The sequence below is a fragment of the Mus musculus genome, chromosome 19, assembly GCF_000001635.26.
Source record: "Mus musculus strain C57BL/6J chromosome 19, GRCm38.p6 C57BL/6J".
Lineage (NCBI taxonomy): Eukaryota > Metazoa > Chordata > Mammalia > Rodentia > Muridae > Mus > Mus musculus.
In genome coordinates, this window is record NC_000085.6 from 21,351,814 (window position 1) to 21,495,992 (window position 144,179).

The following is a 144,179-nucleotide window of genomic DNA, read 5'->3' on the forward strand; positions in this document are numbered from 1 at the left end:
TCCTGTTCACCATGAGTTAGCAGTGGAGGCCTCCATTGCTGTTACCAGTGTGATGTGACACAAGCACAAGAGACCAAGTGACCTTGGACTGAATTTTGAAATTCCGAGTCAGTATGAATGGTTCTTCCTTTAAGGTGCTCTCGCAAGCATTTGGTCACAGCTGCGCAAAAGAACCTAAACATTGGAGGTGTGTGAATGTTTCACAGTTGAAAAATTAGGCATATATTGAAAAAAAAAGTCAGAAGTCTGGGATGAACAAGAAAACTGGCAAATTAGAAGATGCAGCAAGATGGTTTATATTAGTAATTTAAAATGACCTCAAGTGCATATATTGGAAGATACATTTAAAGCAAAACTGCTTTTGCAAAGCTCCATGATGCCTTTGACTTCAGGGCATATTTGAAAGCAGTAAGATTTTAATGTCATGGAGCCCTGGCTGAGCCAGGCCACATCAGCTACCTGAAGGCTGACAGAAATCCTGACACACAGGCCAAAATTCTGTTCTAAACAGCTTAAAGAATAAGTCCCTGGGGAAAATAAAAATGTCCTACTGTTTCTCAATGTGTTTTGCATAATTATAACCTGAAAGTGTCTAGAAACAACCAGCTGCATATTACTAAAACAACCGAAGGCGTGGTTGCAATTAATTTTACATTAACCCAATGACTAAGCAAGTCCAGAGGTTTCAAAAGGAGCCAAGGGAAAGAAAGCCAGGCATCATGGTTGAAAATAAGGCAAGACTGATCGGTTCTTGACCTTAAATGCTCTACCAAGATTTTAAAGACAATAACAAGCAACTTGATTAGGTGACTTACAGAATGCTGGTAATTGGGTTTCATGAATGTGTTTTTTAGGACAGGCAACCCAAGTGAATGAGGTAGCACCTTTATGACAGTTCATGTAGGATCCCAGCACATCAGGTCCAACCTTTCAAGGTTATCTGACAAACATTCTTTGTGTTCTTCATTATCAGGACATTGAGTATGTACCAGAATACAGTAGGAAGGAAGAGCCCGGCCCTGGGACTAGTAACTTAGAGCTTCTGAGTTGGGTCCCAAGACACTATAGATCTGGGAATCCATGGGCATTTCTTTTGACTGTGGCATCTGGGATTCAGGGATCTCCATATCTTCTTCAAGTATTCCAAAGCGATTTATAGGGTTTCTTTAGCCTTTGTCTCCATATCTGGAGTTTGGAGAAGAGGTAGAGTCCCTAGCCTTAGGGTAACTGAAGATCTGCTGTCTGTGTGGTGTGGACAGAGTTCAGGGTGGCAGGTGCAGGCATCTCGATCACTCACATAAAGTACTTCAAGCCTCGTTCAGGACAAAATGTTCGTGGATGAACATCTCCCTGCTGCCACTGCATTCCAACATGAAACAGAGAATATGGTTATTCCAAACTCAACCCTGGGGTGCTAAGTGATTAGAAAGCATGGGTGTCAGGGTACAGCATTTATCAGTTTGCTTTATGTACAAATGATAAATGCTGAGACAATACTTAGACATATTCGGGGGATTACAACTACTTTTTTTGTGTGTGTGAGGTTCTAGGATGGATCCCCAGTAATCCCCACCTTTTTTTTTTCTTTTTAATTAGGTATTTTCCTCATTTACATTTCCAATGCTATCCCAAAAGTCCCCCATACCCCCCCCCACTCCCTTACCCACCCACTCCCACTTTTTGGCCCTGGCATTCCCCTGTACTGAGGCATATAAAGTTTGCAAGTCCAATGGGCCTCTCTTTCCAGTGATGGCTGACTAGGCCATCTTTTGATACATATGCAGCTAGAGTCAAGAGCTCCGGGGTACTGGTTAGTTCATATTGTTGTTCCACCTATAGGGTTGCAGATCCCTTTAGCTCCTTGGGTACTTTCTCTAGCTCCTCCATTGGGGGCCCTGTGATCCATCCAATAGCTGACTGTGAGCATCCACTTCTGTGTTTGCTAGGCCCCGGCTTAGTCTCACAAGAGAGAGCTCTATCTGGGTCCTTCCAGCAAAATCTTGCTAGTGTGTGCAATGGTGTCAGCGTTTGGAAGCTGATTATGGGATGGATCCCCGGATATGGCAGTCTCTAGATGGTCCATCCTTTCGTCACAGCTCCAAACATTGTCTCTATAACTCCTTCCATGGGTGTTTTGTTCCCAATTCTAAGAAGGGGCAAAGTGTCCACACTTTGGTCTTCGTTCTTCTTGAGTTTCATGCGTTTAGCAAATTGTATCTTATATCTTGGGTATCCTAAGTTTCTGGGCTAATATCCACTTATCAGTGAGTACATATTGTGTGAGTTCCTTTGTGACTGGGGGAATTACAACTACTTAATATAAAGTATGCGGGATCCTTTTATCTTCCTTTCCTGGGACTATCATTGTTTGTAGTGAATCTAGATACAGAGTTTGGCTGAAAGCAACAAGGACAGAGAAGCAGAAATGCTCTGTCTTGGTTAGGGTTTTACTGCTGTGAACAGATACCATGACCAAGGCAAGTCTTATAAAAAACAACATTTACTTGGGGCTGGCTTACAGGTTCAGAGGTTCAGTCCATTATCAAGGTGGGAGCATGGCAGTATCCAGGCAGGCATGGCTCAGGAGGAGCTGAGAGTTCTATGTCTTCATTCAAAGGCTGCTAGTGGAAGACTGACTTCCAGGCAACTAGGGTGAGGATCTTATGCCCACACCCACAGTAACACACCCATTCCAACCAGGTCATACCTATTCCAACAAGGTCACACCTCCAGATGGTGCCACTCCCTGGTCCAAAGATATACAAACCATTACATGCTCTATTCCCTTTCTCATATATTTTTGATTGTGGGCCTAACCTTTAACAGCTGAGCCAACCCTCAAGTCCAGTTCACCTTCTCTTAATCCAGGAGCATGGGTGGTACTCTCTGTGCCCTGTGTGTTTATTCGCATGGTTTCTGTTCTTTCTCCTTTTTGTTTACCTCCTTTGTCACAGCGTCATTTCTTCCCTGCGTGGACTGGAAGACCTGCCATTGTCCACCGTGGGATTGCCCCAGCACTCATCAGCAGGTGCCAGAAGAGAAATCACATTCACCGAGGCTCACAAACACATGAACCCTGTCCCAAAGGCACCTCTCTTCTCTCACCGGGATGGTCTTGTGTCCAGTGTCTCACATTATAAAGCAGCTCTGTGTTTTCCTTCTCCTTACTCCTAAAGCTGGCATTTCAAGCCTCCTGGATTAGTTTACTTGAATGACACTGGTATTGTGATAGGTTATCAGTGCTTTTCTTTACTTTCAAATCTTTATCTGCTACCTTGTTCTGTATTAGCAACTCTTACTTTAAATAGACACTAAGCCAGAATCAATGTTAAAAGTTCTTATATCTAAACGTAGCTTACATTTAGAATATCTAAATGAAACTCCCATTGTGTCTCTTTTAAATATTTATCATAGTTATGCATGAGTGTTTATGTGTGCATGTGCATGTGAACGTGTGTGTGTTTGTGTGTGTTTGTGTGTGTGTGTGTGTGTGTGTGTGTGTGTGTGTGTGTGTACAGATGTCCATGGAAGTTGGAAGAGTGAATGTTTGAATCCCTTTGAGCTAATGTTACAGATATTTGTGAGCTACCAGATAGAGCAGCTAAGTACTCAACAGCCATCTATTCTCAGCATCTTAACCAGTTATGAATCTCTGTACTAACCACTGACTGAGGGTAAGAATGCCACTAATCTGTTGTTAAAACAATAATGTCTAGAGTGTTGTATGACAGCATTTCTATTTAATAAAATTACATTTGTACCCCCCCCAAGGGGTGAGGGGGCACTGAACTCTTGGATTGTGAGCTTTTGACCAGATTTACAGTACTGGGCAAGAATTCTCCTCCTGTGGAAAAACGGGCCTCAGATCTAAGCAGAAAGTGGGTGGTTGTCCCCATAACTTTATGCCACCATGTACCTGTGGGCATATTTTGCTTGGTAAGTTGGTATTGTAATACCCAGGGTCCAATGCTGGGTAATACTATTGGCTTTTCTCCCCTGTGAAACCTGCATAGCACTTTCCAGCACTATGGCATCTCTCCAGAAGGGAAGAAGTTTCCTAATTGACTTCAGTTTGATTTTTATGTCCTGAAACCAAAGTGTTTTGTGTCTTCATCAGTAGGGTCTTACCTTTGAGTTACGGTGGCTATATTAGTCAGGAGTCTCTAGGGAAACAGAATTTATGGAATGCACTATATATCTTCTTTGTCCTTTTATCGATATTGTCCTTACATAGGTGCTAAATGAAGGGGTGGCCCAGATTAAAGGTGTGTCTTCCTGACTCAAGATCCGGATTAAAGGCATGTGTCTTCCAACCTTAAAGGTCTGGATTAGAAGTGGATCTACATACTTCAGATTAAGAAAAAAAATCCCTCACAGGTCTGAGCTCCATTTTTAAATGTCTTAGTTAATTTCCAATGTAGTCAAGGTGACAACCAAGAATAGCCATTCAAGACAATGGAAAAAAACACACCTTTAATCCCAGCACTCTGGAGGCATAGACAAGAGGATTTTTGGCACTTTGAGGTCACCGTAGTCTACATAACAAGCACCAGGTCAGAAGGAGCTGCATAGTGAGACCCTGATAAAGACAAACAAGAAGCAATGTCAAGAACTTGTGTCGTGGGACCTAGGGAACCTCCCTGAGAAGTAACTTGTCAAGAAGGTATCCCAAGCCTGGCACTGAGGGTTTTGTTTAATAACCATGTCTTCTGGGAGCAGCATTGTCCACCTAGGCAGAGGCTCTTCATTGAAACTTTATATTTTTAATTAGCTTTCAAATAGGGGATTTCCATTAACACTTTATAATACATCCTTACTTTGGCTAATCCACTCTGACCTGTCCCCTCTTCTATCCTTCCACCCCCATCCCCAATAAAGTTTGTAGCTTTGAATAGGCAACTTCATTTCTCTGAATCTTACTTTCTTCAGTTTAAAAATAAAAATAATATCCACAAGGAAGATTGCGGAATATATTAAATGAGATCGCATATAAGAAAAATAATTTGTGAACCAAAAGCACTGTGTGAATTTCCTAGAATACTTTTCAAGGTCTTTTGTTCTCAAATCTTAACCAGATGGAGACAGAAGAATTTTCAGGTTAAAAAAGAAAAAAACCTCTGGGAAGCTCTTGAGGATACAGCTAACAAAAAAAAAAAAAAAAAAAAAAAAATAGGTGGACAAAATTTGGGACTCTTCCCTAAAGCATTGCTATAGCGTATTAAGTGAGAGATCAAAATTCACAATAGCCATTGCTGTATACACAAAGGAAGATTCCAGCAGAGAGGATAATTTTTTTCTCTTTTGCTCACAGGAGGCACCAGGCAGATGTTCACTGTAGATCTGCTGCATATAATGAGTTAATGTGTTTAGAGAGACGACTGCTACGGCTTGCTAGCTAGTTTTCGCAGAAAATTTACTCATAACTTCACTAAAGCTTTCTATTCTAATGAAAGGAAAGTTTTTTTGTTTTTTTTGTTGTTTGTTTGTTTGTTTTTTTTTTTTTTTTGTTAGTTTAAAGTCTGGGCCTCAATAATGAATAGCATTTATTTACTTAGCTTTGGTTTTTAGGATACAGTCTCACTATAAAACCCAAACTGGCCTCAAATCTGTGATTCTCCTGGCTGTTTCTTATTACTTGGCTTGCCATGTTCAGTTGATAAGTGGTTTTTATGTCTTAGATTTTTTTTAAGAGTGTGTGTATGTCTGTATCTGTGTGTCTGTATGTTTCTGTGTGTATGTGTCTCTCCCTTTCTGTGTATAGGTATATAGAAGCTAAAGAATAACTTTTGGGAATCAGATTTCTCCTTCCACATTAGTTTCTTACAACCCAATTCCAACAGACTTGTACAGCAAATGCTTTCACATTCTAGCCCAGTAAGTGACTTTAGGATAGAAGATGTAAGGGAAACTGGCCTGCCTCAAGAAACAGGCGATGCTGAAGCTCACACTGTGGCTTCTGCGCATGCGGCCTCTGTATCAGTTCCTTTTCTTCGTGGCCGAGAACCTAACAGAAGCAACTTAAGGAAGGGATTTATTTTAGCTTATGGTTTCAGATACATCATGAGTGTCTCATAGTGCCTGGGAAACAAAGAAAAAGTCCAGGCTAGATAGAGTCCCTAACGACATAGCCACAATTATCTACTTCCTTAAAGTAGGCCCCGCCTCCTGCCTTTCATCACTTCCTAGTAATGACATCATGTTCTAATTTCATCAAGGACCAGAGTCCACATAATCTAATTGTCCCTGAAAATGCACCACAGATTCTCCCAGATGTGTGTTTCACTAAACCTCAAAAGAAATCGCTTTGTTGAGTTGCTTCTGTTAGGCTCTTGGTCACACTGAAGAAGAACTGGTACAGGGACGACATGCTCAGAAGCCACAGTGTGAACTGCAGCATCTCATGTCTTTGGAGGCAGGGCAGTTTCACATTTAGACATTAAGTTATCCAATCAGCTTGACAGGTCAAAAGTAGCCATCATAAAACCTTACCTACAGACAGGAAGACAGTTTCAGGACCAACTATTTGTTATTTTCAAAGTAACTTACGTGTATCCAGATTTATAATTATTTCAATGTTTATTTATTTTATTTGCTGGGCATCAATGTTGCGCCAGCATGTATGTCTATGTACAGTGCATGTGCATGTAAGTGTATGTGCATGTGTGTGTGTATCCTTGGTGCCAATGGAGGCCAGAAGTGGGCAACAAGTCCACAGACAGTTGGTAGTCATAATGTGGGTATGGGGACCAAACCCAGGTCCTGTGCAAGAACTGGAAGTACTCTCAATTACCATGATCCCTTTCCAACGCCAACTTAATTCTTTTAAAAGGTCAATTTATATGCACCATCTTCTTTGACTAGAGGACAGGTGGGCAAGTGACACTGTGTGCTTGAGGAAACTAAGTCCTGTCCTGGTGAAAGAAAGTGATTGAAGACCAATAATAAGAGAAAAGAGAAAAATCAAAGGTGGGTCTCCTGAGTCCCTTGTCTGATCAATGCACTCCACCAAGATGAGTATCTGCGGCTGTCATCAAGCCATTGATTACCTGTTGCTTACCCACTGAAGATCTTTAAACGTGAAGCCAAAAGCAGGAACAAACAACAAAAACCCCAATGATTCGAATTAAGCCAAAGAAACCTTAAGTTAGTAGAATGCTTCAGAAAAGAAAGATGCTGGTTTTTGCTTAGGTTTTCTGAGTGACCACCTCATCTTCACCAGATTGTTCCCACTTAAACAAACCCCCTGTAAATGGCTCAGGACACTTTACTGCCCTCCGGAGACTGCTCATTCTCTCTCTGTTAAGAGGGGTTCCTTGAATGATTTATAATTCATGAATAAACTTTATTTTCTGCCCTCCCTATTTGCTACATTCCAAGCACATTATGGTAAATATAGTAAAAACTAAACTCTGTAACAGAAAATGTTAAATCTTATGAAGAAGAATAATTTAAGATTGTATCCTCTGCTGGAGCAGTGGCATCATGACAACAGTGGGGACAACATTCAAAAGGAATGTGTAGTTTTTAATTAAGGTCCCCTGGAAATCCACTTGTAAGACTTTAATACCTTCAGTTCCTGGAATTATAGGTCTTACTACCTATTTAAACTTACCTCAGTCACATACTTACTCTCACAAATTATTTATGAGGGGACTATAAAAGCAAGTAAAAAGTTTGCCTCTTAAATTTTTGAAATAAAAGCTTATAAAAAGAAAGTATACATTATATATTATATATATATATATATATGCACATACATACATTATATATGAACTCTCCCACCAGACTATATCTATAATTGAAGAACTCCTCTTCATCTCTCAGTTCCAATACATCTTTAATCTTAGTCATACTCTCTTCGTGAGGATTTCTCACTTTTCTGTGCTTCAGAAAGTAGACTGTGACCATGCTGTGTTGAACTCATTCATCTATCTTTTGCCCTTAAATAATCTGAGACATTGAGTTGTGACACAACTTGTAAGATATTCTCTGAAAATAAGAACTTCATATGAAGTTATAGAGACTTGTGGTTTACTGTGGCTGAGTGTGTCGTCAAGAACACTCACTGGACATGTTCCTGCACGTGTGTGTGTGTGTGTGTGTGTGTGTGTGTGTGTGTGTGTGTGTGTAAGATAACAGAACCTGTCACATGTGCAACTTCTCTCATGTGGGAATGAGAAAGGTAAGAACCATAGCCCTGTGCTTTGACTTCACTCCGTGGATCTTTCCACTTCAGTTTAACCTCAACCTTTCCACAGGATAGAAAGAATGTAACCCTGTAGTAATATGGACAGTCACATTTTTCAGTGAGTCTAGTGTCCTGAAATTCCCTAAAATGTTGTGCAAGATTTTATCTACATAGTGTAGAGCCTTTCTCTATGAAGAAGTCCTTTGCTTCTAAAAACATTCATTTATATGTATATGTATTTATTCAATAAACATATTCTAATAATTCATGTATAATCCTCAACAAAAATTAAAAATGATTATAAGTGATGATTGATTCTATGAATGCTGGTTAGTTTAATGTCTGAAAATCAGTCATATAACACACTAAATTGATAAAAATGAGAAAAAAGAACATGGTCACCTTAATACATACAGAAAGGCAGCTGGGTGTGGTAATATACACCCGTATTCTCAACACTTAGGAAGTGGAGGCAAGAGGATCAGGAGTTCAAGGATAGCCTCAACTACATAGTAAGTTTGAGGCCAGCCTGGGCTAAGTGATTATCTCTCAAAATAAACAAGCAAAACAAAATAACATTTTTTAAAGAAGAAAAGGAAAAAGCATCGAGAAGATTTCATGATAATAATACTCAGCCAACTAGAAATAGAGGGGACCTTTTAAAGTCTGATACAAAACATCTACAGACAACTCACAAAGCAGTCATACTCAGTGGGAAGACTGGACGCTTCCTCCTTGGATCATAACACAAGTACATTTACCACTTCTACTTGACTTTATATTTGAACATTATCTGGTCAGGGAATTATATAAAAAGTAGAAACAAAGGCATATGTAGATTGGAAAGTCAAAAGTAAAATTATTTCTTGTTAAAAATGACATGATTCTGTATATAAAAAGTTGTAAGAAAGATATCATCTCAAACTGCTCACTTCAGATATATCCCAAAATGCTAAAAACTAACCAACAGTGTTACGGTTGGCATATGCTTGGCCCAGGGAGTGGTACTATTTGGAGGTGTAGCCTTATTGGAGTCGGTGTACCACTGTGAGTGTGGAGTTTAAGACCTTCATCCTAGCTTCCTGGAGGTCAGTATTCTGCTAACAGCCTTCAGATGAAGGTGTAGAACTCTCAGCTCCTCCTATACTATGCCTGCCTGGATGCTGCCGCATTCCCACCTTGATGATAATGGACTGAATTTCTGAACCTGTAAGCCAGCCCCTATTAAATATTATATTTTATAAGACTTACCTTGGTCATGGTGTCTGTTCACAGCAGTAAAACCCTAACTAAGACAAACAAGTTCAGCATGTTCTATAATACAAAATCAGTATGTAAAATACATCACATATAGCAGTGTTTCTATACATTAATAAGGGAAAATATAAAAATAAAATTTAAAGAATCATTCTATTTGTCAAAGCACCAAATGATTAAAATACACAGAAATAAACTTAGCAGAGAGAGTGCAAGAGGTTTTGGAAGAAGAGTTAAATAAATATGAGTGTATCTCATGTTATATACCAGAAGGCCTAGTATTAAATAGAGATGGTTTCCAATTGATTGGCCTGCCATGAGTGGATGGGGGCTGAGAGTATATAAGAGTGAGAGGCCTGGGGTTCGGGGGAGAAAAAGATGAAGCAAAAGAGATGAAGACTGAAGCTTGCTGAATAAACTGCTGTTAGAAGAACTGGTGGTCGTGTTGTTCTTGCTGGTCGAGAGCAGACGCGACAATGTACAACTCAGTAGATTAAGGAAAATCTCATGACTCTCAACAGAAGTGCTGTACAACTCAGTAGATAAGGGAAACTCATGATTCTCAACAGAATCGATGTACAACTCAGTAGATAAAGGAAACTCATGATTCTCAACAGAATCGGTGTACAACTCAGTAGATAAAGGAAACTCATGATTCTCAACAGAATCGATGTACAGCTCAGTAGAAACTCATGAGCAAACGGCAGACACACATGCAAAAGATGACATTGAACCTTATGCCCTATACAAAAATTTACTAAAAATGGATTATATACTAAAATGAAAGTGCTAAGAATTTGAATCTTTCTCCAAAAAGAAAACACAGAAGTAAATACTAGTGACCTTAACTATAACAGCAAAAGTACAAATGATTAAAGAAAAAACAAAGATTGTATTTCAGTGGAATTAAGACTTTGGGGCTGAAGGGTTGCTTTACAAGCCTGAAGACAATCATCAGATGCCCAGCGCACATGTGAAAAGAATTGAGCCCTTGTACTTCCAGCCTTGGGAGGCAGAGACAAGAGGACTCCCAAGGCTTGCTGGTGATCCCGTGCAGCTGATGAGTGATCTTGTGATTCATTGCTCAATTCTGTCTCAAAGCAAAAGGTGGGCTGCAACTGAAGAGGGTGTTTGATCCCAATCCCTGACTTCTTCACACATAAGCACACATTTGAACATGTCCACAGAGATGCATAGAGATAAAACCTTTCGTGCTTCAGAGAATACAATCAGACATAGGAAGGCAATGTACTGAGCGAGAGGTATTTGCAAATTACATGTCCACTAAAGGCCTGTATCTAACACGTATTAAACCACTTAAAATTCAACCATGAAAGCAGTCATCGATTATTTGTTACTGTTCAGAGGCATGGCCCACTCTGCAGCCCAGGATGACCTCAAACTCATAACTCTATTCCTTGAGAACTGGAATTATGGCTTCTAGTGAACTGAGAAAACATTAATTTTCTAATTAGACAAAGGATTTGAATAGAAATTTGTCCAAAACAGAAGATATGCAAATAGTCAGTGAACATATGAAAGATGATCTCTACTATTTTGTTATATACTGCTGAGGGAATAAAAGTCAAGCACAAAATGATGCCAAGTCACAGCTGTAGGACGATTGTAATTAGGGGAAACTGAGGAAGTATCCATGAGAGTATTGAGAAATTAGGATTCTCATGAAGTGTTCGTTGAGAGCATATGATTGTGTGAGTACCTTGGAAAACGGTCTTGAAGTTTGGTGTTGAAGGATTTGCTCATGGCTCCTTCTGAAAACAGCTTAAACTCACACCTGGCCTGAGAGCTGTGCTTACAGATCATGAGCTATTGGAGCTGGGGTGCGTGTTTTGTTACCCCGAGTTTCAGACAACACCTGACAGTGTTTTGTGGCTGGATGCTGAAACAGTGATATGAAGTTGATAGAGCAGAATCCAGTCTTTGCAATGCAGCACAATAGGCCCTTCTTACACCAGGTCTCCCAGAGCATGTGTGGGCTTTGACTCCTCTATTTCCATGGTTGCAAATATGAAGCATTTTCTATATTTGCAAACAACGTGCTTTTCTTATTTTGAGAAACATCCATTCAGACCATTGGCCCATTTTTTATTGGATTACTTGTTTGTTTGTTTGTTTGTTTTTGAGTTCTTTGTATATTCTAGGTATTAGTCCTTGCTTAGATTTGGTAAGTCTGTGATATATTCTTTTTTTTTTTAAGATTTATTTATTTATTTATTTATTTATTTATTTATTTATTTATTATATGTAAGTACACTGTAGCTGTCTTCAGATGCACCAGAAGAGGTCATCAGATCTCATTACAGGTGGTTGTGAGCCACCATGTGGTTGCTGGAATTTGAACTTCGGACCTTCGGAAGAGCAGTCGGGTGCTCTTACCCACTGAGCCATCTCACCAGCCCCCTGTGATATATTCTTGTGTTGAACTATCATACATCATTCCTATTTATGCATAAGTTAGCATATGTTAATTTTAAAACATTCAGAAACCTTTCACTCTATTCTTTAGCACCCCATCCTCTTGATATGACCCCACTCAGGTGCTTCAACTTGACGCAGCACCAGAATGCCTGTTGGTGTTGGAGTTAAAGGCCTTGGGCTCTTACTGGAGGCTGATAGGAATAAGGGCATGGAGAACAGAAGGGAAGCTGAGGAGAAACGAGAGGGTGAAATGCTGAGGTGGGTGAGAGGATGGAAGACTTATTACCTCATCTGCGTCACAGCTTTCTGCAGCATCTTTTCTCAGAGCGGGAAGCAGGACTCAAAGGCAGCAGGGGTGGGGTCACAAAGTCTAGAAAGTCAAAACTCTAAGAAATGTTTCATACTCTCATCTTCAGTATATCAGGTTTCCAGAGACCACATGGCAAGTCAGACTTTTAATAGACCTGGTGCAGAGGTCTAAAGATAAAGTCCACTTTATTTTTAAGCCACACACCAAAGCAGGTTAAAGAAAGGTTGCTGCCTTTCTTTTCTTTTGAAAATATAGATGTTTGTTTGTTTGTTTGTTTGTTTGTTTGTAGAGACAAGGTTTCTCTGTGTAGGCATGTCCTGGAACTAGCTCTATAAACCAGGCTGTCTTTGAACTCACAAAGATCTGCCTGTCTTTTCCTCTAAAGAAGTGCTGGAATTAAACATGTGTAACACCACCACCCAGCTAGGTACTTTTTAACAAAAGAACTTGCTTTAGGGGTCTGATAGATAGCTTATCAGTTATGAGCAACTGCTGCTTTTAGAGATGACCTAGGTTAAGTTACCTGTGCCCGCACACAACTTACAACTCACAACTGCCTGTAACAACAGTCCCAGGAAATCTGATGCCTTCTTCTGGCCTCCATAGATACTGAATGCATGTACATACATGCAGGGAAAACATTCACATACATTAAAAAAAATGTTCTTCAACATCCAAAGGATTTATTGCTAGTTTCAAATAAATGAATTAATAATTGAATATTTTGTTTTCATCTCTAATAGGGTAACTATTTAGAGATCATCTCCATAAACTACAACCCTTGGCCCTCAATAACTTTTAAGAGTGATAAGAGATCCAATATTTAAAAGTTTGAAGGCTCATTGCACTTAAACTTTGCTGTGTGCTGGAACCAACGTAGAAAACTTTAATACTGTTCCAGTATTCCATGCCCATAGACTTTACAGAATTGTCCTGCTTTACAACTGGGACTATGGAGATTAGGTTTTAAAGCTTTCAAGTAAGTCTAATGAGCAAGCCAAGCCTGAGGACCACTGCTCTTATTGGCTTACCCAAGGCTTCTATTTGCTATCTAAATAAACATGGCCATGTTCAACTATACCAGTCAATCTTTTGTTGATGTGAACAAATGCCATGACCAAAAGCTACTTACCGATGGAAGAGAGAGATTCCACAAGGAGGTATGGCAGCAGGTGGCCCGAGGGAATGACTGAGAGATCATGGCTCAACCCCACACAGGAAGTAGGGAAAGCCAGCAGGAAGTGGATTGAGGCTGTAAACTCTCAAAGATTGAGCTCAGTGACATACTTCCTCCAGCAAGTCTGTATCTCCCAACGGTTCTATATCCTCCCCCAAATAGTACTTCCAACTAAGGACCAAGTGTTTAAAGACATAAGCCTATAGGGAACTCTCTCCATTTGAGCCACTACACCAAGAATAGAGAATGCAAATATAGTCGTTTAATAGCAAGCATGCAGAGAAGAGTAATGAACAAACAGTAGAGTCAACAACGTATTCCCCAATGTACAACTGGATGAGAGGAGTATTTTACAGCTCTAACAATTATACAAAGAAAGTTTCTTTTGCCCATATTGTTGGGCTTATTCAAATACCACTGTGTCCATTAAAATACCATGGAGAGGAGGATTTGAGCAGTTCTCGGGACATAAAGTAATAAGAACCTATTTATACAGTTAGTGCCAAAGAACAGGGATTGATCCAAAGAAATCAGCAGGGTACTGATGTGGCTCCAAAGGAACCAGGTTAGGTCAAAGAAGGGAGTGTGTCAGTTTCTTTTGTCACTGATGCTACAAACCATCTGACAAAGAACTGAATGGAAAAAAAAAACAACTTTTAGGCTCACAGTTCAGAAGAGCTGAGCAGCATACAACACTCCAGGGCTTAGGGGTCAGCCAGCTCAGCTGCCGCGTTATGAAAACTCAAGTATCCCAGTGAAGACGCTCACACTTCCACCACAATAGTGAGAAAGGAAGCTCTTGTCTCAGACAACGAGTTGTTGCCTACAAAGTCATGCTTGAGAATTGGACAGACAGACAGATAGATGGATTGATACATACATACGTAGATACATACATAGATAAATAGATACATAGATACATAAATACATACAAAGCTACATAGAAATATGCATTCATATATATGTATATACATGTATATGTGTGTATATATATGTGCATATGTATATATGTGCATATGTGTACATGGGCATATATGTATATGTGTGTGTGTGCATATTGCTCTTGCAGAGGAACTAAGTTCAGTTTCCAGCACCCTATTTCAGCAGCCACAATCACCTGTAACTCCTGTTCCAGAGGATTTAATGCCCTCTTAATAGGCACTAGACATGGGTGCACACATGTACATATATTTAAAATTTAAATAAAAAAAACACACAGAGAAAAAACTTTATGATGTTCATTAAGTTTACAATTTTCTGTGTGGTTGTATTCAAAGCAATTTTAAAGCTATTTTAGTGGCCACTGGGCAGCAGAATGTCATAGCTCCTCCTAGATAATTACAGCCTCAGCCCCACCTCCAAACCCTCTGGAAGACTTTGAGCTAAAATGCCCAGCCAGTGGACCAAGCCCTTGGTCCACTGGAGCTTCTTGGTCTTCTAGGTCCTAGTAGGACAGAGACCACAATTCTTATCGAAACTACAGGGACCCTTCTTACAGGATTTCTTCTTCTTTTCTCTGATATCTCAATTCCCTGACTTTTGTTTCCTAGTATCACCTCCCTGTAAACTTTCTACAGCCACGGTCTTTTCTCAGGCTGCCACTCCAGGGAGAATCCTAACAAACAAACATCGTGATAAACTTGATTTGTTTTTGCACATTCACATGGCATTTATTAAAAACAACTAAGCTGAGTTTGCTGGGCATGGTGGAGCATGCTTATAATCCTAGCACTTGGGAGGCAGGGGCAGAAGTAGAGGCAGAGGCAGAGGCAGAGGCAGAGGCAGAGGAGGCAGAAGTTTGAAGCCAGCCTAGTCTACACAGTAAGTTCCAGGACAGCCAGAACTCCAGAGTGAGACCCTGTCTCAAACAAAAACAAAAATAAAACTAAAAAACAAATAGCAAACAAAAGCTAAATAACACACATAAAAAGCAACAAAAACAACAACAACAACAACAACAATAATAAAGCAATTAACGAAAGTAAATTAGGTAGCATTTTTACCTGAATAAATTTAGTCCAGCCCTATAGGGTTTTATGGTTGCTATTGTGATTACTATTGATTTTATGTTTTTGGAATTCCAACAGAATAGAGTTATGAATTCTTCAAGGCTTCACAGAAACCCTGGACATTACTAAGATGGATTTATGTTTGCTCTCATGGGTGTTGGTCAGCACTTTTCACACATGAGCCTTTCCCATGCTCACGGCTGGCATTACGAACCTGTTTGAGGTAACAGTTGCTCCGGCCTTCAGGGGAAGCTTTTCTGACAGCTTGTCTCTTGGCCAGCATGGCTACCCTAGTCTGTTTGCAGGAGAGCCAGGGAGAATCAATATTTGTTTTGTTTTGTCCTTTTCTGTTTTGTTTGTCTTAAAAACAACAACACAGGTTCTGTAGACATACTCTATGCCTTTGTTCCTTTCTGGGGCCACAGTCACCTCTTCCTTTAGCTGGCTCATGCATATTCTCTCACTGTCTACGGAACCCTGGGTTTTGATGTTTGGAAAGCCTGCAGAACATGAAGGTTTTGGTAGGAGCCTTTAACAAAGCATATTACAATTTTGTGTTGACTGTGAGCCAGGCTGTGATGAATGAAGGTGTATATGTATTGCCTAACAGACATTTTCCAAAGGTTCACCAGTGATATGAAATCAGATGGCTGGTGTGTAAAATGTATTTTTCCCGAAGAATCGGCTATTTCTAGGGTAATGAACACTAAAATCCCATGTTCCCAAATATCTCCAGGCGTCAAAAATTAGGACAGTTTGTCAGACTACATCAGTAGTTCTCAACTTGTACGTCATGACCCTTTTGATAAACCTCTGTCTCCAAAAATATTTTCATTATGATTCATAACAGTAGCAAATCAAAGATATGAGGAAGCAAGAAAATAATTTTATGGTTGGGGGTCACCCCAACATGAGGAACTGTTTTAAAAGATTGCAGCATTAGGAAGGTTGAGAACCACTGACCAGGATATTTCTGTTTTTAAGCTAGCTCATAGAAGCCTAAGAATCCTTGATAAAGCTAAAAATTTACCCTGATGTTGGATCATTCCTGCAACATGGATAAGACGAGATTAGATACTGTAATAAGTTTGAGAATTTCCAAGCTGGCCAAGGAAAAGGCAAGACAGTAACGTTTCACAGAGAACTTGCTAAGTCGAGGACAACTGAAGACAGAAATGTTTCATACCAGCATGTCTTCCAAGGACAGTGGAGAGACAGGACCATCATGAGAAATGGGAAGAGATGGGGGGAGGGAATTCCTCAAGAGAGGAGAATTGAAAAGGTGGCTCACATGATTGGTCAATGTCACTCAAGAGGAGTCTCTGCCTCAGGAAGTACTAAAGAGATGTTCTATGTTGCTCTCTCTCTCTCTCTCTCTCTCTCTCTCTCTCTCTCTCTCTCTCTCTTTCTCATTGTGTGTGTGTGTGTGTGTGTGTGTTCGTGTGAAGGCGTGTATTTACTGTGCCTCACACCTGCCAAGCGAACACTTGGTCACAGAGCTACACTCTCAGGCTCTCCGTTGGGTTTTTAAAATATCTTCTATATGACTAGCAGATGTCAGGTGCAGTTCTGTAGGATATGCAGTGCAGACAGGCTATGAGTGGCCACACATGTCCTTCTGAGGCATAATTAAGGCAGCAGGTGGAAAGCATTTGTGTCTGTTGCTGGCAGGCTTCTCCCCAGCAATTTCAGCCTGTGTGAAGAAGTCAGTGACACAGAGGCTAATAGGTAGGGCCCATCTGTGGCCTGTTTACATTACTCAGGCATTCAAACTGCTGGCCATGGGTACCAGTCCATAGATTACTCCTTTGTACCCTTGAAAATGAGACGCTCTTCCACAGATGGCCTTCTGCCTCACCCCTTCCCCTCCTTGCTCTTCTGTCTCCAAACACCAGTGTGTCAGTCCCTCACTTGACATGAGGAGATGGCAGGAAGGGGTTGGGGAACAGAGTGATGCATTGTGAATATTTAGATGAACTGTTGGGACAAACTAGGGGTAGAAAAATAAACTGAGATAGGACATATTTTTAGGAACAAAATTGTTGTTCTGGTACTCAGGAGGAGCTATAGGAGGAAGCAGAAGCCAGAACCTCCCTATGGGAAAGATGGATAGTATAGAGTTTTTATTTTAACTCAGGCCCCATAGCCAGTCCATCTGTCTTGTTTCTTGGAATTCTCCAGTCTACACGGTGTCAGTGGGATGTGTTATCCAACTTTTACTGAGGAAACTCAGGGTAAAATCCGTCCTCTTCCTTTCGATTGCAGAGAGCAAACCGTGTGTTACTTCATTTAGCACCATCATAATAACGCCTCTGAGGCCGGGCATCTTTCTAAAGAAAAGTCATTTATTTAGCTTTCAGATCTATAGGTTTACACCCACATATACCAGTGGTCTTACTGAGAGACTCCCAAGGTGACCCTCAGTCCCCTTGTATGTTATGTTATATGTTCATATTTCATGTGTGCATCCAAGCCTGGAAGCAACATAACCCATTTCCAATTCTAATCGTCTCTCAAGTCTCTCACCTCAAAACAACCACAGCAAGATTAATTCCCACCCTCCCAATGCGTCACAATGGATGGGAGCTAAATTTCCAAACTTGGGGACGTACACAAACCATACTTGAACTACAATACGGCCTATGACCCACACTGGCCAATCAGATGAGACTCGAGGACAAGATTCATGGAAGTATGGCCCAGCCATTTGGTGGGCCTATGACTCAACACTGGCTGTATTTGCCAGAGCTGTCACCAGCAGGTCCAACACTGACTGTTCTCAGCCTTGCTTTGACTGTGGGTTGCAGTCAGTCAGACCACACTGGACCACACCAGTGTCTGTCCAGTTTTTAAGCATCTTGATTCTTCAAAGAAGCTATCCTTAAATTAGCTTTAATTGTTTGCCAAGTGTCTTAGTCAGGGTTTCTATTCCTGCACAAAACATCATGACCAAGAAGCAGTTGGGGAGGAAAGGGTTTATTCGGCTTACACTTCCATACTGCTGTTCATCATCAAAGGACATCAGGACTAGAACTCAAGCAGGTCAGGAAGCAGGAGCTGATGCAGAGGCCATGGAGGGATGTTCCTTACTGGCTTGCTTCCTCTGCCTTGCTCAGCTTGCTTTCTTATAGAACCCAAGACTACCAGGTCCAGGAGTGGCACCACCCACAAATGGACCCTCCTGACTTGATCGCTAATTGAGAAAATGCCCTATAGCTGGATCTTATGGAGACATCTCCTCAACTGAAGCTCCTTTCTCTCTGATAACTCCAGCTTGTGTCAAGGTGACACATAAAACCAGCCAGGACACCATGAATACTCCTGATTAGGTTAAATCCCTCCCCACTTTTTGTACAAAAAAATCGTAAATTTCTACATGTTTTCAACAAACTTGGACCTGTCTTTAAAAATCTTAAAACACAGGAAGATCCAGTTTTTGTTCCCTAAAGACAAATTCTTTCCAAGGACTGTCAATATTTAAAATGTAATCGGAATTCCCATTAAGATAATAGTGTATTTGTCAAACTTTTCTCTCATTGGGCAGAAAAACACCAAACCCATGAATTAGAAATGTGGAACCATTTTTATTGACCTACTGATACAGTAATGTAAAGAAAGCAAAGCAATTGACATTGTTTTCAATTATTGTCACAGCAAGATGCCTCTGAAATTCGGATAATTGGATTGAGCGACACTGGCGATGAGTCTTCGAATGTGGGTAGATGTGGTCATGCACACTAAAATTTGCAGAAACAAATCAATTTCACACGCTTTGCTCAGTCTCTGAGACCAGCACTGCTGCTAGCCCAGTTAAAGGCTATGTTCAGATGCGCTCTCATTTACATTTTTGCCTCTAGAATACTTTCCAGTTCTGTCTTGTTGTCAGCATTATTTGGTACTGTGCATATGTCAGTCACTGATTAGGTGGGTGGACATTCATTGCATTACTAGATGAAAGATTTGAGTCGGAAGATGACGATAAATCACACTTGACCTAGAAAAGTAAACATCAAGCTTTCAAATGCAGTCTGCTTAGCCTGGGCAAAAGATGTTTCTCTTCACCCCGATATTGCTTTCCCCAAGAACACCATCGCCGTGGCGTTATGGGACACGACTTTGCATTCTCTCCACTGCTGATTGTGCATGGGTGACTGTATAAAGAGATGCTTTATTAGTACTAACAGGATATTAATTATTCATCTCTTGTTGCTAAGCAATAGTTTATCTGTGATCATAAAGGTAAATCTGTGGGACTGGAGAGACAGTTCAACGGCTAAAAGCACTTTTGAAGCCACACCAGGTAACTCACAACTGCCTCTAACTCCAATTCCAAGGGATCTAGCGCCCTCTTCTGGCCTCTATGGGTACCTGCACTCATGTGCACATACTTAAGATAGAGATGTAACTAAAATTAATTCTTAAACAAACAAAAACCTCAAAACAAACAAACAAAAAAGTGTGTCAGTGTTAAAATGCAAAGAAGTCCTGTAATTTTGGATCAGTTTGAGCTCAGGTCATAGCCACTCAGTGCCTTCAAAGAGCAAGGAAAAAATAGAAAGTAAAACCTAAAACCTGCCAGATGATACTAAGGGAGATACTAAGGTCCTGCGGAGGGAGGAGGTTTGGGCTCACTGCACAGAGAAGTTGGCTTGGTTGCCTTGGGTCAGATCTGGTTCCCTAGTCACTAGACAAGCAGAATATAGTTTTCCAAACTACGTATCCATTAAGAATAGTAGCAGACACAGAGAGAAGTGGTATGAGGATTAGATAGAGTTCATAGCATCAAGTCGTGAGTAAGACAAGACTGATGGCTGCCCACCCAGAAGAAATACGGTACTACTGAAGATGCCGTTGGAACCAGGAGAAAGAGTAGCTTCCCCTGAACACAGCCTGGGCTGGGGCACACTAGGCTGCTGGGTAGAACAAAGATTGCCAGGCCCCTAGAACTGTTGGTCTAATCAAAGGGTGTGGGAGACAAAAATCGAGGCAAGAGTGTGGCTTCGCAGCATCTGAGACCCTTGGCCACATGACTGTCACTTTAATGAAGAGGCAGAGAAAGCACGCAGCACACAACTGTGGAGAAAGCTTTACCACGTGCACCTAGTGATAGACAAGGCAGTGGTTCTCAACCTTCCCATGGTTTCAAATCGGACATCCTGTATAGCAGATGCTTACGTTGTGATTCGTAACAGTTCAGTAGCAAAATTACAGTTATGAAGTAGTAGTTATGAACCAATTTTATGGTTGGGGGTCAGCTCAGCCTGTGGAACTGTACTAAAGGGTCGAAGCACTAGGAAGGTTGAGAACCACTGCTCTAGAGGGAATTCCGGAGCCTTGTGAGAGCACCCCAATGTGCCTTCCACCTCGGAGCCCTCTGTCTGGAGTCCTCTACTGATGAAACTTGGTATTACTAGCTGTCAGAGGAAGGTTCTGTCAAGGGCTCCACCATATGGTCACAGACCCCATGAAACAGGGGCGCTTTTGAAGCAGAGAGACAGGAAGTCAATAATCCCACCATGCTGTTCGTAAGGATCTCTCATTTCGATTATCTATTAGATGGGAGAGAACTGTCTCAAAATGGAGTATCTTGTAAACAGCGACTTTCCCATGAGCCTGTAGGCTGATGGAGTTCAGCTGTGTGTAATGTGATGTCACTCCGAGGACTGAGTGTAGATGCTCTTCTGGGCTAGTTCAGTGCATGGTGTCTTGCAGATGACTAGAGGGCTGTGTAGTGAAATGCTCTCGCCCTCCCCACTCCCCGCCGCCACCTCTCTCCCCGCCCCTCCTTCTCTACCCTGTCTCACTTCCTTCAACACTTTTGCTTACTCTCCATGCAATACTAGTACTTATTCATCTCTATGGACCTTCTCATCTGGGCCGTCTACGCAGCCTCTTCAATAATAAGCCTTTCCGTATAGACTTCTTAAATCATGGTTTATACCGTCCAGAAGCACAAAAGCAGACGCTTCCAGGTGTTCTCAAAGGCCTACACCCAGAATCAGCACATTACTCTCGCTGAACTCTAACGGCTGAAGTGAGCCCCAGGTGTAGCCCAGATTTAGTGTGTTAAAGGACTGCAGAGCAGGCATGCACAGGGGAGCCAGGTTAGGTTGGATGCCGTCTTTGAATGTCGAGCTTAGCCATCTGTTTCCTATAAAATGGAATCAATGTTGCCAGACTCACAATCATCACCATTTTCAAATAATAACCACCTAGTAGCAACATTTTTATAAAGATTAAAAAAGACTTGAGGAACGCCTCCCCACCCCACCCACTCTGGGCTCTTGGGAGTTTTTGAAAACATTGTTTCATGTGCGTCTATTCATATCTTGGCCACTAGGTGGCATACTGGTCAAACATTATCTTCACCTCCACTGAAGGCTGCTGAAAATTGCCACGTTTACAACTTGAAGCAAACATCAGTTCCCTTCACTTTCAAATAGTATTTTTTTCCTTAGCCTCTGGTTCACATAGAATACTTCCTTCAAGCTAGCAAATTCTCTTCTAACAATTTATGTTTCTCTATAGTGAAATGAGTTAGATAAAATGAGTTTCCCATCAGTGGAGGTGTGCAAGTAGAAGCTAGACAACCATTTGGCAAATTGCTAACAGAAATATTTTAACTCTATTTCCATGGCTATTTTCTGTAAATAGGGGAACTACCTTTTTTCAGACTGCGCATCCCCATTGTCTCCATCTGCTTTTGTGCTGATGTCACGGAGCTGAGTAGCTGGCCGGGGACCCTCTGAGGTTCTCCCACATTCTCTACAGAACCCAAAGTATGAACTCTCTTTACAGAGAAAGTTTGCAGGACTCCGAGCTAACCTGCAAACCTAGAACCAACTCTTGCTAATTGCCCTATTAATGCCCCTTATTTGCTTTGGCCTAGCATCCAACCCAGTTGTTTAACTTCTGTTGTCTGAGACCTTGATCTTCCTTTCCCGCGTTAACTTTTGGGACGATTCAACACGCTTCGGATTTATAGACGCAGCGTCCACGTGCTGGCCACTGCTGTTGCCCCAGTGCCGGTTTTATTTTTTAATTTAAATATATACATATATTTCAAGAAGCAATACATAAGACAATACAAAGTTTAGATACTTACAAATGTAAAAGAGAAGGCTGTGAAACATCCATTGAATTCTCAGTTCCTGCAGAGTAACCTGCTTCAGTAGATTACAAGCAGCTCCACAGGGCCGGTTGTCTGTGCCTGTGCCTGTGCTTGCAGGCCATTTCAATACAGTGTAAAAGCAATTACAAGAATATTTTTGTGTTTGCATATAGAATAAAGTCTCCAGAGCTAAACTGTAGAGTCAGAGGACATGAGTACCTTTCATTTTTTGAAAACTGTTACATTCTCCTTCTCAGTTTATTCCCCTCCATGTCTTAGTAGTGACAAACAAGGGCAGTTATTTCATGCAAATGTGATGTGGGGTGTGTGTGGTGGGGGTGCTGGGGACTGAGCCCTTAGCTTCATACATACTACACAGTGTTTGATTACTGTGGTATATTGTATTGGGATTGAGACCGGAGACAAAGAGCAGAGGTGCATATTTAACATGCCAAAGGGGACCTGTCCTCCAGGTTCTCCCAGCATCCCTCAGTCCCTACCTTGCAACCTTCACCCTCTACCCTGAACTTTCTAGGCCCAAGGGTTAGGCTTCCCCTCCCCCAAGAGTCTCTTTCATAAATAATCCAGACATTTTAGCGATCTCTCTCTCTCTTTCTCTCTTTCTCCCCTCCCCTTTCCCCCTCTCCCTCTCCCTTCTCTCCCCTCTTTCTTCTCCCTTCTCTTCCCTCTCCCCCCTCTCCTTTCTCTCCTCTCCCTTCTGTCCTCTCTCTTTTCTGTCCCCTCTCCCCTTTCATCTCTTCCATCTCTCCCCTCTTGCTTTGTCCCCTCTCCCCTCTCCCTTATGTCCCTTCTCCCCTCTTCCCTCTCCCCCTTTCTCTTCTCTCCCTTCTCTCCCCTCTCCCTTCTGTCCCCTTTCCCCCCTCCCCTTTGTCCTCTCACCCCTCTCCCTCTCTCCCCTCTGCCCTCTCACCCTTTTCCCCTCTCACCCCTCTCCCTTGTCTCCCTCTCCCTTCTGCCCTTACCCCTTCCTCCCTCCCCCGCCCTTCCTCTCCTCCTTCTCTCTCCCCTCTATCTCCCCTCTCCTCTTTCTCTCTCCTCTCTCTTTCTCCTCCTCGTCCCCTCTGTCTCTATCCTCATGGAGACTTCCTTGGTCTTGTCCTTGGGACCAGTGAGCAGAGAGTGGGTTTCCCAATAAACCTGCCTTTCTGTATACTCTAATCTGGCTTGAATTGGGTCATGTCACCAACAGAGAAATAATTCATTATATTGAAAGGCCACATATAAGATTGATATTTTATGGGTTTGAAGAACTATAACCACAGTGGCGCCTGTTATTAGCAAAGATGAACAGCATTTCTTACAAAGAGTTCACCGCGTTTCTTCTGCGAATGCACGGCTCCTATCCTTTGACTGATTTTTAAAGGATAATTTAACATTTTCTGATATTTATGGATTTGATGAATTGAGGAAAATTACTCCATGATAGAAGCTGTACAATTTTTCCCCCAAATAACCAGAAGTTGTTCATATTTTTTGTGTTTCTGTTTGTTGAGACAGGATCACATTCTGTAGTTTAGGCTAACCTGGAACTTTATGTAGACCAGGATGGCCTCAAACTTTTGGTGACTCTCCTCTGCCTCAGTGTTCTGAGTGATAGAATGTATTTACGAGCCATTATGCCCAGCCACTTACAATTTTTTTAAAAATTACTTGAATTTTAACTTAATGTTAATATAATATTTTATGGACATTTCCAAATTGGCATAAAACTCTTACATGATTATTCTTTTGACGTGGTTTTCCTCATTTGGAAAAGGAGGGTTCACAACTTGGTGTATATTTTGCTTAACCAATTACACTACACTTAGACCAAATGGTAAAATCTGTGTGGGGGGGGGGCGGGGGTGTGTGTATGTGTTGTTGTTGTTTCTAGAATTGAACCTAGAACCTTGTACACAGTAGGCAACTATTTTACTATTTTGTTACAGCCTGTTATAACATATTTTTGTTTTATTTGTCAAGAATAAAACAGGGTCTTAATAAGACTGGTTGGGATCTTATGGCCTTCCTGTTCCTGCTTCCAAAAGAGCTGGGACTACATGAGTACGCTCTCATGCCCAGCATCAGAAAACATTTTGGCTAATATTTTTCTCCTTAAATATGCTGGCATGTTGCTATGATAACAATTAGAATGTCCTATGCCGAAGTCTCTGAGAGACTTTAGGGGAGTGGGCATGTTTGAAGCAAGCATATGGACCAGCTGACTGGGAAGACATTTTTTTTGTGGTAATTAGGTCTCCCTGCCCTCCCAGGGCACTGCTCTCAACTCCCAGTTGTCAACATCCCATGGACTACAGTCAACTATAACGAAGCCTGTGACTCTGCAGTATTCTACTTCCAACCCTAAAGGAGCCTGGCCTCCAAACCATGCCAGCAGCAGGTTGGGAACTGGGTTCTGTAACAGAGTCATCTACCTTTTCTTTAATCGTTATACAAGTAGAATGTCCTCTGATAGCTGTAGTGCATTTGGCACCTGGAAACTCTGCTAGCTACAGCAGAAGACCAGCCAGATATGAGTGCTGTCCCACTTTTGTCCCAGATTGGCACAGTAGGGGAGGACAAAGCCATGTTATGGAGTGGGATGGATCTTCTGTGAGCATGCCAAGGCCTGGTCATGAGGCACATTGCTGTGGAGGAAGCTAGAGAAGGACCCAGCCAATTAATTATGTCTTATGTTCAAACTCCATCTCATGTCCAGCTTGTCCTCAGTTTGAACTCAGTAACTGGAAAAACCACAGCTTGTTCCAGGAACCAAGACACCCCCAAGTTACAGCCACTCCACCCTTGATAAGGGGAAATGCCTAGTGTCATGCCCAGGACAAATGACTCATGTTATATTAAAGTTTATGGTGCTAGCTAAAATTTTATGCAAGCTATGCTTTCGGAAATGTCAACCAATCATGTAACTACCAAGTTGAAAAGCCCCTTACCCAGCTTAAACTGTATAAAAAGCAAGACTGATACCAGCTTAGCATCTTCCATACCCATGCACTGGAAAGGTTGGAGAGGCCTCAGCTCAACCTTGAATAAAGACTCTTTGCTTTTGCACACAAGTTAGACTCCTGGAGATCTTTGGCAGTCTGGGGGGGCTCTAAAGTCTGGGCATAACACTTAGTAGTCACACCCTTGGGTGAGCCTCACCTTCTGAGCTGTCCAAGTGTCTTCAGAAACAGAGATGCTTCATCTTATAGAGGTCCTGGAATGTCCCTGCATTTGACGCTCCTCTGCTTGTTGGCATTTAGTTAGTCTGGGTAGTACATAGCATTGAAGGGCCTCCAGAGGTACACAGAACCTTGGGTTCTAATGCTATACTAACAGTGTCTAAGTGTCTTAGACAATACTTCATGGATTGTAACTGACTGGGTCCTTCACTAGCCTCTCCACAGCAATGTGCCTCACAGTCAGGCCTTGGCATGCTCACAGAAGATCCATTCCATGGCCCAGCTTTGTCTTTCCCTACAGTGTCAAATGGGGCCTGTCTTCGTCAGGGTTTCTACTCCTGCACAAACATCATGACCAAGTTAGGGAGGAAAGCGTTTATTCAGCTTACACTTCCATACTGCTGTTCATCGCTTAAGGAAGTCAGGACTGGAACTCAAGCAGGTCAGGAAGCAGGAACTGATGCAGAGGCCATGGAGGGATGTTTCTTACTGGCTTGCTTCTCCTGGCTTGCTCAGCTTGCTTTCTTATAGAACCCAGGACTACCAGCCCAGGGATGGCACCACCCACAATGGGCCCTCCCACCCTTGATCACTAATTGAAAAAAAAAATGCCTTTACAGCTGAATCTCATGGAAGCATTTCTTCAAGGGAGGCTCCTTTCTCTGTGATAACTCCAGCTTATGTCAAGGTGACACACAAAACCAGTCAGTACAGGGTCAAATGTCCTCTTATCATTCATGTCTTGCTGACTGGGAAAATTTCTCCAGTCTTACAAGTAGTCTTTGGTTCATGGAGTCATCTTCAAAACAGTGACTGCTTTTACAAATGGACCTGGTCATTCCTCAGCTGAATTTGTCCTTACTAGTTACTTACTCTGTAAGTGGCATCTAGTGACCTTTGTATCTCTTCACTCCCCCAGGCTTCTATCATGAGTGACTAGTTCCTAGCACATTTACCACATGGAAGGGAGCAGGAGACCCCATCAGTCAAAGCTACAATGAGATCCTGAAGAACTAGGTAATTGCCACCTAAGCAAATGTATAAATTGGTTCTTTTTTTTATTTTAATATGTGTAGTGGTGTTTTGTCTGCATGTATATGCGTGCATCGCCTGAGTTCAGAGGCCAGAAGAGGGTGTTGGATCCCCTAGAACCGGAGTTACAGATGGTTGTGAGCTGTGCTAGGAATTGAACCTCGGCCCTCTGGAAAAGCAGCCAGGACTCCTAGCCACTGAGCCTTCTCTCCAGCCCCATAAATTTGTATCCTAAAAATATTTTTAAGTATGACATTTTATCAAGACACGAAGAGCAGAAGAGTTCACACATGCTTCGAGTGAGCTATGGTTTCTTTAGACTTCAATCATGTCATGTAAAATGGCCTGTAGTTTCATAAATGACACAACATGGAAAAACCTATGGTTGTTTATACTTTTTACTCAATGAGAACAACAGTTTTGTAGGGGGTGTGAATATTTATTTGCTTTTCTATGGATTTTTACCCTGTAGGCCAGTGGCTTTCAACCTTCCTAATGCTGTAACTCTTTAATACAATTCCTCACGCTGTGGTGAGCCCCCAACCGTAAACTTCATTGCTACGCCGTAACTGTAATTTCGCTACTGTAATTATGCCATGTCTTGAACCATAATGCAATATAATAATATTTGTGCATTTCAATGGTCTTAGGTGTGAAAGGGTTATTCAACCCCTTTGAAGAGGTCAAGACTCACAGGTTGAGAACCACTGCTATAGGAAAAGAAAATCCATCTACCAATGACTGTAGAATTATTCTGGAGGACATAGAATGTCTATCACTATAAAGCACCCACCTAAACCCAGAGATGATTTTATTCAACACTCTGACTCACTGCCATGGGATTTTGTTGGGTGCCTATCTTGGCACTGCATTCTGCTCACCATGCTGGTGGGGGTTATGTGGTTATATAAATCAGTTCAAAATACTCAAGTTGCCAGGTGCGACTCACCTCGCACAGTGCATGAGCCCGGAGAAGTGCTTGCACTGACTTTTCTGAACCTCGTCATTTATACTCTAGAATGGCAAAGGGCCCTCATCCCTTTAAACAGACTGCGTGCTTCAGTCAAGGTTTCAGTCAGAGCTTCCCAAGCACAAAGCCTGCACTTCTTCCCTGGCTCGAGTGTGGCCAGAAGCAACTTCCGCTGAATGCAAAACAAAACATAACAAAACAACAAAATAGCCAAATGCAGAAACAGAAAACACCAAGGCTCTATCAAATCTCTTAGGAACTCTAAGAGAGGAAACACCACAGAAATTGATAAAGACTCAAACTTTTCCTTAGGTTGCTCATTAAAGGCTATGACTGGATTTGACAGAGTTTAATTTGGAGTCTGTCCAAGATGATCAGGCCAGGGATCATTTTGCAGCGAGCAGCAGGTGCTCCTGTTCATGAAGGTGAACAGAGACTTCAGCTGTGACCAGCAGCCATTCCAGGGCCCGGCTTCCTCCTGTGTCTGGCTTCAGAGCGCACCACTTTAGTTCTCTTCCTATAGACAAGCCGTGCTGTCTCTGTCTCAGGACAGCCTGACAGCCTCTAGGGAAAAGATGTTCTGTGTATTCTGCACATTTCCATCTTTGAAAATCTGCTTTTGTTCTGAGGGTAAATCATTTCTTTTTCTGAGTGACAATGGCTGTATTTCCCAGCAAAGCTGTCATCATAAGGTGCTTTCAACTGCCTGTCCTTATTCCCACTTTAACCAGATCTAACTATTATGGAAGCACAAAGCTATCAAACAGTGTACTGAATTCATATACATTTACAATGACAGTGCACAGTAGGGACATGGCTAGAGAAAGACTCGATGCCTGACTTGGTGGGGAAAAATGCATTACTCCTTAAAAGGTCATTTTATTAATTTAAAGAACAGAGAATCCTTCCCCTTTATCTATTTTTCCATTAAAATGTTTATACAATAGATTTTGATCATATTCTTTCCCCTCTCCCAACATCCCTGATCTTCCCCCACTTCCATTCCCACCCGACTTCTTGTTCTTTCTCTCAAAAAGAAAAAGGAAATGATAAAAAAAAAAAGAAAGCCAAACTAAACCAAAAAGACAAACAACCAAGTGGAGTTCATTCGCTGTTGGCTAACTACTCCTGTACTCCTGGCCTTGAGACCTGCCCTGGAGTATGTTTGATATTACTGAAAGGATAAAGGGTGACATAAACCCATTTGTCTCCATTTCATGACTGGGACTGATTTTTTTTTTGAGATTATAAATTTTTTATTAGATATTTTCTTCCTTTGCATTTCAAATGCTATCCCGAAAGTCCCCTATACCCTCCCCCCACCCTGCTCCCCTACCCACCCACTCCCACTTCTTGTCCCTGGCGTTCCCTTGTACTGGGGCATATAAAGTTTGCAAGATCAAGGGGCCTCTCTTCCCACTGATGGCCGACTAGGCCATCTTCTGCTACATATGCAGCTAGAGACACGAGCTCAGGAGGGTACTGGTTAGTTCATATTGTTGTTCCACCTATAGGGCTGCAGACCCCTTCAGCTCCTTGGGTACTTTCTCTAGCTCCTCCATTGGCGGCCCTGTGTTCCATCCTATAGATAACTGTGATTTTTTTTTTTAAGGCCATAAGGCACCAGCTCCAGGAACAGGAACAGACCATAAAAATCTAGAAACAAGTTACTGCCTGGGGATAATCACAAAAATGGGGAAATATCTTAACTCGGAATGGGCCATCTAGGCTGGACAGTCCTAGCTCATCCTATGGTTAAACATTCTTGACATAGGAATGCAGACCACTGACCACCTGTGACCCCCCGAGTACTCAACAATGGTATTTTAGATGACCTAATCCTTCTAGAGGGTTTCCCCAGTTCCCTATAAGAAGGCCTGCACGCCTTTGTCTGGGATCCCCATTTCACAAAATGGTTGAACCTCTACCCCCCAATGCTGGTTGTTTCTGCAGAGTAAACACTCTTTGTCTCTGCATACTATCTCAGTCTGGGATCTTCCTTCTGTGACTTTTGGACCCTTATAGTAACCAGTGACACTCCATTGAAGAAAACTGATTTTCCCTTTGCCAGAAGATATTAATTGTAAATAGTTTGACTGGGGTGGGACCTGGTGTCTACTTTTCCTTTTCTGTGCTAAGATTTTTGTCTGGTTTAAACAAGTGTAGGTCTTGTGCAAGCTGTTGACATCTCTGTAAGTTCATGTGTACCAGTCCTGTTTTGTCTGATGGATTCTATTTCCTTGACGTCATCCAGTACCATGGGCTTTTATTATCTTTCCACTCCCTCTGTTTGGGTGACCCACAAATATTGTATTTTCTGGCTATGAAAAGTGTGCCCTTGTATTTTCAATTGTTACTTGGGACCAGCCTCTTGGGATTTGTAAAGTCACTTCCTTGCTTGCCTTTAAAAGAAAGGCAAGTTGCCCTGGAGAGATGACCTTCCCCTGCCAACTGATTGGGTAGTATTGTGGCTTTTTCCATAATAAAGAGCTAGCAGCTGGGGTTGGGCAGGAAGTTCCAGCCTGAAATCCAGGCAGGCAGAGAGATGGAGAGAGACATATAAGCCGTTGAGAGAGGAAAAAGGGAAACAGAAAGAAGCTAGGAAGCAGACAACGAGAAGCACGCAGAGAGATGGAGGGGTGGAAAAGAAGGGTTAAGTTAGACACTAGCTGAGAGGCTGCCCCAGAAAACAACAACAACAGCAACAACTTTAACTATGTAGATGTCTCCCTGTCTTAATTAAACCTCAAGAGGGATCCCGAATAGAGAATCCCAGCATAGATCCCCGAGCACGGAGGGGAGGGAGAGGTCACATTATGGCATCCCACTTAGGACTGAGTGATCCAAAGTTTTTCTCTTTCTGTAGATCGTCTATGTGTGGGCTCCTGTTTTAATTACCAGCATGAATAAGCTTCTCTGATGAGGGTTGATAGATGCTCTGATCTATGACTATAGCCAGAGATCATTATTAGAATATTATTGTTATGTTCCTATAGCTGAATAGCGGTGATAAGTTTTCCTCTAGGGCTAATGACCTAACTAATCTCAGGTTCTTCCACACTTTCCTGTGTCTGATGTGGTTCCCATCTCATGGAGTGGACCTTAAATCCAATCAAAGATTGGTTGGTTCCTCCCATTCTTTGTGCCACAGTTCCATCACTACATCATGCAAGCAACTTTCTGTCCTAGGCCCAGGGTTTGTAACCACTTGGAGACTAAACTGATAACTAGTCTTCTCCTCCAGTACCTCCCAGCACCATGAATACTAACTAGTCCATAGGTGTGAAGCTTTTACTTAGGAACCGACTTGATTTCTCCACGTTTGAGGACATAAGCAAATTGTCTTTCAGTAATAGGACCATCAGGGTATGGAGAGTAGCCAATAGCTTTGGCAACAGCCTGTGATACTTGGGATGGGAGTGTCCACAGGAGCCCTTTGACCAAGGATTTAACAAGATGGAACCCATCCCTGGTACTGAGTGTTTTACCTGATGGTATAACATGTCAACTTGTCCAGTAGGGACATTCTCTTTCTTCCATTATATGGTGAATCCTTCATATGTATGTGTGTATATGCATGTATGCATGTATGTATATATGTATGTATGTTTGTATGTATGTATATATGGTAACATACATATAAAGAGAATTTAAATATATATACATTATATATAAATGTATAATATAGGAAGCATATGTGTATATATTTTAGGATTAAATTTATATATTTAGAATATGTAAAATATATATGTATGAATACATATATTATATAATATATGTGTATGAAAACATTTATGGTAGTAAATTTTCATATGTCTTTTCAAAAGAACTTTGATGTTAGTTGTTCACATATTTCCTCCTTTACCCTCCCATCCCCATGTACCAACTCCATTCTTTGAAAGATTTAAACAAAAACCTGCTTTTGTTGGCAATGAAAACTTACTGCTCTGTTCCACTGAGTAACACCTTCAAACATCCCTGAAGTACCTTGTCTCTCTCCTGGATTTCATGTCTAAGTCTTACTTTATTGAATCATTAATTCAGGAATGTAAAAACAATGTGTCTGTTAATGGCTATAACAGAACACAGTGCCATCAAATTGGACATTGTTATTATTGTTTATTTATTATTGATGATTCATGTTCATGAAATTTCCCTTCTGGATATTTTTACCTCAATTACTCTCTAAAAGGCAAAAAGCCAAAGTTGGGTGTGGTTGTTTATACATGCAATCTCAGTACCTGAGAGTGGAGATAAGAGGATCAGGTTATTCTCAGGTACCCAGTGAGTTTAAGGTCAGCCTAGGCCATGCAAAACTGTCTCAACTCTCCACATGCCCCCCAAAAGAAGAACAAAGTGTGTAAGGCATCCCTTCCTACATGTTAGGTCTCCATCACTGTGGCAAAAACACTGTGGCAAAGCAGTCTGGAGAGAAAGGGTTTCTTTCATCTCACAGCTTGAAGAGCATCCTGGGGAAGTCAGAGCAGGAACTTACGTACATGCAGGAACTGAAGCAGAGGACATGAAGAAACGCTGTTTACTGGCTTGGTTCCTCGTGGCTTGCTCAACTTGCTTTCTCGTATAACTTATAACCACCTGCCCAGGGGTGGTACCATCCAGAGGAAGGTGGACTCCCATATTCACCATCAATCAAAACAAAACAAAACAAAACAAAACAAAACAAAACAAAACAAAACACGCTGCACAATTTGCCCATAGGCCCGTCTGGGAGGGGCATTTTCCCACAGAGCTTCCTTCTTCCAAAATGACTATTTGTGTCAAGTTGACATAAAACTAGCCAGCATAAAACCCAGTCCAGTGTGGGCTGTGGTTTCTAGTCCGTGCATGCTAGGAGACAATATGACTAGAGGATTTGCAGAAAGTATGCCCCCCCCCCCCCAGTTCAGGAAAGCTGCCTGGGGTAGCCAGAGCCTTAAAGCATTTGACACATGTTTCAGCGGAAGGTCCTCAGGCTTCCTACCCAAGGGACTAGATCTCTGGGCCACCACATCTCAGAAGCCCAGACAGTTTCTCAGTATTCAGATGTTGCCGTCCCAATACACCCTGCATCTGTTCTGAGAAAGGGGTTGGGGAGAGCCATATGGACTTGTTCTGAGAGCTGCTCAGGCCCTGGGGATAAGGGCAAATTTATACTTATAGACTGAATCTACAACTGGCTTTAAGCTTCATGCTGTAAGTTAGAAACATGAACACTTAATACCATTAAGAAATCACACGTGGAATGTTTTAGGCATAAAAGACCCTTAATATTTTGATTAATTTTGAGTGGTTAATTTTGATTAATATTTAAAAACAAACTAATAAATATTTAAGTGGTTTAATTAGTCTCCAGTGTGAGTTCCAGCTTTCTGGCTCTATCTACTGAACTATGAGCACCCAGGTGGCTGGATGCTGTCTGTACAGCATGTCACTTACTCCTCACGACCTGAGGATGGACACTGGTTATCCCTTCTAGTTATCCCTAAACATAAAAGGGAGCTCTTTCTTTCTTTCTTTCTTTCTTTCTTTCTTTCTCTCTTTCTTTCTCTCTTTCTTTCTTTCTCTCTTTCTTTCTCTCTCTCTCTCTCTCTCTCTCTCTCTCTCTCTCTCTCTCTCTCTCTCTCTCTCTCTCTCTCTTTCTTTTTTTTTTTTTTTTTGTTTTTCAAGACAGGGTTTCTCTATGTAGCCCTGGCTGTCCTGGAACTCACTTTGTAGACCAGGCTGGCCTTGAACTCAGAAATCCGCCTGCCTCTGCCTCCCGAGTACTGGGATTAAAGGTGTGAGCCACCACGCCCGGCTGAGCTTTTTCTTAAAATAAAAGCAAAGGACAGAACATTGGAGACATGGAAACCTAGGGTAATCGTCTACCTCTGACTCCTCCCCTGCTGGGCGAGGCCAAGCTTAGATTTGGACCCTAGCACAGTGCTCATGGTGACACAGAGGCTTTGGAGCTGACACCTCATCAGGTGCTCTAAAAACCACTAAGTTTCTAGAAACCACGTAGTAAAGCACAAACATAGAATAAAATTTAGAGTACAAAATGGAATATAATAGTAGCAAAAATAGCCCAGGGCATCACAGATAAAGTACTATTTTATAAAACTGTGTTTTAAATGTTCGTGCCCATTTATAGCAGGAACTTATTCTTGTCTTGTACAAGTAACAGTTTTATGTGACATTTCTTACATGCACACAATGTTACATCCTCACTCCTTCAGATTGCCCTGCCTTCCTTTCTCTCCCCTTCTCTTGACCCCTTCTTTATTCCAGGAGACTCCCTGATTCCTCTGTGCCATTTTGTCATTTATCTTAATTCCACAGATGAGGGAAGGATGAAACTGTTGTCTGTCTGAGTCTGGTTCATTTTCCTTGCCCTGATGATTTTGAGTTCTATTCATTTTCCTTCAAGTAACATGATTTTCATCTCTTCTGTTTTTCTGTAGTTTCTCCTGGTGTTTTTAGATAAGATCTCACTATGTGTCCCTGGCTGATCTAGAACTTACTATGACCCACCTCCCTGTGCCTCCCCAAGTGTTAGAATTAAAGGGACACACAGCCACACTAGCATGACTTTCTTCTTTTTATAACTAAATTATACATATACACATAGGAACTACATATCTTTACCTTGGCTATTGTGAAGAGTGCCATAATAAATCAAGTATGTGGGTGGCTCTATTATATGTCGACTTGGAGTGTTTCAAGTATACATCCTGCAGTGGGTTAGCTGGGCTACATGGTAGTTACATTTTTATTTTTTAAAATACCTCCACACTGATTTCCATAAATGGCTGTATTAGTTTAACATCCATCCAACCACCTATTACTGTTCCTTTTCCTTCTCTAGCTTTGTTCTTGTTTCCCTGGTGACAGCCATTCTGACCAGGGGAATATGCGCCACCAATGCAGTTTCAATTTGCATTTCCCTAGTGGCTGAAGATGTTGCCAGGTTTGAATCTTGTATTGTATTTACTGACCCTTTGTATTTTTTTTCCTTTGAAAAAACGTGTGCTCAGTTCTTTGGCCACTTGCTTGGATTGCTCCTTTCCTTTGTCATTCATTTCCTTGGATGTCTGTCTATCTTGGACACAACCCCTCTATCACATGACTAGCTGGGTAAGACATTCTCCCATCTGCAAGCTGTTTTTGATGTGCATAAGACTTTAAATTCTGGAAATCCCACTTGACAGTCCTTGCTACTGTTTCCTGAGCTACAAAAGTCCCATTCAGAAAGCCTATGCCTATGTGTTGACATATTTCCTGACTTTGTTTCTCTAGTAGTCTCAGACTTTGGGGTCTTATATTAAAGTCTTTGAGCTGATTTTCATAGAGGGTAAAATGTAGGGATCTAGTTTTGTTCTTTCTAACATGGATATCCAGTTTTCTAGGCAGTACCTCTTAAAGAATCTACATTCTTTTCTTTCTTCATTTTGAAGATTGATTGATTGATTGATTGATTTTGTGTGTGTGTGTGTGTGTGTGTGTGTGTGTGCATATATGTAGATGTCTTCAGAAGTCAGAACGTGTCAAATCCCCCAGAGGTGAGGTTACAGGAGTGAGTACTGAATTTCAGTCCTCTTTGCAAAAGCAGGAAGTGCTCTTAACCACTGAGCCATTTATAAAGCCCAGTGGGTATTTTGTTTCTTTTCTTTTCTTTTTTTTTATTAGATATTTTCTTTATTTTCATTTCAAATGTTATCCCCGTTTCCTGTTTCCCTCCCTCCCAGAAACACCCCATCACATCCTCCTTCTCCCCTGCTTCTGTGAGGTGCTCCTCCACCCATCCACCCACTCCCATGGGGCCAAGGACCTCTCCTCCCACTGATGCATGACAAGGCCATCTTCTGCTACATAAGCAGCTAGAGCCATGTGTACTCCTTTGTTGATGGCTTAGTCCCTGGGAGTTCTGGGGGTCTGGTTGGTTGATGTTGTTGTTCTTCCTATGGGGTTGCAAACCCCTTCAACTCCTTCAGTCTTTTTCTCTAACTCCTCTATTGGGGATCCCAACAAATGGGACCTCATAAAATTGCAAAGCTCCTGTAAGGCAAAGGACAGTGTCAATAGGACAAAAAGGCAACCAACAGATTGGGAAAATATCTTTACCAATCCTACATCCGATAGGGGGGTTAATATTCAATACGTACAAAGAACTCAAGAAGTTGGACTCAAAAGAACCAAATAACCCTATTAAAAATGGGGTACAGAGCTAAACAAAGAATTTTCAACTGAGGAATATCAAATGGCTGAGAAGCACCTAAAGAAATGTTCAACATCCTTAGTCATCAGGAAAATGCAAATCAAAACAACCCTGAGATTCCACCTCACAACAGTCAGAATGACTAAAATAAAAATCTCAGGTAACAGCAGATGCTGGCGAGGATGTGGAGAAAGAGGAACACTCCTCCATTGTTGAGTCCTGTCTTTTATTTCATTGGTCTACATATCTTTGGTGATTTGATTAAGAGTAGCCCCTATAGGCTTATATATTTGGATGCTTAATTATCAGGGAGTTGCACTACTTGAGGAGGATTAGGAGGTGTGTCCTTGCTGGAGGAAGTGTGTCACTGGGAGCAGGCTTTGAGGTCACAAAAGCTCAAGCCAGCCCCAGTGGCTCCCTCTTTCTGCTGGCTGCAGATTCTGATCTAGAATGCTCAGCTACTTCTTCAGCAGCTTGTCTGCCTGCATGCCACCATGCTGCCCACCCTGACATAATGAACCAAACCTCTGAAACTGTAAGCCAGCCCCAAATAACTGTTTTCATTCCCGAGAGTTGCCATGGTCACAGTATCTCTTCGCAGCAATAGAACACTAAGACAGTATCTTTTGTGCCAATACCTTGCTGTTCTTTTAAGTGTAGCATAGTTTTAAAGCAGGTATTGTGACATCTGTCATGTTGCTTTCTTTACTCAAGTATTTTATGTTTCTGTAAGGATTTAAGTTCAGTAAAGTATGTTATTGAAATTTTGATGGGAAGCGTATTGTTAATGTGTGAACATAGGAAGTCTTTGCATCTTTAGGGCCTTATTTACTTTCTTCTGTGTCTTCAGGTTTTCATCATAAAGGTATTTAATCTCCTTGGTTAAGTTAGGTTTGTTGCTAGTGAGTTTTGTTGTTGTTTTGTCTGGTGTGTGTGTATTTTGTCTTGGCTATTGTGAACGGGATTGTTTTCCTGATTTCTTGTTCAGTGTTAACTAATTTTATTAAGTTAATGAGTTGATATATTAATTTTGTATCCTACTACTTTTCTGGAAGCACTTATCAGATCTAAGAGTCTTCTGGTAGAGTAGTCAAGGTATTTTAAGTATAAGATCATAACATTTACAAATGAGAAAATTAACTTCTCTTTTCCCCATTTGTATATCTTTTATTTCTCTTGCCTTATTACTGTAGCTAAGATAGCCAGTTCTATATTTGATAAGAAGGATAAAATGAGACATCCTACCTTGCTCCTGATTTCAGAGACAATCCATTTCCATTTCCCCTTCAGTAAAGTATTGGCTACAGACCCAACGACTGTGGTCTTTAGTGTTGGTGTATGATTTTTTCTATTCCTAATTTCTTCAGAGTTATTAACATCAAGCAGTATTGAAACTCATCTAGCCGGGCGGTGGTGGCGCACGCCTTTAATCCCAGCACTCGGGAGGCAGAGGCAGGCGGATTTCTGAGTTCGAGGCCATCCTGGTCTACACAGTGAGTTCCAGGACAGCCAGGGCTACACAGAGAAACCCTGTCTCGAAAAACAAACAAACAAACAAACAAACAAACAAACAAACAGAAACTCATCTAAGGCTTTTCTGTATCTATTGAGATGATCACATGACTTTTGGTCTCGATTGCATCTCTGATCTAACATGTTTATCAATTAATGGCTGCTAAACCATTCTTACTTCCCTAGAATGGGACCAACTTAGTCATGATGCTAATGTGCTGAATTAAATTTGCTGTAGTTTATTATTTTTGTATCTCTGTACATCATGTGAATACTTCTTTTTTTTTTTGTTATCTGGCCTTTGTATCAGTGCACCTTCCTTCATAAAATGAGTTTTTTATTCTTCCGTTTCTCTTTTATAAAATAGTATGAAGAGCGCTATTGGTCTTTTTTTTATTCATTCTTTTTTAATTAGATATTTTCTTCATTTACATTTCAAATGCTTTCCCCAAAGCCTCCCTCCGCCCTACCCCCCCCCAGCCCCCTGCCCCCCCCCCCCGACCCTTTAAGTGGGTGGTAAAATTCATCTGTGAATGTGTCTGGTCCTGGGCTTTTCTCTGATGAGAGACTTCTTGTTCAATCTCATTTTACCAACTGTTTAGAGAATATATTCTTTACTCAAATGGTAAGCATATGTGTAGAAATTTGCCTATTTCTTCTAGATTTTTCCAGTTTGTGAGAATGTGAGTTTTCAAGATCTGTAATGATCTCCAGTGATCCTCTGGTTTTCAAGGTATCTGCTGTAATGTCTCAATTTCAACTCTAGTTTTATTAATTTAGGTCTTTTTCTTTTAGTTGGCTTAGCTAAGAGTTTGTTCTCTTCCTTCCTTCCTTTCTCTCTTTCTCTCTTTCTTTCTTTCCTTTCTTTCATCATTAAAAAACCCAACTCTAATTCTTCCTCTTTGTTGACTTTTTGTTTTGATTTTTTTGTTTTTGTTTTTTTTGTTTTTGTTTTTTGTTTTGGTTACTAACTCATTAACTTCAACTCTGATCTTTATTATTTTTTCTTTCTTTGGTTTTAGATGTCTTATGTTCTTGATTTTCTAAGGTTTCAAGATGTTTCATTAGGTTCTTTGAGAGCTTTCTGGTTTTTAAAATGCAGGTTCTTGTAACTACCAACTTCCCCTTAGATCTACCTCTCCTACATCCCAGTGCGCTGATTCTTGGCATGACCTGTATTTCTTACTCTGGGTTGTAGCTTTAAAACATGAAAAAAAAAATAGCATTGGAGAGATGGCTCAAGAGCTAAGAACACTTGCTGCTCTTGCAGGTGACCTGAGTTCAGATCCTAACACCCACATCAGGAAGCTCAGAACCACCCATATTTTTAGTTCTAGGAGATATGGCATTTCCTCTTACCTTCACCAGCATCTGTATTCATATGGTATACATAACAGGCACTTGAGCATACACGTAAATTAAAAACAAATGTGCCTTAAATAATAAGAAAAGTCAGTGATGCCAAAACCAATAGCATCGTGATCAGATTCCAAAAGGATGAGAATGGTAGCTATGTTAGGAGGTATAAACAGCTTAATAGAGGAATGGCTTATTTTGCTCACAGTACCACAGGTATCTGTCCATCATGGCAAGGAGGGCATGATAGAATGATTTACTTCATGGCAGACAGGAAGCTGAATGGAACAGTATTAGAAAGAGGCCAAGACAAGAAATGACCCCGAATAACACGTCTCTAGTGACCTACATTTTCCCATGAGGGCCTCACCTGCTCTTGTTCCACCCCTTCCAAATACTATAGTCTACATTTGTATTTGTCAGTGTATTAAATTGTTCTTTAGGCCACGGTCTTCATGATCTAATGATCTAGTCATTACGTGCACTTCCTTATCGACACAACTAGAACACGTTTTTACCACTCCCCTAATCAACCCGAACCAGCTGACAGTCTAGAAGAGCCACTGCAGCAGCATCATTTAAAAAGGAGTGTGCAGTGAGTATCATATGACGGAAGATGCTTGCTGACCCACAGCGAAATAGTATAGTCCATTTTCAATCTATTATAAAAAAGGAAAACTGTATTATCATCCTTCTTCCATTGAACTGATAGGAATTGCAACCAAAGCAAAAAGCAAGCACAACACACACCAATGGAAACACAAAATCTCATTTAATTTTTTTTTCCTGATGCACAAAGGAGCTCACCCAGTACATTAACAATAAGCAAAATCATACAGATACCGAGGGGAAGGATGTCCCCTTGACTACATACACATATATGTCTCTATCCTTAAGAACAGCAATCAGAAGGTTAGCAATAATGTAAGGGACACCTTCTGATGGGCTTTTTGGGTAAGAAATAGACAGATAAGTCACTGCCAAATAACAGAAATTCATAATGATTGGTTGCTCAAGTAACCCAGTAAATGGCTGCTCAGAATTTACATTTAATTTCCTCATTGACTTTCTTGACATTGCATTTCACTAAACATGGACTAGGCCCACAACACTGCATCTCAGTGCTGGAGATGGGCAGGAAGGTGGGGTAGACTTTAAAACATGCGTGGTAACGAATATCAAGAGTTTTCTCTCAGTGACCTCTCCCCTGTCTGCTTCTTCCCACGACATTATAAAGTGTATTGTGCAAAATCATACATGCAGCAGCTAGGAGATTAGAAATGGCAAACATCTCTTTTTGGTCTTTTAATTTTTTTTAATGTATCATAGAGTCCCTGTAATTTAAGATTTATTTTGAGTCATTGCCCAGGATACATGTCTCCTTCTACCTGTTAACAGCTAAGATGACTCTTTTCAAATATTTGAATAGTCCAGCAACAGCAACCTTAAAAGATGTCCACTAGGCTGCAGAAGCACGGAGTTCTGGGTATCTTCCACATATGCACACTGATGGAACGGGTACAATGTGCATCCCAGTGTGCCTGGAAGGCTTCTCATGTGTCTGCTTCCAAAGGGAAAGAGCTTAAAAATAGAAATTATCTGGTAGAGAGTGAAGATTTAGAACATATTGCCAGATCTGGCACTCATGTTGCCTCTGTTTGCTTTGGGGGATATTTGAGGGCATACCTCAAAATCAGCAAAGCAATGAAGAGGTTTTTTTTTTTTTTTTATCATTTCCTTTCATTTGTCTTGAAATGTTTTTCACTAAAGAAGCAAAGAAATGCAGTGTTCACAGGATTCATTTAGAAAGGCCCCCTCCTGGCATACCCTCTGGGACTGTGAAGTCTTTGACAGTGTAAGTAAAGAACCAGGTAAGATAACACAACAGAGGAATCCAGCCCCTTTGGCCCTGTAGATAAGGATGACTTCTTAGGTTCTAACCTCTTATTTTTAATGCCCCTGATCCCTCCCTGCCTTTTTGTTTTTTTAAATCAAATTCAACTTGGTTAGTCTACTTTTGTGTTTTGGCTGCAAGAATATGTTATAAATATAACACACATGATAACTTTTAATGCCTTCTAACCTTTTACAATGAAGTCCATCAAAAACTCTAAAGAAATTATTCAAATGGTATGGAATAGGCAGGACAACCTTCCTTCCTTCCTTCCTTCCTTCCTTCCTTCCTTCCTTCCTTCCTTCCTTCTCCCCCTTCCTCTCTCCCTCCCTCCCATCCCCTCTCTCTCTGTTTCTCTTTTCCTTTCTTCTACAGAGAGCAAACCATTCAAACATAAAGTGACAACTGGGATAGGCTTGGAACAGTGCCTATCCATAATTAGGAAAGTCAACCTACGTTATTAGGTGAGCGCAGCATTTCCAAGTGCAGGATATCTGGCCCTATGTGTGGGACACTCAAACAAGCATAGGTAACATTCATGAACACTTCACTTGGGGAACTAAAACACATATAAGTGCAGGGAGATCAAAGTACTCAAAGTACATGTAAACACTTCAACACCTTATTTTTATTAGAAGTAATTCAACTGGCAGCACATTATCAGGACTAATCTGAATCTCAACAGGATGGTGTTACATTACCACTGCTATTCCTGCTTCCAGAATTACATTTGCCTATATTACTGCATGTGAGTCTTAAGTTTAAATAAAAGCTGATGTTCAACATCAAAATGCACACCCTTCAAGAGGACAAGTGTGGGGTCTGTAAACCCTTTGGCAAGAGTCAAAACAGACAGCCTAAACAGTTGCCAGCCTCAGAGAGAAATGGGAGAGGGGAATCTGGCAGCTCATTTTGATATTTCTGATGTGCTAGCAATGCTGGACATGCAGACTAAAGCCAGGGGTTGGATTTACTCACCGATATCCCACAAAACAAATTCTCTCTCTCTCTCTCTCTCTCTCTCTCTCTCTCTCTCTCTCTCTCTCTCTCTCTCTCTCTCTTTCTCTCTCAAAATAAAACAAAGTACGACCTAAATGTGTACCATCTTGAGATATAATGTATACACACCAGATCTAAAAGTGCTTCTACCAGGAAAATAGATCTGGACAAGTTACTGCTGAGTTAGCATAGAGAACAGAAGAACTGTGTGTTCTTAGATGTGAGAACTAACTACTGCCTAATGGGTTTCTCTGTTATAAGATACAATGGAAACTCACCTAAACCCTAGGAGTGAAATATATGTTAATAAAACCTGTTCCTGGCCCTTGCTTGTTTATAGGAGGTGGAATTAATTAAGAAAAATGTAGTATTTAAGTAGAATACACATCACTGTTTCCTAAAGCTCTGCCACGTGGTTATGACCTGGTTTTAGTTCTAATATGAGAAGGGACACCATATACGTTAGAAAAGCTAAAAGGCCCTCTTTTGTTTAATATTCCTTGATGTCTAGTACAGGTAAGTCCTAGAAATATAAACATTAGATGGAATTTTTATATCCTTTTCACTATTCTAAGATTTTAATGCCAGAAAAATCTTCAAGAATTACAATGACAATTTGGTAAATTAAAACAAACGAACAAACAAACAAACACACACAGAGCTCTTTCAGTATACTGGCCTTGCAGAGCCTTATCCATAATGCTTTAGGGACTTGCACTTGGCTTTTAAGTTCTAGCACATTGATAGGAGGGTGAACTGTACAGCAATGATTATGCGTTGGGTAGATTCAGCATTGCAAAGAACCCTGTCCCCTCAGTGTCACCAACTCCGGGGAATATAGTACTTCCCCGATTTATGAAAACTCCAGTCTACAGAGCAGCAACACACAGGGCTTGTTTCTCATCTAATAAAACAGAAGCAACTGGAACACCTCACAGCCAGGAATCAAGATGACTTTGAAGTACACACACACACAAAAAAACACAACTATTTATGCCTTGCGGCTATGTGAATACTATCCCTAAGAGACTTTAAATCTTTAATACTCAACTTCTGCCGAACACTTTGAAGCATAGAACTATATTTGAAAAGCGTGTGGCATTCAGGTTCTGACATTCATCCCAAGAAGGGAAAGCATAACAATAACACATCCTGAAATGCAAATTTCACAAAGTGCAAATGTCCATAGACAATGTCGATCTAGAAGCATGTTTTAAATCCAGTAGGTTCTCCTTTTACGAGACTGTTCTCTATATTAAATTTCCAAGCACAACCAATGACTTTTCCAATGTCTTTTCAATGTCTAGCTTGTGCCCTCTCATAAAAATCTGCTCATTGGTCCATACTGGAGTTTCCTAATTTTCTTAGTCATTAGCACAGAGTGTCTAGCCACATAGGGAGATCTCCTCGTCCTGTATTTCCCTATATGGAAACGTTTTACTTCACTATTGGAAGCGCATTGCCAGCTGTTAACAATGTCTTCTGTGCGAGCACAATGCAAATCTAAACAGCCCAATGGGAGGCACTGTCATGAAATTACAATGCTCCCAGACTGGAGTGGAGAAGCAGCGCACTCCCTTCAAACAATTTACCAAGTGGGCACTGGAAGGAGACACAGGAACAGAAGTCATCCAAAGAACACGGTACTTTTTTGTAAATATACTTTCTGATTGGTCCCTGGGCACAAGGAAGATGGCGGAATCATGTCTTCCCAGGAGAATGTCGCAGATGTCCAAGGTCCTTACACTGAGCTGGAGAATGGAACGACCTGCTTTCCACCCACATAAACCTCCTCAATATTTCGGTCGTCTCCTGAAATTAAAACCAAAGAATCATTTGTACTGTGCTTTTTTTTTTTGGGGGGGGGGGTCAATGATTGCCTTAGTTTCCTTTAGATTTTAAGAAAGAAAAATAAAAACCTTTAAAAGAAGAAACACAAGCCCCCAAAGGTAGAAACTTTATTCCTCCCAGATCATTTACAGTCTCCTGGAGATGACTTGGTCAAGACATCCTAGCCAGTTGAGAATTGGGGTCTCCATTCTGTATCGGAGGCGAAAATCATAGGTAGCTCAATAATCTCCCATCGCTGACCTTTCTGCTGAAGGGGCTGGCTGGCATTTCCAGGCCTGGGTGAGAGGACATACTATATACTATCTATACCCCCAGCATCACCCTCAGCACGTTGAAATGAGCAACCTGGAGATGTGGCCTGGCAAAGCTTACCATCGCCCAGTGCTGAGCTCACTCAATAGTAGGCAGCGTAGGCTCTCCTGATTCAATTATGTCTCAGGGAATGACGCTCTGATTGTGACTCCAGTTCTGTCCCAGGATAAGGACGTTGTGGAACACAAGAGGAGCACAAGAAGACTTGACATCAAGCTCTCTCTCTGCCTCTACATCCCAGCTCAAGACTTATACATTCTTGGAATTATTAGGCATTGTGCCATAGCACGCAAGCTCAGTGCTGAGAACTGATTTTTTTTAATGAGTTAACACAAATTAACATGCATAGAGTTTAATGTGTGCCACCAAGAGTCTTGAACAAAGAAAATATTGTATTTAGCCCAGAAACATAAATATACCTACCTAGATAAAGAAACTTCTGGATAACAGCCTAAAAATAGAAAATAGAGGTGGTAAGAAATATGTCTTTGAACATTTAGAAGTAAAATTTATGGATAAATGCTGTTGGCAAAGTCCAGAAATTGAAATTTATTTCTCCATGACAAAATTTACATTTTAATAAAGAATGGTGTTATCAAAAACAAATGAATAAATGAAAACCTAAGCCCAGGGCAAGCAAACAACAATCAGCCTACCAGATATTAAGAAGTGCCTGCCCATTACTGGAGTTTGTTTGTTTGTTTGTTTATTGGTTTTTGAAACAGAGGCTCTCGACATAGTTCTAAAACCTGCTAAGTAGAGTAGGCTGGCCTCAACCTTAGATCTGTCTGTCTTTGCCTCCATAGTGCTGGGATTAAAGGAGTGTGCTACCATACCCTGCTTATTCCCGGAATATTCTTGACAGTCAACCTTAAAATTGTCAGAGGCAAAGTATTGCACAAAGCAAAGAAATCATTGCAAAAAGTGATGCAAGTGTGTCAAAAGGTGTATTACGGAAGAAAAACGATGAAATACAAAGCGTACTTCTCGGAAGTTTACTCTAATATAAGAATGAGAACCAGCAAAATAACCACGCTTGAAGACACTCTCCTACAAACAAAAGCAGGAAGGACATTTGGCATTTTCCTTCTCTCTGGAAGCAGGTCCTAACACCTACGGGGAGTTTCTGGCCTTTCCCTCAGTCAAATCCTAGGATGCTCCTGTGGGCGCTTGTAAAAGCAAGCGGATGAGATGTGTTCTCCCTACCCCAGGATCATCCCTGTCTTTGTCTTACACTTGAGGTCTTGCTAAGGCTCCCAATTTAAAATCTTTATATCAGACCATTTCTCCACAGCTCTCCATTCTCCGTCACACCCAGCAGAGGAACACTCAGGTTTATCGGGATCTTACTTCATTTATGATTTCTTGTACTATAGAAAACTTATATCTGCATGCTTTTCTCTGGCTAATAGGGATTGCCAGTTTCAACCTGAACCAACAGAGGGACAGACAGTTTGTCTTCCCTGAAACAACAAGGGAGACAAACTTCAAATAACCTGGTCACATAGTGAGACCTTGTCTAAAAACATAAACAATCAAAAAATCCTAAGCCAAAAAAAGATTTAAAAACAGGGCTGGAGAGATGGCTCAGCAGTTAAAGAGCACTGACTGCTCTTCCAGAGGACCTGAGCAACCATATGGTGGTTCACAACCATCTGTAACGGGATCTGATACCCTCTTCTGTCACGTCTGAAGACAGCTACAATATACTCAAATACATAAAATAAATAAATCTTTTTTAAAAAAAATTTAAAAACAACAAGACAAACAACAACAAAATCCAAGGATTAATTTCTCACAAAAAATAAATGAATACATCTTACTAAGAATGATTGGTTTAAAATAATCCCCTCCCACTCCCCCCCCCCAAAGGGCATTTTGTTTAACTTTTACTTACCTCAGAAATATCACCAACAAAATCCCCATAAAACAGATCAATGGGAGAGTCTGATGCTCTGGGGTTGATCAAGAGGGCATCAAATTCCTTGCCAACTTCAAAGTTTCCAATCTCGCTATCAAGCCCCAGGGCTACAAACAGACAGAAGTGACCATCAGTCAAAACTACCACAGACTCCTTCCTGTGTCCTTGTTTACATGGACAGACTCTGTCAACATATAACTAGACCCTCCAAAATTAGCACCTTACTCATGAAGCACCTTACTCGTGAAGCAGAAAAGTGCTCCCATCCCAACAGGACAGAAGATCTTTGCACAGACAATGAAGAAGAGGAAAGCAAATAGCTCTGTTCATGGCAGTGTCATAGTTCTGATGAGGTCTCCTCTTCAGCCCTGTCAGTGCGCTCCACTGAACCTTCAAAGCAGCAAGCTTGACACACCACCTACCTACTTCATTCCCCTCTTCTCCCCAACATTTCTAGACTTACCTTTTTGTTCCATGAAATAGTTGGTCATATTTATTTTCACTACACTAAACTGAACCTCACATTTAAAAAAAAAAACTGCAAAATTTTCAATACAAGTACACCCATCAAGAACCTGTAACTCAAGAGTCTCAGTTAACTTGAAAGGCACTCTGATTGCCCAAGAAGAATGGTTTCCTAAGCTAGGACAAAGGCCAATAAATGTCTTCTGGCTTCTCCCAGCTTCCAGCTATAATTCATGTCCATGGTTTCTGGATGCCAAGAAAGAACATGCCTCATTTTTAAAATTTATTAAAGAACTGCAGGTGTCTAGTTTTCTTGCCAATGATGCTGTTTGATTGGCAGCTCCTTAAAGCCTGCATTCTGAGCAAGAGGTGCATTGAGATCACATTCATGGTATACTATCTATTCCAAGATTTATGTCTGCTGCATCCTGTCACTTCCAGTGTATTTTATGATGGGGAAGTATTGGGTAGATTTTTCTTTGCTTTTCTGGTATGGTGCAGTATCTGACATGGAATATTTCTGTGCACAGGCATCCCAATAACATGGCAATTGTCAGAACAGCAAATTAGAAATCATACTTGTTCTTAAATCCTCTTTTTCACTGCCTGTAAAGAAAGGACTTTTTAACCTAAAGACATCTTAGTCAGAGAAGGCTGTGGAAATAATAACTGTTAAAAGCAGCAAGGTGACTTCTGGGAGAGTCTGGTGTGAACAAAACATGGACACTTGGTTACTTTTACTGGTTACATGCTACTTTTTGCCATTGACAAAGAAGCAGCACCACACTTTGAGGGGTTTTATTATTTGCTTGTTTGGGTTTTTGTTTTGGTTGGTTGGTTTTTGAGATATGGTTTCTCTGTGTAGTCCTGGCTGTCCTAAAACGCAATCTGTAGACCAAGCTGGTCTTGAACTCAGAGATCTGCTTGCCTCTGCCTCCCAGAGTGCTATGACTAAAGGTGTAAGCCGCCCACCACCACATAGTTTACACTATGAGCTTACAGTGACTATATTCAATAAGAAATTGAGTGTGCTTAGTAGGCCAGAGGAGCTGACACAATTGTGAGGCCCAGAGGGTCTGAGGATATCTAAACTAAATGGGCTATTCATCAGAAAACAGAGAGCTCAGAGATGAGCTATGTGAGAAACAGATGACAGGTTTTAGTGAACATGGAAATAGATGTAAATCTAGATCTTTCCATAGACAGAACCAGGCTGGTCAGCAACTCAGATGGCTTCAGGAAATGCAATCCAGTAGCACTTGCAACTTGAGGAATGCTGTCTGTATGGGGTTGGCTAACAGAGAACGTGTGTAAAGGTTGTGGCAGAGCTGGGAAGTGTTGCACTTTAAACAGGAATGACTTAACCCACTTCACTCAGGCTCCACTACAGACATAACCAAGGAGAAGGAAGTCCCGAACAGTAACCGGTCACCAAACAACACTGATTTAAAGCTACCCTCTGGGTGAATGCTTTGGCAAGTTCCCACAGTGGCTTGATTAGAGACAGCAACCTAGCAGAGTGAAACACAGAGCCTAGGCTGAAGAACACTGCTCCAGTTTAGTTCCACCTATTTTCATCAGTGGGTGGGCAGCAGATCACCTAGCTAAAGTATATAACGTATATAATGGTGCTGCGGGGCCAGGACCACACTTAAGATATTTAGAAATGAAATAGAGAGCCAGGAAAATACAAAGGATGTAACTTTGATTTCTCTCCCTTGAAACATTCTTTTGGTGTTCATGATAGTCTAGAATATGCAAAGATGGTGTTCCATTTTTGATTTAGGGACTGTATCATAAATGTACATAGATCTGTAAATGTATATCTAATGGCTCTAGAGCTAGCTGCCAGTGGTTTGAAGCTACTTTCATTATATCACATTTCTAGAACAAACCAAAGTGATTATTTCAACTGTAGTGGCACACGAGAGATAAGGAAAGATGATGAATCACAGCTGTCAATCACCTACACTGTTATTTCATTCTCCATTTAAAGACGCTTGAGTAATCAGTACATGGATTAGGCAGGAATTTCTATGGGAAAACAGCATAATGAGGTTCAACTCTGCACTCTGGATTAGTGCTTTCTGAATGCAAACCATGGCACCCCACACCTTGGTTACTGTGTGGGTGAAATTATCGACAGTGGCAGTGAGGACGGAATGGCAGCACACACCCAGGGCATTCACGAGACTGGCCCATGGAAAGAATACAATTATCTTGTCAATCACTTTTATTGATAGCATTATCATCATAGAAAAGACATTACTTGACTCAATGGAAGAATAAATTATCTTAACTCATATGCATATGACTAATGTAAATATTCACTAAAAGAGTCAATATGACAATAGTGCATTAAACAGTTACCCACCAAAGACTGAATTCATTGAAAGAGTGGTTGCTGTACTACATAGCTATGAGTTGGGTATGTTATATGACATACATCAGTTGTGAATATAGGATTTGCCTTAGTTCGCTATGGTGCACCTCCACGCTATAGCCAAAGACACAGATGGGCATGATCGTACATGATATGAGAGAAGATGAAGGTAGTCATTACCTTGGCTTCCTCCAAGAGTGGCTAGTCTGAAGACTTCTTTGAGGGTGAGGTTTTTCTCATTTACCTTATTAATTAAGAGGACATTGGAAACCATGACTGCTCTTCTGATGGCATCAAGCATGGAATAGGAGTAGCCACCAGCCACATCTATGGTAGGGAAGACAAAGCCCAAATGGTAACTTTATAAAGGTGGATGGGACAACAGGTATACAGTTTCACCGTCACATCCCCACCACTCTGGTTTTAATGACAAGCATTTTATCTTTCCATTTCTAAAACATTCTCAACTGTAAACATATTAACTGTGAACCAACATTTAAATGAATTCAAAATTTGTCATTTGCATAAAAGCAGAAAAGGACACCATTTAGTGGAAGGAAAGGGATAGACAAGAAGGGCGCATGGGACAGGGGAACAAATGAGAACAAAGTAAGGGCAGTACACATATCAAAAGATACACATATCAGAATGATTATTACTTTGCATATCAAAACTTATTACTTTGCATGATGCTTTCTAAAAACCACCTGTCATTAAAGTCAAATGTATTCCAAAATTAACTTCTAGGGCTGTTCAAACCATCACAAGACTTGTGGCTTAACACAACAGAAATTCCTTCTCTCACAGTTACTTTTGGAGGCCGGAAGTTTAAAATCCAAGTGTTGGCAGGGATGGCTGGGGGGTACTGTTTGGTGGCAGAGTGTGTGTTGAGACTGTAAAAGGGCAGGGCTTTAGACCCCAGCACCACCACCAGCAAGGATCTTAGCCCTTCTGAAGGTCCAGGAAGTACCCTTTGTCCCTTCCAGCTTCTCATGGCTCATGGAAGTCTTGGCTTATGGCAATAACTCTAGTCTCTGTCCACGTTCCCATAATCTTCTTCCCTTGGGTCTTCATTTTCTAACCCTTATAAGCATTAATCATTGAACTTAGGAGCTACCCCAGTACAGAATGAGTTCATCTTGCCAGCCTTACCTTAATTCTATCTACAAAAACCCTTAGTCCTAATATTGTCATAGATATAGGTTTAGTAGACATCTTTTGAAGGTTACAACTCGACCTACTACAATAGCCACATGGCTAATAAAGAGAAATCTATTTCTTGAACACTCATGGAAATTGTTCAAATAAGGGGAAATAGCTGTGAAACAGTTTCAACGTGATTTTATATAAACTTACAGTTGGATACATTAAGAAAGCGTCTTAGTGTTATTCCAATCCAGGTGAAAATGTTAGAAAATTAAAAAGCCATTTTTTAAACAATAATTCTCCAGGAAGCTTTAGAATGGACATATGGTTTGGAAACTTAGTACAAAAATAGTTAATCAAAGCTGATACAGAACGCTTTCCATTTTGGTTAGCATCACTGAATGAAAAATGAGAGTTTTGGTAACTTTGATTAAGTCCCTAAGGATAGTTAATTGAAACACTGCCTTTGGCAGGGACAAATGCATGTCATTAAATGAGTTGAATACAATCTCAAGTAAAATAGCATGTTTTATTAGGGAATACATTATATAGCTAATCAAAGAACCATCATAGTTTAAATGTTCCTGTCAGTTCCGGTAGATGTGTATGGTTATTAGTGCCTATAAATACTGCAAAGATCAAACATAATTGGCTATTTAGTACCAATTCTGGGTTACAGATCATTTTTATGTTCAACTGTCTTGTATGCTTTAAGTAAACTTACATGAAGATTTTTTGTTTTGTTTTTTTGTAAAGTACTTTTTCTTTATCCAGATCAGTCTTGCTAGGGGTTCATCTGGTACCCTGAAAAGTTTTATTACAGCTACTTAACTTATTAGTGTCTATTAATGCAAAATAATCAAGGCTGTGGTGACAGCTCAGCTCAGCCATGAAAGTACTTGCCAATGTAAGCATGAAAGCCTGAGTTTGATCCCCAAGTCCTATGTAAAAGGCGAGGTGTGTGGGCACACTGCGAAGGCAGAGACACACAGATCCCTAGAGCTTCCTGGACACTCATATAGCTTAATTGGTAAGTCCCAGGTCCTATTCAAAGATCCTATAACAGTACCTAAGGAATGATACCTCTGGTGTCTATACAGACCTGTGAACACTTGCTTGAGCATTAACTCACATGCACACACACACAGACACTCATAGACAAGTATAAACACTTGGGCACACATAAATAAATAACAAGAACCCAGTAAGCCTTTTTTGTATATAACTATTTCAAGTTAATTTTTAAAAAAAGAAGTGAATTAATTATAAATTAAAAAAGCAACTCTGAATATCCAATTGTCACAAACCAGTCTTATACTAAAAATTATTGCAATAACAACACAATGTTGACTTGAACAACCCTCAACACAAACACATAAGGTTTCTGCTATCGAGTCCATTTTCGAGTCAAAAACATCAAGGTCCATGGACAAGGTAATGTGCTATTCAACCAAGCTATCAAGCCACACCAGCTGGTGTAATGTGGCAATTCGTATAACCTCTAACAACAGGGGCTCTCAAATATGAGGTTTTGGTCAAGTTTATCTTGGAAACTTTTTGTTAGACAGATGTTTCAGGTTTCTTTGTGAAGCTGCTGTCTCAGACTCAGTGAGGAATAAGTTCCTGAATCTGTTTTTTACAATTACTTTTCAAGTTGATGGTTAAAAATTGTACACAGGCGGCTAGAGAGATAACTCAGCGGTTGATAGCACTGACTGCAATTCCAGAGCACCTGGGTTCAAATCCCAGCACTACAGGATGGCTCACATCTGTAATTCTAGCTCCAGGGAAGCCAATATCATCTTCTAGCCTACATGGGCACCAGGCTCACACATGGTGTACAGACATACATGCAGGTAAAATACCCACACACTTTTTTAAAGTATGCATTTATGGTATGCAATATGACATTGGGTTTTTGTTTTGTATTGTTTTTCAGTGATATGGTTTGAATTTGGGGCCTCAGGTATATTAGGCCAAAATTCTGCCATCTTAGCCCTTCCAACACCATTTTGCTATCTGGATGCATCATGGTGTGGTTCCGTCAGGCTATTTAATGTATACATTGGTTGTTCCCCCCAATGAGAACACTGAAAATGTCCTCTTAGCATGTTTTAAATGCATAGCATATAAAAGATACAACAAGAACTTTCAGACTTTATTCTGTTGTCTAACTAAAATTTTGAAGTCTTTAACCAGTCAATCACACTGTATTAAAAGAACACAAGATAACCCTAACATGGTCCATTTGGTAAGGCACTTTCTTTAAAGGCCATTTGTGAAGTCATTTACTCAAATAGTTCCTCTTGCAGATAGCTGGGCTGCCTACCCACAACATACATTAGATTGCTTGAGGATAAAGATGAATTATATTTAATTATTTATTTACTTACTCATTTAGTTTTAATTCTTTGTATTCTACTCCTTGCATGAAGGTCTAATTTACTTGGCATGGTCAGTGCTCCAGATAACACAGCCCTGCCTTTGAAAACTGGTTGTGCTATACTCTTAGCTATAGACTAATGGGTGAGCCAGCGCCTTTTCTGGATCTTCAGTGACTCGTCAGTAAAACTGAAGAAACACTTTTCATTTGGGAATTAAATGAAATGATAGCTGTACAGGAAAAAAAAAAGATCAGCTGCTTTTACTAAAGTATTGAATAAGACTATAAGAGTGTAATAATCTGGGAATAATGTACATTAAGTGTTCAACTATTTTGTCACATGTTTCCTTTTTCTGGCTAAAATAAAGGTGCTAAATGGAAAGGTTGAAAAAATGTTTACCGTATGGTCTGGAAATATGCGAAAACTAACTACACTCCATTATATGGAGATAGAAGCTCAAATGAATGTAGGGTAAGAAAACACAGTGATGTGAACATAGAAGATCTAAGTAATATTAAAAATATTTTACAAAATATTATAGAAAAGGGTATGGCATACCACACCTTTAATCCCACAAGAGGCAGAGGCAGGCAGATCTGAGTTTGAGGCCAATATGGTCTACATGGTGAGTTCCAGAACAGCCAGGTCTATGTAGAAAGAGATCCTGTCTCAATAGCGTTCGTGCGCGCATGCGTGCGCGCGCGCGTGTGTGGGTGTGTGTGTGTGTGTGTGTGTGTGGTGTGTGTGTGTGTGTGTGTGTGTGTGTGTGTGTTTAATAGAAAGCAGTATTTTTTACCAGAATCTTCTATTAAAAATAAACTCCAAAGGAAATATGAGATTAAAAAACAGTGGCATGTAATTTTCTGGAAAATTTTAGAGACATGCCTTGTTAGCTTGTTAATTAAATGGTTCTATATTCTTTGGGTTGACAATGTAATATTAGTAACAGGAACATCTAAACAAAAGGCAGTATTATACAACACTAGCCACACAGATCATGGTATTTTGCCAGGGTAAGGGATTGTTAATTCTAGGTATCAACTTGACTAGTTTAAGAAATGCCTAGAGGATAGGTGAACCATTGTTTTGGGATTTGCCTATAAGGGCAGGGAGGACCTGTCCAGACATTATGTCATCACTTTGGGACCTACAGAATACAGAAAAATGTAAATTCATCTCTCCTCATAGAACTGGAAAATACTCTTCTATTGTCACCTGATGTCAGAACTCCAGGCAGAAGAAAGAAAAGAGGCATATAAACAGAAATATTAATGGCAAACTATGTTTAGTTTAGGAATAGGGAGAGGAGAAGTGGTAAGCCCACTTTGAACAGTCAAGGAAGGCCTTTATCTGGGACTAACACATGAGAAGTCATTTGCGAAATGAGTGTTTAGGTAAACAAACCCAAAGACTTTTGGCATAAAGGATTGTAATTCATATAGTATGTCCAGACAGGAGACACATTGCAAGATGATGCTGGGAACCACATAGTGTCGCAGGCACGGTGACAACCCTAAACATTCCAAATCCCCCAGAAGAGTGGCAGGTACAGAGGGTGAAATGACCAGACTTTAGTGATTCTTTCAAGAAGAGAAAACTTATCAGAAGAGCCAACGGTAAGCTGGAGACCATTAGGGCCAGCATTCTAGTCGGAAAAAAAAAAATGGCAGTGTGTGGCTTGTGGTAGAGACCAGCGTGGAAAAAAAGGAATTTCAGATGTTAGGAGGGTGTCACAAGACTGGACATTGTGCTGTCTTGGACATGAGGGAGAGAGGACAAAGATGGTCAGAAGATAATATCATGAATTCCTTGACTAGGCGACTTCTTACCAGAGTTAGGACTAAATGTTTTTTGGGGGTGGGGGAAGATAATTTAATTTGAGGTTCCCAAGAGGAGGGAAGAGTACTCGAAACTGAAAATCTAGGTTTCAAAGGAGGGGTGCAATGCACATAAAACCTGAGAAGCATATGAGGCCATGGTGAAGACAAAAACCTTTAAGAAAAAAACTCGAAGTACGAAGAAGCGATTGACTCGTTGAGTCTTGAAGGCAGCTTTTCTGAATAGCCAGGAAGAAAAGGGCGAGCCTTTAGAGAAGAAAGAATGGTCAGTCACGGGGAAGAAGTTTTTTTTTTTTTTTTTTTTAAATGGGATTTTGCTGACTCCCTTGTAAGCTATTGAGACCAGGAGAAGTGTCAACCACAGCAGACCACAGAGGCATCCAGAGTCACGACAAAATGGCATCATTTGAGAGGCCACAAAGAGGTCATGGTTGCAGCTAGCCACAGCAAAAAGAGCAAAATGGCTGTCTTGCTGGCTGAGCAAGAATCAGGACTGTAGTGTGTGTGGGGTGGGGGTGGGGGAGGAAGAGCAGGAGCCTTGTGGATGCCCACACTCAATAAAGTTTTGTTGTGAAGAACGGCAGCAAGGCTAGAGAGATAGCTCAAAGGTAAAGAGCACTGGCTGGTCTTCTAGAGGTCCTGAGTTCAATTTCCAGTGACCTCATGGTGCTCATAACCACTTATAATGAGATCTGGTGTCCTCTTCTGGCATGCAGGCATACATGCAAGAAGAACACTGTATACATAATAAAAAGAAAGGAAAGAAGGAAGAGGGAAGGAGGAAACGAGGGAGGGAAAGAGGGAGGGAGGAAGGCAGGCAGCAACATGGGGCAGGAAGCAGGTGGGGGTATCTAGGTAAGAGAAAAGTTACAGAATATGACCTAAAAGAGTTAGGAGATATTTTAGATGCTTGAGTATTGGTAGGAATGGTTTAGCAGAAATGACATATTGATAGGCAAGAATGTGTGTAAAGACTTATTTTTTACCTCTGTAATGATTTACAAGAAGAATCTACAAGCTGGGAGTAATTAGGGGTTGAGCTGCAGTAGACAGTTTCAGGAGACCTGAGAGGGACAGAAACCTGTCTTGGTTTAAGGAAACAGAACTTAATAGAAAGTTTTGATCCCTGTCATCAGTGTTAAGGGCAGCTTGGATTTGAGCACAAAATTTCCCATGAAACCCACTGGTCTCTTCAGCAACTTCTAAACACCCAGCTGCGGGCATAGGAAAGGGAACTGTTGGGGTAACCTAGGGTGAGCTTTTGCCCAGTGAACACAGACAATGAGGACATGACCCTTTTCCTCTGACTGTGTTGCCTCATCCAGCCTTGATGTGACCGTATGTGCCTGGTCTTACTGCAGCCTGTTATGTCGTGTTTGGATGATGTCCCTGGGAGGCCTGCTCTTTTCTAATGGGAGTTGGGGGGGGGGGTAGATCTGGGAGAGAGGAGAGGTGGTGGGGAGAGACTGCGGGAGGGGAGGGAAGAAAAACTGCAGTCAGGGTGTAATATATGAGAGAAGAAGAAAAAGAAAAAAAGGGGGAAGAAGAGAAGAGAAGAGAAGAGAAGAGAAGAGAAGAGAAGAGAAGGAAGAGAAGCTGAGTACCTATGAAGAGGAGGGAACTAGTGTGGTCATATCTGCTGGCATCCAAGAGGGCTGCAGTAGAAAGGCAGGAAGGACTCAGAAAGTAAGGCATTACTAGACCAAAGTTCTCAAGAAGACCAAAGGTTGTTGCTTGGGAGACTGTTTTCTTTAGGCTTCTATTTACTGTGATAAAGACCATGACCAAAGCACCTTGGGGAAGAGAGATTACTTGGCTCACAGCTCACAGTCCATTATCAAGGGGAGCCAAGGCAGGGCATCTCAGGGCAGGGACCGAGAAGCAGGAACTAACAGAATCATGGTGGAATGCTGCTTACTGGCTTGCTCAGTTTTCTTTCTTATACAACCCCAGACCACCTGCTACAGTGATCTGAGCCCTCCCATCTCAATCATTAATCCAGAAAATGCCCCACCCACTTCTCCACAGGCCACTCTCATGGATGCAGTTTCTCAATTGAAGTTCCCTTATCCCAGACTACTCTAACGTGTGCCAATTTGAGAAAATCTAACCAGCACGGAGGTTGGTAGCAGCCTAGGGAACTGGAACAGTGGCTGCAGATGCACTCTTTGTTTTGATGAGTTTGCACATCATGCCATATGTATTTTTTCTATGCACTTAAACTTCTCCTTCAGGTTATGGCTTGGTGGCATTTACTATTTATCTTGCCCTTTTCTTCATATTTTAGAGGGGAGGATTGCTATTTTCATAATTCTTCAAGTAGTTTTCTTTATACAGGGTAAGATTTGAGATCCAAAATTCTGAAATCTCAAATGTAGGTTACAACACACTAGAAAATTCTGCATCTGATATCATATGACACAGGCATGCTAAAAAGACACAATAAAATTGCCCCAGTCTACGTACATGAGCTATCTATAAAACATAAATGAATTTCAAGTGAAGATCTGTGTTCATTCCTCCAAATATTTCTTCCTCACTCAGCATCACTTAATTTTTTATGATAACACATTAAAGATATACAGATAATATAAGGCATATAAAACCAAAACACAAGAATCTGATGCTGTTTCAAAAACAATGAACGTGTGTTTCCACCAAATGAAACTATTCTTGACTTATCATCACTTGCTTTTTAAAAATAAATACACTTTTAACATTTTTAACATATTTTCTTTACAATTTCTAAAATAATTTATCATTTCTATATTGCTCTTAAACCAATATACTTCTCTTGATTCCACAACACTGCCACTGTTCTCAGTTTGAACCTCAGCAGAGTGTCACCAGCTCTGGTCACCCTCCCTTTGCTATTACTATTAACACATATTAATTATACAAATGAACGGATTCAACATAGCAATTCTATAAGTGCATATACCGAGCCAATCTCTGATCAGGTCTCCTCTCCCTTCTTCTACCATCATCCCCGTCCTCAGGACCCCTCTCCCAGTATCACATAGTCCATTTTCTGCTTTATTTTTTCTTTGTTGCTTTGTTGTTTTCCAAATGTGGGATAGCATGTGAGTGTGCCTTCCTATAACTTGTTGCATGGCTGGTGACAGCTCCCCAAAACTTCCTCATGTGAACTAACATCCCTATGTATTGACCCTTCATTTTGACTCAGCCCTAACGATAGAGACTTTCAAGTAATTATTTTCAAAAGGGGACATAAGGAGAATATTTTCTAAGTCTTTATATAGCTGAGGAGTCTGTTGCTTTTATACATGAAGGAGAGATGTCCACATGTAGAAATAGTATTTTTGTTTAATAATTCTTTTGCTTTTAAACTCTTTCTTGTGTTTGGTATCATCTTGACTACCACCAACAAAAACAAACATCTGAAAGGAAACTGGCTTTTTGGTGGTGGTGGTGGTGGTGGTGGTGGTAAGTTTTTATTCCCTGGCTCAATGTTTTGGGAGCATTTTTGTTTTTCTAGAAATTAAAATATTTTGCCACAACATGTTCAGTTACAATTTAATACATGGGGGTGTATGTTCTCTCAATATTTTTATTTTTCAAGCTCTGATTATGACCTATCGCTTCTATGCCCGCTGCTTATCAGCTAGGAACACCTGTCCCAGTCCCATGCCTCCAGTCCCAAGCTCATGCTTGGTTTCTGCCCTCCACATTATCCTGTAACGCTAATGTGCTCCTGCTCAATTTTATTCTCTATATCGCAGACTAAATTTTCAGCAAGAGTAATTTAATTCCTTCTTTTTAAAAAAAATTTTTTTTATTTTTCAAATTATGTGCCCATGTGTGAGTTAGGGGACGTGAGAGCAAATGCTTGTGATGGCCAGAAGAAGGTGTTAGATCCCCTGCAGTTGGAACAGACACTTGTGAGCTGTCATTCATGGGTGCCCAGTTTCTAACCAATAAACAGGGATAACAGCTTCTGCAGGGGTTAGGGGGTAATGACTTCATTTGGTTCCCCATTTGGTTGATGTTTATTATTAAGACACCCATCTCTAATAAAGCCAATAAGGCTCGTGACCCGATACCCACAAATCAGTTCTATTAGAACGGAACTCATCATCTCAGCTCCAGATGGAGGCTGCTTACCTGTCCCCAGCCCTATCTTCACTTTATGCTTCAGGACCTCAAGCACGTTCAGTAAGCCACTGCTCAGCCTAGAGAGAAAGAAGATGGGAGAACAAGGAGATCTAAGTGATCTGACAGCGGAAGAACACTGCCAATAAAGATGGTGGCATCCATAAAAACGGCTTCTCATCCTCATTACCCCTAAGGTCAACAGTCAGTCAGACCACGGCACCAAGATGGTGGAGTAGAAAAGACCATAAAAAGCTGCTTCCTGGCCTGAGGTCACTCCAGGGAGGGAAATTTTACATGGGAAATGGTGACCAAGTAAACGTTGGAGTTAGTCTTGTAGTAATTGTGTTCAGTCTAATAGAGCTATCGGCTTTCTAGCCAACTTCTCCTTCTATGGTAGAAAACACAAATTATAGAGCATCACACACAAAATACCCTGGTGTGTGAAACATTTGGCTGCAGAAAGAGCTGCAAGAGGTAGAGCATTTCTCTGTCCTCCTTTCCCCCATAGAAATCAGAATTTCTTGTGGTATAAACAAGCACTCAATGTTCAATGCTTCTTTAGCATGCATAGGGACCTAGGTTCATCCCCAACAATAACAACAAAACAACTACAATTTCTAACAACTAAGTCATTCTAATCTTCTTCCCTCCTTATGTCTTATGCTGGTAGGAAGTGGTTCTCAGATTAAACTTTGTCTTACAATACTATGCCTCCATTTTGGAAGAGATCCTGCCCCATTCACAGAAGGTAAACAGTATGACACAGGACCAAGAAGAACTGAAAATGTCTTCCCCAGTATCCCATCTTGATAAGTTGGCATTAGATCAAAACCTCTTTGTCCAGTTACATTTTGGTGTGGTGGCCATGCCCCATTACATCAAAGCATAAAGATGGGGGAGAGTTCTCTGTCTCCACTGGTCTTCACTTAATGGTCCTGTGCACATAAAACATGGAGTAGGCACATTTGCTAGGCTTCATCTCATCAATCAGTCTTCTTGTAGAAGATTGATGATGACTTATGATAGATAAGAGAAGGTAAGCTCCCCTCATGTTTCTCTTCCCCTGTGCTTACAAGGTCAAAGACGTTACAACTAAAGAGGATGAAAGCAAGCAAGTTGGAATCTAATAGTTTAAACACTGCTTTGGAAGGATAGTAGCAACTAGGAGAAACAGGGTTCCTGGTCTGAATTTTGAACCAAAATCACCTTCATCCCGTTAGATCAAGGAAAAAACAAAGGAAGCTAAACCATGTCATTAGAGTCCAAGAAGATATGGTGGATCAAAAAGCTCTGCCCCTGGATGTACTGAATTATAATTTCCAAAGCCTCAATGTGCAAAAAGAAAACCCAAAACTCCCGAAGATCATCATTTATTTGAAATGCTGGGTCATGTTTTAATTTAGAGAGTAGTTTATAGTTCATGCAATGGATGTTAAATTCTTGTCCCTAGGTTGTAATTAAGGTCACTGAGTCATGTGTATTTACTTTCTGTTTGAAAACTCAGGATTTTGTGAGACCTTCAACTCTAGAAAAGTGCCTCAATGTCCTTAGGAGCCCTCCCTCCACCTCCACCGACACATACGCCTGTGTCATTCACAAAGTCCCTAAGCTTGCTAGCACCTCTAGCTCTGTGCTACGGTGCTCTACCCACTGCTGGAGGCTGTTCTGTTCTTGTTGGGAGAAGCTCAGAAGTTCCAGGGAAATGGTGTTCATCCATAGTCACCCCAGCCCTCTGTGGCTGCTGACTGTGACTGCTCCAGAGCCTTCACTTCTTGAGATAGACAACTGACAGTTATCTGAGTTCCCTAGAATTAGACCAGGAACCCACTGTGGTCACTGGTTTAATGCTACTGACTTCTTCCCTGTGTGTCAGACTCCCCAACAGTACTCTTTAAGATCAATATCCCTCCCAATACACTATTTGTATGACTATAAGTTTCTAACTCAGAACCTAAGACTAGAATCATGTTATCCACAAGTTCACTAAACATAGATACAATATTTTTATGTCTATGGGCTGCTTGTTTGTTTGTTTGTTTATTTGTTTGTTTTGCTGGAGTTACAAGCCACAACTTTCAACTGACTCACTCATAAATTTATAACCCTTAAGAAGGTTAAGAACATATTACAAATAAAGCTTTCATCTTCTGGGGAACAAAATAAGGTGAAGTCCTTCCCAGATTCTCCTATGTGAGCTACATCTCACTACACTCAGTAACATGACAAAACTGTAACTCTTTTGTAAACTCTGCAGTAGACCATCTCCCGGGGACATGCATTCTTTCAGTGTGTTCTAAGCTGTAAAACCTGAATGCTATTTGTTTTAAACTCTGTAGATTCTATTTTCTATAGCTGCAAAAATATGTGTGTCTGTGTGTGTGTGTGTGTGTGTGTGTGTGTGTAAATGTAGAAATTTCCAGAGATGTGGTACTCTTTAAATGTATACTCTGCAACAATGCCCTCTTCCACATGCCTTCTTTCTTCACCTTAGAACAGGTGAATACCCATCTACTTGGTTTCTTTCTCTCTCAAATTAAGTATAGAAACAGATCCAAAGAATGGATAACAGAGAAACCAGAAAATGCCATCCTACGATGCACATCAACAATCTACCAAGCAATTATTGTCTACTTACGACAGATTAGAGTTGGGACAATGTGCAATGGATGCTCCTCGTTCACTGAAGATGTTAAGTTCTTCTTCAGAAAGGTAGCAGCCATGTGCCATTACTGTCTAGAGAGAAGCATATACTGCATGGAGTTTACTACTTAAAATGATCACACTAATACTCATGACTAGATACTGCAAGAAGACACAGAAGCAATTACCTTTACAAGGACAGTTGCTACTGCTTGAAGGGACAAAATCCCTGCATCCAAATATTCATTTTAGGCCTCAACAAATTTGTATGTCTTAACTATTGATTGATTGATTGATTGATTGATTGATTGGTTGATTGAATGATTGTAGTGTTGGTGATCAACCCAGTACTCTATCATTGAGCTCCGTCCTAGCCCTAGCTTTTGCTTTTGATTCTTTATGCTCATTTACAGCACAGGAAAAGGTCGGCCAGCTCATTCATGGCCTGGAAAATTCAGTCAGATTGAACACATTATGATTTTATCATCTCTACTGTAGAAAAATTTCTGGCTACTTTCTTTTCTAAATCGATATGATGTGCTTCCAGTAGGCTGATACTTGTTGATATTTGAGTCAGAACTTTCTAAAAGTACATGGAAGCTATAAATATGATTTTGTAAAGAACTATGGGTTAACTGTCGTAGATGCTTTGTTTTGGAGACAATGTCTCTTGATAGAGCTAAGGCTGGCCTTGAATTTACTATAGAGGCCAAGTTGGCCTCACACTCATAGTCTTCCTGCCTGAGGTTCTGGGTTTGCTGGCATTGCTGGCACTGCTGGCATGAGTCATCAAATCTGAGAGAATTGTTCTTTATTTTGGTTACTAGTTTCAATATAGATACCAACGGCTCTTGACATGGACTATTGGTGCATAAAATTGGGCTATGTCATATCATAACAGCTTTCCATTAAGGAGGTAAAACTTACTTAAGAAAGCAGGGGCCACACGTTTGAGACCTCTTTAAACTTTCATCTTGCCAAGATTTGCGGGTTCAAGTAACAATTCTCTGAAAGTTTTTGTTTTACAATAATATAAGACTTATACCCAATTGCTTTCTCCTTTTGGGAGGCACAGTTCAATTATTAAAATAAAACTTTTTGAACCTCTGTGCAAATAAAACTAACATGAAAATATAAGGTTAATTTATTAATCATATGGTAATATATGTAAAGGAGGATGAACTGTCCCATGTAAAATTTACATTATTTATGCAAATTATTAACCTTTCAAGTCACTTGCACTCCTATCTCCTTTTGTGTAGTCACTAAGAAATTACTTGCTGCAATAAATTCTCTAGGCAGTGTGTTCATTGAAGGGCAGAGCCAAAGGTTATATTGCTCTAATGAGGTCTCTTGCTACTCATATTAATTTTAATTAATTATAGGATAATACATTCTCATTTTTAATTTCTTTCTTTATTTCATCCTTGACCAAGGAATCATTGAGTAGAGTGTTATTCAGTTTCCACGTGAATGTTGGCTTTCTATTATTTATGTTGTTATTGAAGATCAGCCTTAGTCCATGGTGATCTGATAGGATGTGCATGGGATACATTCTCATTCTTATAAACCCCAGAGTTAAAAAAAAAACAAACTACTTTTGACAGTCACTGTGTATCACTGTACAGTTTTTCCGTGTGAAAACACACCAACACATATGCACATGACTATATTGAACATTCTTGAGCAGAAACATGTAAGCTTTGCTCTTTGTGAATGCTGGATAGAATTCTAATCACGGACATTTTATGATTTGTACTGGTTCCTTGAGGATATTCATTTTCAAACTTTCCTGTGTTATCATCGCACCTATTTCTTTCATATCTTCACAGAATTAACCCTGAAAATGGATGTGCTGACTTAAGGAGAGCACACTGACAAGCTGTGAAACCGTCATAGGGCCATTCTTACCATCCAATGACAAACTTAGATTTAATGACAGGGATGAGACTTCAGGCCCGGATTAACTGCATACACATACAAACAGTGCACACATGCATAGAAAGAGCAACACATACCATGCACACACACACATATATAGATATGCATATATACACATGTAAGTTGGTAGGCAGGTAGAGATAGGGATAGGGAAAGGGGTAGGGATAGAAATCAATGATACACATGATGCACATACATATATCTGTATACATTTCACATACAAAGAGATGCACACACACTGGATCTCCTCTAGCTCAGAAAATGGACGCGGGCTGCTGAACAGGGATTACTTCTGAGATTTTAAAACTTAAAAGGCACAGCCTACTTTACGTAGCTTATTACATAGCTTATATCACAATCCTGAACTTACCTTGTTTGTCAGAAGATTGTTTTTATCATAGACATCTGTGTAGTTTTTGTAACTAGGGTATAAGCTTTTCACGGCTTCAATTTCTTCACGATTTTCACTTATATGGCTCTGCAAACAAAGAAATAACGTTTTCATTTTTATTTCTATAAAATATTTAACATTGTACCTCCCATCTCAACATGCTGTTGCTAGTTTCTGCTCGCTGCTCTTGTTGATGGGAGAGACTATGGATGAAAGCATTAAAGTCTGTCCTTGGGTTTCATTTTAAATGATTACATGCATCCTGTATGACAATATATATGATAAAGCAACTGAGTAGCCTCAACATGTCTCTGTGTGTGCGTGCACATGTGTGTGTGTGTGTGTGTGTGTGTGTGTGTGTGTGTGTGTGTGTGTGTGTGTGATCTTTTAAGACAACTAAACTTTCCCTCAAGTCTTGGAACTAGTCTATAGCAAGAGTAAACATAGGTGCTGGTATTCTTTAAGGGGACCCAGTCTCTTACTTGTAGCAGCCTGCCTAGAAAAGTTCAATGACCATCAGAGGATAAATCTACAGTTCATTCAAAAGAAAAGCAAAATTTGAACAAAGAGAGATGAATTCTGGGCTTGGTTATATGACTTTGGGCAAGTAAGTTCTTTTCTTTAGGCTTCTACTTCTCACTGCTAGTTAAGCGATTTTCCATCTCTTGAGTTGAAGATATGTTAGTCATATTTCACGTGTGAAATTTTACAGAACCCAGTGCACTGGAGGCAGGAGGAGGACTTGGCTCAGGGCCTGTCCTCAGTCTGCCTCCTTTCTTCACCTTCTGAGTGATGCTCTTGCAGGAAACAACTGTGAAAATGACAGAACTGGGTGACCCTGCCTTCCTCAGGAAGGAGCTTATGGGAATCCACACACAAACCAAGTGAGTCCAAGGAAGCCACACCTGTCATGAGGGCACCTGAAACCCGAGGGGACACAAAGTGTCTTCCACTAGAGCAGCCACCCCAGTCTCTAAAAAGAATGTTTCAGACTAGTAGGTAATGACAGCTTAGCAATGAAACTGTTCGTGAGCCAATGATCATTTCCCAGACAACTCTACCATGCCTCATTTTCTGTACTAGGAAGAGACATAGCAAGATGAATAAGAGTAGACTTTTTACAAGTCCTTTTCACTTTGTTTTCCTGTATCTTTAGATATTATTTGTTCTCTCTCTCTCTCTCTCTCTCTCTCTCTCTCTCTCTCTCTCTCTCTCTCTCTCTCTCTCTGTGTGTGTGTGTGAGTGTGTGTGTGTGTGTGTGTCTGTGTCTCTATCTCTCTCTCTGTCTCTCAATAAAAACATTCTGCTTTCAATGTGAAAATACTATCCAAATTTGGAATTTTATCACCAGAGAATAATTGTTGGACACTGAATCCAAAGTTCAAATATCAGAAGCCATAAACAATAATCCTGGGGAAGACACACTAATGGGTCCTATGAACATTCATTTTAAAAATAAATAAATAAAAGTTAAGAAATCAATATGTTGCCTTCACCCCAGCTTTCTCCTCCTTCCCTGTAATACTGTCAGCTCAGAAAGAGAGGAGATTTTACTGCAGTGTGTAATTAAGTGTGAGTGGGGGAGGGGAACTCCTAATTTTAACCCAGCTGTGAGATTTTTTTTAAAAGCATTTTATTGCTAAATTGCAACAACTTAATGATAAAGGAAGATACACTTTTTGTTCCTGGTTTTAAATTAAGAAACTCAGAACAAAAGGATTTTTAACTCACTTCTGTAAGGTAGAAATTAAGTTCTTTTTACTTTTCAAATAATAATTGGTTCCTCCACAAATGAAGGTTCTAGAACACCAGGAAAGCATCAAATAAAAGCAGGAAGGGAATGTATTAAATGCATTTTACCAAGAATGGGTAGCCTGATATTGATCTTGCTATTCTTTATAAAGCTGTCTTGGCCTGTCTCAGACTGATCAGCAAATATTAAGGATGAAAACAACTTCAGACCTCTGACCTGCCAAACTGACCAAATGGGTTAGTTGACATTAGTCAAGGTACCTCCTGGTGACATCTGTCAGTCAGGTCACCTCCTGCCTTGAAATTCTTTGACTCTAGAAGATCTTAGTAGAACTACATGTTGCTAGAGATGACCTGAGGGTACCAAGACATGCAGGTATAGCCTGACGCACAAACCAAAGACAAACGCCTACCTGGATGTACAGATCATGGGTCTTGGCGATGTTGCCAAGTTCACTCATCAGAGTCTCCGTGCAAGAAAGGGTAAAGCGTGGGGTCACTATGGGTTTCACCCTTGGATACTGGAAATCGTAAAAGAAATGGGTGAGGAAAATATGAAGATTATGAACACATAGCACATTCCACAAACAACGTGATTTTACAAGTTTTGATATGGATGAAAATCCCCAGTTTCTAGTCCACAGAGGTTCTGGGTTCCAAAAACAGCTCGTCTTTGAGGCGAGCACAGTCTTCAGCATCAAGTTTATAGAAGAAAGCTCTATGTCTAATTATAGGCATTCTCATCATTACCTGGGTGGGGATAGCTCATGTAAGGTGGCAGTTATTTCCCTGACTTCATCTTGAGAAGGTATGCTGGCTGCATCCTCACTCAGAGCTCCTTGGTAACCTCATGGCTGGCAGGCAGGATACTACTAGGAAGGTAGTAATAGATAGGATCTACAAGCATCACCCCTAACTTGCCCAGAGTTAAATTGGAAGAAATTCTAAAGATCCCTATGGTTTCCAATGTGACAGTGGGAAGTCATAAAGGAAAGAAGGGCTAGGCTTAATTTAACCTATGAATCTATCTCCTGAAGCCATACACCAGTTTTTACACTGGATTTGGAGGCAAGAAATAGCACTGTCTTCACAGGCCGAAGAATGCCAGGCAAAGCAGATGCCTGGCTGAGTATGCACGGCCCTGTGTTGTGCCACAGGACTATATCTGAGCATAGCCTGTTTTTCAATCCATACTGGAGACTAGTAGCAGACAGAACCAATGGAGAAGGGGCCATCAAACAGGCCCCCAATGCTCTCATGTCACCAATCTTCTTGGATCAGGAAACCCTCCCTCTACAGAGACCAATGTTACAAAACTAAAGGACCCTAGACCAGGAAGGGGAAATGGAGTGGGCCTGGGAAGACTGAGTTGAAAAGGTGACTCTTGAGGACACTGACTGGATCGCCATCCCTTAAATGACAGTTTGTATCTTAAATGTCTCCCAAATGGCTGGGAGATGACAGAACCTTTGTGAGGTAAAGCCAACTAGGAAGAAATAAGCTGTGGTTTCTGGGCAGCCATAAAGTGAGTGGCTTCCCTCTGCCTAGAATTTCTCTCATCATGCTCTGGTTTGCCATAGGCCTACAAGCCACCAGACCAAGTGATCTTAGACTAAAGCTGTCTGAAACCAGGAGTCAAAACAAACCTTCCTTTCTTAGAACTTGCTCACCTCAGGTATTCTGTCACTGTGACAGGCAGCTGACCAATGCACCTTAGACTAACTCAGAGCTTAGTGAACTCAGAATGGAGCTCACATAACCTGACTAAACTTGGGTTCCCTGCCACAACTAGACAAAGGGTATGGGAACCCAAAGTAAATACACACACTATTCCTGAAGCCCTAAACAAGGTCAGCACACATCAAGTTTATAGCACATTTTAATAGTGAATAATCAAACCTACTAAAATCAGGTAATTATTCCTGACTACAAAACTGTACTTCAAAAACCTCTAAATATAGTGTCCTACAAGCCGTCACTAGAAAGCAAAAAACGGAAGCTTCTTTGAATCTGACATTTCCAGATTGCACGTGTAAGCGAGACTATGCAGTATTTATCTTCTGAATTGGGTTTCCTTCATGTAACATAATATACCCCAGATTCATCAGTGCTGTCTCAAATAGCAATATCTTTTTTTTACAAACGAGTAATATCCCATTATTATGCACACATGTGTGTGTATTATATCTTTAAGACATATTTAAATTGTATATGACCCCACATATGTATCTGTGTATATATGCTTGTGTGTGTGTACATACAAACATATATGTATATAAAATTAGTTTTCTTTATCTATTCATCCATAAGCTCCTATATTGCTTCCACATTTGGGCTGTGGCAAATAAAGATGCAGTAAACATAGGTGCACATATGTCTCCAAGATACTGATTTTGTTTTCTTTTATAGATCATATGAAATGTTGACCAAAGGGCATGAGTTCTCAGTCATAAAATGAACACGTTGGCCAGACTTTTGGGCAGTCCTGCCCTAATACCTGTGACTAGATCTCACTATGACCACCACCCAACACTGCATGTGTGTGACATGTCATTACTCTGTACACCCCAAAACTCATGGTCTTTCTCAGATGTTTTCAGTTTTAAAAAGTGTGACCTGTCTGAGCTGAGCCATTCAGTACACTGTGCCAAAAATCAACGGTTCTAGGAAAATACCTCTTATGTATAGGCAAAGCCATAGGTACACAGATTAATCTACCAGAGAACTTGACAAATCCTACAGCTAACAGAGCTGCGCTCCAGGTGAAAACTGAACAAATTTACTTACATTCTTTTGCAGCATTTCTGACACAAATCTGAAATGAAGCAACAAATGCAAGTTTAGAAACGTTAATTATTTTCAGATAAATGTTTCTAACAGCATGGGGGCTCACCACCACTAACTAGAGATTAACAAGGAATCATTATTCAGTTTTTCTTTAATAGCAAAAGAGGGAGAGGAAAGTCACAAGGAATATTGTCCCAGAACATCCTGTGAGCATCCGCATAGGTCCCAGGCTGTGCTATCAGCTCCACCACACAGGTCCCAGGCTGTGCTATTAGTTAAGTGTGATAGAGTTGCAGTGAGCCATGTTCCGTGGATGAGAGAGCATGGACTCTTAGGCACACCCAGGCACTTAGAAGTCTCGGACACTGCCCTTCTAATCCCCTCTTATGTGGAATCTGCTTATGCACACAGTATCACCTTCAGTCTCCAAGGACACAGTCTGGAAGGTGGGATAGATAATAGAGGAAAGTGAAGGACTATGACAGAGGTGTCTGTAAAGTGTATGGGGGAAGAGACAAGTGATGAACCTAGGACTTCGGCCTGCTCGACCAGTGACAATTGTCCTATGAAATAGTTATTTCTGCTCTGGCCAGAAAAGACTGTCCGTTATTGGTTGCTTCCTTCTGGTATGTTTTCAGACTAAAACATGAGTTGAGAGCCTGGGAATGTAGCTCTGTGGTAGATACTTCCCAGGTATGAACAAAGCCCTTGGTTCCATCTTTATTCTCAGGGAAAACAAATTATGGTTTAAGGTGCAGTGACCAGAGCAGTGGACTGCATAGGAGCTTAGCATACGACCAGTACTGAAAGCAGAGATGCCACCCTCTTCCAATGATCATGTATTAGTCTCTCAACTTGGCACTCCAGAGAGAACATGCTTGAAGTGAGAGAAGCCCAGGAAATAGAAGCAAAACTGAGATTTAAACTTATACCCACAAAGTATGAACCTAAAGAAACTTCTGTGTATCTCTTGATATAGAATACAAGACAGTGACCTTCCTTCTTCAAGATATCATGGAAAAGGTATCAAAGATCATGTGAGAAAAGTACTTAAATGGTCAATAATTTTCCCAATGTTATATGAAATTGGACATAATGGAAACACATGAAATAACATAACCCACACCCAAAAGCAATTGAGGAGGTTATAGATATGATCTTAGTATTTCATATGCACTTGTAGAAATGTCGCAATAAAAGTTATTACTTCATGTAACTACTTTTTAAAGTAATTTAATGAGCAGGGCACTATACTTAGCAATTCTGGTCTTCTAGAGAAACCCTGGCCTAATACAGGAATAAAAAAAAAAAAAAAAGGTATTTTTTTTTCCAGCTCTGCTTACTCCAGCCCTGCTTGCTCCGGCCCTGCTCACTCCGGCCATATTTATTTCATATATGTGGGTACACTGTCAGGGTCTTCAGACACAGCAGAAGACGGAACCAGATGCCCATTACATATGGTTGTGAGCCACCATGTGGTTGCTGGGAATTGAACTCAAGACCTCTGGAAGAACAGTCCATGCTCTCAACTGCTGAGCCATCTCTCCAGTCCCTAAAGGGTAATTTAAAAAAAAATAAAATAAAAGATCCTCCATTTATGGAGCTGAGGAGATGGTGTAGTGGGTAGGAGCACTTGCTAGGCAAGCATGAAGGCCTGAATTTGAATCCCCAGCACCAATGTAAAAAACAAAACCAAAACTGAGCTGGGCAAGCTGGGCATGCCTCAAACTCGAGTGCTGGCAGTCAGAGACAGAAGAATGCTCAGAACTAAAAATTTCAGTTCAGTGGGAGACCCTATCTCAAGGGAATAAGACAGAGAGTGTCAGAGCAGAACACCCAGCATCCTCCTCTGGCCTCCACGGGTGTGTGTACTAGTACACGCAATTTTACACGACACATGCACAAACATAAACAAATGTACATTTTTCAAAAGAAGCACACCAATTTTATAAAACAGCCTAAATCTGCCCAGTGTCCTTGGCATACTGGAAGAGGGACATAATTTGTTTTTCCTCTGAAATGCTACACTTTAAGGAGACTCTAGAATATGCCATTACATCTCAAGATTCTTGGACTTCAAAAGAAATTGCTTCAATTGTGTTGGGGGGCAAAACCAGGAGGCTGGGTGTGAGAGGAGATGAGAGAAGCTGTAGTCCACGAGAGAGTCACTGTGTGGGAATCTGGAAACTGCTCCACTCTGTTCTTACAATGTCCTTCTCAAGAAACACGTTCTTGTGATTTTCAAAGCAACCCTTCCAAACTCTGCACTTAAAATTCTAATCTTTCCCACTCGACCCTTAAAATCATTTTCGGTGAAGTGTAATTTACATACCATCAAGTTCACCCATTTTATGTGCTCTATTCAATACTTTTAGCAAATTTACTGGATTGTGGAGTTATCATAATAATGCAGTCTTTGAATTCATCTTCAGAGCGAGATCCCCTGGGTGCATAAGCAGGAGATAGACAGTTCTTTCCTGGCAACAGCAAACCTCTCCCACTTTATGACTCATGCACGGACTTGCATTTTCTCTATATTTAATATAAATGGAAGTTTATAAAGTGTGCTCTTTTGTGTGAGACTTTTCTTAGAATAATAATTTTAAAGTCCATCATGTTGTAACCACTTTGCTTTTCTCATAGCTGATCAATTTTATTGTATACCATATTTCCTGCATCCACACACCATTTGGTAGACATGTCAGATGTGTGACAAGGCCTTGGTCACATGGCCCTCTGCCTCTTTCTTGCAACTCCCAGGATTAATTAAAGAATGGCTGCAAATCTAACATCTGGAAGTTGCAGGAACCAGACCCATCAGCCAGGCTTGTCCTGGTTCCTCCCAGAAGAGGAAACCTTGTATATTTTTTTGTTTTGTTTTGTTTTCTTAGTTTTATTTCATGGGTGTGTTTGTCTGTATATGTGAGTGTGCATGTGCATGCAATGCCTGTGGATTGCAGAGGAGAACATCAGATCCTCTGGAACTGGAGTTACCAACATGTGAGAAGCCATGTGCCCTGAGAACCAGGGCTAAGGCAGGTACTGCTGAGCCATCTCTCTAGGCCCATCTTGCATTTTTTTTTTTAACTCAGTGAGTCAAGTGTCCACCTGGATTAAAACCTCAGCTAGAGTGTACTTTAGGGTTCCCCCACTGTAGTGCAATGTGGGGTATGTATAGATGACCCTCCACTCCTCCTGGGCAGCTCTGCTGAGCCTTGCAAACTAACCCACTTGGGGTCCTAGGCTTGTACTCTCCATGTTGTCTATCTATGAATCATAAATAGCCCTGCTGTGCTGAACTTGTGGTATAGCATGGATTATCCCTACCCTTTTGCAAGCAGATTGATTGGAGTCTTATCCTAGAACTGACACTGGTATATTTAGGGCACCTCCTTTGTATGTTGCATCTGGGAGAGGTGGCTTGACAACCAGCCACATTAGAGTCTTCGTGTGGACCAGCTGTGTTGTCTCTGTCCACACCATAGTTTGACATTGTCACCGTGCTCAGATCTCAACTGGGTCATAATGGTATCTACTTTCCCATCTTGATTTCAGACTCTATAAGGATAGCAGATAACTCATCTAAAATATAGATGAACCCCACCCCTCCCCTAGGCACACTACCTCTCTGTCTCCTTGACTGACTCCTCGGTGGTCTCCTTGTATTCTGGAACAGTATCATTCAAATCCATGCATACTTTGCCCACAAATGCTCGCTGCCCAAATTTATCTGTGAAGCAAACAGAGAAAGTATCTAAAAATGTGCTTTTTTAAAAAAAAAAATATCAAATTAAAATCATTCTAAAAAGTGAGAATGTTAAGAATTATCCCTCTGTCTTCACATGGTGACAATAACAAAGCCACTAAATTCAAAGAGTAGTCAACTGTCTTCCACCCAGACTCCATCGTATTCCCAGCCTGCCAGCAAATAATTGGGTATTTTACACTTCTTATTTTCGTTTTCCTTTTGGTTAAACAGTTTGTCCATGTTTCTACCAACGTTACAACTATCATGACATTCATTTTCCCTCATGGTACAAAGGGTAATAACTTCAGATCCTAGAAAATGCATTAATATTCCTTGATGTACCACCTCTCCTTCTTTTCCCTCGTTTGTTTGTCTATCTGCTCCTCTCCTGCCATCACCGGATCCAGGTCCCCTCCATGCATCTGCTGTTCCTTTTCTAGTTAAACGTAGCGTATAAAATGTTAAGAACATGGGTCCTGGGTAAGTGACTTGGCTTTGATTCCTTGCCCCTGTGATTATCTAAGATGGCAGCAACACTTGTGATTCTGTTCTAGGTACCAGACATTGTACAAAATACTCAGCCCTCAATGGCTGTCTGGCATCTACTGCTGACCCTCATAGCACAGACAGATTAACTAAGGCACAAAGATGTCCACATGCTGGGAAGCAGAACTGAGCCTAGGTCGATGACTCCACACATTTCCAAATCATGCTTATCTGAAATCTAGACTGCAGTGTCCCAGAGTCCTCTGCGCTGTGCAGGTTGATAAGAAAGACACAAAGAAAGATGCATAAGGCACATGGTTCCCAGATGCTCTGTCACAGTTCTCCCTAACCACAGCGGCATAGATACTGTTATCATCGACCGAATGCCTAACGGTGCTGGCAATGAAGGATCTTCATCAGATGGGCTGGAGGAACTCATATTTCAGTTGGGCTACATAGGTGGGGTTGTTCTACAATGTCTCCTTTGTTAACATTTTGTCTAAAGCTCCGCCCCACAGTTACCTGGCAACAGCTAGGCATGCCTGACTCACTCTAAAAGGGGCTGCTAGTCCCCTCCTCCCTCCCCCCCCCCTCTCTCTCTCTCTCTCTCTCTCCTTCTCTGCCTCTATTCCCCTCTCAACTTCCCTCCCCATACCCTGAATATACTCTATTCTATACTATACCTTTGTGTGGCTGGTCTCTCAGGGGAAGGGATGCCTCAGCATGGGCCCATGGAGGCATCCCCTTAAGCCACACCTCACCATACATCCATAAAACATATTCCCACTTTCTTTATCTTTTTATAAACACATCATCCTTGCTGTCATGAGTCTTTCAAAAGGCTTTCTGCTACTCTCTCCCTGGGGCTTATTTTAATATCTAGTCATCATCAGATGAATCCCTTAACATCATTCTCATTATGTCACTCACTGCCCTGAAGTCTTCTTTTGAGTCTCTGGTGTACAGTCAAGGCCCTCTGTGCTCTGAACCTCCTCACACTCCTCATTGTGCAATGCATCTGCCCCTTCCTTTGAACCATGCTATTTCCTGTCTCCATCATCAATATCCCTGCTCTAGGTCCCCTGTCCACCTCATTTCCTCACTTCAGTCTCTCCAGGTTTTGTCTTCCACTCAGTTAAAGGTCACTTCCATGGAGTCTTCCCAGATGGGCAGCCTTTGCCTCTTCTGAGAACTTTCATGATCATTTTCAGTGTCAGCAACTGGCCTTTGGTATGAGCTATCTTGGAACCCAACAGTGAGGCAAATACATTACCGGTCAACAGTACTTACCAAGTACCTGCTGTATGCCAGGCATTGACTTGGGTATGTGTGGAATCATCAGCCTAAATCTAGGCTCAGTTCTGCTTCCCAGCTATGTGGACATCTTGGTGCTCTAGTTAATCTATCTGTGTATCCATAGATGTCAGACAGCCATTTACGCTGAGTATTTTGTACAATACTCAGGTACATATAGCAGGTGTTACTACAAGTATTAATCAATGTGCTTAAGTGTCCTTTCTGGTTCTTTTAGGACAAAGATTTTTCTTCTAGTTCACTGCAGTGCTAGCATCAAGCACAATGCCCAGAATCTAGCTAACTGTCAAGACCTATCCATTGATTACAATATAACAAACTGTTGCCACAGCTACACTGATAAAGGTGCTCTAAAGAGCCCCAAATCAATATGCCAAATTCCTGATCTATAAATGTTATCCTGGAACCAGAACCCATATAGAAATAATTAAAGCATTTAAACAATAAAAATCCATTTAGGGCTCTAGGATATTCAGAGTCACTCACAAAGTGCAAATGCTCAAATTCTAGATCCAAAGGCACAGCTTCCCACTGAGTATAAACTCTCTCCAGGCATGCTCTGGTTGTCTTTGCTTGACATGCCCCTAAATCCTGCTTTTAGCTGCTCACCTGTAATTTCCGCAAGGATCAGGGATGAGTCAGTGTGAATTGTTCCAAAGTAGCAAGCCGTGGTGGTGCCGTTCTTCAGTGTTCTCCTCTAAAAATAAAGCACAAAAAAAAAAAAAAAAAAAATCCTGAATCGCATGTGCTCAGAAAAGTCACATGGCACACATGGATGAAAATAGAAGTCTGGTTTTTAATTTTAAGATGTGTTTATTTAAAGGTATGCCATCTTGATGTGGAAGAGACTAAGTAAATGGCAAAAGTATTTATACTCTAAAAGTGTGAGTTTAAGGAAAAGTTGGCGCTTCTCATTTTCTAGATTCGCATGGTTGGGTACCCAGAGGTCATAAAATGAGATGCCAGTTCTTTGGGATTGCGAAAGGCTATTTGGATTTTTATTAATCTATGAGTATGCAAGCGGGATCTTTGTTTCTGTATATGACGACGTAATATTATTTTCTGCTCCAACCTGGCAAGAACAATAATCATTATGTCTTCTCTCCTTAGTGAATTTTCACTTGCACCACAATAAGTGAGGGCAACATAGATTAACTGCCAAGAAAAACACAAGAAGAGACAACAGCAGAGGAAAACACAGAGAAGAGGCTGGAAGCCTGGGAAGAGGGAGGGCATTCGGGGAGCTAGCAGGACACTAGCTGGAGTCTGTACAGCCACATTCCCTCTGTGGAAGCTTCCTAACCATTCCTAACCTGTTCTGTGTATGGAATCATTCTCCTTAGAAACTGCTAATGTGGAAAGGGCACAAAATCCCGGGTAACAAGATGAAGAAAGGGTTTAAGTGGAGATCTAGCTGATGGCCAGGGTCCTGAGAACACTGAGTATGTCACTCCCACCACCCCTGAAAAGGCTGAAGAATCCCTTCCTAAAGAAATCGAGTCACTGGAAGGTGTGTTCTCCCAGTGACACTGAAGCCAGTGTTCGCTCCCTCCGGAGTTCATCCTGTAAAGAGGTTTATCAAGCAGTGCTGATGTGGGTAAGAGGAAAGTCCTCCAGCCTTGGTTCTCATGAAGAAAAGCTTCAATTGGAGGAGAATCTGCAGTTTCAAATTGGACTACATTGAGCTAAAAACACTAGGAAACTCAGACATCTATGCTAAGCATAGTCACGTGACAAGACAGGGAGAACCCAAGGAGGGCAGGGGTGGGGGTGGGGAGTGCCAACTCTCTTAAGCGGAGGTCAATTCCACCCGAATCTCCGTTAGCATGTGTAGGTCTGCTCATAAGCAGAACCACAGGACATGTCTGGAACAGACCAGCTTAGAAACTCACTGAATTTAAATACCTACATAAAGAAATATGTTATGTATGTTGCCTGAAGGACATTGATGCTCCATCTCAAGTGTAAAGAACTGCTATAATGCAATTTCCCTTTATTTTTCCTCTCTTCTTCCTCCTCTTCCTCCTCCTTCTACCCATAATCATCTTTACAAATGTATTTTGACACCATATCCACCCACATTCAGTTAGCAATGTTAGAATTTTTTTAACTTCAGTGTAAGGAATACATATGCTTTTATCCCCTCAAAAATGCAGCTCTCAAAAATCACACACACAGTGGATTTTATTTCTGATTTCCCTGTCTACATCGTATGCTAGAAGCATAGAGCTAAATCTGTAACAGGTTCTACCAAGACTGCACATTGACTTTGGGGTTTTATTTCTCCATTCCCCTCTTTTTCCCTCTGCTGTGATTTGATGACTCATTTTCTTTTGTTTCATACTATGCAATTTTAAGCCATTTCAAACCCTTTTTAGAACAATGGGAGGTATAAATACATTTTGAGGATAAAGATTTGGCGTGGTTAACACAATTCATTAGCACCGTGTGCTAGCCAATTCATAACGAGCTTTTAGCCTGAAAAGTTTTTCTAGTGTCACATGGATGCAGGCTAAAATATAAGTCCCACAATTATAATTAAGTAAGACAAAGGAATGAATATAAGCACTCGCTTCTATTCTTTAAGACTGGAATGATACTAGCAGGAAGACTAAGGCTTGTTCCTTGCGAAGGTGCATAGCCAGTACCATAGAACTACCAGGATGTCCAATCAGAATCCAGAAACGTAGTTCATAGTGTTCCCTGCAAAAAGCGAGGCCAGATGAAAGCATTTGTATTGTGCCTTCTTTACTGCTGTTGGTTTTCCAGTGTCTGAGTGTGCTCTCATTCTAGAGCTAATTTTTATGAAGGAGGAAAAGGTAGGGACATTTCAACATGTAGTGGGCACACACTGCAGTCACTGCCCAGGGGCTGAATTAGCTCTACTGTTCCCACTAATGCTGTTGGCCCTCACATCACATCCCCACCTGTTCTGCGATGTGGAACCATCCCGTCTTCCCTCCTCAAAAACCTCCTGAAACAATGTGCTTTCTTCCTAAATGTAATTTGAACTTTATTTTTTCTTGAACATTAAACAGATAGATAGATAGATGATAGATAGATAGATAGATAGATAGATAGATAGATAGATAGATAGATAGATAGATAGATAGAGTTCTTACCATATGCTAGGTACTATTTTAAGGACCCCACAAATGTTAACCTGGTATATAACAATTCCATGAAATAGGTAGTATCATTAACTCTGAGTTTTATAGATGGGCACAGTGAGTCACAGAGCCTTTTAAAGGTCACACAGATATTCCACATGGTCCTCAGAACCATGTCCTCAGGGGATTATGGCTGCAGTGAGAGAAAGTGCCCAGAAGACAAGAGTTAAGGAATGCTATAGAATCCACCAGGCTGAGACCTAAAACTCAAATTCTCTCCTTGTCACTGTGAGGGTAGGGTAGTCAATGGAGTATGAAAAGAGCTAAAACCGCTGCAGTCCTTGCCAACCTTAATGTCCTCAGTTTGATATCTGAAGTCTGGTCTTAGAAATGAATGTTTGCATAGATGAACAGGCATTACACAGGACAGGCACACAGAATACTCACAACAACTCTAGTGTAGACTTCTTCAGCCACATCAGTGCTCCGGAACCTTTGTTCTGTGGGAAATGTATACTTATTCAGCCACTCCAAAAGCGGCAGGTCAACGTTGCTTCCAGCAAAGGCATACTGAGGGGCATGGATGTGGGTATCAACAAGGCCTGGCATGAAGAACTCACTGAGAAGTGAGAAGAAAAGGAAAACATTGAACAGCTTCCTTAGACAAGGGTTTCACTTATCTTACAATTGTACAACTCAAAGTTTTCTTATTTTTAAGTAAAATGTTCTGCTAAAAGAGAGAGAGAGCGCCTAAGTTTCGATATGTACAGTTCCAATCAGAGACAGTGAAGGAAAGGAAAACAGAAGTGCACAGAAGCCAAGCCACTGTAGCAGAAGAAAAGAGAGGGGGGCATGGCCACATCTATGACTCTGTTTTCACAACTTGACAGAGAACAGAGGTGGGGTGGGGTCTTCAAGCCTCAAGATTTGGACTGAGGGACAGACACACATGTAACTGAAGGGGACTAAGGATAAGAAACAGTGATTTAAGGCTCAGTGGCTCTCTTCATCTTAGAAGACTGTAAGAAATCCTGTTCTCCACATATTTAAAGGCTGAACTCTCAACAGAAGCACCAGGAACATGCATGCCTGGGCTGGTTTGAGATCCTTGATCTTTGCCAGGAAAGTGTAGAAATGAGCTGTTGGTCTGAAGGTGAGGTACTGAGGAGGGTGTGATGCTGTGACCACCATCCAAGCTTCTTTGCTGCTTCTCTTCTTTTTGAGACAGGATTGTGTTGTATAGCCCCTGCTGGCATTGGACTCATATTTCTCCTCCTTCTACCTTCTGAGTGCTCAGATGACAAGCATACACCACTATGCACACCTTCCTACTTCTGATCAGCTGAGCCCCACCCCCAACCCCCGCCCACCAAGCCACATTTCTTTCTATTCTTATGGATATTTTGGATAGATATTTTTAAGTTGTCAGAAGCACTCTCCACAGAAGGGAGACAGCCCAATGCTAGTAGACACAGATGAGCTAATTCAGTTCCCTTGGGTAGTCATTGTACCATCTCATCCGAACATTTATCTATTAATACATGCTATATATACTCCATTACTGTCACTACAGCAACTGAAGAATCACCCAACGAACCTGAACTCAACACTCGACACCACAAGAAAAAAACATCCCTTAGCCAGCAAATAAAATGTATCCATACATCTAGAAGTAAGATACAGCCATGAGCAGCTTTAAAATGTTCTATTTTAGGAAGGGAACTAGAAGTGGTATGCAGCTGCAGTTATTACGGCTAACGCTGAATGCGCGCATGTCCTGGAACTGGGCACAGCATCCTCTGAGCATCGTGCCACTTGTGGTAGGCATCTTGCTATAACAGTTACATACATACAGTCTAGATGAGGCTCTCTGAGTGAGGACTCACCATTAACCAGCAGTGAGACATGTGTCATGTGATCCAGTCTCTCTGAATCTCTCTCTCTCTCTATCTATCTCTCTCTTTTATTTTTTACTGTATAAAAAAATAAGCAAAGTGTCATGACCACAAAATTGTGGGGAAGACTGAGTTACAGGATGCAAGGGTGGTGCCTAGCAATGGCAAAAAGCATCAGTAAGTGCTGCTGGTGGTGAAAAGGATGTTCTGGAGTAGGCAAGTAGCATCCTCATCTGTATCACAATAAATGTAAGCTCAGGAAGTGTCCTTGGTAGCTTATGAGCTTGGGAGGGCAGCTTTGACATTGACTGCTACCTTGTAGGCTCAGCATTCTTGTTCACTACCCTCTAGGTGACAAAGAACAGTGACAACTCGTGAATAAGAAGAGAGCCTACAGTGTGAAATGTGTCAGTCACTGTCCTCTCTAAGTACCTTTGTCTTTGATGCTCATACTCTCTTTACCACCACAAAGTGAAGCAGCTTTGAGTTCACCTGCAGTCATGTGATCTTCAATCATGTTTAGGAAGCTCAGTTAAGACTTGTGGGGAGTCTACAGAGAAATAAGGCCTCTTCTTGTCTTCAGAGACTTTATAATAGTTCAAGATGTTAGGGGAGTGTGTGTGTGTGTGTGTGTGTGTGTGTGTGTGTGTGAGAGAGAGAGAGAGAGAGAGAGAGAGAGAGAGAGAGAGACCTTGTTACACAGGATCTGAGTGAATAATTTCAGTCTTAAGTACGTACTCAAGAGAAATAAAGCTTAAGTTTATAAAAACAGATTGTACAAGAATGTTTGCAGCAGTTCTGTTCATATTGTAGCCTCAAGTTGGAAACAATATAAATAACTGTCACGGGAAAAATATGGATAAACAAACTGTGGCCCAGTGGAATACTATTCAGGAAAATAAAAAGCCAGTACTCTTACAATAGGAATCACTTGCAAAACAAAATTTTGAAGGGCCAAGAGATGGCTCAGTGGATAAAATGCTTCCTGGGCAAGCATAAGAATCAGAGTTCAAATGTCTAATACCCAGGTAAATACCAGGAGGGCAGGGTGGCTCCCTTTATCCCATCACAGGGAGGCAAGCTAGCTGAGTAGATGAGCTGAATCAATAAGTTCTGGATTTCAACAAATAAGGTGGAAAATGATACCGGTATCAAACTCGGCCTTCTCCATGTGTGCATGCATGTGCACACGCACATATCCCTATATAAATACATACAGGGTAGAAATACATGAGCTAGGGGACTCCTGAAGCCTTCCACATGCAAGCTTTCTGAATAAAGGTCACAGAAATGGGAATGGAAAAGCAACTGATAAACACAGGAGGAAGAATGTACTATCCCATCAGTCTCTAGAAGCAAAGGAGATGAGTCAGAGAAAGTTTTGAGCATATGAGGGCGAGCACACAAAGTGCAGAGAACCTGAGTACAGAGTCAGGTATGCAGGGTCACATGATGTCAGCCTAAGTCAAGTGTCAATGAATGAGGCAGTGACTGTTGCATATATCTGCAACAAACTACCCAAGGCTGGATACTTTACTTTTAAAAGAGGTTTGTTTATCTCACACTTCTAAAATTGTACATGCACGATCTAGGCAAGGGCACACCTTTTTGCATTACACACATAGAGAACTATAAAAATAACCAGCTGCATGCAGAATAAGCCAACTGTATGGGACAGAGTCACTTTAATTCAGCCCAACTCAGCCCACTCTCAGAAGAACCCCCTCACTTTGTGCGATCATCACGAATCATCTCCAACCAGGTCCCACTTCTCAACAATCTCACTGCTTCTCAATATCTGTACTGTACACAGGGTCCAACTTTCAGCATCTGAACCTTTGAAGGACACACTCAAACCATATCTAGTCTCTACTGTGTGACCTCTACGTGTCCAAGAAGTTCCTGATGGTGTGGGATAAGCTGTCCCACAATAGTTAAAGACAGGATTCAGGGTTAAAGGGCTTCTCTTCAAGCTTCAAATGGCAGAGATTTCTGTAGAAATGAATAAACAAAGCTAACTCTTGAGCAGCAGCGTCCATGTAAGGACAAGGAAGAGAAGAAGGCGATGATTGGCATTGGCAGAACTGTCGCTGAGAAAATAAAGGGGTCCCAGGAGATATCAGGAAGAGAGAAATAAAGGAAGGGGGGGATAGTGGCAAGAATCTGAAGGCAGGGGATCTGAAGCCTCAGAGAGACTATAGAACATCTAACGCAGTGATCTGACGGCAGGGGCGCTGAACATTTACTCCAAAGCTCAGGGTACTTTAGTTCTGTCCAAGGTTCTGAGGAGTAAGGGGCTCACCGTGTGAGTGATAGAAAAAGAACTGGGCATATTTCATAGAAAAAGTCATTATGGGAAAAATACATAAGACTTCATAACTTGATTGATTGATTGATTGATTGATTGAATGCAAGGGAAACCTGTGTGTGCTTATCAGGACTCAAGAGGCAAGGAGGTTCTTGAGGGTGCAATATTTGAGAGCAGAAGCTAGGCTAGGAAGGACTTACCATGGCCTGAGTGTGGCTTTTACCAGATACAAGAAGTGCTGGGATATGACCCCACCAAAACCCACACACCCAAGGGTGAGTATGCGGTTTGCTGAGATAAAGAAGCAAGCGTGTGGGATGTTAGAGATGCGTGTGGAACAAAGTCCTTAAGTGCACTACCTCATTTTACAGAGAGAAGATGCAGTTCAGGGATGGTTACAGGCTTGGAACCTGCCAATGCCTCAGCCCAGGTTAGAAGTCAATTCACCATATGACTTGGAGCTGGATGGTAGCTATCAAGAGCCAACGAGGCAGAGTCAAGAGGTGGCCCACTGGCTTCCTCAGAAGAAGGTCCCCTCCCTTCGCCCATTGGCTTTCCCTCCCCCATGATATTTAGTCAGCATAACTCCCTTAGAACATCAACTTCACACTTTAAACCTGAAGTGGTAACCTAGCCTTTTTAAAAATTGAGAAAGAGTTAACAATATATAGAATCCTATATACAGTAATCAGAACACCTGCCCATCTTTTATATTTCTTTATTTTTACTTAACTTTATTTTTGTAAACCCAAAGACTTAACACATAGCAAACATGTACTCTACTACTAATCTACATCCACAGTTCCATGCTCTACTCCACCCCACTTCTCATTTCCTTTTTGAGGTGTGGTCTCAATATGTAACCCAGATTAGCCTTGAACTTGAAGTTCTGCCCCAGCCTCCTAGTGCTGGGATTACAGGCATGTGAAGGCATCCCCCACGCATCCACTCATGTTCTATACAAATGGCAAATACTGATACAACGTTGTACAAGGACAGTTGACTGAGTCACAAAGTCTGTTTGAACACCATCATCAGTTCCATGAACTTCTACCTCCATTACCTAGAGTCACTTTTTAAGTTTTAAATGGATTTTCAGAGTAAAAATGATGGTGCCACTATTATTGGACTTAAAACACAGCCTTCTGAAATTAGATAAACTACATCAGCTTGAGACAAGTATTCTCATTTGTACATATCAAATCAGCCAGGCTATGGAGGCAGTAAGCCCTCCACTGGAAGCACATTTTATGTAGATAGTAAAGATCATAAAAATTCCAACTCAAGTGCACTCTGAACCCAGGTCCTCCCTAATCATGCCACTGGAGTCATTTCTCAAACTCTGTTCGCTAATACTTTCCCTGTTTTTGCCCCTCCCCTCCCCCATCTTATATAGGGCTAAAGACTTGTTAAGATTCTAACACTGCACACGTAATACTCAACAGATGTTTGCTAAAGAAATAAAGGAACCAGCCAGGCAGTGGTGGCGCACGCCTTTAATCCCAGCACTTGAGAGGCAGAGGCAGGCGGATTTCTGAATTCAAGGCCAGCCTTGTCTACAGAGTGAGTTCCAGGACAGCCAGGGCTATACAGAGAAACTCTGTCTCGAACCCCCCCCCCAAAAAAAAAAAAGGAAGAAAGGAAGAAAGGAAGAAAGGAAGGAAGGAAGGAAGGAAGGAAGGAAGGAAGGAAGGAAGGAAGGAAGGAAGGAAAGAAAGAAAGAAAGAAAGAAAGAAAGAAAGAAAGAAAGAAAGAAAGAAAGAAAGAAAGAAAGAAAGAAAGAAAAGAAAAGAAAAGAAAAGAGCCATGGCAATCTCTGGTCCTCAAAGTTTCTGTTCTTCAGATGGCTTTTTTTTTCTTACTCATCTTCCCCACTAATGGACAACTGGTAAATTAGGAAGCCTCCCCTCTCTTAGTGAACATTTCTCATTGCTTCAACCTTGATACTGGCTTCCAGCAAAAGGGAAGCTGTTGGTAGAGACTTACTGGTGGCTCAGTTCTCTGATCTCACATGGTTTGAAGCACCACTCCTTGGCCAGTTTTTCTTGCTGAGATGATTCTTCTAGAAACACTATCTTTAAGAGGAAGAAAGAAAAAAAGTCAGATATTAATAAATCAGCCATTTGTTGACACAAAACACTATATTTTCAGAGTGATGCTGAGTTAATTTTAAATAATATTTGGTACAAAGCAAGATTAATTTTGGAGGGAAAAACATGACAATAGTTTGTGTTTTGTTGCCCTTAGAACTAACATTCAACTTCTCTTTTGCAAAAAGGTAGACCTGACATTCCAAACTTGTTCTTCCAAAGACTCATTCTGACAAGAACAAGGGGGGGTCTGCCCTTCCTTCACTAAAGCGATTGTAGGAAAAACACCCAACTTGAACCTAGTAAGAGGCTGCTGTTAGGCTGTTAGGAGAAACACTGCCTCATGTTTTGTAAGGCTACTGTGGAGACTAAATATGATAATTTTGGTATTGAAATTAGCAAATGCCCAGTACACAGTAAATGGTCAAGTATGTCTGTGGCTGTTTTGCACACTGTGACAGCTTTATCAAGGAGACTGTTTAGCAAGAAAAGATGGAAGTTGCATGGTTAGAACGCAGAAAATATTCCGCCTGTTCGGTGTTGTTGCTTGCTTTGTTTTGCCGTGTTGGGCTCTACCACCAAGCTAGATCCTAAAGCCCTTCCTGTTTCAGTTTTAGATGCAAAATTATGAGAAAGAAGGTGTTTCATTGAAAATTAAAATTTGAAAAACATCTAGAAAATAAAAATTGTCTACTTAGTGGAGTGAGAATTGAGGCAATATACCTCAGGACACAATAATTTGTGTAACTGAAAAGAAAACATTCACTTCTTTGTTCATTGATACATGCCTCTTATAAAAATGTGATACTGGTTAGAAGTAAGTCCTAAATTAGATTAATTAGATGATTATAAATATACACTTGAAACAATAAACATTTAAAAAGGAAGAATCAATACTCATAAAAGCCTATCACATAATTATTTTAAAAGCCATAAAATTAGAATTTACCAATACCATTTCAAAAGCAATCAATTATAAAGTTCATAAATAAGTAGTATGATAAAAACTTGTATATAAATATTTGAAATATATTAAGAATAAAATGTTTTTAAGCTATTCTTTTTTTCAAATATTTATTTATTGTATATATGTGAGTACACTGTTACAGTCTTCAGACACACCAGAAGAGGGCATCAGATCCCATTACAGATGGTTGTGAGCCACCATGTGGTTGCTGGGAATTGAACTCAGGACCTCTGGAAGAGCAATCGGTGCTCTTAACTTCTGAGCCATCTCTCCAGCCCAGGAATAAATGTTTTTGAGCAAAATAAAAATGAAAAAAATTATTCTAGAGAGATATAAGCCAAACGGGGAAACTAAGGCAGCTCTGCTGCCCCTGTGGGAAGTTCTCAGCCCACAGTGGCTTTTCTCAATAAATGGAATCTCACAGAATCAAGCATATACGGGAATACATTATGTAATACATACATAGGAGTATGCCTGGCATTTAGTGATACTTCTCTAGGTCTGTGGCCTTTGCTGTCAACAGAACCAGCTGACTGGCTGATGAATTGTTTATCACCCAATAGAGGATTAAAAATAACTTTAACAATTAATATATTTTTAACCAAATAATTTAAAAGTTCAAGGAATGACTCAATAATGCTACAATAAAAATGCCTCTATTACCATTCTTCTGATTTATATAAAAATGGTTTTCATCATTTATATCTAGAAAAGTAGAAAATAAGAAAAATTATGGTGCCTCTAATTCATGCTTCCAACCAAAAATAATCACTGATCCATTATGTAATTGAAGGGAATATCTTTTTATTTGCATGTAACAAATTACCTTTCAATACATATAACAGGCATTTTGAAATGTTCTCTTGTTCCTGGGAAATTTCAATTTATGCCATGAGTGTTATAGTGATAATTGTTCGATAAGACTTCCAAGAAGAAAATACAGTGCATTAGATTAAAACTGTATATGGGATTAGTCCAGAAGTCAAACTCGGTAGGGAAGGGGAACTGTATACATTTCAAACCATAAAAGAGAAGAAAATCAGATATGGGGAGAGACAGCAAAGAAGGGCTGAGGGGCAGGAGAATGCCTGGAAATGTGCAGCTGCTGGGGGTTAGGGGTTGGTTGGAATCTCTAGGAAGTCCCAGACTCCTGAGATGGGGGAGGCTCCTGGAAGTCAATGTTTGGGACCTTAGCCAAGATGCACAACAGTGGGGATATGGAACGTAAAGAATCCACCTGCTGTACCCAGGCAGGTCCCCCAGTGGAGGGATAAGGACACCAACCCACCCACAAAGCTTTTGACCCAAAATTTTTCCTGTCTAAAAGAAATGCAGGGACAAAGATGGAGCAGAGACTGAAGGTATGGCCAATCATTAACCAGCCCAACTTGAGACCTCTTCCATGGGCAAGTGCCAATCTCTGACAGTCTGTTATGCTTGCAGACAGGAGTCTAGCACAACCATCTTCTGAGAGGCTCTACCCAGCAGCTGACTGAAACAGATAAAGACACCCACAGCCGGTCAAACACTGTATGGAAGTCATGCACTCTTACAGAAGAGTTGGAGGACTGAACGCTCTGAAAGGGAGGGGAACCACACAGGAAGACAAGCAGTCAACTAACATGGGCCTCGGAGAGCCCTCAGAAACTGAGCCACCAAGCAAAGAGCATACACGAGCTGGACCAAGGCTCCTAGGACATATGTAGCAGACATGCAGCTCAATCTCTATGTGGGTATCGCAGGGCTCTCCCTAAGGCTGTGGAATCCATTCCCCAACAGGATTACAGTGGGAGAAGATGCTTCTAAGCCTGCAGAGACTTGATGATACACCAGAGTCAGGGGCTACCTAGGGGAGGGGCCCATCCTCTCAAGTAGGGGAGGAGGGAAGGAGGAGGGACTCTGGGGGGAGGACTAGGAGGGAGGAGCAGCGTTTGGGATGTAAATAAATAAGTAAATAAGAGGGGGGAAAGAGAAAGTCTATATTTTGGTCTCACTATGTCACCCTGGCATGTCCAGAATTGCTATGTTGACCAGGCTGACCTTGAACTCTTAGATCAGCCTGCCTCCACCTCCCAAGTGCTAAAATTAAAGGTACATGTTATCATATCACGGTTTAATTTGAAGGAGTGAATACTTTTTAAGTGCTAGAAATATTGGACTCTACATATCTATATCCAGTAAGTCATGCATACCACCAGGGTTTAAAAGTTTAAAATCTTATACTGCTTTTCAAAACTCTTTTTTTTTTTTAAGAGTGAAGATTATCTCTCCTGGGAACTCATAGTATAGGCATTCACAGTGCTGGTTTTATAGCTACCCTCTCTACAAAACTATCTCTCCATCTCGTTTCAAAGTATACACCACACATAGTGAAAGACTGTTATCTCAAAGTCAGAGAGGACTAGCTAGATACAACAAAGCAGAACAATGATTAAAATAATGAAGACATATCTGCTGAATGGAAAATTATCCTTTATACAATGTTGAGGTTTGGTCTGTTGCTATGTATTGTAATGCTAAGTGCAGGTCCCCAAAACCTAGTTGCCCAAGAGATGAGACAGTTCACATGTAGACCCAAATGATATATGACCTTGTCCCCAAGTCATTTATGATTGGTGAATAAAGGTGCACACAGCCTGTAGTTGGGCAAAATTGGGATAGGTGGGGCTTGGTGCTTCTGGCTTTGGGATTGGAAGAGACCATGAGGAGGGGGAAGAGAAGAAGAAAGAAGAGAAGAGAAGCCACCATTGGTTAAGAATCTTAAAATAATGGCCATCTGGGTTGGCAAAGTTGGGTAAGGGCAGCCCAGATAAAACATGGCAAGTTATATAATGGGATTATTAGCTGGGAAATAGACATAATAGCATAGTGGATAGATATCTGCCCAGTTGTAGTGCTGATTGTAGAGCTGATTAAGGCTTATGATAAATATAAAGGTTATGTGTGTTTTTACCTGGGAACTAAATGGTCAAAGACAGGGTAGAAACACAGGATTCAGATTAAATATTTTCAATAAGAATGTAATGTTAAAGAATCTGTTTAAAATCTAGATTACTAGATACCATGTATTTATAATGACACTTTTGATAATATGGTATATGTGGATATGGGTGCACATGCAGATATGTATGTGGATGTCTATTCTCTACACACAGAGCCTATGTGGCTGAGGAGTTAAAATATGCCCAGATAGATAAGGAGTAAGAGGGGGATGTTTGGGGGAGCACAGTGAAGCCCTTCTCCCACTGCATGGAGGAACAGTGGTACAGGCAGGAAAGGTCAGAATCTGACAGTAAGAGGAAGGAATTGATACCTGATAGATATCAAGTGGAAGAAAAAGGGATGGAAGGGACAGGAACAGAGGTGAGGAAGTGAAAAGCAGAAAGAGGCACTGAGCTGAAGGCATATGGTCAATGTTATCGGAACTGTGGGTTGGGAGAACTTTTATCTTGTTCTTATTTGTATTTTCGTCCATCCAATACTGTCTGTGGACCTCTTGTTAAACAGCATTTTCGAAGGGGTTGGGAGCAATCAATTCGTGGTGTGTATAACACATATGGCATTAGCATGACATGCTGTAATGGAAAGTGAACAACAGACAGACTGTAGGACATACACAATGGTCTCTCAGAGAGATGCTTCTTAAGCATGGCTTTTTCTGACGTGAGGGTGAGTAACCTGAATTCCCTGAGGGCACCAAAAGATCAATATGGGGTATGTCCAATATGTTCAGAAACTACAAACATACTAGTGGACAACCAGCTCAACTCTAGGGAAACAAGTGGAAGGAATCCAGACCAAAGATAAGCACACATTGTAAGTCATGGTCAGCCTTCGGGGTTTATTTTTTAAGAAATCTCTAAAAAGCTGCAGGAAAATATGGTTGATGCATTCTTCCTGGTTCAGTGGCTTCCTTACCTCTAGACTTTCAGGGTTTGGGATGCCATTTGCTTGATTGTTCATTCAAGAGCCTGGCAAGGCCCACAGGCCTTCCTCCTTACAGGCCATGGTCTCGTTCTAGGCAAGCTGTCAAATGCATACACGGATCTCTAAAACCAAGGTTTCCTGAAACCATAGCAAGTTCCAGCCAGCAGAGGCTCTCTCAGCCAAACCCTTAGTTGTCCAGATGAGCAACTTGATTCCCTTCTGTTAAGTAAACAAGTCCAAATGTTTCTCGTGTGAAATGAGGGCTATGTAGGATAAGCACTAATGATGTCAGAAAGACTTAAGCTGAAGGCAGATAAATAATAAATATCAGTTTATGACACAAGTCCCTGCAAGATACAGGCTCCAAACACCAGATGGAAAATTTGGGCAAAAGGCTTGTGGCCATGACCTAGAATAACTTCTGGATAATTGTGAAATAGCTCAGCTATGCAACAAAAGGAGGTAGCATGTGTCTGTACTCATCCCAAAATCCTACTCAAGTCACTGTGATAGGACCAGATGAAAGATATTATACTTCAGAGACTGCTAAAACACTTGGCAAAGACAAACATTGGTATATTCATGTAATTCGGGTCAAACTGATTAATGAAAGAGTAAGATATGGTTTAAAAAACAAAAGTCAGCCTATCTAGGCAGAGTGAAGTGAAAATTACCACGACGGCACCAAAGAATACCATGAAGGGCTTAGATTTTCTGATCTAATATTCTTTTTGTAAATAAGAGAGCAGACCACCAGGCTGTGTGATCATCCCAGGTGCAGAACAAACAGGAGTATTTGCTGGGCTAAATCATCTGCCTAGAGATTGTTCCAGGCAGTTGATTGCTTGTCTGGCAATAGAAACTAGAGGTGATTTAAAAAACAGAAAGGGGGGCTGGCGAGATGGCTCAGTGGTTAAGAGGTTAAGAGCACCAACTGCTCTTCCAAAGGTCCCGAGTTCAAATCCCAGCAACCACATGGTGGCTCACAACCATCCGTAACAAAATCTGATGCCCTCTTCTGGAGTATCTGAGGACAGCTACAGTGAACTTACATACAATAAATAAATAAATCTTAAAAAAAAAAAAAAAACAAAAAAAAAAAACAAAAAAAAACCAGAAAGTTCTCCAGAAGCTCAAATACTAAATATTTTAAGTTTAGGGAGACACAACAATACATTCTTCAGTAGACCGGTAAACAAACTGCAATACAAAAACATGAAGGGAATTCATTGAAAAATAAGCATTTAAAATCCATTATAAAACTAAATGCTAAAACCTGGATCTGAGATTTGGTTGCACAGCAGGATACTCAAATAATTATCAAAGAAGAACCTTCCCATAACACTTATTTTACAAAGAAAATAATAGCTTCACAGTGAAGAAACATGGCAAAGACCACCCACATTGCTAACATCATCATCGACAATAGCAGGACACACCACCACCTTCTGACATGACGCACTGGGAACGCCACATTGATTCTGACATTCCTTCTCACATGTATCATCTGAAGCTCATCACGAGGAAACATGCAAACTAACCTGAGGGTCAGTGTAAGAGTTCTTATTCTTGAAAAGTATCTGGCACATAAACTATGAAGAAAGACCAAAACTTGCCCCAGGTGAAAGGCAAGTGAAGTGTGGCACACAAGTGGGACTTGGGATTTTGGAGCCAATTCTGCACCAGAGGGAGGAAGGGACATTTAAGGACATTATTGAGACCATGAGGAAGGCTCGAAGGGGATCTCGTTGTGTAGCAGAATTACACCAACGTTAATTTCCTAATCTTTGTGGTTATGATTATGTAAGGCTTTGTCACCAATGTTTAGAACGGGTGCAATGAAGGATTTCGATGGGAAGAATGTCTTAGTTTCTTGTCATTGTGATGAAATACTCTGATGAAATCAACGTGAGAGAAGTCAGCTGACTTAAAGCATGAACCAAACTTATAGTTTGTCTTATTTCATTGTGATAAAACACTGACCAAAACCAACTTGGGGAAGAAAGGGTTTCTTTGGCTTATATCTGATCATTGTCTGCCACTGACAGAAGCCAAGGCAGGAGCATAAGCAGACCATTCTTAGCATTATTAATAATATTCTGTTATGCACGGAGACAGGAGCCTAGCATAACTGACCTCTGACAGGCTCTACCCAGCAGTGGACTGAAACAGATGCAGATACACACAGCCCAACATTAGATGGAGGTCAAAAACACTTTCAGAAAAGATTGGGGAAGGATGGAAGGCCCTGAAGGAGATGGTAACCTCACAGGAAGACCAAGAGTCAACAAACCTCCACTCCTGGGAGCTCTCAGAAGTTTAGGCTGCCCACCAAAGGGCATACAAGGATTGGAACGAGTCCCCTGGCACATAAGTAACAGGTAGGCAGCTCAGGCTTCATGGCTACCTTGTCTGGCCTTGGTAGGAGAAGATGTGCTCAATCAAGCTGAGACTCAATGTGCCAGAGTGGGGAGAAACCTAGGGGGCTACACCCCACTCTCTCAGAGGAGAAAGGGAGGGGGCATGAGGGGAAAGGACTCTGTGAGGGAGAGACGGGGGGGGGGAGCAGCATCTGGAATGTTGAATTTATTAATTAACTATTATAAGAACAACCACAACTGACACTGAGATTACAGCAGAATGCTGCTTGCTGGTTTATCTACCATGCTTTGTTCAGCCTGATTTCCTGTAAAACTCAGGACCACCTGCTCAGAGGTGGTACTTCCTACATTGAGTTAGGCCGTCCCCTATCAGTCATTAACCAAAATATCCCCCACAGACTAGCCTATGGGCTAATCTGCTGGAAACACTTTCTCAGTTGAGGTTTCCCTTTTCACAGATGACTCGATATTCTGTCAAGTGGATTTAAAAAAAAAATTACTAGCACATAGACAGTCTGCCACAGTAGGGAGTCATAGTAGCTGGAGCCGGAGGGAGCTGGTTACATTATATCTATGATCAGAAACAGAGAACAAAGAATACAAACAGGCTTGTTTGCACTCAATCTCTTTCTCCAGGATAACGCATTTCAGCATCCCCTGACTAGGGATTAGGACCACCCACACTGAGTGGTTCTTCCCATCTCAATTAATGTAATTGACACAGTCCACCACAGACAGGCACACAGGCCAATTTAGTCTAGACAATCCTTCATTGAGATTTTCATCCCCAGAGATTCTGAATGGTATCAGGTAGAGACTTTAAACACCACAACTTTACCTCTTGTCAACTTTGCACACAAACATGTCCCTTTAAGCCATAACCTTCCACCCATGGTCCCAAAAGCCTTGTGTTTGTCTCATAACATATGTGATGGTTTGTATATTCTTGGGCCAGGGAGTGGCACCATTTTGAGGTTTGGCCTTCTTGGAATAGGTGTGACCTGGTTGGAGTAGGTGTGTCACTGTGGGTGTGGGCTTAAAATCCTCACCCCTAGCTGCCTGGAAGTCAGTCTTCCACTAGCAGCCTTTGGATGAAGAGGTAGAACTCTCATCTCTGCCTGTGCCATGCCTGCCTAGATACTGCCATGCTCCCATCTTGATGATAATGGACTGAACCTCTGAACCTGTAAATCAGCCCCAAATAAATGTTGTTTTTATAAGACTTGCCTTGGTCACGGTGTCTGTTCACAGTAGTAAAACCCTAACTAAGACAACAAATAACACAGTCCACTTTTTAAAAGTCCCCGTGGTCTTAAAACTTCCAATTTTAAAAACCTGAAGTCTCTCAACTCCCCGCCCCCCCACCCCCCACCTCAAACAAAACAAAAAAACCTGAAGTCTCTTAGCTCCGAGTGCCTATGGAAACAAAGCCATGCTTTAGACTCCCAACATATAATGGCACAGAATAAACCTTCCTGTTTCTAAAAAGAAAGGATTGGAACACAGCAAAGGGTGATCAACACATCAGCACCCACAGCTCTGTATCTAACATCTAAGGCTTGCAATGGAGTTAACTGGCCTGCACAAACTCAGGCAGCCTTACTCCTTCAGCCCTGCCTTCTGAAGAATAAGCGCTTTCTCAGGCTAGATCTACTCAGCCCGCTGTTCTCGTTTGTATATGTCCGATAGTTCTGGCATCCCCCTATACCCTGCGGTCTCAAGTACAACTGAGGCTTCATCTTCACAGCTGTACTCAGTGATCTTTCAGGATCTCTCCACGGGGATTCAAATTCTGTCACACATAGCCTGGCCCCAGGTGCTTTCCAAGAACCCTCAATCCTGGATCTTTCCTATCTTCAGAAGCAGAACCATAAGGCTGGTATTTAGTGGCAAGTTCTGCTACCAGTTCAAGGTATACACAGCCCCCCCTCCCCCAAGGACCACAGCTACATCAATTTCTGTCTGTTAACTCCTGGAAAACACTGCTAGACAGCTGCTTTTAAGACACAAGAAAACCCTTTTAATTTAGAGGTTTTGTTACATTTTATTTTATTTTATTTTATTGTGTGTGGTTGTCTTGCCTTTGTGTATATGTGTACACCATGTCATGGCTGGTACTCTCAGAGGCTAGCAAAGGACATCAGATTGCCCCTAGAACTGGAGTTAGAAAAAACAAATGTGAGCCATGTAGGTGCTAAGTGTCAAACCCAGGTCCTCTGGAAGAGCAATCAGTGCTTTTAACTGCTAGCAATCTCTGCAGCCCCAGCTTCCTTCTTTAAAATAAAAATGAATCTTCACAAGATGGAACCTCCTTCAAAGCACAGAGTTCTGCCCTTGGGATGCTTTTCCATTCTCCTGGGGTCGTGAGGGTGGTTTCTCTACAATTCATCTCTCTATCAGTTACAGCTGCTACTTTACCATCAGTCTAAATACACTCCCATCGTAAAATTTCCTCTGTCAACAACACCAGTCCATTATCTTTAAACTAAGCACTCCAGTGTTCAAGACATGGACTAACTGAAGCCAACTTCTTAGCCAAAACAGTATTTAAATAGCTCTTCCCCCAGTTCCTGATACAGTCTTTGAACCCCTCTGAAACTTCATGGTCGTGGTCTCTTTATTGCCCAAATTTCCTCAGCATCTTGTAGAAGGGCCCACTAAGCTCTGTTTCAAGCATTCAATTGTTTTTCTACTTCAGAGTTCTGAACTCTTCCACATTCTCCCCCATAGAACAGCCCAAAAGTCTATACAGCAATACTCCCACTTCTCAGTACTAGTCATTGTCCCTAAAACAGACAAAAAGTGTCCTTTCTTTTTTTTCCAGTTAAGAAGACAGTAACTCTCTCTCTCTCTCCATATATATATATATATATATGAAAGAAAGAGAGAGCGAGAGAAAGAAAGAGAGAGAGAGAGAGAAAGAGAAAGAGGAGAGAGAAAGAGAGAAAGAGAGAGATGGGGAGAGAGAGGGAGAGAGGGAGAGAGGGAGAGAGGGAGAACGAACGAACGAACGAACGAACGAACAAAAGAAAGAAAGAAAGAAAGAAAGAAAGAAAGAAAGAAAGAAAGAAAGAAAGAAACCTTAAAAGAGATGGGATGTTTGGGGCTCACAATTCCAGGGTAGTCCATCATTATGGAAAGTTAAGAAGACAGTAACTCTACACAGCTCTGTATTACATCATTGGTTAAGAACAAAGACCAAGAAATTAATGAAAGTATGCTAGTGCCCAGCTTGCTCTCTTCTCTTCCACAGTTCAGGATCTCCTGCCCAGGGAAGGGAGCCCCTTACAGTGAGCAGATCTTCCCACCTCAACTAATGAAACCAAAACAATCCACAAATATCCCCACAGGACAATCTGATCTAGACAATTCCTCACTGAGACATTTTTCTCTGGTGAGACTAGATTTTTGTCAAGTGGACAATTTAAATAAATCATCACAAATGGTAAATCCATCTATAACTTACTCTTAGCTTAGACAAGGATAACTTGTGTGTAGGTGTCCATCTGTGTAGAGCAGTAGTTCCCAGTCTGTCGGTCATAACCCCCACAGGGGTTGCATATCTCATACCCTGCATATCAGATACTATATTACAATTCACAACAGTAGTATAATTATAGTTATGAAGTTGCATCAAAATAATGTTATAGCTGGAGGTCACCCCAACATGAGGAACTGTGTTAATGAGTCACAGCGTTAGGAAAGTTGAGAACCATTGGTCTAGAAATAAAGTCATCAAAATGTTAACCCTAGGGAAATGTATGACAGTTATTTGTACTATTCTTACAACTTTTTTTTTTTTTACAAATCTAAAGTAGTTTAAGAACTTTTTTATTCACAACTAAACAGTATGTTACATAGAAACATAAATCTATAAAGTGGATGTATAAAGATAATTAAGAACATTACAAAAAATGTAGGATTTGAGTGGTGAGGATAAAAAGAGATGGGGGGGGGGGTATGTTGAGAGTATCTCAGACAATGAAGGGATGCTTCTACTAGTCATTGCCCCTAACACAGACAGAAAGTATCCTTTCTTTTTCTTTTTCTTTTTTTTTTTTTCCAGACAGGGTTTCTCTGTATAGCCCTGGCTGTCCTGGAACTCACTTTGTAGACCAGGCTGGCCTCGAACTCAGAAATCCACCTGCCTTTGCCTCCCCAGTGCTGGGATTAAAGGCATGAGCCACCACGCCAGGCATCCTTTCTTCTATTAAATGTGTTCATGAAAAAGAAGACTCACTTAAAATCAAATAAATTTACCAATATTATGTGAGCACAAGCAAATATTCTAGTATTCAGCAAAACACTATTTTCTCTTAAAAACTCGGGATTTGTTTCTTATGATACACAGACATTGAACATCTGTGGACTAGCCATAGAACTAGAAAGAAAAACCACAGGAGGGGTATACACAGTGGGGATACAGAGTGAGAGATAAGCACTAATATCCTAGACCAGGCATCTGAAGTCACATCATGTTCTGCCCGTCGGCTTTCCAAGCAGGTGGGACTACGCTGAACACTTGGATGCACTTCACATACTGCAAATTGCTTCGACATACAAAATGTTACACCCTAATTTTCGCTTCCTGCATTTGGAATCCCTTGATGCCTTAACCAACTATGGAAGAAGGAAAACTGCTCAGATGGTATCAAATTAGCACTGAGCATTGAGCAAAATTCACCACAAATGTCAGACACAAAGTTAAATGATGCATTTGAATCCTGAAATCATTAAACAAGTGAATAAATCCAGCAGCTGCCTCAAAAAAAAAAAAAAAAAGAAAAAAAAGAAAAGAAAGTCTTCAGAGTCTATATTCAGCAAGTCGAAACTAGGAACGATTCAGGAAAAGCACTGAGTCTGTCTTTCAAAAAAGCTAAATGGTGACATGAACTGGCCACAGTAATGGACCACAGCAGACACAATGATCTTGGTAGGATGGGGCTTGGATAAAAGAGCTCCCTTCTTGTTTACTTCTCTTACAGTCATTTGTTCAGGCATAAAATTTACCTTACAGCTCCATTATTTGAATTGGATGCCCACTTTCCAGATCTTATGTGGAAGCCCTAACTCTCCCAGTAAGGGATGTGACCTTGTTTAACAATAAGGCCTTTACAATAATAAATATATTACAAAGGGGTCATTGAAGTGACCCTTAATCTAACTTGATTGGTATCTTTTTGGATCGAGAGACACATAGAGCAAGATGATGTGAAAGACACAGAGGTAAGTCAGTCTTCTCCAATCAGGAAGAAAGACTGGAGCACGCCCTTTTCTGTATGATTCCAGAATGACCCTGGTTTCTGACTCCTGCATCTTGGATGTCCTGCCTTTAGAGGACAATGGCTTTCTGTTATTTAAGCCACTCTGCTTGTGGTACTTTGTCACTGCTGGTTTGAAACTAATACGGACCTTACAGGAAGGTAGTATGCAATACTGGTCCAATCTAACAACTCAGCCATTGATGAATACTGCAGCAATTCTCTTTCCCTCCCCTGCAGTGACCTCACTTGATTGTTCCAGGAGGTAAAATCATATTGAATCTACATCTGCATCATGGTTCTGTTGTTTGCTGGCTCTGTTAACACAAGCAATCTCTGTTCATTAAAATGTGATAGTAATCTGTTATTTCCAACTACAAACACCATTAGTTCCTACTCAAAGGACTGTCAGATAAGGCCAAGGAAGTATGGCCTTGGACTTAGGAGCATACCACTAAAACATCTTCTTGATAACAGCTTACATACAAAAGGAGTAACAGTTGGAAAAGGCAGCTCATCCCATAAATAGCACAATCTAGCTTTTAAGACAGCTAGAAGCTAAGTCTAATAAGAGAATATTTAACAGGATGTGAATAAAAATCCCACTTTGACATTTTATAAATGATATAGGAAACTGGCTAAGAACAAGGACATGGACTCGGGACTGGGGATACAGCTCAATTAGTAAAGTGCACGCAAGACCTGAATTTAATCCCCCAAAGCCAGGTTGCATGAACTTGTAACTCCAACACTGGGAAGAGAGAGCCAGGCAGATCTGTGGGGCTCCCTGGCCAGACAACATAGGCTACTTTGTGAGTTACAGGCCAGAGGGACCCTGCCTCAAAAACAAGAAGGTGGATAATACCTAAGAACAACACCTAAAGTGATTCTTTTCTGGGCTCCACTAGCATGTGCAGAGCCATGAAACACACACACATACATACCATACATACATCATGCATACACTCATACACTCACACTCACACATATCCACACACACACAACACACACACACTCCATACATACATCATACATACACTCATACACTCACACTCACACACATCCATTCATACACACACACACACACACACACACGTGCGCACGCGAGCGCAAATGCACACACCACCTCCCACATTAAAGGAACTCCTAGAGAACTATTTTAGAGATATTTTATAGCTATCTTAGAAATATCTCAAGAAATATTGACACTCACAGGATATGATCCCAATTTCTAAACCAGGATGACAAGTTGCTAAGGAGATGCAAAGATGCTCGCTCTGTAAGTTACACAGCAAGAAGGTGGTGATGAACACTGTTCAAACTATTCTTGGAATTTGCGGTTTATTTCTCCAAGGAGAATTTAATTTTCTATATTTCAAATGTTTTAAGTTACAGTATACCAAATGCATTCTAATTTAACACTTTTGGACTTCAGTCTGAAATTAAGTGTATGTGTGTGTGTGTGCGTGTGTGCGTGCATGTGTGTGTATGTCTGTTTGTCCAGCCTCTTCAGAGTTTCACCTGAAACTTACTAAGACCAAGCTGGCCACAAACTCGAATATATCCACTGTCTTTGCCCTGAGTGCTGGGATTAAAAGTGTGTACCACCACTCCCAGCCCAGTTTTAATCTTGTAACAGAAAAGAGCAAAGGTCACAGAATCACCATTCTCTTTGACACCAATCATTAAGATTCTGTAGAAGGATCTGATGGTGTTTTGGATTTCTTCAGGATCTGTTGTTATGTCTCCCTTTTCAGTTCTGATTTTGTTAATTAGGGTTTTGTCTCTGTGCCCTCTAGTGAGTCCAGCTAAGGGTTTATCTATCTTGTTGATTTTCTCAAAGAACCAACTCCTCGTTTGGTTAATTCTTTGAATAGTTCTTCTTGTTTCCACTTGGTTGATTTCACCCCTGAGTTTGATTATTTCCTGCCGTCTACTCCTCTTGGGTGAATTTGCTTCCTTTTTTTCTAGAGCTTTTAGATGTGTTGTCAAGCTGCTAGTATGTGCTCTCTCCCGTTTCTTCATGGAGGCACTCAGAGCTATGAGTTTCCCTCTTAGAAATGCTTTCATTGTGTCCCAAAGGTTTGGGTACGTTGTGGCTTCATTTTCATTAAACTCTAAAAAGTCTTTAATTTCTTTCTTTATTCCTTCCTTGACCAAGGTATCATTGAGAAGAGTGTTGTTCAGTTTCCACGTGAGTGTTGGCTTTCTGTTATTTTTTTTGTTATTGAAGATCAGCCTTAGTGCATGGTGATCTGATAGGATACATGGGACAAAACACCCTTGGAAGGAGTTACAGAGACAAAGTTTGGAGCTGAGATGAAAGGATGGACCATGTAGAGACTGCCTTATCCAGGGATCCACCCCATAATCAGCATCCAAACGCTGACACCATTGCATACACTAGCAAGATTTTATCGAAAGGACCCAGATGTAGCTGTCTCTTGTGAGACTATGCCGGGGCCTAGCAAACACAGAAGTGGATGCCCACAGTCAGCTAATGGATGGATCACAGGGCTCCCAATGGAGGAGCTAGAGAAAGTACCCAAGGAGCTAAAGGGATCTGCAACCCTATAGGTGGATCAACATTATGAACTAACCAGTACCCCGGAGCTCTTGACTCTAGCTGCATATGTATCAAAAGATGGCCTAGTCGGCCATCACTGGAAAGAGAGGCCCATTGGACACACAAACTTTATATGCCCCAGAACAGGGGAACGCCAGGGCCAAAAAGGGGGAGTGGGCGGGTAGGGGAGTGGGGGTGGGTGGGTATGGGGGACTTTTGGTATAGCATTGGAAATGTAAATGAGCTAAATACCTAATAAAAAATGGAAAGAAAAAAAAAAAGATTCTGCATGCTTTCCATGTTCACAGCCATGTTTTGGGGCCTGCAATCTGTGAGCAATGAAAACAGGAGGGCAGAGCTCATCCACTTTCAGGTTTGGAGGAACATAATGCATGGAAATGGTTTTAGGAGGAAGTAACCCGAACAGGAAAACCATAAAAATAAAATATGAAAGTCCTACATGGACCAGACAATATTTCCTCTGAAGAAGAGAGAAGTCAAGATGATCACACTGTCTAGAAAAAGAAATCTCATAAAGCTGAACCAGCTTCGATAATAAAGGAGCCAGTCACAGTGTTCACATTCATGAATAGAAGCTTCTAACAATTAAAATGGGATCAAAATGAAATCCACTGACTCACACTTCGCTCGTAGCTGAAATGTGGCGCTGAGGTTGAATGGCCATCTGCTGGGATGCTGGAAGCAAATTTCAGCTTCTTTGAGGGGAGAGGGAACGTTCCAAACCATGCCCACAGATTGTCTGACGCTGTCCTGTCAAGGACTGGAGCCTAGTGCCCTTCTTGACCCTGAGGAATGCCAAATGTATTGACCTGCTCCAAATGAGGTGTTGAGCACATGATGGGACTTCCCAGGGTTCCTGAAACAGCTAGTCAACAAACAATGTGTGAATGAACTTACCTGGGATGAAGACCCCTCTGCTCCAGCCAAACCTCCAAATACCTACAAGGCCCATGGCCTTTCTGAGCCATTGATGTGAAGTTCTCTAGTATCCCTGGCCCATAAAAGTCGTAAGGATGATGTTTTTGTTTTGAGACACCAATTTGGTGCACAATTTGTTATTCAGCCAATAGATGCTTCAAACAAGAGTCATATATGAAAAGAAGGTAGGGTAAGTGGGAAGTTGGGACGTTTAGGGACAGCCCTTTGTCAATCATTTGGGTGATCAGATGTAGTGAAGAGCAAAGAGAGAAGAAAGGTGTCAAACTCTTTGCATGAAAACACTGCAAAAGGTCAGAACCAAGGAAGGCAAAGGAAGTGTTGCCTGTGGGATTATCAGAGTGATGGCATGTGCAGCAGAGCTAGGCAGCAGCCTGCAGCTCTCAGGACAGCAAGGTCTGGAGACAGATGTCATCTGTGCACAGGTGAATGTGAGCTATGAACAAGATGAGGCACCTGTGGAGAGAAGCTAAAGTAAGGCTTCAGACTTGGGGCTACTTTACAGTTTAGAGGAGTGAGAGGAGGCAGAAGGAAGTGGAATGGTTTTGTCAGAACAGAGAGTCACCAATCCAAACTATATCTAACCAAAGTCCCAAAGGAAAAAGGAGAGCATGTGAGGAACGTAGTGTCAGGAGAGAAAGGGGCTGAGCTTGTCAGAACTAATGTAAAACGCTTGCCCAAGAGCACAGAGAGGCGAGCAACCTCTGTGCAGAATGCGCAGTGGAAACAAAGGCAAGGAACAGACATGGAGTCTCGGAAGCAACAATGGGAGCCTGAGAACAGTTGGCAATGATTTTCAAAGTGCTCAGAGCAGAATAATTGTCCTCTTAGACATCTCTCTCCAGCAGAACTATGTTTCAAGGACAAGGGCATAATAAAGATGATTTTAAACTTTAAAAGCTGAGCGAGACAGATCTGGGGGCTGGGGAGAAGGGCAAGTGCCTGCCACTTCAGCACTCAAGAGACACAGGCAGGAGGATCACGAATTCAAGGCCATTTGGTGCTACATAGTGAGTTTCTGGCCAGCCTGAACTATATATCTATATATCTATGTATCTATCTCTCTCTATATCTATATGTATCTATATCTATATATGTGTATATATGTATATGTATATGTATATGTGTATATATATGTATATATATATCAAGGCCTTGCCTGAGAAAAACTAACTAAACTCTAAAGGAAGTTTTTAAACCAGCAAGCCTACACATTAAAGGAATTCTAGAAGATGGATTTCAAACTATGTCCACAAAATAAGCTACCATGGAAGGAGCAGTAGAAGACACAGCAAAGACCATATAGAGAATGAAAACCGCTAAGCTAGATGTCTGAGAGGAGAGCATTAGAAATGTTACCACCTGGAGTGCTAATGAATTAGAGAACATCGGGGTTGAAAGTATCTTGAACAAAGAACACAGAAGATTTCCAAGGCTTGATCACACCAGCAGGCTTCCTCATACCTTGGCTGTCTTTTCCATTCTGCTATCTGACCACTGTTCCTCCCAAGTGTGACACACATTTCCTTCACTCTCTGCTGGTGCTCTTTGTGCCTTAGAATGCCATTTCCTACCTACTAAACTTTGGGCGGGATGCAAGTTCTCTCAGATGCCACCTCACCTATGCAATTCTATCAAAATAATACTATTGGGACTAGCTCCCTCTACTCTCTAATTCCTGCCAACTCCTTTGTTTTTAATGGGTCACCTCTGTTAGAGACAGTAAGCAGGTAAGTATCAGGGGTCCTATATACTTCCAGTAACCCACAAATATTTAAATTGCTTTTAGGATCAATTTTAAAATGAAGAAGACCCAAGATGATTAGATTCATCATTATAATTTATCAATACAAGTCTTAAAATTATGTGTAAAGTATGACTAATATAAATTATATATTTGTATACACAATATATATGTATATTATCCCAATTACATCTGTATTGTTTAAGAAAGGCATCATGAAGGTCGTAATTATTGCCCTATTCCATAATTATTTTTAAAGTTGTCAAAAATGTCGTTCCCAGTTCCCTGATCAACAGCATTCTTAAATAACTTTCAATTAAAATGTCTAAGGTAGGCAAAACGTTTTTATATATGCTGTCTTACTTCACCATTGAGGTATCTATCACATGACCTATGTCAAAGCTTTGTGCAATTCACAGGAATTTACAGGAGGTCAGACAGTGTGTCTTCATCTTATAACCCTTGTCACCTATCATAGTCCAGCACACAGAAAGCACTCAGTACATAATGATTTGAAGCCCTTGTTAATTTTCTCATGATAGAAAATGATTTATAAAACTAAAAGGGATTAGCAGAGACCCGGCTGAAATGGTGGCTTGGGTGCCTGTTTCTTCGATGTGTAAGATGCTGCCAAGCATCCTCAGAGAAACAGGATACCTTCTAGAGCTTAGCTATCCCAACTTGTAATCTGAGATCCATATTACTTCACTTATAAAATTTCCTTTATATACAACCTGACAAAAACCTTGTTATTGGGTGCTGAGAAAACCTGTTTTGGTACAAAGGCAGCAACGAAGCTTCATTTTTTTTTTTTTTTTTTTGCCTAGTCTTTCACATGCATTCCTCACTTCTCCAGGTACCACCTGTGACCTCTTGAGGATCTCATCTACAAACTAGAATACTGCCACTAAAGTCACTATACCCAAATGTCTCATTCCAAGACCTCCAAGCTGATTAGGGGCTCGGCACATCAGTACACAGGTGCTCCTGCACAACAGCATCGGCTAGTCAAACAAAATACTTGTTTTTTTGCAGATACGAGAAACTAATCTGTGATGTCCACTACTCAATTTTAAAATGACAGTACATCCCATTGTCCCATATGCTTGTCATTTTTTCTTATTTTTATTTTCAGCCTTGTTGGTTACTGGGTCACAGCTGTGTAGACTAATAGAGGACACTCTCCCAGAGCCCTCACACAAGGGTCCTTCCTATCTGAGGAGTTGCTGTGGTCACTAGCCCCACCATTTTTATGGCCATGGCAAGGCTTTCCATCATAATCAGTGTACTGGCTAGTTTTATGTCAACTTGACACAGGCTAGAGACATCAAAAAGGAGGGAGCCTCCATTGCAAAAAAAAAAAAAAAAAAAAAAAGTCTCCATAAGATTCAACGATAGGCAAGCACGTCGAGCATTTTCTTGATTGCTGATTGATGGAGGCAAGCCCAGCCTATTATGGGCTGGTGGTCCTAAGCTCTATAAGAAAGCAGGCTGAGCAAGCCATGATAAGCAAGCCAGTAAGCAGCACCCCTCCATGGCCTCTACATCCGCTCCTGCCTCTGGGTTCCTGCCCATCATGACTTGTTGCCCTGTCTTCCTTCGATGATGAACTGTGATATGGAAGCATTAGCTAAAATCAACCCTTTCCTCCCCCAAGTTTGTTTCGGTCATGATACCTCCCCACAGCAGTAGTCACCCTTACCTGTCACACTGATCTCAAAGCCACTCTCAGTTCCCCCTGGGAAACCAAACGTTTTAGATTAGTTTATTTTTACCTGGCAACTTGCATCTGAGGAGTTGAGAGGTAGCAGAAAAGCTAAGTGTGGTCCTGTTTGAACTTAGCAGAAGGCCAAAGTCGTTGTGCCTTCAGAGACAGTCTTTAACTAAGTCACAAGTTTGTTTACGAATCCTGCTTATCAAGTCAACAAGAGCACATAGAGCAGTGATGATGGCTGTCTAGGGAGTGTGCCTTCAGAAGAGCCAAGTCAATTAAGGTCATGACTCCATTTCTAAAAGAATAGATTATTTAAAATAAAATGTATGTGGAGTATTTTGCCTGTATGTATAGCTGTGTACCATAGGTATTTTTGTGAGGCTATAAAAGGGTACCAGATCCTCTTGGACTGGCTTTACAGATGGTTGTGAGCTGCCATAAGGGTGCTAGGAATTGAACTAAGGACTTTTGGAAGAACAGCCAGTACTCTTAACCACTGAGCCATTTCTCCTGGAAATTCATATACAGGAATTCCCTACCAGTCCTCAGGGGTGGAAGACAAACTTAAAATAAAGAAAAAAAACTTTTTGTTTTTCTGACCAATTCTTATTTCATTAAGAAATATTTCCTGTATTTCCTGTAACTTGATACTGTCGCCTTGTTTATATTCTTTGTGGTGGCTCTAAAATAGACTTGGGGTTATGTTACACAAGATCAACACATTGTTGGCTTTATTGAATTACCTGCTTAGCTCAACAAACAACTACAGCTAAGAAAAAGAAACTCAGAAGGAGCCCAGCTCCTGGCCTAACAAATTCTTCTCCTATGTAAAAGTCATGGCCGCACAACTTTTAGTTGACGTTCCTGCACTTCCAAAAGTTTACATTCACCTCAGCTAACTCTAATGTCTTATCAGGTGGCTCGCTGTGTGGCTAAAGTCATTACCTAGCATGTATGAAATCCTGAGTTTGACTGTCAGCTCTGTAAAGACAAAGTAGATAGATATATGATAGTAGATGGCTCTAACATGTATCAACAACATGGACAGTGTCACGGGAATAATTAGAAATTTTATTTAAAAAATAATTAATAACCTTGGAAGGGTCACATAATTGATTGCTTCAGACATATTGGCAGAATGCCTCAGAAGTTCTCCCTGGTGAGACAATAGGCCAGAAGACGATGAAAACACAGAGGGCTGATGGCTGTATCTGAAGATGATCATGCATCCCCAAACATTTAAATACCAGTATCATCTTCAGTTGTTTCCACAGCCCAACAGCTATAAATAGCCTGCAGTATCAGGTTATTAGACTGAAAGTGACTTCAATAGAGAACTTAAACTACTGGTGACTGTTTCTTCGTCTAAAAAAATTCACATAAGCAGTATGTAGCTTACAGAGGCCCTTCAATAAGTGACATGGGATAATACATTGCATTTTGAATCAGTGACTAGCATATGATGACTGTATTGAGCAGCTTCCCATCACTGAGACAAAACACCCTTAATGATCAGGTTATAAAGAGAAAAGGTTTATTTTGGCTCGGTGGTTCAGTGCGTGGATACCTGGGCCTACAGAAGCAGAGTACATGGTGGATATTAGTGTTTTGTAGAGCAGCCCTGCTGATCTCATAGTGGCCAACATGCAGAAAGAAACGACTGAGGTCCAAATATCTCCATCAAGGTCAAGATCTGATATATCACACACACACACACACACACACACACACGAGATACCACTTTCTAACATTACCACCACCTTCCTGTTTCCAGCGCCTGTACAGACCCAGTTTTTCTGAGATACAGGGTCATACAATGATTTACCATTAGTAGCAATAATAATTTTCCAACCTATCTCACAAATTTTTGAAGAGCACATTCTAAGTCCCTAATTACATACTCCAGTTGTAGAACATGATGCATGCTCACAGAATCGATAGACCACAGCAGTCAGCAGCAACAGCCATTTAAAAAGATTTTTTTTTAATAAGGACACATCTTTGCATCTTCCTTATTCACAGATTGTCTTAAAAATGTTATGTTAAGAGTTGGTTACTTTTCAACTGATTTTTCTAAGTTTTAGTGTGTGTGTGTGTGTGTGTGTGTGTGTGTGTGTGTGCATGCGCGCGCGCGCACATAGTACCCTCAGAAGCCTGAGTGCATCTAATCCCTTGGAGCTGGAGTTACAGGTGGAGAGTGTCTGGTGTAGGCACTGTGAGGTAAACTTGCATCCTCTGGAAAAGCAGCAAGTGTTCTTATTCAGTGAGCCGCCATCTTTCTAGCCCTTCCAGCATCTTCTTGAGAGTTACCACATACATGCCAGGACAAGTTACACAGAGGCCCTTCAGCCACACAGCTAATGAAGAGACCATGAACAGCAGACATGGTCAACCACAATTATAGATTGCCTTCCAGGTGAATTAGTGGAAAAAGTCACCCCTGTGTGTGACAGGGTCTCTGACAAGCAAATCACCATACCTGGAGCCTGGGAGCAGAAATACCAAGATGGACAGAAGGATGATTAACATGGTCTCGAATAAGCTTTTGCTATGTCCAAAAAGGCAGCCTATCAAAGAACCGGATAGTATTTAAATTAAGTCACATGCCCATAAAGCTACTGAAAGTCCAGGCAATTGTACAAGAACACACCTTGAGAGTTTACTTTCTGCCTGAGGAAATGAAATTCTCATGAATATTTGAAATCTCGACTAATGCCTGGCAGCGCATTTGTAAGCATCAGATTGGCATCATGGGCTGAGTCGTGGATGCTCTGAGAAAGCACAGAGTGGTGTTCCTGGGAGTGGACGAGTGACTGTAGGAAAAGAACGTTGTGGGCTTTCAGAACATGGTCAAAAGAATGATCCATGGTAAACAATGCCTTTGGGGGAAATGTGAGCGAGGCTCCAGGAAAAGAGGTGAGGGCCTTTTACCTCGTCTAGATTTTGTTTCCTGGATGGTTCTTGGAAGTGATTTCATGCCTCCTGAAACAATTACTTGCATTCAGTTCGCAGGACATGTTTATTCCTGTTGGCTGTCCGGAGCAGAGCTAGAGAACCCAATCTGGTTCCGGTACTTCTGGGTATGCTGAGTGCTGTCCTTAGTGTGTGCTGCATCTGGATATGTTTTTCTGTCTTGTTCTCATGCCTTCCCAGATATAATCTATAGTACTTGCCGGGCAATTCTGTTTAAATTTCCTGTCCTAAGAAGGTTCTGGAAAGGGCTGCTCCGTTAATATGTGTTTACTTACATGCTTTTCTAAGTTTTTCTGATAATGTTTTTCTAAACTCAAACAGCCTTCCTTGGACCACCGTTTTCTTTGTTCCATTCCTGTATAAAAGTACACTGGAATGGAAGTAAGGCTGTCTACTGGAGTAGACTGTAGCCTGCCCCATTCTTTAAGGTCTTCAAATCTTGGGGCTCAAAGACAGATCTGCACAAGGTTGGGGAAGTCAACAGAGGGTGTGGACCAAAAGATGGGAAATTCAATCATCTAAAAAGCTGGTACAAATGAGTTTGCCTGGCTTGCTCCATTATTTCTCTCCACCTCTTTTCCTGTCCCTCACTCTCCATCAAACCACATGCCACTTCTGAAACTCCTAAACCCTGTCTGAATTGCAAGATCTGTCTCCTTATTCTCATTTCAATTGCCATCAATGTAGCAAAAAAAAAAAAAATCCTGTGTTCCTTCTTCCCACTTGACTGTTTGGACAGATGGGGATGTGAACAATTGTAGAGGCTTCCATTCATGCAGCCAAAGGTTGTGATTTCCTCCTTAGTGTTAGTCACTGACATGTTGTTTTGCTCAACTGGATTAAATCATTTTCCGTGAACAGTCATCACTGGGGAGGGAGGTGCGGAGCAGCTAGGGAGGCTGTTCCCAGTTCTTTAAGAGAAACGATACATTTTTTTTCAAATGCTTCCTTGGCACCTAGGACTCTTATTTTGATGATGCATTTGTTCTCAGTGCTTAGGGTGGTACACGGGGCTCAGCACACTCTAGGCAAGCCCTCTGTCACTGAGCCACATCTCTGGCTCTGCAATTCTGAATAATGAAAAGAATCTAATTCTACTATGTGACTTGGTTTCATTTGTTTATTCCATTGTAAAACAAGCTCAATTTTATAGACGAGGCATGCCGGTTGGACCTTTAGAAGTGAACCTTCATTACTTCCTATTCTTTGAAATGAAGATACTGACAGTGTCTAGCATCCCAGTGAAACAGATGCTAAATTCTACTCCTGAGAAAAGAAATAACATATTTTTAAATTTTGTGTTTATGTTTTGCCTGCATGTATGTACATATGCATGTGGTACCTGTGGGGGCCAGAAGATGGTGTCAGATGCACAAGAACTGATGTTACAGGTGGTTGCTGTCAGCCTCCCCATGGGTGCTGGGAACCAAACCAGGGTCCTCTGCAAGAGTAATAGTGCTCTGAACTGCTGAGCTATCTCCAACCCTCTTATTTCATTTGTAACAGGGCTACAATTACTTCTGAACTCTGACACTTAAGTGTGTTAATGCTGTGGGTGGCATCCACTCAAGTTGAATATTCGTAAATGGGGAAAAGTAGTATTTTAAGACATATTTTTAACTATTCCTTGACAATTTCACACACACACACACACAATGTGTTTTGATCATATCCATGCCCACCGTGCCTTCCAACTCCTCCGAGACCCCCTCCCAACTTCATGATTTCTTGTTGTTGCTTTACGTGGAGTCAACCTAATACCAAAAGCAGCATCTTAATTTCTGAAATACCCTTGGAGAGAGATCTCCCTACACAGCATGGGAAGGCCAGGAAACATTGTGTAAAATAAGACTGTGTCGAGGGGATCCACAATCGATGATATGCACATAGGTATGTCACTTGAAATGAAAGGATCCATAAGACATTAGCAGGGTGTTTAAAGTCTCTAGAGCATGGAGGTAGGTACTGACCTCAAAATGGCATCAGCAAAACCATTTGCATAAAAGTCCTCTGATAACCACTGGGATGATCATTCAGTGTGGCTTGCCTTATTCCCTCCAGCTCCATTCTAGCCTTTCTGCTTCTTTCTGCTTCAGTAAAAGTTCCTAGCTCCTCTCCCCACCCCACCCCTGTGTCTTTCTTTCCATGTGCCTTTTCAATCTCTGTCTTTCTAATTAATATCTCCATGACCTTCAAGAAAAACTTAACTGTGCCTTCAGCAAATATGCATCTTTGAAGCACCTCCTCTCTGGACTTAAATCTACACAGAACTCAGCACTTCCCCCTTGGTAGATATTATATACCAACTCATATGCATCTGACTGTTGTGAGTCATGGTTCTAATGCTATGAAGACACACCATGACCACTACAACTCCTATAGAAGAAAGCATTTAGTTGTGGGCTTGCTTACAGTTTCAGGGGTTTAATCCATTATCACCATGGCAGGGAACAGGGAGACCTGCCTGCAGGCAGCCACCGAGCAGTAGATAAGAGCTACATTCTGATCCGTGTGCAGAGAGAATAAGTCTGGGCCTGATGGGGGCTTTTGAAACTTCAAACTCACCCCCAGTGACATATCTCCTCCAACAAGGCCACGCCTCCTAATCCTCCTAATCCTTCTCAAAGAGTCCCAACCCCTGTTGACTAAGCATTCAAATATATGAGTCTATAGAGAACATTTATATTCAAACCACCACACTTATTGATTCTGAGTACAAAAAAAAAGTGACCTTTATGCATCTGCTGCTTATCATCTTCTTCAATCATGCTAACATCCTGGATTTTTCATCAGCTATTGTCAGCCCTCAAGAACACAGCATAATGGCTCCACAGGCTTTGCCGGAACATAAAGTATGAATGGATTACTGAAATGGGCATTCAAAATTACTTCCACATTTTTTAAAAGCGGGGGGCTTCAGGCTATCAAGCACCCATGCTCCACATGCACCTATTCCCCCATATGTAGAAATAAAACCCCAACAACAGTTACCGGGTTAAGGAGTACAGGACAAAACTCTCTGCCTTGCTGTGTAGAGGCACTAATGATGCTACTTCCTAGGGGCAAGCACGCTGATCAAAACCAGCTGAGACTGGTAACTATGCCTTGTCTACTCTATACTCTGAATTGCAGTCCTTTCTATTCTTTCATTCCAAAGCACTCATTGGATGCCAGTTTTTGGTTTTTTAATTTTTTTTTTTTAACGAAAGCACTGTCAAACACTGTGAGGAACAGGAGATGGCTAATAAGAACTCTTATTTGTAGAGGGTGTACCATGTTCTAGGACCATAAATTGTTAAGTGGTGATTTGCAAGCAGCACTCCAAGTAAATTGCCCTTTCATGAAGAATCAAAGCCTCTACCACACAGTGGAACTAAAGGAGTAAGTGGCCTTTGTGATTAACATTATGCCTTTTACGTAAGTCAAGTCAAAGGCATTGAGAACTGTGAGTTTTCATGGTCTAATTAAAAATCTACTTTTCCAAGGGTCTTAATTATATACCAGGGCATGAGATCAGCAAGAGCTCCCCTTGTCAAATGTAGCGTTACTTAGTATGTAGATTGCAAAATCCCAGAATTTTCACTCAAATCCTTTGGAAGACAATCTTTTCCCATTTTCCATTGGACTGGTATGTAAAGTCAACTTTTCCAATCAGGTTAATCCACGGTGAAAAAAAAAAATCTAACCATTGTTTACCCAACATATGCTAATCTGAATGCCTACCATATTCAAGTATGGTCTATATAAAAGTGTTAAAGCCAAGGACCTGTCTTCAGGGTTAGACTATGGGGAAGATTCTGAAAAGGCAGTGAAAGATTATAAGCAAAAAGCAGGGGATACAAAAGAGTCATGGGTCAGCCTTGCCTGTGAGCTGAAGGTTAGGCATGCTCTAGGACCTCATTAAGGAACTGGGGGTTAATTTAAAAGATTTTGTTTTGGTTTAAGATAGAGTCTCATGTAGACCAGGTTAGTCTCTAACGCACTGTGTAGCTGAGACTGAGGTTGGCTTTGAACTCCTCCTGGTCCCCCTGCTTGCTGGGATTATGGCTGTCTATAACTAGGCTCAGTTCAAGTTGAGTCCTCGAAGGAACATTCTTATAGCAGGTGGGAGGTGACGGGGTATGGACAAAGACCCAAAGCACAAGCTATGGAAGCCTGGAGAACCAATAAGGCCAGATGCAACCCATGGTGAGGCAACCAGGAACCATGAAACAGTGTTTTCTAAAATAAATTGGTTTTCAGAATTTGTGGACAAAATGTTCATAGAAACACTGTTGACAGTAGCCAGAGGGTGTAAATATCCCAAATGTCCCTCAGCTGAAGAACAGATCTTTTTTAAATGTGGCATAATCAAACAATAAAATGGTATTAAGCTATAAAAAGGAGTGGGTTTAGGCACACACCATGGCATAATATGCTTTGAAACTGTGTGTGCTAAGTAAATAAAGCCCTACATAAAAGGTGGTTCATTAGTGGTGTTCATTTCTTAACAAAAGCCAACATATACAAGTCTGTATATAAAGGAGGCCTGGTAGTAAATCTAGTAGAATGAGGAAGGAGGTTTAGTGCAGTTGCTCAATGGGTCATGAGGTTCCTCTGAGGGAGTGTGCAACTCCAGAGCTAAACACTGGTCATGATGGTGAAATGTCCACCGCTCTGAATACAAGGAGCAAACTGAATCATATTCGTTAAACTGTGCAATGTATGTTGTGCAATTAAAAAGAAGAAAGAAAGAAAATACAAAGTTTAAAGTAAAGACACGAGGATTAATAAAAAACCAATCTAACAACACAAACGGTTAAAACTACACCTGAAACAATCAACTTTCCCATCCTACACTACAAAAGAAAGTGTTTGTTTTGGTTTTGTTTTAATATTTCTTTCCAGAAGTTCAACACACACACACACACACACACACACACACACACACACACACACGTTCAAAAGTGATGAAAGGCTCCCTGACAGAGCAGCTCTATCCTGTTCATACTTGTAGCTCTAAAATAAGAGCAGCACCCCCACACATGGAGATCTAGTCACTGCCTGGGAATGAATGATGGCATACTTGGATTTTTATGCAATTCCACAGAAATCTTTGTCACATGGAAAGAAAACAAAACAAGGTTCCAACACAAGTGGCATTTATTTTTCCAATACATGCAATTGGGTGGGAACTCAAATTTATTTTCTTAAACGTTGACAAATGTTTAAACAGTGAAAGCATCAGTACACATCTAGTATGCTGCTCCAGTTTGCTTTCTGATGCTGTGATAAACATGACTAAAAGCAAGGAGGAGAAAGGAGGGCTTATTTGCATTACAGGTGATAGGTATAGCATCTAGAGAAGCCACCACAGGAACTCAAGGCAGGAACCTGAAGGTAGAACCTGAAGCAGAGACCACAGAGGAACCCTGCTCAATGGCTTTCTCTCCTTGTTGTAACTACCTTTCTTAGACAGTCCAGGTCTGCTTGCCCAGGAACTGTACTATACATAGTGGACTTGGATCCCCCACATCAATTAGCAATCAAAAAATATATATCTTTTAGACTGAACCACCAACCAAAGAGCATGCAAGGGCTGGACCTAGGTCCCCTACACATTTGTAGCAAATGTGCAGCTTTGTTTTCATGTGGGTCCCCTAATGATTGGAGTGGAGATTATCTCTGACTCTGTTGCCTGCCATTGGATCCGTTCCCCCTAACTGGACTGCCTCGTTGGGCCTCAGAGGGAGGGTATGCACTTAATCCTGCTCCAATAGGATGTTCCAGGTCAGGGTGGCACCCAAGGGGAGAATAAGGTAATGGGGGGAGAAGTATATAGGGGTGGGACTAGGAGGAAAGGAGAGACAGAAAGGAGAGTACAATCAGAATGTCAAGTGAATAAATACATAAATTAATTAAAAGATTGCAGTTGTAAGAAGGCTGAGGATATTTTGACACATCCAGATGTTACTTATATTTGATAGGCTATGGGAACTGATAGATAGGAATATCTTTACTAACAAGAAATGGAAACACTGCTGAAGAAAGAGTCTAAAAAAGACACACAGTTCCAAGGAGAAGGAACTAAGAGGGAATGACAGGTTAGAGATCTTAAACACCACTGCAGAATAAATGACAGGGGTGTCTCTGTCTGGAATTCATAGGTATGGGATCAAGGAGGCAGGACTGAAAGAAAAAGTTAATGATTCAGTTGCTGAAATATACCTAGTGTCATGTCTGTCTGTCTCTCTCCTCTCTCTCTCTCTCTCTCTGTGTGTGTGTGTGTGTGTGTGTGTGTGTATGTGTATGTGTGTATGTGTGTGCGTGTGCATGATATGTGATGTGTGATATGGGGAGGATTGTAGAGATTGTAGAGGCCAGAAGATGGCCTGAGGTCCTGCCTTCAGCCTTGTTTGAGATAGGACCTCTTGTTTTTCTGTTGCTTACAGTAGACTAGCGAGCCCAATGTCCATCCTCTTGGTAGGGACTTGCTGGGATTACAGACACTTGTACTGCTTCTTCATGCTCTTACTGGTTGTGAGGCACATGTTTTAACGACTGATCTCTACCCCAACCCTGTAGGAGGCAGGAGTCATTGAATCAGACTCATAAAGTTATAAACGCTGCAGAGAAAACAGATTTGGATTCAAACCTCAACATTGCTGTGTATCTCACTGGGAAAACCACACCACTTCTCTGGGCTTTCTGTTACTCGCCATTGTAGCCACTGATGGTATTAATTTTGAAGTCTAACTTTCATTAAAGAAAATTAATTCATTTAAAATTTTATCTGAGATTTTACTGAAGCTGGAATATGTTGTGCCTGAGGAATTAGCTACAGAACCTAGCTCTTTGGTATACCAAGCGTGTATATACAGCAGGTGCTCAATATCTGTAGAATAAACCAATAAAAGTATGATATACTAGAGGTAGCAAAATCAGAAAAGCAATCTTCAATTCTTATGTTTTGTCATAAAAAAATCCTCTTTAAAATAACATCATGTTCAAAGCAAAATGGATTTAATCACTATCACGGCTTCTGAACATGTATATTTTGCTCAATAAAAATCACTCCTGAGACCATACTAAATTATATCCAGTGTTGTTCCTACTAATGCATATAAGGAAGACAAACTATGTAATGGTTGCTATAACTTTTCAGACTGAATAAATATCTACTGAACACCTCTTCTATTTGAAAGAGCCTGTGTTTGCTAGGAAGTACTGCATATTTTCTACTTTTTATAGATGCAACAAGAACATAAAGTTGTGATTTGAATGAGAATGCACACAAATCAGAAAGAGCAAAGGCATAGGAGTTTTCTATAATAAAAACAGACAATAAAGGACTTCAATGGAGGAAGAAGTAATTAAAAAAACAATAAAAAGATTTGTGATGGTGTTTGCATGGAACTTTAGACAAAGATTTGAGCACACGTGGAAGGAAGGCAAACAGCTCAGAGCTTTGATTTGTCTGACGGAGGCAGCTTTAGCCTTAGTCCATTTCTGCTGCTGGTTTTGTAGCACCATGAATAACCATGGTTATTCAGAGAGTTGGCAGAGTCCTGAAGTAGTACTGAGCACCACAGAGACTGTGTGTGTGTGTGTGTGTGTGTGTGTGTGTGTGTGTCTGTGTGTGTTTGTGTGTGTGTGTGTGTGTGTGTGTGTGTGTGTCTGTGTATGTCTGTGTGTGTTCTGGTCTCGCACTTATCAAGACACCAGTCTTACAATGGGAAGTAAACTCTAAGGAACTTACCTAGTCTGATTCACATACCAAGGACCACACCTTCAAAACCTCATCCTCAAATCAACTATCTGCCCTCTTAGTACCTCACAGCAGGCATTAAACTTCAAGACATAACCCTTAGATGTAGAGGCTGAGATACATAAGGAAATTGGTTCCAGATAAATGAAGGAGCTGAGAGTTAAATTCACAGTATGGCTTCAGAAGTCATCTCTTGATTACTAAGAAAATACTTATTTGAAGCATATGAAAAACTGTATGGGCTGAGGAAGAAACTTTTATCCCATTGGGAAATGATGGTCAAAGAAACTTTGGAGAAACCAAAACCAAGCTTTAAAATAGGAAGATTTCAGTTTGACACAAGTAGGATGGAAACTGGGTTGCAAAAAGGAGGGTTATTCTAGACAGAGACGAACACACAAAACATGGAGGCACAAAAGGGACTGGTGTGTGCGGGAATCATGGGAAATGTATCAGAGCATTCCTCAGCTCATGTCTACATCATGGTGTGAGCGAGTCATAGTCAGTCTATTCCATGCGACAGAGAAGTGACATTGGAAAAAATATTAGAAAGAATGTCATGTCTTGAATTCCTCCTAAAAGACATTTGGACCATACAGTCAATGGCTGCAGAAGAACTACCCATGATCTAAGAAAACAGCAGTCGGTCATATGGAAGAAACACTAGAATAAGGAGAGAAACAAGAAGCGTCAATAATACTTCAGTCAAAAGGCAAGAGAGATTTGGGAGAACAGCAGTAGAAATGAATATGAATGAATATTCCTGAGAAACATGGTTGGGCATGGCTGGGTATGAGTGCCTAGAAGACATTGATAGTTGGGAAAGTTCCAGCCAGCCAGAAGATAGTGGGAAAAGCAGCTATCAATTCTTGGGAAATAATGAAATCACATCCTTAGCAGAATTAATTTTGCCTTCCTTTATTAACCCGTGACAGCCCTCAGGGATAACTGGCATTCTAAATACTAGAGATGTGAACATTCTAGAAGTGGGGTTACCATAGTCTTCATCTTTAGTTTAACATATCTTCTCTTTTGCCTGTCATTCTAAACCTTCAGAGAGGCTATACCTAGATAGTTAAGATATTAATTAATTCATTATTCAGAATTAGTTAAGATATTAATTACTGCATGACCTCTCACTAACCCTAACATCCAGTGAGCCCTGAAATGCTCTCTGGGTAGAGGTCTGACATTCTAAACTGGCCCCCAAATATTAGAAACTATCTGGATCAGCTGTATTGGATGATGGCTTAGGCATTGTAGACCATGACACGTGACTGTCTCCTCCTTTAAGAGATTAACCCAACTGAATCTGGCAATTATCTAGATAGGAAACCACCCTTTAGGAAAGCTGATACACCGTGGAGACCTACAAAAGGAATGGGAGGAATAATTGGTAAGATAATACACATTTCAAGAGCCCCTCCCCCATGCTATTGCTTATAGATCACTGTTAATTTCTGGGTCCTAACTCAAAAGGAATAACTTTTTCCCTCCATCCTTCTATCTCTTATGATACAAGCCAAGATCCTAAGCACACTTGCCGTGACACACAAGATGTTCTCACTCTTTGGAGACACTCATCCCACCCTACTCTAACACAGTTGCTTGCTGATCTCCATTGCTGAGTCTGCCAGCTTTCTTGGATCCTAATTCAAAAGGCACTAGCATCTCTTCTTCTCCAGCTCCCAGTATCTGCTGAGATTTATAGGTGGACTATTCTGTTTCCCTCAAGCTCTAAAAATAAAATAAAATAATTCTTGAGCTCCCTTCAGAATCCAATGTTTTAATTTCCTTTATCATTGAGACTGAGAAGCCACAAAATGAAACCATGATCCCAGGGCTACAAACTTTCTAAGAGTGGCTACTATAGTAGTGTATCCACAAGCCCAGTACATTAGATGCTAGCTAAAATCAGTATGTATTAATAGAAAGGTAGTCACGCCTCTTGAATTAATAACCAAATGTTTGCCACAAACACATTGTGTGTGTTTGTGTTTGTGAGAATGCGCTGCATGTGTGTGTGAGTGTATACACCTGTGTGTGTGTACACCTATGTAAGTATTGCATGCAAGTATGTGGAAGCATGCTCTTATGTGTGCACAAAAGAGGCTAGGAGATGGTGTGTATTCCTTCATCAGCTCCCATTGCATTGCTCTCATGGAACTGGAAATCTACTCTTAGGGTTAATCTAGCTTATGAGCTCACTCTCAGGATTTGCCTGTCTTTGCCTCTGACCCTAATGCCAGGGTTACAGGTGTGTGTGGCCATGACACATTTTTAAGTGGACACTGGGGATTTGAACTCGGGAAAACACTCTTACCAACTGAACCATCTCTCCAATCTCTACCATGAACATTGTGGTTGGAGAAATCGGTTCTCAAGACCTCAGGAAGTCACAGGATACTCTGTGATACGTGCGCACGAATGTGTCACTTTATGAAACCCATGTTCTTCATAGGGGATGGTTACATCCAATCTCTCTCTACAGGACTAGGACAATATTCTGAGATTGTGAGCTTAGCAGGAAAGTGGATCTTCCTCCCCCACCCCCCCCCCCCAAGCAGGAGGAAAGGATGAGTCAGAGCCAGAGATTTATAATTCAAACTGAGACCTTCAGCAAAGCAAAATTGTAAAGCAACATCAGATGAAGTAGGACTTCCTCACTCTGTCAATTTGGGGAACTAAAGAACATTTTGCTAGGTCTACTGAGTCTTTCTCTTCATGTTCATTGTCTATCTTTTCCTTGAGGTCCAGATCAACAATTGCTTCCTTTACAAAGATTTTCCTATCACTGGGTAGATGCTGCCTCTGTTTTTACTTGTATGTGCTGCCTACATGCATTCATAGACATGGCTTTGGGATCTAGAAGTTAGGAATAACACTATGTGCCCAAGCCATCACCCAATCCAATTGACTCGATCTAAATAGCTGCCCATTCTGTCCACACCTATTGCTTCCATGGAAAACAATTGCTGCTGGTGTGTACTGGCCCTGGACAACCTGGGTGGAATTAGTCTACATAGTTTACAATTATAAAATAATTGAATGCTTCCTACTACCTTATGAGGTAATAATAAGAATGAGAATAATAAGAAAACCTAGAAATTGAAACATTGAGTTGACCAGATTCATATAGGAGTAGGTGACAAAGGCAAGTCTTAGGAGTTCATGAGCATTCTGCTTCAGCTAACCCACTGTAGTGATCTCCAACCTCCCCTTCTTAGCCTATCCACATTCCCACGCATTGTTTATCTGCAAGAATTGTTGTCCAATTCCACATAGCTCCCACCAACCTGCAGTGTATTCTATTAAACAGTGGTATCCTTCTCTTTGACATCTGGGTTCTAATTGCCTTTGCCTTTTGTCCTTTCTAGTATCCCAGGATAGTTTCACAGGCTATTTCCTTCATTTAAAAGATTCTTACCTGTTCTGAATCTAACCTGCTGACAGATCTCTATTCACCCTGCAGATCATTATTTAAATATCACAATGTGTTCAACTGGAGAAAACCTTCCCTCTATACTCAGACCAGCTCAATTCTAATGGGTCACAGAGGGTCTGGTTAATGTTTCACTAGATTATAGACCCCTCAAAGGCCATTTCCATACTTCATTCTGAATCCAGTTTTGGGTTCAAGATTTCATTCTTTTATTACCACAATTTTGGTTTTTTGGCTAAAATGTAATTTTTAAAAATTTTATGGTGTAGGGGGGGCTGTCATGCACACACACAAAATGGGTGTAGGTGCCCTTGAAAACTAGAAGAGGGGATTGGGTCCTCTAGAATTAGAGATATGAATGGTTGTGACCAGCTGTGTGGGTGTTTAGAGGTCTCAGATTTGAGACCTGAATGGTTGTGACCAGGTGTGTGGGTGTTTAGAGGTCTCAGATTTGAGAAGAGCAGCCAGGCTCTTAACCCCTAAATTGTTTGTTTAAATCCGGTGTCTGTTCCCTAGGGAAGCAGACTGTTATGGGAAATAGAACATGGTCCTTGGTCCACATTTCAAAAGCTAGCTATACCACCAGCTATGTGGATGCATGATTTCCCTAGCCACTTCTTCACTGTGGTGGAAGGCACACTATGAAGATCCCGAAGTCCTGTCAAAAATCGTCTAGTGACCTAGCAACTAAGGACCCGAAGATCTTTCCCAGGTCCAGCGTTGTGTCACGATACACAAATGGTTGACATGACCACGAAAAATGCACAGCTGAGGTCCAGCAACAGGGCCTCTTGCCCGGGTTTGCCCCAGGCCTCAGCTTCATTCTCTATCAATCACTGAGCCACACATGTAGAAAGATGCAAAAATGCCATGACAGACAAGAGGCTCCGGGTTTGCTAGGGACATAGGAAAAGAGTCAGGCAGAATGATCATGGTGTGGTCTAAGTATCAACTAAGTGCAGGCATGTTCACACCTCAGCTCACTCTGCCCTGGATTTAAATCTGATTCTATAAAGGAAGAAGCTGAGGCTTGGTGCAAAAGTAACATTTATTTCCAGATGTAATTATCATCTTGGGGGTTTAAAGCTGAATATGCACATCCTTTCTAGTTCTTTCTGAACTCTGGCTGACTGATTCAATCTGACTTCTCTCAGCTTCTCACTGAATTGCTCTGCTTGGCCTCAAAACAACTCTGGTAATTTGTTCTAATCCTCTGGCTTTTTTTTTTTATTCTCAGGCTTCAAGTGCCTCTGGTGACCTGCACTGAACTGCATGAAATCATGAAGGAACTCATTGCACTGACTCCCCACTGACTGACCCCTCTCTGCACTGCTCTTAAATAGCTTCTCTTTCCTGTACTGTTCTCCTGTGAAACGGGCATATACTATCTGTGACTCTTCTTGTTAAATCTTACTCTGATTCATCGCTTAGTCTGCCCTTCAATTAGATGTCACTTTCAACCATGGCTGTTTCCTTCTACAAACTAATTTTACCTTAAAGGTGTGTACTAAGGGCATGTTTTTATTCTAGCCAGAGGGATTAAAGGTGTGTGGCGTGTCTGCATTCCAGCTTAATCACATAGACCTAGGTCTTTGGATGTGATCCATTGCCAAACCATGTTGCTTGATTAAAATTCCTCTACAGCTTGGGAGAGGTTCATGTCTCATTCATAGTCTCAAAGCATTTAACAAGTGAACACTGTTACCCAGGGCTTCATTTCTACACAGAATTTGCTTCTACCAGCCAGGACACTCCGTTCCAAGCAGGCCTCTCTACTCACTCTGGGTTCTCTGTAAGTGTACACTGAAAGTTCCAATCTTGACGAATCTTTAGAGTCAACTTGACCCTGATATATGTGGAAAGAACTAGGTAACAGTAATATTTGAGTACACTGTGTTTCAAGATTAATGAAACATTTGAAAATGAATTATTCATTTTGGAGTCCTTATTTTTTAAAAAAAGCTACATGCTGCTTGAGTGTAAAACTTAACTCTGAATTCTAAATAATACCAAAATGTTGGCTACAGAGGGTTTTTTTTATATTGTTTTGCTTTTTTAATGTATTAACTCATTTTTTAATGTGCTGCATTTGAATGAATTAATCATAGTTATTACCATTCTTTAATCCTAAATCCTGAAATGAGGGGTTAGATTTAGAAAAAAAGACAAGAAAAACTGTCCATTCCCTGGGATTTTGCCCCAGACCAAGGTCTGAAGTGAGGTGAGATTTAGACATTTCATACAAGGGATTCACCAGGACCTCTCAGCATGTGATTCACACACTGCCTGGCCTGCATCTCCAGAGCTGTCTTTAAGACCCCTTCCCAAGGCCTATGCATTTGAGTTCTCTGGGGATGCTGTCCAGGAGCCAGGATTTTCACAAGTGCTTCTAGATGCTCCCAAACCATTCCAGTGTATGTCCCGGCACTAGCTTTAAGAAGCTCCATATAATTCAGAGGCAACTAATGATCCCAAGTATGCACTGACTCACTTCCAGAATATACTAGTTTTCAAGGACCTTAAAGTGTTTAGATAAATACGAAAATAACCAGTTTATCTTAGCAACCCTAAATGTCAAGCATGCCCTATTTAACATGTGGGAAATCAAATACTGAAATACATCCATCATGCTCTCCCTAAGCCCAGGGAAGGGGTAACTTACTGTCTTACACTCAGAAGGAGAGCAACAGCTAACAATCCAATGACAAAGGAGAGTTTCAGCTGTATATCTTGACTAGCCAACCTCTGTGGCTAATTTCTGGTTAATTTTGTCTCATGTGGGAAGGGCACACTCTGCAAACCGAGAGTCTCAGCACGCTCCCAGAGGAGTAGGCTCTCTGACTCAACCACTAATTGCATGTTCAGGACACACTTATTCTTCAGTATAAACTCAAGGAAAGATTAATTTTATGATAACTTACTTCCTTTTCTTACTTATTTCCATCATGCCCCCCAAATATACTGTTGCATCCATTACTTATTAGAATTGAGGGAATAGGAGATTAATTCCAAAAAGAAAGCTATGAGCTGAAAAGCTTCTATGGCCAAACTAGCATCTCCTCTCTCTCACCAGCCTCTCAGGCTCTGTATTCGGTTTCCTGGGACTTACACAGGGAGGAGTTAGTTCACTGAAGCTGAGGATCACAGCCCAAAGCGTGGAGTGGATATGTATGCAGGTCTCCAGGTTTACTGAAGTCTCTCCGTTAGGTGAGCTCTGAGAATGTTATCACCTTGGAAACGCAACATCCTGCTTCCCAATGTACCAACAACAACAACAGCAAAAAAAAAAAAAAATCAAGTCCCACAAGAAAACAAGATTGGGAGCCTGTGTGGTGGCTCAGCATGTAAAAAGTACTTGTCACCAAGGTGCTTGTCACCAAGCCTGAGGACCTGGATTCAGTTCCTGGAATCCATGGGGATTAAGGAGAGAACCAACAAAGAGAACACGTTGCTCTCTGACCACACATGCTACTTTGAGTATGTACACACACACACACATTTTTAAAAATCTTTAAGAATATCAGGTTTGGTTACTCCCAAATCTAAGTCATAATTCAGCATGGTCAATGACAGCATCTTCAACTTGGCAGACCACAGACTGGTATACTTTGAGAAACAATTAAAAATCCCATTCTGCCCCCAAAATGAAATGACTTCACTTATCAAACTGGCCAGGATGTTACTAATGTACACTGTCACCATCTGGGTGGACAAAGAAGTGCCAGGTATCAAAGGACACTTGTGGAAATCTAATTGTAGGGGGAGGGTATAAAAGCTATAATCATAGAAGGCATTTTGAACCTTAAAATGAAACCGTTTGTTTTGATTCAAATGGCTGTGTTGTGTGTGTGTGTGTGTGTGTGTGTGTGAGAGAGAGAGAGAGAGAGAGAGAGAGAGAGAGAGAGACAGAGAGACAGAGAAGACAGAGACAGAGACAGATTTTCCAGTTCTGTCCCTTCCAAGATTAAACTTGTGTAACATGTAGTGTTAATGCATTGTTTGATGAAAGAGCCTGCGAATGAGACCAGATGTTTTTGCTTATTCTACCTGATAAATTCAGCAGACAACACTAATCAACTGATCCCCACGCCACCCTGGTCAGCTCTGTCTCAAGAAATTCAACCACCTTTTCTAGGGATGCCTACAGTGCGGTGCGAGTACTGTTCCAGGCTTCTGGGATGTCATTCCGCCCTAGCCAGGTTACAAACCTAGTGATCAGTCAGTCTGCCTTCTCTAGAAGCCAAACGCTAAAGTTCAACTCTGGAGCCACCGTGCTCGCTCTACAGGAGCGAACCCTGAACGCGCAGTGCCTCGCCAGGGTCCCTCCACCTGTCCGCGGTGCGCGGGACCCGGTGCCCACTCACTTTGCCGCTGTCGCTCACGCCGAGGAGGTGATCGCGAAGCACCTCCATGGGGCAGGTCCAGGTGGAGTGGACGAAAGTCCCTCGGAAGACGAGCGCCAGCGGCGGCGTCCGAGCCGCACACATGGCTGCAGCAGGGCAGCGCGAGTTCACTGGCCAAGGAGGGCGCACCGGGCGGGCGCAGAGCGGTTCCTGCGGCTGCGGAGCGGGAGCTGCTGGCTCTTGGGGCTCGTTCTGCCCCCGCTTCCCCAGGCGATCGCCTGCCCCCTGCAGGCCGCGCCCAGGGGCTGGCTCCCTGCCTCCTGGATGCCAATAGGATTTTTCTCCTCTGAGTTGGCTCCAGCTCCCTTGGGGTGTGGCTTTCCTCCCCACCCCTGCGTTGGTTTTGGATGTGTTAACTCCTTGAGTTATCGAAATCAAGCCACTCTGACTTGCTTTCGTTGTGCACCTACACTGTCTTCTCTGAGCCTTCTATACTCCTAGGACCGTTCATCCCCTCAACTTGAGCACCAGAATTCTGAACTTGCATAAACGTGGTGACAGGTGAAAGGTCACTTTGAGCTGTACACCTTGTGGCCAGTTTCCTTTCCTGAGATTGAAGGATGCATACTATGTGTTCATTGTTTGCTGGGGTTCTGGAAGCTTGACTTATGTGGAACTTTACAGGGATCTCCAGCACCAAGGGTTAATCTAGATCTCAAAGTCCCTCTCTTCCACCGAGGTCAATATTTTAGTCCTTTTGCCCATCCACATACAATACCACGACTAACTTGTCTTGTGTCTGAGGAAACTAATTTTATTTATTCAGTTGTAAAAGAGGAGAAAATGAAGTTCCCAGCAGCTGAAGTACAAGGGTAGAAATCTAAAGACCACCTGCAAGCTACCAAACAGTCTGAGGTCTTCCATTCCTTTCATGAAATCAGAACCTGGGCCAAGTCACTACAAAACCTGTCCAGGTTCCCTCCCCCCACAACAGCCTCCAGCTCCTCGAGTTAGGTCCTGCAGGCAGGACTTTCTGGTTACCTTCAAAGTGTGGATCCCAGGTTTCCTCTGCTGCTCCCCACAGCAATGGGCTTGCTCTGAATCTAAATGGGGCAGCCTCTCTTCATTGCTTTGCCTTAAGTTGTAACTCCATGCAGTAACTGCCCCTGCCCAAGAGCTAACTTCCCCCTATCCAGAAGTTCCCGTCCCAGGAATCCATCCTTTTCCTTCACTGGTCATATCCATCCTTAAGAGTGTCATTTTCTCCCATATGTTTATTACCATTTCTTTTTAATGTTAATATTTTATTCCTTTGATCATTTTTTACAATGTATTTTGATCATATTTACTCACTACCCCCACTCTTCCTACTAAATTCCCTCCAGATTGTGTCTTCTATATGCAGGAAAACTGCACCATGTGATCTCAATAACATAGTAGCCTACACGAGGCTACACCTGAGCACTAACATTAGCTGACAATCAAGCTTGGTATCGGGAAATCCCACAAGACCTCTCCAGATGAAGTGCTACAGGCAATTAATGAGGGCTGAGAAGGCGAGTCAGTCTTTGTCAGGGATGAGCCCTGTAATTAGATATCTAGTACCGAATGGTCACATCTATAAACATATCCTTATGAACAATACCAAATGGACTTAAGTTGCATTTACATTTTTATGTATGTTTACAGGTAGTACATTGTGAGAATTTAAAGACGTAGATTGTCAGCAATGACTACCACCCTTAGAAAATATTTGGAAAAATAAAGTTGCTAGTGAAGCTAGGTTGAGGTGTTTTTACTACTGGCTCTGATGAAAAAGGAAAGAAAAGGAAAAACAAAACAAAAAAACCTTAGAAGACAATATGAAGTTCAGAAAGGCACACTTTTATTAGTTAAGCTAGGGACCTTGTAAGGTCAGGGAACAAGAACTATGGCAGCACTGGCTGACGTGACTCTCACTGCAGCTGGACTGGTGATGGTTGATTTCTTATACTCATTTTGTCCTCAGCTTCCTGATATGATAGATTAAGAATTGCTGATGAGAGTGAGTTCCAGGAGGACCAGCACTACATAGTAAGACCTTGTTTCAAATAAATAAATAAATAAATAAATAAATAAAAATTTTTGTTGAAATAAAAAAAAAAAAAAAAGAATTGCTGATGAATAGATGGACATTTTGAAGATTTAAGGTAGATATGACTGATTTTTATTAAAAAAAAGTTTAGATTTGTGATTCTTTTAAGACTCTTACAAGATTACTTTTGAAGATAAATAGTAAAATAATTACTTCTTTCTTTGTAACTGCAAATTGCCAGTAAGAGAAACTGGCTGAGAAAAACTACCTTGCTTGATTACACTTTGATTATTTATAACAAGTTGCTTGGTTATGAATGTACATGGGGGTTTTCTTTATCTATACTATGGAATGTTATTTCCTGTACAGGTATTGGAAAGCAGGTTGTTTTTCATAATCATTTATTAGAAGAAAACTAACATGTAGTCACATTATAGTTGTATACTGCTTGAAAGATTCTGCTGGGATATATACGCTATGGAAGAAAGAATAAAGGATGAGTGTGGCTGGAACATTGCTTCTCCCATATACATCAACTGTGTGTTTGTGTGTGTGTGTGTGTGTGTGTGTGTGTGTGTGAAGTTTGTGTGAATGGGGGTTAGAGCATTGTTCCTTCCATTCACCAATTGTGTGTATTTATGAATGTATGTGTGGAATACTTGGATCCTGCTTGTTGGAACTTTGCTCCAACCATGCATGTGTGAATATGTATATGTCTATCTATAGGTCTGTAAGCATGTATGCATGCATGTATATATGTATGTATATTTATGTGTGTGAAGTTATTGAACTCTTGACTTTTTTTCATCCATTCCGTGTGTGTGTGTGTGTGTGTGTGTGTGTGTAGGGGGTGCACATGAGAATTTTCTCTCTTTCCTTCTCTTTCATTCAGGCCCCAAGGAATTGAAAGAGTTCATGGTTTTTCCACTGGCCTCAGAGAGCGCCAGCCCCAGTAAATTAAGCTTTGTTTGCACAGTTAAAAAGTCTGCCGAGCAGCTTCTCTGATGGCTGGCTGCCTTTAGGAACATTCCCTGTAGGTATCTGGATTCATCCCGCTAAGCACCGACCCCCAACAGCTGCCTGCCTCAGTTTACCCACCACATGGATGCCACAGCCAGCCATTGGCAGATAGGAAGGTAAGAATTTAGAATGTAGTTTGAATTTTTACTGACTTAGTAAAGTGACAATAGTAGGTTCTCCTCTAGGGTATGTGGCCTCCTCAGTAATGAGTACTTGGCCAAGCTGGATCAAGATGTAAAAAATCTCAGCCAGAGATTTCTTGATCCTGGAAAAGACTGACATCTAGGCAGCTAGGAGGAGGGTCTCAACACCCACCCTCACAGTGACACACTGTTGGGGTTTTGATTTGTGCTTATACAGGAATTCACTCGTCCACTGCAGGACCCTACCAACAGTTGGGTTTTTTTGCTTGTTTTGGTTTTTTTTTGTTTGTTTGTTTGTTTTTGATTGGTCAATGACGAGCCAGAGGTCAATGGCTGGGCAGAGGGGATAGAGTTGGGACTTTTATGATTCCCTGGCAAGAAATGAAGAAACAAGAAGAGGGATTCTACCATTAGGTGGGCAAAGGAGACAGACCACGTGGGAAAAGGTACAGGAGGGAGAGCCCATGGTCTTGTAAGAATCGGAGAAAGCGTTCCCAAGGGCCACTTCCCCTGTTGGGTCTGGGGTAAAAGAGATGAAACATAGATTTAGCAAGTATTAACTCAGAAATATTGGAGGGGAGTGTGTTAGCCATGTGGAGGTTCAAGAGTGGCCCCGCTATTGAGCTAAGCAACACATTTTAAATATAAATGTTGTATGTGCAAAGGGACTGTCCAGTGCTTGAACAATAACTTATATTATAACAATAACTGCATATTTATTAAATGATTATGTGTCTTTCATTTGTGAGTCCAGAGCTCTTGAGCGGGTGCAGAGCCGCAAGCACACCCACTAGGATCATACGAACACACTTCCTCCAACAAGGTCACGCCTACTCCAACAAGGCCACACCTCCTAATAATGCCACTCCCTGGACCAAGCATATTCAAACCACCACAGCAGGCAGCATAGTTGGATAGGACTGATGATTGAGATTTCTTCCTTGGCAATTTGCACAGCACCTTCTGGTACGCTGAGAGCCAGTCCTTAAAGAGGCTTTTAGGTTAATTCCAGATTGGTTCTTCCAACTCCTGTGACTGAACTCTGTGGTGCCCTCAGCAGCTTCAGCTCTTGAAGGACACCAGGAACAATACAATAGCCTGTATTATTCCTATTTTTATGGGGGCCTCTTGGACTTCCCTGATTGAAAAAGAGATTTTTCATGCCTCATAATTTATTTCCATTTCTACTATCCATATGTATGTGCACTGGTATACATAACAGAAATGCCAGAAGAGTAAAGGGACTGTCCAATGCTCGAACAATGTCTAGTGTTCCCTGCATATTTATTAAATGATCATGTGTACTTTTCTTTTCCCGTAAGCAGACTCCAATATACAGGGTGAGGCCTTATTGCATAATCAGCTGGTTCCCTTGGAACTGAAGATTTTTATGACACAATCCTGGTTTGTGTAAAATGATTCATTCTTTCCCTCCTCCGTCCTTTCACTTCCTCTCCTCACACTTACCAATTCATCCCAACTGACACTTAACTTGCCTGGTTTCAACCTCTAACATCTCAAGATTTGAGAAAACTCTCAGTCCCAGGCACATGAAGTTGGCTGCACCCTGCCAGTGGCTCTAGGTTCAGAATCCTCCAGGCTGCACTCTTTATGCCTACTTCTTGGAGACTTCAGCCATATCACCATTACTTTCTCTTGACTCTGCAAGCCAGCTGTCCTCCTTGGATCCCATTATCTAGAATATGAGAAACACTTCCTTACCCCAAGTTTGTATAGATACAAACCTCAACAGAACAGATGCAGAGACTGTCTGGATTTAGTTTGAAAGTGGGTTAAATGTTTCCAACAAAGGCACTTATACCCTAAAACAGATACAGTTAATCAGTTTTTCAATGAAAGCATCGTCAGTTCCAACAACTGAGAAGACTAGATTTGTGAATTTTCACATCAGATACACTGTAGCTGGGCACAAGGATGCAAGCAGGCAATCTTAGCTACTAGGAAGCCAAGATAGGAGGACCCCCTTGAACTCTCAGCTCCAGGCCAAACAAAATACTATGTAACCACACTTGAAACATTATTCCAGGTTAAGTCTATAAAATGGTGTCCGTGCTATAATTCAAGTCATAAAAGGCTAATGGGCATGTAGAATTATCACCAGAATAATGGAAATTGCTTTGTTGAGATAATGGAATCAATATAGAATTTTGGTGATGCTGATTCATACGAGTACTAGATGCTTCTAGAATGGATAAACATTAGGAAGCTTTATGTACAATAAATCTTAATCAGAGAGATGGCATGGGCCTCTGAGTTACATGAGTTAGCATCCCACAAAGAGTCAAGTGTTAGCTGCTTTGAGCAAGGCATGGTTCCATTCTTTTCGCATGCAACTTGTTGGCACACAGGCTCAGGATTATAAACCCAAGAGCCAGCCCAGAAGTCGTGATCTACCCACTCATTTCTAACTCTCCACCCTCACACTTGAGGGCTCCCTGCAGTTTTGGATCTTATTCTGGTGTCTCTGAAGAAAAAAAAAAATCTCCAGGATACTGAGGATTGGAACAAGGATTACAAAACAATATTCTACTTGCCTTCAGGATATAGTCTTAAGATGTCCATGGTCTGAGCTGTTTATGGTACTGACTGTTTTTATGTTAGTTTGACACCGGTTAGAGTCATTTGGGAAGCAGTAACCTGAACCTCAACTGGGGAAAATGGCATTACCAAATTGGCATGTAGGAAGGTCTATTTGACATTTTTTTAAAAATCATTAATTTATGTGGGAAGACCCAGCCCACTATGGCCGATGCCCTAGGCACTTGGGATGTATAAGAAAAGCAAACTGAGCAAGTCACAGAGAGCAAGCCCGTAAGCCCCCATGGCTTCTGCTCCGGTTCCTGCCCTGCCTTTCTTTGATAAGGGACTGTGATGTCAAACCATAAACTAAAACCAACCCTTTACTCCCCACATTGCTTTTTGTCATGATGCTTTATTACAGCAATAGAAACCTAACTAGGCAGCACCGAATCTCACTTTCTTTCAGGAAAACAAAACAAAACAAAACAAAACAAAACCCTCTGCATTGGCAGGGAACATTGTTGGGGTAGCCACTGGTCCCTTCTTCAGGCTCATTTCCCTTCCTTCTGCCACAGGTCATAGTCTGCCCTGCTCATATTTCCTCTGCTTTTTGCACCCGTTTACCAGCTGGCATCATGCCTGCATGGCTCATGACTCCACAACCTTAAAAGCTGTCAGTGATCTACCCATCCCACTCTTCCCCATCCAGGGCATCTGTTTATATCTCTGTTCTCTCAGATGTTAAGTCTTACTCTGGGATGTGTCGTTTCTTTACTCATCTTGAGAAGATTATGTTTCACCAAGGACCATATCTCTTCCCTTCCTTCCTTTCCATGGATCTCCTTTAAATAATGCCCGGTCAATATGAAGTTCTCAGAAGGTTAACTTTGTGAATCTCGGGTTTGTGAAGATGGCTCTGTTGCCCATAGTGTGGTGACTAAATTCTAACAGGCAAAGTAGTGAGTTCAGGCTGAGAGTGAACAATTCATCAGGACACACAATTCATTTAACACACACCTGGATCTCACTTATTCCTTTTTTTTTTTCATAATAATAAAAAAACCACGATTTTCAAACATATAAGAAACTCAAATACTTTATTTCTCAAGATTAAAGTTCTCCCTAATTTATTTGGAGCCAGAAGTGCCTCCTCCCCAAATTCTCAAATGCTTCTTGGTTTAAGTGTGCTCTAAGCCTTCAAACTGGCAAGGCACAGTACTAGATTGAAGCATAATCAATTGTGTCAGCTGGCTGTCTGATTCTCCCTGCAGCTTCCTCTTGGGAGCGGGAGCCTGACGTTTGCAAAGGCTTGCCTTCTACTATCCCCTCTCCGGTCTCCCAACAGCCCTGTGAAATAGGAAAAAAAATACTTTAAACATTTTACAGAGGAAACTAGAGTTCCCTAGCTAGTTAGCACAGAACAGACCTAGGGTCTTGACTCTGATTTTCCTCCCACACGGACCTGCTGTGGTCGACTGGGGGAATTGCACGTTAGTTTCAGCAGAAGTTCCCTTGGTCACTGTCATGGGTTGTATCATCTCCAGGTTTCACACTGTACCACATTTCTAACCGTAACTGGTGACACACAGCTAACCAGCTGGAAGGGCGAACAAGGTGTGACTAGTGAGTCTCCGTGAGAACGGCCGTCCAATCAGCACAGGTCAGTAGTGGGGTCTGGTAAGAATAATTCGTGTTTTCCCGAAGCACAGATTGAGGAGGGCGAGCAGGTTAAATGCCAGCTGCTTCTCCTCTCCCATCTAGGAGAGTTGTCACCGCACAGTCAAGTAAATGCCTGCCTATTTTATTTATCTTTTAGTGTAGCTAAATCTATCAGTTTCCATGGCGCCCTGTATTCACCATGGAAACTCTGACAAGCTCGTTGTGCTTTAAGGAGGAAAGAAAAGACACACCAGAAAATGTGAGATGGGATAAATGGATTCCTTTTAAGGCTGTATTCTTCTGAGTGCGAAGCTTTGACGAGGAGCAAATCACAGATGCTCATGATTGTCCAGTTTTGAAGTGGGAGCACAGGTTTACCTATCCATTTTTTTAAAGGACCCTTGAGCCCTTCCCCCATCACTTTATCTGACAGTAGATATATCTGTATCTCACTTGTTTACAGACTGCTAGTAGGGATGTGGCCCAATCTGCTCTTGCAGATTTTTTGTGAAACAATAAAGCAAATACCTAAATATATTGTCCAGGAAGCATTTATTGGGCCTTCCTACCCAGGGCACCATGCTATGGTTACAACCTGTGTGCCCTAGATATTTTCTTCTGTGTTCCTTTGGGTTTCCTCCCTTGTGCCAGCTCCACAAGGAAAATGAATGGTTTCTTAGTGTCACCATAGCACAGTATACCTGGTGAATGGTATAATCTCAGAAATGTCACGTACCAAATTCTAAATGACACGAACAGGTCCTTAAGACAAGTGCTGAAGGGACATATTGACAGAAATGCAAAAATGGACCATATATCTTTTTAATATTTTAAAGAAGTCTGATGTTTTAAGGATCTACCTTGTTACTTTTGTCAAATCAGAGTGTGTTCGTTTTTTCAAGAGTTAAACACAGAAACACCTACGATTCCATTACCCGGATGCCCATCTCCATTTTCACTCTCAGGCTCAGTTTCCTTGTGATGAGACAACACAGTCTGAGTTAATGGGAGAAAAGTAAATGACAGGAAAAGCCACCTCTAGTTTGGAGACCATTTAAATGTATAGAACTGGCTACATTTCACCTGAGTTTTAAAAACTCCAACAAGGGGATGTTTCTAAGATCAAGGGGAAATGACAAATAGTGCCATTGCATCCCCATTCCTGCTCAGCCACTGGCCAGTGCTACGTGGAAAAGCCATTTGTGTGCTAGGCAGATGGACTCTGGACTGCAAGCCTGGAAAGTCACACACAGCCACAGTCTCCATGTGGTTCTTTCTTCCAGGGACCCCCATCCCCCTTTTTTTATGTTGTCTAAAAGAAGGTAACATAAAATAGATAAGAGAGACCTTCAAAGCATTGGTTACATAAGTGACTTTTCCCAGTCAGAGCCCTGGCTAGCATAAACTGTCCAGTATCCTGTTGAGTTCATGAGATCAATTCAGGCAATAAGAACAGCCAATATCTTATTTGACTTTCGCAATCTATCACTGGTTGGAAGATTTTATTAAAGCTATGTGAAATGTTAGAAATGCCCTAGGGAACATCTGAATTTATTGGATAATCCTCTGCAACATTCTGGACACTAGTTCCATATACTTTGAAGTAGGTTAGGGAAGTCACTAGCATGGCTTCTTCCATTTTTTTTTTTCTGCAGGGGTATGTGTGTGTGTTGGGGGGGAGGTGGTCATAGATCTTCCCGCCTTAAAATAGAAGGATGCATATACTTCCACTGTGTCACACTGACTACTAGTAGCTTCAGGATGACACAAATGCTATCAGGTGCTAAGTTTTGAGACAGCAGAGAAAGGTCAGTTAGACCCAAGCATTGACCAGCTCAACCACATAGGTCATTCTTTTCAAGACAACAGTCATTCCACAGGAGGAAGATCCTCAGCCATCCAGGCAAGTTACTTCATATATGCATCTGAACGTCACATTCTTTATTATTGTTGTTATTATTATTGTTATTGTTATTATTATTATTCCATAATCTTTTTTGATAGCCCAGTCATTATCACCCTCCCAGTCCACCCTCTGACAGATCCTTATCCCATTCCTCCTCCCCATCTCCAAGAGGATGTCCCCACCCCCCACACCCACCCCACCCACCCCCCACCCCCACCCCCACCAGACCTCCTCATTCCCTGGGGCCGCAAGTTTCTCAAGGGTTAGGTGCATCTTTCCTCACTGACGCCAGACCAGGCAGTCCTCTGCTGCATATGTGTTGGGGGGCCTCATATCAGTTAGTGTAGGCTGCCTGGTTGGTGGCTCAGCATCTGAGAAATCTTGGGGGTCCAGGTTAGTTGAGACTGCTGGTCGTCCTACAGGTTTGCCCTCCTCCTCAGCTTCTTCTACCTTTTCCCTAATTCAGCCACAGGGGTCAGCAGCTTCTGTCCATTGGTTGGGTATAAATATCTGCATCTGACTCTTTCAGCTGCTTGTTGGGCCTCTAGGAGGGCAGCCATGCTAGGTTCCTGTGTGTAAGCACACCATAGCATCAGGAATAGTGCCAGGCCTTGGAGCCTGCCCTTGAACTTCACATTTTTAGAAACCACACTGAATGACATCCAGCCTAGCAGAAAGCCAGACACTGCTGTCACAATAGAAACTGTTCATTTAGTGGCCCCTCTGCATAGGGAGGCAGAAAATGAGTAAGGAACGTAAGATGGACCAACACCATGATGCTTTGGTGAAAGAAAAAGAAAAGTTGACACTAGAGCTTTTTCTTTCTTTAAATAAAAAAGGACAAAGGATAAGGATGTACAGTCTGGTGCCCTAGGCTCCACGCCCAGCACCACATAGGTGGTTTAAAATCCTAGCCTATAATCCTTGAGTTTGAGAGATAGATGTGTGAGGAGGATCAGGATTTCAAGATCACCTTCAACAGCATGAAGAGTTCAATGTCAACCATGGTCACAAGAGGCTCACCCTGTCTAGTTTGAAGGAGGAAGGAGATTAAGAGAATATATAAGAGATAAGAGAGGGTAAGGTATGAAGATGATTGAAATACATATGTATTTCATATCCCTTACTTGACATATGCATATGTATAAGAGTGTTGTTATTAATTATATTATGAATAATCAATATATGACAATAAAGACATATAAGCAAGTAAGAAAAGAAAAAGAAAAGATCTGAGGAATTCTAGCAATATTCCTAATAAAAATAAAATTAAGGTTATCTAGATGACTATAAGTGAATGTCAAGACTTTTACGGGGGCTATTTCTACAGGTTTGGTTTTTAGTGTCATTCATAGATGAACCTTCCACACAAAGCTTCAAAGTCACTAGTCTAACCTTAATGTAATTTCCGAAAGGAAATTTTAGTTGTTGCTTTTTAAAGTTCGGGGTAGGTTTTCAGAAGTGTTATAAAATGACACATGACAGTGGAAAGGCTCAGTAAATTGTAGGTGAATTGATGTGGTTTTGGTTACACCGAAACTCCAAATCAAGGAGTTCATGCTCCCTCTGGAATACTTAAATAGCCACAGTGCACATGCTCCTACCATAGGCTCGTGAAGGAGGAATGTGTCATTATGCCTGGGGAATCCCACAAAACTGGAAGTCTTAGAAAATGAGGCCAAGCTCCGCAGGCCACGCGGGGATGGAAATTCAGTGACTCCGCAGCCAGTGCACCCAGTCATTGCATGCTGGCCGCTCCAGTACTGGTGCAGCTCCAATCCATATCTGCAGCTCTCTGCATCTGTCATCCACCCTGCCTGTCTCCTTCTCCCTGTCTCTCTCTGTGTCCTTGTCTACCTCCCTGCCACCCCTCCCCTGACGACTCTTCCTGTCTATTCCCCTTTGCTTCTCTTCTCTCCCTTCCTGTCTTCCCATTTCCTCCCCATCATGACTTCATTTTCTGACCTCTTTTTTTCCTCCCAGATTCAAAATGGAAGCCTTTGCACCAGACTGTGTAGTCTGTCCAAGTCAAGTAAAGAGAAATTGTGAAGCAGCTGACTTCTGACAATCCCAAGGTTTTGTATGTGAGAGTGCGTGTGTTTATGTGTGTATATATGTGTGTATATATACTTGCATATGTGTATGAGGGGGTGCTTTCATATGTGTATGTGTGCATACATGTATGTGTGTGTGTGTGTGTGTGTGTGTGTGTGTGTGTGTGTGTGTGTGTGTATGTTTTTGCATGTGGACGTTTATTTTAGCCATCACATTACAATCTCAATTGGACTACATATTCTGGCAAAATAAAATAAAATAAGTCTTTGATCAGCAGGCCAATGAGAGCAGTGATAGTGTGACCTGATTATAAGTTCAAGTTCTCAGTCAAGGTTGGGATACAGGGACTGAAAGCAAGAAGGGAGTCTTACCCCAGGTAAAAAGGATGCTGTGTTCTGAAGGTGAGTGCATGCTGGGTACCAAAACCAGCAAATGTTTATTAGGGTGTGATGGGGGCGGGGCTCTCTGCTCATGGTTGTTGGCCTAATGACCTGCGCACAATAGAAATAAAATGAGCCTTAAATGTTGGTAAAGTGTGATGGAACACTTAGAGCACAAGAAGTAATTATGAGACTTTCTCATTATCTCTCAAGATATCAGATTTTTGGTCTACAAACTATAATGCAACGTGCTATGTTTTGCATAACAAATAAAACAACTCTGAGCAAGTCCCTACAGATGAGTCAAAAGTACTGAATAGAAGGATTCCTAAAGGTCGTTTAGAGACTCTCCCCAGTGTGTATCTCAGACATAAATACCTGGATTTGGTTGAAAGACTTGTTCACAGTGACTTAGAGGTAGACCCTGACATTTCTGTGTCATAAGTACTTTCTGAGAACAGAATTTTTAATGTGGTTATTTTCTTTTTCTCTGTTTTGTTTTGTTGATGTTTTTTATATTTTTATTCAATCTCTGAAATGTTTTTATATGTAATGGATCTGTGTGATATATATATTTATATATATGTAATGGATCTTTGTCAGCATTTCAGAGCCTTCCTCCCACCCTCTGGTTTTACATTCCGGCAACTCCCTCATCCAGGATGTTCTTGAACTTTGAGGAAACAGGTGATGTAGATGACCCTTTTGTGGTGAGCACTCTATAACCCGTGTCTTCTGAGAATAGAATTATTTATTTCCCTCTGTGATACGTCTACAGAGAAATACTTAATGTCCTAAAACATACAGTATAAAAATGTCAACTTGTCAATTTACGTTTATCACTTATCTTTACAATCTTCATCTCTTTCTCTCACTATATTCAAACTACATAAAAAAAAATCCAGTAAGTTTGCATTTAACTGAGTAGTTACACCAGATGCCTGATTTGAATGAACCACATCAAAAACCTCTACTTTCATCATTTCTCACCATTAAATTTTCCCCTGTTAACCGTAAGTTAACATGTTTGACAGAAGAACAGTAGTCCATGTGTGGTCCCTAGGACTAGGTATGCTTGTATGTGTTAACATGAAGGAGCATGTGTATAGGGGCTATATTTGGTCAAATTCATAGAAAGAAAAAACAAGATGCAGCAAAACTTTATATAGAGTCTACTTTTCCCCAGTCGACCAAGTGTGTTCAGTTTGTGTCATTGGTGTGGACGTCTCCACTTGCCATCGTTTCCCCATCATTCCCCTTCTCATGGGTTTCATCAGCAAACACTTTTCTGTATTCTGGGCAGTCTGCTAGACTTTGGGAATCAAAAAGGTGTGGCTTCCACACTTGAAAGGCTGCCAAGACAATGCTGAAAATGGGCAGGCACATGTGAAGCTACAAGGAACTGTATGCAAGATTTGTACCTCCCCTCTGCCCAGCCATCCCTCACTCCCATCCTGGCATCCTCGGCACTTGAATGACTTTTTCTCCCTTGACAACAGAACTTAATGCAGAGCTTGACATGCTGTAGATACTCAATAGATTTTTTTAGAAAAAGACTCACCAAGGACAGAGATGAGTTTGTAATGCTTAAAATATAAATATTTAATAGATTCCTTATTGATTGTTTATCTTAGGAGAGTGGTTGCATAGACAGAGATGGAGCTGAAGTAGTGACTTCGATTGAGAGTGCTTCTGCTCCCCAGAGGAACCCTGACAGTGTCTAGAAATATTTTTTGATTGTTACAAGTGGGAGCTACGATTAGCTTCTGGAGTGAAGGACAACCCTGTCATAAGCAATAGTCCATATGTAGATACTGAGGAAGCTTTGTCAAGGGGCTATGGAACTATAGCTCCTCAGCTATGGACTACTAATGGTTTAATGATCTTTGAGTTGTAAGAAGGATCATGTCGTTTTAGAGGATGATGGAGTTGAAAATGTTCATATAAAAGATTTTAAAATCAATCCACCATTGTGATTCTTTCTGCCATAGTCCTGGAAAATGGCTTGCTATCAGTTTTCCAGGGCCTTGAGCGAACTCTGCTCTTCAGGTGATAGCTGTTTATCTTGTTGGCTTTAATTTTGCTTTGTGTCCTGTATTGAGCTAAAAGTTGCATTTCAAAATTCCATTCCAAATTGGACCAGTCTGGGTGTGAGTGACTTGTAGAATAGAAGACGATTTTGAGTGGTTCTGGATGTCATGGTTTAGATATGAAGCATCCAACCTATTTATGCTGAAGGCTTGGTCCTCAGGGGGTGAAGCTGATGAGATATGATTGGATCATGAGGGAGTGCCGTGAGGGAAGCTAAGCCACTGAGAGCTTCATAGGTGCTTGGGAGTCACTGGGGGCATGTGTTTGAGGAAAATCAGTATCTCTCTCCCTCTCCTTCTTTCCTTCCTCTCTCTCTCTTTTCTCTCCCTCTCCTTTACCCTCCCATTCTCTCAGTTTCCATGAGGTAAGCAGCTCTGCCCCATACAGTCTCTCCATAATGTTTTAGAGCAGCATTTCTTGACCTGAGGGCTACAACCCTTTCAGCAAACCTCTGTCTCCAAAAATAGTTACCTTGCAATTCATAACAGTGGCAGATTTACAGTTATGAAGTAGCAACAAAAATAATTTTATGGTTGGTGGTCAACACAACATCAGGAATTATATTCAAGGGCCTCAGCATTAGTCATGTTGAGAAAGAACCACTGTTCTAGAGAAGTGTGCGTGCCTACACTAACATTGTAATCGTAATAGGAACACCTAAAGCTCAGTGAGTTTCCCAAGAGTCTTCAGAAGTATACGTTTAGGTCTCACAGTTGCCAAGGGGTCAGGCATAACACACCTTACCTGTCCTGGATAAAGGAATCGGGATCAATATTGTCATGTCCAAAGTCACAGCATTAATTCTTTAAGAACTCTGGACTTCTGACCAGTAGTTCAAGGCCATTTTTATTTTTAAAATACTCTTGACTCTCTCTGTGATCAGTACTTCAGCACCAAAAGACAGCTGTCTGATGGTTCTTATACACTAAATAAGAAAAGGGGACAGTTAAATCTGTAACCCTAAAGCAGACTACCAAACACAGAAACATGGCATCAGCACACTCCTGTGAGGTCACAAATCATCTCAGAATAGGATCATAGGTTGACCTCAGTCCTCACAGCAGGCCCTAGCACACACACCCTGAACCTTGCATGCAACACCACATCCCATGACATGGCTACTTTGGACCCATTTGCAGAGTTACAGCTATGTTTTATTGGTATGAAATCTCTAGCATCATTTGTGATGTTGATGGGAAGCCTGTACTTGCTGCTGTATCATTTCCTGGTTCTCTTTCTATTGTAACCACAGTGAACATCTATTCTGCCTAGGAAAAATGAGGATGAAGGTCCACCTTGGAGTTTAAGAGCAAATAGTTGGAGGATAATTGCTCCATAACTTGAGGTCACTCAGATAGTCTCCATACAAGCACAGTCAGATAATCCTAAGAGCAAGTTCATACAGATAAGTCCGCATCATATCAAATTGGTTCTGCTGATCTTTGGAATGCGAATTTATGAAATGACATGGTTGATATGCAGGAACCTGTAAATCAATATGCAATAGAGACTGAGCCAGGAGCAGGGAGGTCACTGATTGCTTCGTAAGCAAAATCTGCTTCTTGTTATCAGAGAGCCATAGTTCTCCTGAGACTGGTGATCAGCATGAGACGTGCATTTGCCTCCTTTCTGGCCCTGCTATGCTTTGTTCTTGCAGATGATTGGCCCGAATGCCTGGTCAGGTACAGGCATCTCTCTGCATTACCAGGACTCATAAGTGAAACCAAGTATGGGTCACCTCAGTTAGGTACAGAGATCTTTTGTAATGGAGTCAGGGACGTGAAAATTGAGGTAACTAAGAATTGTTACTACCAAGAGTCAGAGCACCCTCAGTGGGCTGGGAATCTCTCTGAGGCTCTGGATGCTGTAGCAGTATTCACCTGACTGGCTTGGAAGTCCTCAGAATGATGTAACGGCAAATGCAAGGGAAGGCTACCACACTCGCCATACACTGTCAAAACGGGAGAGGTCAAACAGATCCTTCCTGTGTCCATTGCACAATGCTGCCTGTCAACTATCTGTTATTCCAAACCTCGTTCAGTGTGGGCATACCTTTTCCCTGCTTGGAAGTATGCTTCTACGGTATGCTCAGACATCGCTCAAGTTCCTGTTGGGACGTTATTGTATCTGTGTCATGGGAGAGTGTTCTCATTTTGGCACTCCCTCTTAGCCAAATTTATCTTTCCCTCACCTTGATTGGCTCCCTTGGAATCCAGCCCCGGGCATATTCTCCATTACTTAGTCTTGAAATAGGACTAGGGGGGAATGTGATTCTTCCCTTCCCCCTTTTTTTAACCAGCCCAGGTATATTTTTGGAAGAATTATTTTTATTATTTAACTGCCATTTCTTGACCTGGTGATTGGTTGAGAAAGTGATGGCTCATAGAGGAGAGAGCTCTGCATACTTTCCCCAGAGCAGCTGCAGAACAGAATGGCAAAAGCCTGCTCTACCGTGGTTGATTTGTATACCCCTTTCTCAAATGTCTGACCAGCCACATTTCCTTCCATGAACCTACATCCCAAGACAGCACTGGCGACAACATTAACAATTGCACAGCTGCCTGAGTGGCCCTGGAGCAGCTCTTAGTTCTGAGGTGTCACTCAGTGTCTGCTCCCACAGACTAATCTTGGTGCCTGCTGTCACAGGTGGGAGCACCCTGAGAAGGGGCTTCGTGTGCAGGATGCGTGTCAGGGAGGGTACTCATGTCATGGAGGCTGTGGGTGAGGAAGAGACAGGAGAGGCTCAGGGAAAGCCTGGGTTGCCATGACCACAGGGAGCCAAGATGCTAAAGATGGGTCTTCAGAAGTGACCTGAGTGGAGGGCTGGGGAGTCAAAGCTCTACACTCACTCCAAGGTATGCAGTCATTAGTGGGACAACCCAGGAAGAATCATGAACTTTAGTGGAGCTCTCTTCCAACATGGCAGAAGGCTGACAGATACTCATTGTCTTTTGACAGCTGGGGAAATAAGAATAGTCGGAGTAGCTCATCAGATCATCTGCCAAACACCATGGAGCTTGTTAGTCATTTTAAGATGTGTTGCAAATGATTACGATGTGACAGCTGAGGAAACTGGAACACTTAGGGTTAAATACCATTGTCTCAGGGACACATAGCTTTCAAGGCCACAGAAACTTCTCATCTTGGCTTTGATTGCAACAACCATGGATAATACTTGAATGAATGAGTATGGCTGTATTCCAGGAAGACTTGATCTTTACAAATGTGGTAGCCAGAATTGGCTTGCAGGCATACAGTTCTCTGACCCTTGCCTTAAAGGGTCAGAAACTGCAGCAAAACATATTTGCCTTTAGAGATTTATTTACAGTCAGTAGGTTTTGCAGCAGGCTTAGAGAAAGGCCAATTCCACAAGTGGGAAGGCACTTATAAACTCAAAATGGCTAGCCAGGAGCAGTAAAGTTAGTGTCGTGGTACCAAGAACAGTTTGGGATGCAGGGGTATTGTGAAATTCTAAGGGGGTGGTTGTAAATAGTGTAGGAGCTGTGGTGGTTTGAATAGGTTTGGTCCCCAAAAGACTCAAGTGTTTGAATGTTTGGCCTGTGGGAAGTGACACTATTAGGAGGTGTGTCCTTGTTGGAATAGCTGTGGCCCTGTTGGAGGAAGTGTGTGACTCTGAGGATGGACTTTGGGACCCTCCTTCTAGCTGCCTGCAGAAGAAAGACTCCTCTGGTCTGCCTTTGGATTGACATACAGAGTTCAGGTTCCTCCAGCACTATGTCTACCTGCAAGCTGCCACCCTTCCTACCATGATGATAATGGACTGAATCTCTGAGACTGTAAGCCAGCCTCAATTAAATGGTTTCCTTTAAAAGAGTTGCTTTGGCCATGGTGTATCTTCACAGCAATGGAAACCCTAAGACAGGAGAAACACTGCCTTTAGAACTATCAGAAGCCTGTTTGGCAGCCTCTCATCTGCCTGGATTATTTCCCCCACATTACCTATCTAGGTACGTTTTTATAACCTTGACAACTCAACTCACACTACAAAGCACTTTAAAACCTTCATCGAGCCCCTGGGTTCTGCCTTGCTTTTCCCAAGGCACTTTAGTGACATCTGCCACATAATGCCACCCCTTAAGCATCTGCTAACATATGCTTGTTTCACTATACAAGTAGTTTTTATCTCTCTTACCAGCCTCAGCATTGCCTGGGCAGAATCATCTTACCACTTGGTGCCTGGCGTTCTCACCTTGGAGCTCTTTGGGTGATTCTGAGCTGCCGCTCAGTTTGGAAGCAGCCGCCCCGTGCTGTGACTTCCCCTACATAAGCATATACTCTAACTCACCTTTTGCCACTGAAAGTGGCACATAGTAGGTGCTCAATAAATGGTGATGCATCTCTGGAAGAACAAATGGAAGCTTGTGACGGGAGTCAATGTGTGGAGATGCGTTTAGAAAAATGCTTACCTAAATAAAGCTGTTTGCAGCCAACAGCCTGTGCATCTTCCTTCACTTTTATAAAAATGCATGCCAGTGCTTTGTGCTCTGGAGCCGGAGTTACTAGCATTTGTGAGCTGCTCAGTTTGGATACTGCGATCTGAACCTACATCCTCTGCAAGAGTGGCAAGCACTCTCGACGGCTGAGCCATGTCTCGAGCTCCTTCTTCGGTTTCTTTTTTTTTTTTTTTTTTAATTCATGCTGCTTCCTCTCGCTCATAAAGCCTCTTCATAAAGCATCTGTAAGCCCGTTCGTTCTGGTCCCCGAGGACTGTAGTCTCTTCTCTACTTCATCACTGCATTTTAAATGTGTTTGGATCACAGATTAGAGTATCCAGAATTGCAATTGCATGATTAAAGCCTCCTCTATTGAACTATGAGTTTCTTAAAAGCATAGACCGTGTTATTCATCTCTATGTCCTCTGGGCTAGGCATGTTGCATATCTCATTTACAGTTTGATAAATATGAAATGAAATCAGTAATTTCTCAAAAGTCTGCACTAACCAGAGTCTCCAGGCCCTCTTTTCCATCCTGTTTTCCTCTCATGTATCAAAGCCGAAAAAGCCAAGGGTGTTTACAAGCCAACATGACTGAAGTAGCAAATTTAAGTGAACCTAGCTTAAGAGCTGCCAGCCAGATCGATGAGGGTTGTGCAAATGGAGATTTGCAATGAGGTACTCTCTGTACCTGTGGGCTTGCCCTCGGGGTGCCCAGGGGTTTGGTTCACTTGCCCCTACAAATCTCCCATTCTCAAACAGATCTCTCTCTCTCTCTCTCTCTCTCTCTCTCTCTCTCTCTCTCTCTCTCTCTCAGCACTCTCTTATTATTAGGTAAATGTCAACAAGATGATACAAGAGTCATCTGCCAAGAGAAAGGAAAGCTAAGAAGAGCAAGCTCAGTTTGTCTCTGCCTCTGGCAGTTGTGTGGGCCTCTTATGTAACATTCTAAATGATCAGGTTGTTAAACCAAGCATTAAATCTCACTAAAAAAAAAAAAAATGATACACTTAAGTGCACTGAGTTATAAGGATGAGGTGGGCTTAGCCTTACTGGCTGTATCTATCTTAAGAAACAAACAAACAAGCAAACAACAACAACAAAACACTCAAAGATTCCACTTTGGTGGCATGCACCTGTAAGCCCAGCACTTAAGAGGTGGAGGCAGAGAGACTGCAAGATCAAGGTAAGCCTGGGTGGCATAGCAGGAGCCTGTCTCAACAAAGCCAATAAATAATCTCTTAGCCACATAAAGAAAGCACAAAAGGACACTGAAGTATATTTGTTTAGAAATCTTTCCCCCTTCCATACCTTTTTCTTTTCTTTTCTTTTCTTTTCTTTTCTTTTCTTTTCTTTTCTTTTCTTTGTTACCTTAATATCACCTCTACTCCCACACAATGAATAGAGAAAATTCACTTGGCATCATATTTCAGAAAGATGGTCAGTAATTCCCTACTGTTAATGCTGTTGGAGTAAAGGCGTTTCATGACTCTGGGCTGTGTCTGTTGTTCAGTGTCCTGTGGTGGGGGAGGCAGAAGCTAGGGGCAGGACTGTCTGTGCTTATCCGACGTAGTTCGGCAAGCACAAGCCACCACAAACAGAACGGGAGATTTCCAGAGGAGAAATGTCCTAGCTTAAAAATTCGCCTGATTCCTTCTTGTGAACAAGATGAGAGGCCTGGCCCCAGTCTGATCTAACCTTTGCCTTAAACATTCAGTTCTTTCTGCCTCGCCTCTCTTGCCCATGGCTTTCTTACTTAATAAAAAACAGTCTGATCAACATTTGGTTCATCGTACAGATTTTACTAGCACAGAGGACGTCTGGTTGGGAGCATTTACATTCCTTATAATCAGCCAAATGGCCAGCAGTTTGAATCTTCTGTAGAATGAATTGTGAACATTAATCAGTCATCTTAGATACTCTGGGGCCCTAATCCTTCCATCTGTATGAGACTGGATCTATAATACACCACGTGGAAAACATGCTACCCCAGACAGCGTGAGCTGGGTAAGTCTCCTCCAATAATTTTTCCTCAATGACTCCTATGTATGATTCCACACTAATATGTTCTGACTTGGTCTGGAACGAGCAGGATGCCAGTCATCCCAGAGGTCTGAGGGATCAAGGGTCCAGGTGCAGAATGGGGGGTCACAGATGCCATTGCCCAGGAGGAGCCAGGCAGTCACTGTGGGTCCCGGCTCTCCCTTCATGATTCGCTGCTTTGCTCAAGACTTGTTCTGTTGAAAGCAAGAATAATTTTCTTAGGAAACAATCGGAGCAATTTCCCCCATCTCTCATTGCCAGGTAACAGTCTATTTCAGACACATTAAAAAGCAACTACAGAGAGACCCACTCAGTGTCTGAAGCATACTTAAATAGGTTTGATTGTATTGATTTCCACTGTTCTGTTTTTTAACACCTTGCATTTCAATCTGAAAATACGCTTGGAGTGTAGGTCAAAATGTGAACCAGGCTCAACTCCTTCCTATAAAAAGATGTTGTAGGCTAGCCTGTCCCACCAGACTCCTATGAGAGGTTAGAGCTGGCTTGAAAACCGGTAAAGAATATAGTAAACTGTGGTTCACTGTGATTGCATTGCTTTGTGATGTGGTAAATATTCGTACATTTGTATGAGATCACTCTTCTGGCTAGATATAGTGGTGCATGCTTTTGTTCCCAGCACTTGGGAGGCAGAGGTGGGTAGATCCCTTTGACTTAAAGGTCAGCTTGATCTACAGAGTGAGTTCTGGGCCAGCTACAACTACATAGTGACACCTTGATTTTTAAAGTAAATCTGAGAAAGGTGGCATGGAATGGTGTCGGTGAAGAGGTGGGGGAGGAGCTGGGAGGAGTTGGAAAAGGGGAAACTGTGATCAGAATATATTATGTGAAAAAATATTTCCAATTAAAAAATAATAATTATAACCCCCTGCCAAAAAAAAAAACTGGTAAAGAATACCTTCAAGGAATTGTCAGAATGTTAATGAAAGTAATTAATCCACACTAATTAGATCATCGTCATATATGTCTCATATTACATAACAATATTGGAAAACGAATAATACTATCTGGCTTCTGTTACTGCTTTGAAGGTAATGGGTACAAAATGCCTAAGTATGTGGGAGGTGCTCAGAAATAATAATAGTTGTTTTAAAACTGGTATCATTATTGCTACTAAGTAGCAAAGTGATTGTCAATGAGTATTAAGATGTTTCAAAAAACAAACAAACAAACAAACAAACAGCACGGGGGATGGTCCAGAGTTCTCCCACTGCAGTCAGTGTTTGAGCTGCTAGGAGTCTGGGAAGCGCAGAAGAGAACACAGAACATAAATAACCACATTTGCCCCTTTCCATCCATTAAGAAATAGAGAGAGCGTCATAAACATGTCAGAGGTAATGTGGTCATAATAGGCCCAGAAGCAGGCAGGAAATTGCATTTAATCTGTTTATTTCTTTACCATTTGCGTTCATGCCATTCTGATGTAAAATAATTTCCCACTTATCAGTGGTCTATTCTCTCTGGGGATGAAACCTGGAGCTCAAAAGAAACCACCAGGCAGGCTATTGTCGGGATCGCCCCAGGATTCAAAGTCCCCTAATAAATGGCTTAACGTCTCCCACAGATAAGAACTAGACCACAGAGGCCAAATGTAAGAGATAAGCAGGTTCATAAGTTAGATGGAAACCTATCTTGCATCACTCAGAAGAAATCAGTGCTGGGTCATCAGTGATAGCAGGGCCTTTAGAGCCTGGTTTCAATGTCTCTTGCTCACATAGAAGAAAGCTGATCACGGGTGCACCAGCACTTCCAAGAATTCGCCTGAGCTGAAACCTTCGGCATGTTGGCAATTCTCTACAAGAAAACTTCCCTTCTGCTCTCTTTTCAGAAGATTTTTATTCCTTTTGAGTTATTCACTTCTGAAAAGAGCTGTTTTCTCATTAGCTAATTTAAATTTAAAAACTGGTTTCAATTTAACCTCGTTCAAATACTTATTTGGGAAAAATAAATAAATAAAAAAGAGTGTCTACTGTATTCCAAGTGCTCACTCATTCCATGATTCCATGAAGCCAGGGTAGAACATAGACGTATCCTTATTTACTAAGTATTGATCAGCCTAGATCAACACAATAGTAAGTAGTAATTTATATAAATGTTTGTGATAATCAGGCCTTCTTTTCTTTATTGTTTTTGACCCAAATATTCTCTGTACTTTCTCTCCTCCTCCTCCCCTCCCTTCCTCCCCCTCCTCTTCTTCTCTCCCCTCCTCTTCCTCTCATCTCCCCTCCTCTTCCCCTCCCCTTCCTCTCTCTCCTCTTTTCTTTTCCCTCCTCCTCTCCCCCTCCCCTCCTCTCATCTCGTCCTCCTTCTTCCCCCTCCTCTATGTTTTTGACCATCTTACTATATACAAGTTGTCCTAGACATCACTCTGTAACCAAAACTGCCCTTGAACACACCCATGCCAGCCTCCTTTCTCTGCCTTCTGAGTGTTGGGATCACAGATATGTATCATCAGGCTCAGCTTTCTTCTTTTTAGTTCTGGGTCTATAATAAATAAGGTACCAGGACACTAAAATACAGCAGTGTGTAACATCATAGGCCCATTTGACGGAAGAGCAGATACCCTCAGTAGTACTGCTACAAATATACTGGCAGTCGTACTCAGTGTCGCTCTCCCAGCAGGAATGGGCATCCTGTACAAGAGGCTCGGGCACTCCTCCTTTTGTCTACTGTCCTATTAACGCAAGGATCCAAGAACTGGACGTTTCCTACATGCTAAGAGCAATCTCTCCACAATCAAAACGAACACAGCAGACACTGAATTCCACACACATTCATATTTTATCATCACTGCCATTTATGGTAAATTGTGGCCAGCCGCATTTTATGGCTTACACAGTAGCAGGTTTTTCTTTCTTTCATAGTAGTACCAAATAATGGTACATTTACAATTCACAGTTTCTTGCATTTTATAAAATGTGATGTCATACACACACACACACACACACACACACACACACACAGAAACAACTACTCTGCTATTTGACATGTCCCTCTTCCTTGGTAGTGCTGTCAGTAGCTCTTAAGTTTTCAAACAACTGACAAAAAGAATTTAAGGGCATTAGTGGATTCTCCCATTACAGCCTACAGAGACATCCTCACCCCAACCCGTGGCTGAAGGTTGGTTTTCTGAACATGTCATAGTAAATCCTGTCCTTGCTTCCTTCTCCTGATGACTGTGGCATGCTACTACATCACAGATGTTCTAACCTTAGCATGACCTTAGACTTTTAGATCTCTCCTCACGGGTTGTAGTGATTTG

At 41.4% G+C, this 144,179-nt stretch overlaps 1 protein-coding gene across 3 annotated transcripts; it reads right to left on the reverse strand.

Moving 5' to 3' along the window:
• Window positions 1-39,493: 39,493 nt before the first annotated feature.
• On the reverse strand, window positions 39,494-120,848 carry Gda (guanine deaminase). 3 transcript variants are annotated; one of them, NM_010266.2, is made up of 14 exons: window positions 120,555-120,848; window positions 82,408-82,496; window positions 76,666-76,837; window positions 73,718-73,805; window positions 71,185-71,290; window positions 67,561-67,588; window positions 65,187-65,294; window positions 63,001-63,108; window positions 60,685-60,782; window positions 58,059-58,126; window positions 48,746-48,892; window positions 45,694-45,824; window positions 44,220-44,247; window positions 39,494-43,445 (listed from the first exon to the last, which is right to left on the reverse strand). In NM_010266.2, exons 1-14 carry the CDS (start codon window positions 120,675-120,677, stop codon window positions 43,375-43,377), a joined length of 1,365 nt encoding a protein of 454 aa, NP_034396.1. In that variant the 5' UTR covers window positions 120,678-120,848; the 3' UTR covers window positions 39,494-43,374. The 3 variants fall into 3 exon arrangements, with proteins under 3 accessions (NP_034396.1, XP_006526743.1, XP_017173553.1); XM_006526680.2 differs by having other exon boundaries at window positions 39,517-43,445; window positions 82,408-82,492; window positions 120,555-120,781; XM_017318064.2 differs by lacking the exon at window positions 82,408-82,496 and having other exon boundaries at window positions 39,517-43,445; window positions 120,555-120,595.
• Window positions 120,849-144,179: the final 23,331 nt, after the last annotated feature.

Excerpts from the sequence above, each read along its gene's own strand:
- Gda (NM_010266.2), bottom strand. The coding sequence starts at position 120,677 with ATGTGTGCGGCTCGGACGCCGCCGCTGGCGCTCGTCTTCCGAGGGACT. Across the intron at positions 73,806-76,665 it reads AAGTCTACACTAGAGTTGTT|AGGAGAACACTGAAGAACGG; the intron begins GTGAGTATTCTG and ends CTTTATTTTTAG. Across the intron at positions 44,248-45,693 it reads TTGTTGGTGATATTTCTGAG|GCTGTTATCCAGAAGTTTCT; the intron begins GTAAGTAAAAGT and ends TTCTATTTTTAG.